Raw genomic sequence first — 121896 nt, 5'->3', positions numbered from 1 at the left:
CATGGCTGGCCAGTAAACCCCAATAAGCACACGATGCACGCGCCCTTGTCCTGCATGGTTAAAAACCCGCATGGTAGAGTGTATAGGCTTCGGCCTGAGACACACTTAGGTCCTCCCCTAACCTGGACCCTTTCCTACACACTTAGAATTAACTTAGGCTAGGAAAAAAGAAAAAAAATTAGTTTATTCCAAAGAATAACGTATTTTCGGACTCCATCGCTGTGGTGCCTGTGTCTACTAATCTTTATCTATGCTATGGTCTATGGTGTTTGTATTGGTTATTCATTTGTTTTTTAAAAATAATATTGCTATTCTTAAAACTCATTTCCAATCATTTTAATCACGACTCTGAATTTTTCCGAGGGTACAAAAATACAATAGAATAAAAAAACACGACGAAAATAGTAAACAACATCCAAATAATTTTTCTGAGGGAAAAACATTATTTTGTTGGTAACACGTCATTTGATAAATATTTTGAAGTACGGATGAAGTCATGCTGTAAGTGGCTTTGTTAGCTGTTCGGGTATTGACGGGTCGGCTAATAACGGTCGGAGGTGACGGGCTATTGTAATTCCGCCTTTACACACGCAATTGGGCGTTCAATAGGTGGCAAGGAATACTATTTTTTTCTCACTTTCCTCCCCCCCCCCCCCCCCCCGTGTAATCCTTTAGTGTTCTCCCTCTTTTCATTCCGTCTGGAGCTTCCACCTATGACCTCTCCGCCCTTTACACCCACCTCTGTGTTCCCTAATTCCCAGCTGCCCCTAGCCACCCTCTCCTTTTATTACCTTACGCAACCATTTAACCTATCCACCCTTCTCAGCCATTGTAATGCTTCCCACCGAAGCTCCTTAACCATCTCAGTTGGACAATGCATTTCCCCCTTCTCATACCCGTCACCCACTTCGCTGCTCTACGCTGCACCTTCTCCAGCTCTCTTAAGCCCGGGCTACATTCGCAATAGCATGCAAACAGCACAGACGCACAGAGGTTCAACATACGCTATTAGATATGAGCTGCCACATTGGCAAATAGCACGCGCACAGAAAAATAGCACAGGATCGGCGCACAGAAAGTTCATTAACTTTTAACTTTTAGGTTTTTTTCTGTGCGTGACCCTGGTGGTAGCCAATCAGCAAACAGTTTAAGTACTACTCTAGTGGGCTTATAAAAGAACAATTGTCACGAAAGTATTGGTGCTGTTGACTTGAGTAGTTTGTTATTGTTTTCAAACACACGATAACATAAAAATGGAAGGCACATTTGATAGCTTTTCGATAGTTATAATAGAAAGTAAAAATATTTTGTATGACAGGGGATCCGCAGAATACAAAAATGAAGGAGCTAAATTAAATGCTTGGAAGTCAGTGTATGAATGTGTTAAAGAAGCCGGATTTGAAATAAACAGTGATATGTATTTTTGAATGCTCATTGTATTTTGTATGTAAACTTTGAAGTATTTAAAATTTTTCTGGGTTTAATGAAAACCGTACCACAATAACAACATATGAATCTAAACAAACATAACATAAACAAACATCACTTATGCCAACTTCAGTGACCAAAATTGTTAACAAGTTATACATTTAAAACCTTTTTTGAATCCTTCCGGTATTTTTTTGTGTTGTGTTGTGCGTGAATGTAGCATCAAGCTCTGTGCTATCTCTGTGCGTGTGTGCTATCTGTGTGCTGTTTGCGTGCTATTGCGAATGTAGCCTGGCGGGAGGGAGGGATCCCAGATCACAGCAGGACACACCAGCGTGGAGTATGCCTTCTGCCCTGCCTCCTTGCAGAGTCCTGCCAGGCAGCCCCAGCCCTCTCCCATACTCAACACAGCAGTCCCAGCCACATGCGACAAACTGTATTTTCAATTAAAGGGATGGTGTCAAATTATTGTAAAATTCACCTGTAATGAAATGTAATGTAAATTAGTTTTGTGCTCTTATAGTGCTGTTGAGACTGTTTTCAACTTAAGATGTCTCCGATCCTGTTGTCGTCGCCCTGCTGTTTACTTTATACTAGCTGCAGCATGATCCTGTAGCATAATTAGGTTGAAAAATAGATTATCTCGGCCCCAGTCATAACATACTTACTTTAGGGTTATGTCATAACTAATAGCACAGTAAATAATAGCAAAATATGCTGTTTGTAAGTGATTGCAATTGCAAGTTTATGCTAGCCTTCTAATTATGACAATACTAGGATTCAATTTTTCCTCTATTTATATTATTTGAGGTTTCCAAGTCAGTTCACTGGCCACAGCAACCCTAATAGATGTCTTATGTCCAGTGGCGTAGCGTGCCATCTCGGCGCCTGGGGCGGGAGACCCATTTTGCCGCCCCCATTCTATAGGTGCTTAATTAAAATTAAATTTCACATGCAATGAGGTACCTTTTATTGAAGTTAAAATAGGATGAGCGGTTTTACAAGCGGATTCTACGGGCCTTATGAGCAGCGAAGTCAGAAATAACTTTGTCAAAATCAATATTAGCAGCCAATTCTTGTTCAATCGACAATATAGCCAAGTTTATAGTCTAGCGGAGCTCATGTGCCACTGCCCCGTTGACCCTTTAGACCCCTGGTGCGAAACTATAATTTGTGGATTTTTGGGATTTAAATTAACGGACTAATAAAACTGAAACTGGGATTTTACGTTCAGCGTGTTTCACCCAATCCCTGCCAGACCTAGAAGAAAAAAGGCGTCGACCGTTAGAAAATGATTTAACTGAGAAGGGCTTGTAAACCCATAATTTGTAATTTGCTAAATTTTTGGTATATTTATTTGCATGTTTAGGTGTGTCAATTTTTTGCTAGATTTCGCCTATGTTAATTAGTATTTACAGCGGTGATACGCCCGGTGCGTATCTATATTTGTATTTGTATTAATATGTTCTTATATATTTTTAATGCCTTTTTGGTAATTATATTTAATTTTTGGAGCTCCGAAGTATATGATCAAATTATAATTTTTTCGGGGAATTGTTAAAGTATTTTTTTAGTATTATTATATAGCTATTTTTTATAAGTAGTAATAGGGTAGGTATTTTATGATGGATGCGCCGATTTGTGATGAAACGATTTTATGATATATATATATATATATATTTATTAAATGTTGTCATATAAATTTTGCGTCTTTTTAACTTGCTGCCTCCTCTCACTGTTCGCAACCTTATTAGTATTTTTTAAGCCTGCTATTAGTTTGGGTTTTAATATTTTTTTGGGTTTACCTGCGCTCGCGGTACGGGGCAATATAGGAGTTTTACTGTGTCCCGGTTCGCGGAAGTTGTTTGGTTTGCCCTGGGTTAAGGTCAAACTTTACAGTACAATGCGTAGTACTAAATTCAATGAGTGCGAAAGAGAGGCATCGACACGGGCCGACGCGTGAAACAAAAGATTTTGTATGAGTAATTAACATAATAAGGAGTGCCGCTCAACTCGGCTCGCGCGCGCCGGGCGGCGCGGCATGATGCGATGTGCCGTTCGTATGAAAACAAACAAACGTTATAAAGAGCTCTGTCAGTGATTTCGCAGTTTTTCTTTTGAATAAATATTAAAAAATAGTTGGTGCGCAAAATGTTAGATAAAAATGGAACATTATAGTGTGTCTGACACATGTAATGAATGAATCATAGATCAGATCTCAACCCGCTTCACCGGCGACCCGCCCCCGCGGGCTGCCGCCCGGGGCGGGCCGCCCCCTCCGCCCCACCCACGCTACGCCACTGCTTATGTCGTCCTGTTACTTAATCAGCAAGACTGAACTGAATGGCAATTTTTTTTTTTTTAGTTTTTGGTTTAATAGTTATGTATGCACATGGTTGATATATACATATGTATATATTTAATGTGATTTTATTTAAAATAATTTAAATATTTAGTGGTCTGTAGAAAAAATTTCAATGACTGAGAAATTATTATTATTTTTAAGATGAAATTACGGAGAATCAAGCCCGGGATGACGACGTAGCGGAGAATCAAGCCCGGGATGACGACGTAGCGGAGAATCAAGCCCGGGATGACGACGTAGCGGAGAATCAAGCCCGGGATGACGACGTAGCGGAGAATCAAGCCCGGGATGACGACGTAGTGGAGAATCAAGCCCGGGATGACGACGTAGCGGAGAATCAAGCCCGGGATGACGACGTAGCGGAGAATCAAGCCCGGGAGGACGACGTAGCGGAGAATCAAGCCCGGGATGACGACGTAGCGGAGAATCAAGCCCGGAATGACGACGTAGCGGAGAATCAAGCCCGGGAGGACGACGTAGCGGAGAATCAAGCCCGGGAGGACGACGTAGCGGAGAATCAAGCCCGGGATGACGACGTAGCGGAGAATCAAGCCCGGGATGACGACGTAGCGGAGAATCAAGCCCGGGATGACGACGTAGCGGAGAATCAAGCCCGGGATGACGACGTAGCGGAGAATCAAGCCCGGGATGACGACGTAGCGGAGAATCAAGCCCGGGATGACGACGTAGCGGAGAATCAAGCCCGGGATGACGACGTAGCGGAGAATCAAGCCCGGGATGACGACGTAGCGGAGAATCAAGCCCGGGATGACGACGTAGCGGAGAATCAAGCCCGGGATGACGACGTAGTGGAGAATCAAGCCCGGGATGGCGACGTAGCGGAGAATCAAGCCCGGGATGACGACGTAGCGGAGAATCAAGCCCGGGATGACGACGTAGCGGAGAATCAAGCCCGGGATGACGACGTAGCGGAGAATCAAGCCCGGGATGACGACGTAGCGGAGAATCAAGCCCGGGATGACGACGTAGCGGAGAATCAAGCCCGGGATGACGACGTAGCGGAGAATCAAGCCCGGGATGACGACGTAGCGGAGAATCAAGCCCGGGATGACGACGTAGCGGAGAATCAAGCCCGGGATGACGACGTAGCGGAGAATCAAGCCCGGGATGACGACGTAGCGGAGAATCAAGCCTGGGATGACGACGTAGCGGAGAAACAGAGGGAAAGTGCTAGTGGACCACCAGGCACAGTGATGGGCGGCTAAAGAAGGAAGGAGTGTGAGGCGGAGTGTCGTGTCGCAGGCGTGCTGCGCTGGAGCTGGAGGAGCTGACGAGCGCGCTGCGCGGGTACTTCACCGCGCTGCGCGAGGTGCAGCGCGCGTGGCAGGGGCAGCTGGCGGAATGTCGGGACCCTCTGCGTGTCCTGCTCGCTCGCCTGGAGGAGCTGCGGCTGGTGCGCAGGTGGGACTGACACGGCCGCGCATCTCCCGGTCCTCCCTCTATCAGCTCATGACATACAGTCTGTTCTTTTTAACAAGTTTCCTAAGGTACATACAAATATATCCTACTTATTAACTGAGACATTTTACTGTATGTATGAGTCCAGTGGTAATTATTTTAAACTTCTATTGCTAGACATTTTTTAAGTTGCATTTCCTTGAGAAGGTTGAACTGTAGCTTGTTATTTTTTTAAGTTTTGAAGTCAGAAATTTCAAGTGAAGTATTTATGCTAACAATTTACGTGAAGCTGCCTAAAAAAAAATATATTTACATATATTCCAATGTATTATTTTTTATTATTCTTTAAGTTAAAGGCGCTAGTTCAACCACTAAAAATGGTCACCTTTTAAAATCCATGTCCTGCTGGTATATTGCGGTGAGGGGCTCAAACTGGTGTCCCCCGCCACTCCGCTGACTGGTGTATCGACCGGTATGTTCGGTCAGGCGGGCCTCTTCCCAGCCGTCGCGTCCCCCCCCCCCCCTTCCACTCTTGCATCGGGCTGACGTCGCGTGGAGGTGGCAGGCCTGGCTTCTCGCTCGCTCGGCCGCACTCGGCGGCAAAATAAACTCATTGCTATGGAGAAATAAACAAACCAAACTCCACAAAATTATCATCTTCTATTTCTTAAGGTGTATAGCCACCAGTGGTTCAGTTGTAAACCGTCCAAAAATCTTTAAATACAGCAGCAAAAAAAAAATTGATCACAAAGTGTTTTTTAAGGTCTATGAAATGATTTAGTACAATTTTCTTTATCAAAAGATTTTGTCTTCCTGACCACTGCTGTCTATAAAAATGCCCCTTAGTTTCAAATGTGATGATAGTTTAACATCATTGGTTATTTCTATAAATCACTGTGCCAAATAATATGTTTATTTCCATGAAAACAAAACATTTACGATGTGGTCACAAACATTTTTATACGTTTTGGCACAATAGGCCTAGATAACACCATTGTTACAAAGAGTTTATAAATCACAGGACGTGATCAAAGAGATTGTTTTTAAAATCCTGTAAAACCAAACTTGTTGCACGTTTGTTAAAAAAACAAAACAAAAAAAATTAAAAAACCTTGCATCTCATTGTTGCCTTCTCATACTTCATTGACTAAATCATTCCACTTAAACACAGGCTCATAGAGAGCTAACTACGGCCTCTGCTCTCGAGAATTTGAGTTGATACATGTTTTCAATTTATGTATAAAGTATTTACTAAACACAACAAACAAAATTTTTAAATTTTGTTCCTGAACATTCAAAACATTCGATAATGTGAATGTTATAACATTACAGTCAGCATAAGCCAGTGACAAAAATTATGAAATGTTTTTTTTTTTACAAATATTCTACAATGTTTAGTAGTTTATTTTCTTTTATGGGAATATATAGTCATAATAATATATATTATATTATTCTTTTTTGTTATTATAATTATTAAATGTGTATATATATATATATATATATATATATATATATATATATATATATATATATATATATATATATATATATATATATATATATAAAATACAATAATAATACACACAAATGTTTTATAACCAAGTAAGTATACTAATAAATCTGTATTTTAAAAGACATTTGTGGAACACAACTTTAAAAATCTCATTAAAGAAAGAGATAAATGTTTTTTATATCCTGGATAGTTTAACTTCTATAGGTATTCAACAAAATCATTGACATTTTATTATCCTTCCTACTGATTCTATATTTAAACACTGAAATGTTTTCTTACTGGATTTAAGATCATATCTGGTTTGAATTTCAATGTTATAATTACTACAGAAAAAAATTATATTTATTTTATGGTTATGAGAGACCAGAAACAATTTTTGAAGACAGTGGAATGCTTCATAAAACTAACCATTTAAATGAAATTTTATAAAACATTTTTAAGAATATCTGGAATGTTCTATCTTCTGTATATGTACAATGTGTTTCATGTATGTTTTGAATATAATCTTTTAAAGAAAACTGTTCCATTAACTCTTGAATGTAAGATGACAATAGTCATTTGTTAAATTGCTATTACAGAAAGTCATAAAGTAAAAAATAAAAAAAATTACCAAATTTTTTTATTTGTGGTTGAGAAGTTTTGCTGCATCTAGAAAACGATGAGGTAAAATTTAGGGATTGCCATTTGAATCCTCATTATTCAAAAGATTTTCTATTCGAGAAAAAAATATTGTAAGAAATGTGGTAAATTCCAAAATGTTTACTAGGTATATTTTTTCTTCATACTTATCCTAATATGTACCATTCCCCAAGACACACCTTGATTTGGTCTCAGGGGTGAATTCAAGGTACTCTTTGGGATTCAAATTCAAGGAATTGGGATTCAACCCATTGCCAGATCATTGAATAGAAATTAGTTTTCTTGTGAGTGGAGCTAGAGAAACGCTGTTTGGTGGGTAATCGTTGTTGCAGCGTGGAGGACGAACGGATCCCGGCTCAGGAAAAAAACAAAGTGATTGGCAAACTGAAGTTGTGTATCGAGGAAGAAATCAAGATTTTGCAGTTAGCACTGTAAGCATTACATAGTTAATGTTTGTGTGAACGATGATGATTGTGTTGCTGATATTTCATTTTCGGCAAAGTAACTCCCGTGCCCCTTTTTTCATATATATTATTTGAGTTTTTCTTTATTTAGTACTAATTTTGATTTTAATTCTTGATCCTTTGCTGCAGAAAGCCTGGGTTTGTTCGGTGAGCAGGCGAGCCAGCCAGGTGGTGTCGTGTTGCAGCGCACAGCTGCACGCGAGGGTGGCGCACCTGCGAGAGCTGCGCGTGCGTGTGGACGGCTGCGTGCAGCAACTGGGCTGGAGCCGCCTGGCGCAGTGCGACCACTTCCTGCGCGGCAGTGGCGCCACGCCCGCCCCTGTCGCGATGCTGGAGTGGGTCCACGACTCCTGCCTCTACTACCAGCAGGCGTATCCTTCACTGGCTTCTGTCAGTCGCGTCAGAACCACTCCGAATGTATCGAGCTGCTGCGAGTATGTTAGTACCGTATTTTCCGGCCAATGAAGTGAAAACTTGATTAAAGTTGTGAGGTTTTAAAGTTGCTACTTGCCTGTCTGTGCTGTCTCGCTTGCCGGGAACTGCCGGACACAGGCATGTACCTCGTACGATGAGACTCCCTTAAAGAACACTTCTGAATGAAAAATAGGGTAGGGAATGGCTTAGGTCTGCAAAACGTTAGACAGTTCAATAAAATTACATATTAGAGAAACTTTAATGAAACCCTTTTTTTTGTTCATTATGAAATTTTCAACTATTTTTTTTGTCTATATGCTATTTTGGAGAATTAGCATGAAATTAAGAGAATTTTTGGGTAGTCTGGGAATCTAAATTTTAAACCTTTGACTATTACGGGGGCTCTGTGTGCGCTCGTCGACTCTCCCAGGAGCAGTTCACTTCATACCGTTACAAGTGAGCTGACCATATTTGTTCTTTACTGGTAAGTTCCATGTACCCTGTGTTTGCTATTAATCTGCCTGGAACAGCTAATCTCACAATGCTTTGTTTGTAGGCCGTCAGAAACCAAAATAAATAATAAACCCTGAATTCGGACCCCATGTTCTTCTTAACAATGTGGTAGAATTCTACGTATAAACAACACACTTTCCGTTATTGTTGAAGATGACGATGCATCTCGGTGCAACTTGAAATCTGCTTTCCAAGAAGAAGATGAGTCTAAAAAACAGCTACAAGGTAGGTGGTTGTGCATTTTTAATTAACAGTTTAAAAGTGGATCATGTAACTTGACTATAACTTTGAAAATACTTAAAATACTTAACTTTTTTGGTTTTGGTTCATTTCTCGTTGCACGCTGTCACTTGTGATAATATTTTAAAGAATGCTGTGTGTTCTGCACTTGACTGGCACGGCTGGTGGGGCAAGGATGTGTCGTGCAGCGCGGTCCGGGGAGGAGCACGGCCGCGGCTTCACCTCGCCCTCGCCACAGCGCTTCGCTAGTGACGTGCATCGAGCACAATGTGAGACATTTGTGCAGGAATGTTGGCACGCACGTACTTCTTCGAGCAGGAGAGTGGCCGGCAGTGTCCGCCCCGGTGAGGATGCCACGGACCGCCGCTACTGCAGTTTCCAGTCACATGCTGAACAAACCTCATGAAACAGCGTTGAAATTTTAAACTTAATTTTTGTATTTATAAGCTGATTTTATGCCTTTTGTATGGTTGTTTATAAAGGAACTAAGTTTTCAGTTTTAATTCAGAATATATTTTTTTCTTATTATGACCTTTAAAGAGCACAGAATGTATTCCAGAATGGTTTTGCTGTGATAAAGTTTCATTTGGCACACAGATATGCTTCGCACGTCCCACAATATTTACGGAAGTAAATACATACATACCACCAGCCATGGGTTCACCATCTGGATGGAATCACCGAAAAAGTTAGCTCTTCGCATGCATACTATTTTGTGCAACAGATAGGTCACAGATAGGATACCAAAATACATTCTAAATTTAAGTAACTGGTGGTGACCTATCTAAGGGTTAGGTAATGTGCACTATGAATTTGGTTAGGGTACAGGTGTAGCATATTCAACATGTAAACCCTTATTTTTGCATCTTGGATGTATTTGGAGGCATTTTATTTACTGAGATATGATTAAATTGTTATCAACTTGGCATTCATAATTTTATATAAAAAGATACTGTTTAAAAATTACAACTGTACTTTTACATTAATGATTAATATGTTATGCTTTTAAAATGCAAGGGGAGCATAGAGACTGATTACATTTAAGTATTTTACATCCCATCTCTGGTGGTGCTTCCACCATGTGAATGTTCGTTCTCGGGCCGCAGATCTGGTCCAGCCCCGGCCGTGTCGTGACCACGACGAGAGTGGAGGCGAAGGACCACCTTTGTAGGGACGTTCCTCGTTAATGTCAACTTCTGCACTCGCCAAGGGACATTGCTTCTGCCGTGGCGGCTTTCTGAACACATCGCCTTCAGCGACCCGCATGTGTGCAGCTTAAAGAGCCCTGTTTAATTTGTCTCACAACATGGTGTGCCCAATTATGTTGCTCATGAGATGTTATGCTGCATTATAGAAGGGGCTGTTAGGGCCATAAGTTAGAACAAATGCCACGTGGGCAGTTAACAGTGGACACCGAAAGTCTTTGGCCTTAAATCAAAATTGTGACTGCCTGCCTCCTTCTACCCACTGATGTTAATGATGGCTGGGGCCCTAGTCTCGATGCTGTTGGAATAATTCCTCTAGTTGTAAACAATCTACATATGTATTTTCAGAAAATCTTTCAGCAACTATTTTTGCTTTCATATTGTTTATTTATAATACTAGTTTGGGTTTTTATTGGCAAGTGTTTGAAGGATTGTTTTCTACCGCAAGGCAGGAATGTAGGATAGGTTTGCAAGATCAGAAGTGGTAAAAATAATAACCTTTATTTTCATTATCAATTGTAATTTTGAGTACCTTTGAATCCCGAAATAGGTACATTTTTTCACGAATAAATGCACATAGCCTAAATAAACTTATCACTATAGATCTTATCCATCAAAACATGAAACATTTTTGCAATATTTAATGTGAAAAATGAATTACGTTGTACTACAACATTGTAATAGTATTTATCACAAAACATAGTTAACAAATACATATCAAACTTCACACAGTGAAAATTTCCATATTTTTCATGTAAAGTAGGTAAAATGGTAATGAAAATATGCATATATAACTTTTGTTCACATTTAAGAAATTTTTGACATTGATAATTGCAGAAACAAATGTAATATTTTTAAACTTTTAGTTGTAGTTCATTTACAAGCTATTTCTCATGAAAATGTGAATTTTAATGTTGTAATGACACTCATTTTGCAATTTTTAAATGCAGTAAATTTGTTATATTCTTAAACCTTATTGCATGAGTTTGCATAATTTTTTTTTTTATATAGATTTTCTCATTTAATTGAATTTCAATCATATTTTAAGACGAATCAGTGACAGACCTACCTACAGTATCACATTGCGTATTCTTATCTAAATATACATCACATACTAACTTATTGCTGGTTTCACATGTAGCTAACCTACTTAATGTAACTTAAACATCCACACTTTTAGAAAATTTTTATGTATCTAACCTAACTTAATCAACCATCCACATAAATTTTAAGTATTTCAAAACCATTTTTAACAAAACAAAGTTCAGAACATAAGTTCAGTAAATAAGGGTATTTCCGAAGAACAAAGAACTCTCAAATCTCTAGCGGAATTTCTATTCCCCCAGAAAAAGAGGTGGCAAATGTTAAATAAGATTTAGCAAATCTCTGTCAGATTGAAGTAATTCCTCTAGAGGAATTATTACGATAGTCAAGAATAGGGCCGCTGAATTCCAAGGCATCAGCTGGCTATTTCATGATAGAGCTAAATGGCTTGGAGCATAACATCGCCACATGGCCAGCAGATAGCAGGTGTTTTGGCCCGACAGAGAATGCTCAGATGTTAAGCCACCGGGGATGCCGTGCTAATGATGTTTACTAATTAATAATTAAAACACTGGCTCTAGTAAGAAAAGTACCACCCCAATAGCACCGCCATACTAACACGAACAAATGATAAATACTGCAAGCTTGTGGAATATTTTAATATCACTTGATTCATGGTCATTAAAATACGTTAACAGCATCCATCAGTGCTCCTTTGATTTGCACTGGCCGCAATGTCACATTGCCACTCGACAGGATGTCTGCATGTCTGCATCAGTACATGCAACCAGTTCCTGCAGCGCAGAGTGTGGTTCAGTGCATCGCTACCAACGGCCAGCACAGCTGGTGTATCAATTATCTTCCAAGCGGCTATTGACCAGAGTGGTTTCTTTGTGTTGAAGCCAGTGTCATCTAAATCCAGCACTCAAAGCAAGCACCAACTCTGTTTACTAAGTTTAGCTCACACAATGTAAATACTTGCTTGCCCAGGTGGGGCATAGCCTACATATTAATTCAAAACACGTGAGAAAATGACCAAAGTACAGTAATCTGTAAAAAGGGTAGCAGAATGTTGACCAGGCAATCAAATTAAAGTGTACAAAATGTATTCCAGGATAGTTTCGATATCATAAAGTTTAATTTGGCACACTAACATGCTTGGTATGTTTTCCGATCACAATATGATCATGTACAAGTTAATGGCGCCAGATGCGGTTCAGCCATCTGGACGAGATCAAAGGAAAAGTATTTTCTGCGAATGCGCGGGATTTGGGCAACAGAATGGTGATGGATAGGACAACCAAAATCCTTTGCCTAAAAATAAGGGAATGGATGTGTCCTATTATTGTGTACTAAGAATATGGTTAGGGTTCAGGTAAGCATTTTTGAACACCTAAACCCTTGTTTTTCTCTGTTGGATTACCGCCCTTAAATTTCATTAGTAACTATCGATTCATTAAACTGCATCTTTATGTATTTTGAAACGAATCGCAATTGTAAAGTTAAATAATTAGCGCTTGCTGTTTACTCAATTTATACTTTCACCATTAGAGCAGACAAGAAGTGGTTGGGCTGTCATCGGATGGGACCACATGTAAAAGCAACGAGCATTAAGCTGGGTTCACAATTGAAAAAATAACAGTAACAGTAACAGTAGGTCGTGTGCATAGGATATGAACGCCATGTTTCCTAACCTAACGATTCACAATAGCAGAAAGTTGGTCGTGTGCATGGGAGCGAGGTCGTGCGCATAGCAGTGAAATGAATATATTTTATTTCGGTCGCGTACGCATGGCACAACAGCCAATGAGAGAAGAGCAGGGTGTTTTTTTTTGGTGGGACTAGAAATATGTTTATATTTATTAACCATATTGTGGTAAGAAAATGTCGAGATAATAAAAGTATTATCGTTATTTTGAAAGTTAATGTTTATTTACTAACACTGCAAACAGATGTCGCATCGTACGCGAAATTTCATTGGCTGAAATTAACAGTAAGAATTCAATTGTGAAACGATTTCGCAGTTCGCAGAATTTTTTTAATTGTGAACCCAGCCTTTACCTCGGTAAGAGTCACAGATATTTAGGAGCAATCACTGATATAAAATATCGGTTGGTATCATCTCTACTTTTCGGCTGGCTAATACTTTTTTAAGAGGCCATACGTTGAACCAGTCTTCGATCATATACAGAGATAAGTAAATGGTTTATCGCTGATCATATGCTAGAAGGAACCATAGAGTAAATAAAGTACTAGTAGAAGGAACCAGTACGGATTCGTCAAAGGGAAATAAGCAAAGTTGCAAGTACACAATCAAGTAATTGACGAATTTTGACACGGCCTTAGTTGTATTGCAATGGTTTTGATTTGTGGAAGAAATGTTTCCCCTGGTTTTCCGTTCTTTTCAATTTTGGCACACTATACTTTTACCCATTCATTTCACAAGGAAAATTAATTTGTTAAAACCAGTCGTTGTCAATATCAAATTTTCAAACTATCAGGCTTCAAAGAAATAATTTTCTTTTATATTCTAAAACATCTTATTATTCGTAAACAGTTGCGTCACCATGACTTTATTATGCATCTATACGTTGATAAAATTTTAAAACATATATTTTCCAATTTGCAATACATAAACAAGTTATGTCTGTCATTTAATAATTTTAAACTGTATATTAAGTTGCCAGCTTTCTAAATATTAAAATTGGGTTTTCATTCTCTTTTAGAATTATTTTTTATTTCTTTCCAAAGTTTTCTATTATATTTTATTTGGCGATAGTACTGCTATCTGTTATCGTTACGTACAGATGTTTGCAGGGAGTGATCAGAACAGTGTTGCCAAATGTCTAAGAAGTCTGGTATATGTACTATATTATGTCCTTTTACCCTGGTACGTGACAGTGCCATAATTTTGTAGCTATTAAAATTACCACTTAGTTAAATTTTTTGACGTTGAAATTTATTATCAAAATAGTTTTTGTGCTGAATATAATATTTATAATGGTAGGTATAAACTCTCTAGAAAGTAAGTACAATCTAGTTTTATGTCAGAACATTTTTTGTTAGAACTTTTTATTTTCTAACTTATAATTATTATATTAACTATAAATAATATAAATATAATTTTAATAGTCTTCAGAGGTAAATTTAAAAAACTGAAAATTTACTTTTGCGTAGCGTACTAGGATTTGATGGAAAATACCAGGTTTTTAAGGCCTAGTACCGGAATTTCATCGTAGCTATCTGACAAAATTGGACGGGAAGCTGTCTAGCAGAAAGCTAATGTGGGGCGCTGGGTTATTTGGACAGAGCGTCGCTCATCTCATGACGGAACGATGTGGTATTGTGCAGTTTTAACCATAAGTTGACAGAATAGTGTGTGAGCGATGTCCGTGTGAAACTCCGAGGGAACGAATGTGGTACTGGTGAATTTTCGTTCAGTAAAGATAATGTTATGTACTGAGATTTAGTTTAAAAACATTTGTTTACAAAGAAATGCAGAGTAAACAAAACGGTAAAATGTGTTCCGGGGACGAGTACAGCATTTCACCTGATATAATTAATCCATTCGTTCATAATTTAGAACTGTCAACGACATATGACAAAATAAAGGTAAGCTTCTCTCTTATTTTCATTTTTTTTTTGTTTGTAGCTGCTGCATGTCATTGAAAATGTTGATCTATTCTTGTCATTTTGAGCCGGGCAAAGTAAACACCAGTGTACTTGTGGAAGCATGCGTGAACACATGTTAGCAGCAATTATTGTAACATATATGGCGCGTATTAACCCAGTTTATAGAAAATCTACGATGCCAGAGAAGTGTGTGCGACCCAAGTATCGTAGCGTCTTTGTAACTACTCTGTGTTAAGGGGGTGCCTCCCATTTCAGGTCATGATTTTATATTTAAATTATTTGTATATATTTTTCATTTCGTGAAAGTTAAACAACTGAAAAAGTCCTAAAGTTGATCAGTGATTAATATAAATATAAAAACATGACCTGAAATGGGAAGTACCCACTTAATGAACAACATGCTTCATGTTGGAAGGCTTGGGCAAAGCTTTGCGCGCGGAGACAACAATGAGTAGGGTCGATACGTTTGTTGCTGCCAAGCCTAGGCTTGCTGACTGCTTTGAAAGGACTGATTCGAGTCGTATATTTGCTTTGTTACGCGCTGTCTCGAGAGTTGAGTGCATCTGTAGGGTGAAAGTGCGGACTTTCTGACAGTGGATGGCTACTTTCTAAACATCACAAACTGCACAGACTTGTCCGGCAGTTATTGATATAATAAAGAGTGTCAAATAGGGATTAAGTCTCTGGTTTAATTATTTAATTATTATTTAATTATTTAAATACATCTCTCTGTTGACCCCTATACATGTATGTAATACAATTGGGGTATAGAGAACGTCAATATTGCACATATAAATTATAACAAAGATTACAAATTGACGTTGACGTAAAGCTGTTAACCATACAATAAAAAATGTAAGGAATAACGCCGTGCAATGAATAAACTATTAGAAAAATAGGATTACAATAGCCCGTTGCGTCCGTCGCACATGAGTGCGTCGCGAGTGTTCCGCACCACGCAGCTAGGCGATCACAACACGACTAATGCCCGTCCGTTGGAACATTTTCCCAAATTAGCGCGTGTTCCAAGTCAACACCAGGGGAATTGTCTAGTTAAGGGAGGAATATGAGCACTGACTGCCTACTTATAATCATACTTCTTAAAAATTTAATCGCGATTCGCCAATAAATGCAATTGCACGCCAGGTATTTTTTTTTTTTTTTTTTGAGATTTGTCTCGATACGCATGTTTGCTATTTGTCATGCAGGGACTCGTGTTTCCTTACGTAATGTATTAACAAATCTTTTGATAATTCGCAGTCATGATTGACTTTAATGAGTTTGCTAAACTAGTGACGTGTGTACTGTGCGGAATGCAAGGCCACTCCCCTCAGGTAGGCAAGACTAGGTAGCATTTAAGCTTTATACCAACATTATATTTTAATATATCGGCACCAATGAGTGTATGTCCTTATTAAAACAAAAATATTTATAGGTAATGCAATGTGATTGAGTTTATATAGTACTTGTAAATGGTGATTAAATTAAATTTATAACAATGATTTATTTCTTTACTGGCTGTAACACAATCACCAATCATCGAACATTCAAAAAATCACATTTAAAACTATTTTAATATTCAATCATGTTTTCAAAAAATTAACTTTCCTTAGTTTTTTAAAAATGTAAATTCATTGTCGTATGACTGACCTCTTAAATATTTTATGTTAATATAACATTTAATGATCGCAGGCTTTCGCGGCCATTGTCTGAAGTAGCTTGGCTTCTGGGTTGTAGGCGTGGCCTTGGCGAATAATTCACCGACGTTTCGATCGATATTGCAGACGCCATCATCAGATAACTGCTCCCTGATGATGGCGACTGCAATGCCAACCGAAACTTCGGTGAATTATTCGCCAAGGATACGGCTACAACCCAGAACCAAAGCTACTTCATGTTACATTTATTTAAACGATTTAAAATAGAGATTGCCAGTTCTTCCCAATTGTGACTTTCAATTGAAATGAATGAGAAAAGGTTCCCTCACTTTACCGTTTGATGTCGTAACATGTCTTAGCATTACAGTCAGCTGATCAGTATGATATATGTCTGGTGTCGAAAAAACACTAATAGAAAAATAACTGCTTTCAAGAATTTCGTTAACAATATCTTGCAAAACGTTACGTATTATACAAATATTTTTTATTAATTTCCTGGCAAATCTTTGAAGAAAAAGTCTGGAAAAATGAGAACTGAGAAAAGTGTCATATTCCGCGATTAACGCAAAAATACCCAAGTAGTTGCAGGTATGTTGAGAACCAAGAGGTTCATTATCACCACGGAATGGTAATTAACGTGATGACAAAAATTTGATCACTGAGACCACTCTTAGTAAAACCATTGAATATATATAATGGTGTCATGAGTGCCTGTGTGTGGTTGCAGACTGCAGTGTTGACGGTGGTGCTCCTGCCACTGCGCCTACTGGCCATAGTCCACTTGCTGGTGGCAGCCTGGCTGGTGCTGAGCTAGTAGCGGTGTCATGAGTGCCTGTGTGTGGTTGCAGACTGCAGTGTTGACGGTGGTGCTCCTGCCACTGCGCCTACTCGCCATAGTCCACCTGCTGGTGGCAGCCTGGCTGCTGGCCTGCCTGGGGCTGAGCTAGTAGCGGTGTCATGAGTGCCTGTGTGTGGTTGCAGACTGCGGTGATGACGGTGGTGCTCCTGCCACTGCGCCTACTGGCCATAGTCCACTTGCTGGTGGCAGCCTGGCTGCTGGCATGCCTGGGGCTGAGCTAGTAGCGGTGTCATGAGTGCCTGTGTGTGGTTGCAGACTGCAGTGTTGACGGTGGTGCTCCTGCCACTGCGCCTACTCGCCATAGTCCACCTGCTGGTGGCAGCCTGGCTGGGGCTGAGCTAGTAGCGGTGTCATGAGTGCCTGTGTGTGGTTGCAGACTGCAGTGTTGACGGTGGTGCTCCTGCCACTGCGCCTACTGGCCATAGTCCACTTGCTGGTGGCAGCCTGGCTGCTGGCCTGCCTGGGGCTGAGCTAGTAGCGGTGTCATGAGTGCCTGTGTGTGGTTGCAGACTGCAGTGTATACGGTGGTGCTCCTGCCACTGCGCCTACTGGCCATAGTCCACCTGCTGGTGGCAGCCTGGCTGCTGGCCTGCCTGGGGCTGAGCTAGTAGCGGTGTCATGAGTGCCTGTGTGTGGTTGCAGACTGCATTGTTGACGGTGGTGCTCCTGCCACTGTGCCTACTGGCCATAGTCCACCTGCTGGTGGCAGCCTGCCTGGGGCTGAGCTAGTAGCGGTGTCATGAGTGCCTGTGTGTGGTTGCAGACTGCAGTGTTGACGGTGGTACTCCTGCCACTGCGCCTACTCGCCATAGTCCACCTGCTGGTGGCAGCCTGGCTGGTGCTGAGCTAGTAGCGGTGTCATGAGTGCCTGTGTGTGGTTGCAGACTGCAGTGTTGACGGTGGTGCTCCTGCCACTGTGCCTACTGGCCATAGTCCACTTGCTGGTGGCAGCCTGGCTGGGGCTGAGCTAGTAGCGGTGTCATGAGTGCCTGTGTGTGGTTGCAGACTGCATTGTTGACGGTGGTGCTCCTGCCACTGTGCCTACTGGCCATAGTCCACCTGCTGGTGGCAGCCTGCCTGGGGCTGAGCTAGTAGCGGTGTCATGAGTGCCTGTGTGTGGTTGCAGACTGCAGTGTTGACGGTGGTACTCCTGCCACTGCGCCTACTCGCCATAGTCCACCTGCTGGTGGCAGCCTGGCTGGTGCTGAGCTAGTAGCGGTGTCATAAGTGCCTGTGTGTGGTTGCAGACTGCAGTGTTGACGGTGGTACTCCTGCCACTGCGCCTACTCGCCATAGTCCACCTGCTGGTGGCAGCCTGGCTGGTGCTGAGCTAGTAGCGGTGTCATAAGTGCCTGTGTGTGGTTGCAGACTGCAGTGTTGACGGTGGTGCTCCTGCCACTGCGCCTACTGGCCATAGTCCACCTGCTGGTGGCAGCCTGGCTGCTGGCCTGCCTGGGGCTGAGCTAGTAGCGGTGTCATGAGTGCCTGTGTGTGGTTGCAGACTGCATTGTTGACGGTGGTGCTCCTGCCACTGTGCCTACTGGCCATAGTCCACTTGCTGGTGGCAGCCTGGCTGGGGCTGAGCTAGTAGCGGTGTCATGAGTGCCTGTGTGTGGTTGCAGACTGCATTGTTGACGGTGGTGCTCCTGCCACTGTGCCTACTGGCCATAGTCCACCTGCTGGTGGCAGCCTGCCTGGGGCTGAGCTAGTAGCGGTGTCATGAGTGCCTGTGTGTGGTTGCAGACTGCAGTGTTGACGGTGGTACTCCTGCCACTGCGCCTACTCGCCATAGTCCACCTGCTGGTGGCAGCCTGGCTGGTGCTGAGCTAGTAGCGGTGTCATGAGTGCCTGTGTGTGGTTGCAGACTGCAGTGTTGACGGTGGTGCTCCTGCCACTGCGCCTACTCGCCATAGTCCACCTGCTGGTGGCAGCCTGGCTGCTGGCCTGCCTGGGGCTGAGCTAGTAGCGGTGTCATGAGTGCCTGTGTGTGGTTGCAGACTGCAGTGTTGACGGTGGTGCTCCTGCCACTGCGCCTACTCGCCATAGTCCACCTGCTGGTGGCAGCCTGGCTGCTGGCCTGCCTGGGGCTGAGCTAGTAGCGGTGTCATGAGTGCCTGTGTGTGGTTGCAGACTGCAGTGTTGACGGTGGTGCTCCTGCCACTGCGCCTACTCGCCATAGTCCACCTGCTGGTGGCAGCCTGGCTGGTGCTGAGCTAGTAGCGGTGTCATAAGTGCCTGTGTGTGGTTGCAGACTGCAGTGTTGACGGTGGTGCTCCTGCCACTGCGCCTACTGGCAATAGTCCACCTGCTGGTGGCAGCCTGGCTGCTGGCCTGCCTGGGGCTGAGCTAGTAGCGGTGTCATGAGTGCCTGTGTGTGGTTGCAGACTGCAGTGTTGACGGTGGTGCTCCTGCCACTGCGCCTACTCGCCATAGTCCACCTGCTGGTGGCAGCCTGGCTGCTGGCCTGCCTGGGGCTGAGCTAGTAGCGGTGTCATGAGTGCCTGTGTGTGGTTGCAGACTGCAGTGTTGACGGTGGTGCTCCTGCCACTGCGCCTACTCGCCATAGTCCACCTGCTGGTGGCAGCCTGGCTGCTGGCCTGCCTGGGGCTGAGCTAGTAGCGGTGTCATGAGTGCCTGTGTGTGGTTGCAGACTGCAGTGTTGACGGTGATGCTCCTGCCACTGCGCCTACTGGCAATAGTCCACCTGCTGGTGGCAGCCTGGCTGCTGGCCTGCCTGGGGCTGAGCTAGTAGCGGTGTCATGAGTGCCTGTGTGTGGTTGCAGACTGCAGTGTTGACGGTGGTGCTCCAGCCACTGCGCCTACTCGCCATAGTCCACCTGCTGGTGGCAGCCTGCCTGCTGGCCTGCCTGGGGCTGAGCTAGTAGCGGTGTCATGAGTGCCTGTGTGTGGTTGCAGACTGCAGTGTTGACGGTGGTGCTCCTGCCACTGCGCCTACTCGCCATAGTCCACCTGCTGGTGGCAGCCTGGCTGCTGGCCTGCCTGGGGCTGAGCTAGTAGCGGTGTCATGAGTGCCTGTGTGTGGTTGCAGACTGCGGTGATGACGGTGGTGCTCCTGCCACTGCGCCTACTGGCCATAGTCCACTTGCTGGTGGCAGCCTGGCTGCTGGCATGCCTGGGGCTGAGCTAGTAGCGGTGTCATGAGTGCCTGTGTGTGGTTGCAGACTGCAGTGTTGACGGTGGTGCTCCTGCCACTGCGCCTACTCGCCATAGTCCACCTGCTGGTGGCAGCCTGGCTGGGGCTGAGCTAGTAGCGGTGTCATGAGTGCCTGTGTGTGGTTGCAGACTGCAGTGTTGACGGTGGTGCTCCTGCCACTGCGCCTACTGGCCATAGTCCACTTGCTGGTGGCAGCCTGGCTGCTGGCCTGCCTGGGGCTGAGCTAGTAGCGGTGTCATGAGTGCCTGTGTGTGGTTGCAGACTGCAGTGTATACGGTGGTGCTCCTGCCACTGCGCCTACTGGCCATAGTCCACCTGCTGGTGGCAGCCTGGCTGCTGGCCTGCCTGGGGCTGAGCTAGTAGCGGTGTCATGAGTGCCTGTGTGTGGTTGCAGACTGCATTGTTGACGGTGGTGCTCCTGCCACTGTGCCTACTGGCCATAGTCCACCTGCTGGTGGCAGCCTGCCTGGGGCTGAGCTAGTAGCGGTGTCATGAGTGCCTGTGTGTGGTTGCAGACTGCAGTGTTGACGGTGGTACTCCTGCCACTGCGCCTACTCGCCATAGTCCACCTGCTGGTGGCAGCCTGGCTGGTGCTGAGATAGTAGCGGTGTCATGAGTGCCTGTGTGTGGTTGCAGACTGCAGTGTTGACGGTGGTGCTCCTGCCACTGCGCCTACTCGCCATAGTCCACCTGCTGGTGGCAGCCTGGCTGCTGGCCTGCCTGGGGCTGAGCTAGTAGCGGTGTCATGAGTGCCTGTGTGTGGTTGCAGACTGCAGTGTTGACGGTGGTGCTCCTGCCACTGCGCCTACTGGCAATAGTCCACCTGCTGGTGGCAGCCTGGCTGCTGGCCTGCCTGGGGCTGAGCTAGTAGCGGTGTCATGAGTGCCTGTGTGTGGTTGCAGACTGCAGTGTTGACGGTGGTGCTCCTGCCACTGCGCCTACTCGCCATAGTCCACCTGCTGGTGGCAGCCTGGCTGGGGCTGAGCTAGTAGCGGTGTCATGAGTGTCTGTGTGTGGTTGCAGACTGCAGTGTTGACGGTGGTGCTCCTGTCACTGCGCCTACTCACCATAGTCCACCTGCTGGTGGCAGCGTGGCTGGGGCTGAGCTAGTAGCGGTGTCCTGAGTGCCTGTGTGTGGTTGCAGACTGCAGTGTTGACGGTGGTGCTCCTGCCACTGCGCCTACTGGCCATAGTCCACCTGCTGGTGGGAGCCTGGCTGGGGCTGAGCTAGTAGCGGTGTCATGAGTGCCTGTGTGTGGTTGCAGACTGCAGTGTTGACGGTGGTGCTCCTGCCACTGCGCCTACTCGCCATAGTCCACCTGCTGGTGGCAGCCTGGCTGGGGCTGAGCTAGTAGCGGTGTCATGAGTGCCTGTGTGTGGTTGCAGACTGCAGTGTTGATGGTGGTGCTCCTGCCACTGCGCCTACGCGCCATAGTCCACTTGCTGGTGGCAGCCTGGCTGCTGGCCTGCCTGGGGCTGAGCTAGTAGCGGTGTCATGAGTGCCTGTGTGTGGTTGCAGACTGCAGTGTTGACGGTGGTGCTCCTGCCACTGCGCCTACTGGCCATAGTCCACCTGCTGGTGGCAGCCTGGCTGCTGGCCTGCCTGGGGCTGAGCTAGTAGCGGTGTCATGAGTGCCTGTGTGTGGTTGCAGACTGCAGTGTTGACGGTGGTGCTCGTGCCACTGCGCCTACTCGCCATAGTCCACCTGCTGGTGGCAGCCTGGCTGGGGCTGAGCTAGTAGCGGTGTCATGAGTGCCTGTGTGTGGTTGCAGACTGCAGTGTTGACGGTGGTGCTCCTGCCACTGCGCCTGCTCGCCATAGTCCACCTGCTGGTGGCAGCCTGGCTGGGGCTGAGCTAGTAGCGGTGTCATGAGTGCCTGTGTGTGGTTGCAGACTGCTTTGTTGACGGTGGTGCTCCTGCCACTGCGCCTACTGGCCATAGTCCACTTGCTGGTGGCAGCCTGGCTGCTGGCCTGTCTGGGGCTGAGCTAGTAGCGGTGTCATGAGTGCCTGTGTGTGGTTGCAGACTGCAGTGTTGACGGTGGTGCTCCTGCCACAGCGCCTACTCGCCATAGTCCACCTGCTGGTGGCAGCCTGGCTGGGGATGAGCTAGTAGCGGTGTCATGAGTGCCTGTGTGTGGTTGCAGACTGCAGTGTTGACGGTGGTGCTCCTGCCACTGCGCCTACTCGCCATAGTCCACCTGCTGGTGGCAGCCTGGCTGGGGCTGAGCTAGTAGCGGTGTCATGAGTGCCTGTGTGTGGTTGGAGACTGCAGTGTTGATGGTGGTGCTCCTGCCACTGCGCCTACTGGCCATAGTCCACCTGCTGGTGGCAGCCTGGCTGCTGGCCTGCCTGGGGCTGAGCTAGTAGCGGTGTCATGAGTGCCTGTGTGTGGTTGCAGACTGCAGTGTTGACGGTGGTGCTCCTGCCACTGCGCCTACTGGCCATAGTCCACCTGCTGGTGGCAGCCTGGCTGCTGGCCTGCCTGGGGCTGAGCTAGTAGCGGTGTCATGAGTGCCTGTGTGTGGTTGCAGACTGCAGTGTTGACGGTGGTGCTCCTGCCACTGCGCCTACTCGCCATTGTCCACCTGCTGGTGGCAGCCTGTCTGGGGCTGAGCTAGTAGCGGTGTCATGAGTGCCTGTGTGTGGTTGCAGACTGCAGTGTTGACGGTGGTGCTCCTGCCACTGCGCCTACTGGCCATAGTCCACCTGCTGGTGGCAGCCTGGCTGCTGGCCTGCCTGGGGCTGAGCTAGTAGCGGTGTCATGAGTGCCTGTGTGTGGTTGCAGACTGCAGTGTTGACGGTGGTGCTCCTGCCACTGCGCCTACTCGCCATTGTCCACCTGCTGGTGGCAGCCTGGCTGGGGCTGAGCTAGTAGTGGTGTCATGAGTGCCTGTGTGTGGTTGCAGACTGCAGTGTTGACGGTGGTGCTCCTGCCACTGCGCCTACTGGCCATAGTCCACCTGCTGGTGGCAGCCTGGCTGCTGGCCTGCCTGGGGCTGAGCTAGTAGCGGTGTCATGAGTGCCTGTGTGTGGTTGCAGACTGCAGTGTTGACGGTGGTGCTCCTGCCACTGCGCCTACTCGCCATTGTCCACCTGCTGGTGGCAGCCTGGCTGCTGGCCTGCCTGGGGCTGAGCTAGTAGCGGTGTCATGAGTGCCTGTGTGTGGTTGCAGACTGCAGTGTTGACGGTGGTGCTCCTGCCACTGCGCCTACTCGCCATTGTCCACCTGCTGGTGGCAGCCTGGCTGGGGCTGAGCTAGTAGCGGTGTCATGAGTGCCTGTGTGTGGTTGCAGACTGCAGTGTTGACGGTGGTGCTCCTGCCACTGCGCCTACTCGCCATTGTCCACCTGCTGGTGGCAGCCTGGCTGGGGCTGAGCTAGTAGTGGTGTCATGAGTGCCTGTGTGTGGTTGCAGACTGCAGTGTTGACGGTGGTGCTCCTGCCACTGCGCCTACTGGCCATAGTCCACCTGCTGGTGGCAGCCTGGCTGCTGGCCTGCCTGGGACTGGCAGGGCTCTCTGAACACGACCTGCGCTCTCGGCCGCTGTCCGGTTGGCGGAGGTGAGTGCTTTCCTTCTGCCGCCGTGCATGCCTATGCCTCTTTACTGAGTCAATACAGAAGTAACTTCTAACTATAATTGTTTGAAATTAAAGTGTTTAATTTTCCGTTTAGTAAGTTAATTTCACCATCAGGGTGCCAGTGGACCACAAGTGCATTTTCTCGAATTGGAAAATTTTTTGTCAGTGAAAATTGATATAGTGGCAATAATTCATCAGTTCACAATATTTTTAAGTTATACTTCTTTAGGCGCGTTATAAAAAAAAATTCAATTTAATTTTTATGATGCCCGTGCTACATGCAACATATCTTGACAATCAAAAAATGCTCATTGTAATAAAATTTATATAAATATGATTGATATTAAATCCTGGTGTATATATTAAAAAATGTTTATTAATTGTGAATATTATGCATATTGTGTTTATAAACATTTTAATATGTATATTCAAGGGTATTAGATAAATGAGGCTATATTCGCGTACAACTTATTTGCATTATAAATTTTTCATTTTAATTTAATAAATAATTAAAATTATAAATTAGAATAAACGTATTTAGCTCGTTTAATGTTTTGCATTTTTAAAAAAAAATTGCATTTGATTATTTATTAATTCAATAATTATATACAAGTGATAATATTAATTATAAATACCTAAACTTTATTTAAATTGTTTAATTTGATTTTATACTTTACCTACCGTATTTATAATATCACTCCTGTCATTTTATTATTGCGTATCTATTATTTATTTGCAAGCAAAATTAAAGTTAATTTTTACTATGCCAAGTAAGTATAACTTTTAGTGCGCGTACAAAAGTACACGCACGCATTTTTTTTTTTTAATTTAGAGTGTGCAGAGCTGTGTAATGTAGACTGTATCCAACTAAACCGTGCAGTGCTAGGACCTAGCATGTGCCGGTGATAGTGTAAAATCTTTCTGTATGTTTGGACTTAGTCTGTTTCGCCAGTGTCTCGTGATTTTGGCACTTGTTTGATGGCAAATGTGTAGAATAGTTAGATAACCGGTACAAGGGTTCTGATGTCGGTGCGTCTTGAAAGAACACCGCGGATATTCCCGTCTCAGAAGTGCTGCTGGCATGCACAGCGCTTGAATCGGGATCGAGCGGGCCTCCCGCCTTGTAATCCGTTTAGCTACCATTCCATTTATCGATACCTTTTTTCATCATGGTTTTTTTAGCATTAAATACGCGTCTCCGCCAATTATATGTATATCCAGATGTAAATATAACCGTGGGTCGAGAAGCGGCCGTAGCACCGTAGCATGTTGAGCGCAAGCGACTGTGCCGTTACCGCCCGTGTGGCGTGTGGCGTGTGGCGTGTGGCTGACCCGCTTTCCCCGCGGCTCGCCCCACCCGGCGCAGCGCCCCATTCCTCTGTGTACTCCGGCACCCTCCACCCGTGTGTGTGTGTGTGTGTGTCCCTTTAGGCCATGTTGCATTACATGCATTAGACCTCGGACAACCCCAGGATGCAATACACTCTCACTGTACACTCTCACTGTACACTGTACACTCTCACTGTACACTGTACACTCTCACTGTACACTCTCACTGTACACTCTCACTGTACACTCTCACTGTACACTGTACACTCTCACTGTACACTGTACACTCTCACTGTACACTCTCACTGTACACTGTACACTCTCACTGTACACTGTACACTCTCACTGTACACTGTACACTCTCACTGTACACTGTACACTCTCACTGTACACTGTACACTCTCACTGTACACTGTACACTCTCACTGTACACTGTACACTCTCACTGTACACCGTACACTCTCACTGTACACCGTACACTCTCACTGTACACCCTCACTGTACACCCTCACTGTTCACCCTCACTGTACACCCTCACAGTACTTGGTTTTCCCGGAGTGGCTGCCGCGCAGTCCTAGCTCCAGATTGGACAGAGACATCTGCGCGAGGATGGAAGCTGTGGAAGGACGAGGCCGTGTCATTGGGAAGAATGCCAAAGGACGGTACTATCCATGATAGCAGAGGTTTGTGGTGCACACATGTTATACACCACAATGCCTCTCAGGACCGTACGCGGTGGAACACGGAACTCGAGCTAATGAGAAATCAACCCAGAAGGTCGCATAAGGTTCTGGCGTGTGAAAGAGACACTGGAAGAAGGATCGAAATGTTGCAGTACAACAGACGAGAGAAGAGAAACAAGCACAAAACACACGAAGTAGCACGAAGTGAGTGGCAGTGAGTGTAGGAACCAAGCAGCCTGTACTGTGCATACGCTGTGGGTCAGAGCGACACAGCAGTGGCTCCTAGTGGCCCGGGCGAGCGTGGCGGCTCAGGTGCTCAGGGGCTCAGGGACTCAGGTGCTCAGGGGCTCAGGGACTCAGGTGCTCAGGGACCCAGGTGCTCAGGGGCTCAGGGACTCAGGTGCTCAGGTGCTCAAGGACCCAGGGGCTCAGGTTCTCAGGGGCTCAGGGACCCAGGGGCTCAGGTGCTCAGGGGCTCAGGTGCTAAGGGACCCAGGGACCCAGGGACCCAGGGGCTCAGAAGCTCAGGTGCTCAGGGACCCAAGGGCTCAGGGACCCAGGGGCTCAGGGGCTCAGGTGCTCAGGGACCCAGGGGCTCAGGTGCTAAGGTGCTCAGGGATCCAGGGGCTCAGGTGCTCAGGGACCCAGGGGCTCAGGTGCTCAGGGACCCAGGGGCTAAGGTGCTCAGGGATCCAGGGGCTCAGGTGCTCAGGGACCCAGGGGCTAAGAAGCTCAGGGATCCAGGGGCTAAGGTGCTCAGGGATCCAGGGGCTCAGGTGCTCAGGGACCCAGGGGCTCAGGTGCTCAGGGACCCAGGGGCTCAGGTGCTCAGGGACCCAGGGGCTCAGAGACTCAGGGACCCAGGGGCTCAGGTGCTCAGGGGCTCAGGTGCTCAGGTGCTCAGGGACCCAGGGGCTCAGGGACTCAGGTGCTCAGGGACCCAGGGGCTCAGGGGCTCAGGGACTCAGGTGCTCAGGTGCTCAAGGACCCAGGTGCTCAGGGGCTCATGTGCTCAGGGACCCAGGGGCTCAGGTTCTCAGGGGCTCAGGTGCTAAGGGACCCAGGGACCCAGGGACCCAGGGGCTCAGAAGCTCAGGTGCTCAGGGACCCAAGGGCTCAGGGACCCAGGGGCTCAGGGGCTCAGGTGCTCAGGTGCTCAGGGACCCAGGGGCTCAGGTGCTAAGGTGCTCAGGGATCCAGGGGCTCAGGTGCTCAGGGACCCAGGGGCTCAGGTGCTCAGGGACCCAGGGGCTCAGGTGCTCAGGGACCCAGGGGCTCAGAGACTCAGGGACCCAGGGGCTCAGGTGCTCAGGGGCTCAGGTACTCAGGTGCTCAGGGACCCAGGGGCTCTGGTGCTCAGGGGCTCAGGTGCTCAGGTGCTCAGGGAATCAGGGACCCAGGGGCTCAGGTGCTCAGGGACCCAGGGGCTCGGGTGCTCAGGTGCTCAGGGGCTCGGGTGCTCAGGGGCTCGGGTGCTCAGGGGCTCAGGTGCTCAGGGGCTCAGGGACTCGGGTGCTCAGGGACCCAGGGGCTCGGGTGCTCAGGGGCTCGGGTGCTCAGGGGCTCAGGGGCTCGGGTGCTCAGGTGCTCAGGGACCCAGGGGCTCAGGGACCCAGGTGCTCAGGGACTCAGGTGCTCAGGGGCTAAGGTGCTCAGGGGCTCAGGTGCTCAGGTGCTCAGGTGCTCAGGGACCCAGGAACCAAAGGGGCTCAGGTGCTAAGGGACCCAGGTGCTCAGGGGCTCAGGGGCTCAGGGGCTCAGGTGCTCAGGTGCTCAGGTGCTCAGGGACCCAGGGGCTCGGGTGCTCGGGTGCTCAGGGGCTCGGAGGCTCAGGTTCTCAGGTACTCAGGTGCTCAGGTGCTCCGGTGCTCAGGGGCTCAGGGACTCAGGTGCTCAGGGGCTCAGGTGCTCAGGGACCCAGGGGCTCAGGGGCTTAGGTGCTCAGGGGCTCAGATGCTCAGGGACCAAGGGGCTCAGGGGCTTAGGTGCTCAGGGGCTCAGGGACCCAGGGGCTCAGGGGCTCAGGTGCTCAGGGATCCAGGGGCTCAGGGGCTCAGGTGCTCAGGGGCTCAGGTGCTCAGGGACCCAGGGGCTCAGGTGCTTAGGTGCTCAGGGGCTCAGGGACCCAGAAGCTCAGGGGCTCAGGGACCCAGAGGCTCAGGTACTCAGGGGCTCAGGTGCTCAGGGGCTCAGGGACCCAGGGGCTCAGGTGCTCAGGGGCTCAGGTGCTCAGGGACCCAGGGGCTCAGGTGCTCAGGTGCTCAGGGACCCAGGGGCTCAGGGGCTTAGGTGCTCAGGGGCTCAGGTGCTCAGGGGCTCAGGTGCTCAGGTGCTCATGGACCAAGGGGCTCAGGGGCTTAGGTGCTCAGCGGCTCAGGGACCCAGGGGCTCAGGTGCTCAGGGACCCAGGGATCCAGGGGCTCAGGGGCTCAGGGACCCAGGGGCTCAGGTGCTCAGGTGCTCAGGGGCTCAGGTGCTCAGGGGCTCAGGGACCCAGGGGCTCAGGTGCTCAGGGACCCAGAGGCTCAGGGGCTCAGGGGCTCAGGGACCCAGGGGCTCAGGTGCTCAGGTGCTCAGGGACCCAGGGGCTCAGGGGCTTAGGTGCTCAGGGGCTCAGGGGCTCAGGGGCTCAGGTGCTCAGGGGCTCGGGTGCTCAGGGACCCAGGGGCTCAGGGGCTCAGGGACCCAGGGGCTAAGGGACCCAGGGGCTCAGGGGCTCAGGTGCTCAGGTGCTCAGGGACCCAGGTGCTCAGGGACCCAGGGGCTCAGGGACCCAGGGGCCCAGGGGCTCAGGTGCTCAGGGACCCAGGGGCTCAGGTGCTCAGGTGCTCAGGTGCTCAGGGACCCAGGGGCTCAGGTGCTCATGTGCTCAGGGACCCTGGGGCTCAGGTGCTCAGAGACCCAGGTGCTCAGGGGTTCAGGTGCTCAGGGGCTCAGGTGCTCAGGGGCTCAGGTGCTCAGGGGCTCAGGTGCTCAGGTGCTCAGGGACCCAGGTGCTCAGGGGCTCAGGGGCTCAGGTGCTCAGGGACCCAGGGGCTCAGGGGCTCAGGTGCTCGGGTGCTCAGGGCTCAGGTGCTCAGGGGCTCAGGAGCTCAGGGGCTCAGGTGCTCAGGGCTCAGGTGCTCAGGTGCTAGGGTGCTCAGGGCTCAGGTGCTCGGGTGCTCGGGTGCTCAGGTGCTCAGGTGCTCAGGTGCTCGGGTGCTCAGGTGCTAGGGTGCTCAGGGCTCAGGTGCTCGGGTGCTCGGGTGCTCAGGGCTCAGGTGCTCAGGGTTCAGGTGCTCAGGGGCTCAGGTGCTCAGGGCTCAGGTGCTCAGGTGCTCGGGTGCTCGGGTGCTCAGGGCTCAGGTGCTCAGGGTTCAGGTGCTCAGGGGCTCAGGAGCTCAGGGGCTCAGGTGCTCAGGGCTCAGGTGCTAGGGTGCTCAGGGCTCAGGTGCTCGGGTGCTCGGGTGCTCAGGGCTCAGGTGCTCAGGGTTCAGGTGCTCGGGTGCTCAGGGCTCAGGTGCTCAGGTTCTCAGGGCTCAGGTGCTCAGGACTCAGGGCTCAGGTGCTCGGGTGCTCAGGTGCTCAGGGCTCAGGTGCTCAGGGCTCAGGTGCTCAGGGCTCAGGTGCTCAGGGCTCAGGTGCTCAGGGGCTCGGGTGCTCAGGGCTCGGGTGCTCGGGGTTTCAGGTGCTCAGGGCTCAGGGGCTCGGGTGCTCAGGGGCTCGGGTGCTCAGGGGCTCAGGTGCTCGGGTGCTCGGGTGCTCAGGTGCTCAGGTGCTCGGGTGCTCGGGTGCTCAGGGCTCAGGTGCTCAGGGCTCAGGTGCTCAGGGCTCAGGTGCTCAGGGGCTCAGGTGCTCAGGGCTCAGGTGCTCAGGGCTCAGGTGCTCGGGGGCTCAGGTGCTCGGGGGCTCAGGTGCTCGGGGGCTCAGGTGCTCGGGGGCTCAGGGGCTCAGGTGCTCAGGGCTCAGGTGCTCAGGGCTCGGGTGCTCAGGGCTCAGGTGCTCGGGAGTGGCCAAGCCCGGCCTGACGACGCGCCCTTGACAACTGACACTCCAGCAAAGATCAGTATTGAGAGAGACCAGGAATATAATAACCCAGCAAGTTCAGGCACACCTATCAACAAGTCTCTTCGCGGCTTACCTGCTGTAAGAATATCATCTCATAGTGGCAACTAACGACTATTAACCTTTAATTAAATTTAAGCTAGTGTGGATGCCAATTTCGAATGAAATACATATTAGTTTTCTGTTCATCTTTTATATTTGTATATTTAGTTAACATTAAAGTTTTTTTATGAGTTATGATTTTGCTATACTTTTTTTTATTTTTAATATACATTGTTAATGTCGAGAAATGTAAATGTTTAATGTGGTTAAGTGTAAGAATAGGCGTCTCGTCTTAACTCGCCACTAATAAAGTCGTTAAATGAAATAAAATCATGGTTTCATATTGCTGTAGGTTAACAGCGAAACGTTATTTTATTGTTTCCTGTTGGTATTACTGTGCGACGGACATTGCGCGGGTCTCTGTGGCCGTATCTGCATGGAGCAGGGGCGCAACAACAAGGGGGGGGGGGGGGGGGTCAAGGGTATTTTGCCCCCCCCCCCTCTGAAACCTTGAAGTGGGGGCAAACGGGGGCAAAGAAAGTGCTGTGTAATCAATTTTTAGATAATAAAACTGCTTAAATAGCACCATTTTCCACCTTGAAGTACAAATTTTCCCGCTTCAATAGGGGGGATCGATGATTCTTTATAAAAAGGTATATGCCCTCCCTTTGCGCTGTCGACCTTGACCTGGGCGAGGCTCGTGATTGGTCAGGTTCCTGGAACACGCCGCGTCTGTGCCGGAGGCCGCGCGCCAATAGCTCGCCGCCCCCGCCTGCCCGCGTGTTTGCCCTCTCTTACTGACTACCTGTTTGTTGTAACCCTGTGCTATCATTGCCCCAGGCAAATGCAGCTTGATAGTATATTATTACCTGTCATTGCATGTTATGTTTAATTTCGAGGATAGAAAGTGGTTTTCAGCTCATTACGTACTTAGTACTTGTGGGAAACCAAGTCAATGTGTACATATTTAAACTATCGTAAATTTCAATTAATAAAAAAATGTCACGTAATTTTATAATTAGGCTAGCAAATCCACATGTTTGGTAGTTGTGAAACTTTAATATGAGGAAAGTTAAATGGATTATAAAAAAAAATGAAGTTATTCTCGTTAAAATCCAGCTCTACTCTGTACTTCACGCAGGGCCGGCGCGTCCATACAGGCGAACTAGGCAACCGCCCAGGGCGCCAGTAGCTGGGGGCGGGCGGCGCAGCACGACACATAACAGCTCATATCATATGTTTAACGATTGTTGAAACTAGATGAAAAAGGAATTTTTGTAACAGTTTGGAATGTTTATTTTGATATAAGTAATTATTTCAAGTCCACGGTGACCCGTTTATGATTTGTAATAAGTAAAAAAGTAAAAAAAAAAAACACAAACCTGCTTACATTTTGATTGTTGACAAAATCTTAGGCTTATGTCATGTATTTTGAGGCAAGGAAAATTTTTTTGGGGTGTCCGGTGCTTGGGGGGGGGGGGAAGCGGGCATTAAGGTTTTTCACCTAGGGCGCCAATTGACCTTGCACCGGCCCTGACTTCACGGTTGTAATGATTTGCTTGCGAGACGTGTGTTGAACTGTGAGTGAGCGGGACAGGGCGCGGGGGGCGCGGGGAGTGTCCGTGGCCGAGAGGCGGTGACGGGCGCGACCCCGTGACCCACTTGGGGCCGTCGAGCGAGGCTGCCCGCGCCGGAGGACACTCCTGGGGCACTAGGGGCACTCGGGGCACTCCTGGGGCATTCGGGGCACTCCTGGGGCACTCCTGGGGCACTCGGGGCACTCCTGGGGCACTCGGGGCACTCCTGGGGCACTCCTGGGGCACCTGGGGCACTCGGGGCACTCCTGGGGCACTCCTGGGGCACTCGGGGCACTCCTGGGGCACTCGGGGCACTCCTGGGGCACTCGGGGCACTCCTGGGGCACTCCTGGGGCACTCGGGGCACTCCTGGGGCACTCCTGGGGCACTCCTGGGGCACTCCTGGGGCACTCGGGGCACTCGGGGCACTCCTGGGGCACTCGGGGCACTCCTGGGGCACTCGGGGCACTCCTGGGGCACTCCTGGGGCACTCGGGGCACTCCTGGGGCACTCCTGGGGCACTCGGGGCACTCCTGGGGCACTCCTGGGGCACTCGGGGCACTCCTGGGGCACTCGGGGCACTCCTGGGGCACTCGGGGCACTCCTGGGGCACTCGGGGCACTCCTGGGGCACTCGGGGCACTCCTGGGGCACTCCTGGGGCACTCGGGGCACTCCTGGGGCACTCCTGGGGCACTCGGGGCACTCGGGGCACTCGGGGCACTCCTGGGGCACTCGGGGCACTCCTGGGGCACTCGGGGCACTCCTGGGGCACTCCTGGGGCACTCGGGGCACTCCTGGGGCACTCGGGGCACTCCTGGGGCACTCCTGGGGCACTCCTGGGGCACTCGGGGCACTCCTGGGGCACTCGGGGCACTCCTGGGGCACTCCTGGGGCACTCGGGGCACTCCTGGGGCACTCCTGGGGCACTCCTGGGGCACTCGGGGCACTCCTGGGGCACTCCTGGGGCACTCCTGGGGCACTCGGGGCACTCCTGGGGCACTCCTGGGGCACTCCTGGGGCACTCCTGGGGCACTCCTGGGGCACTCGGGGCACTCCTGGGGCACTCCTGGGGCACTCGGGGCACTCCTGGGGCACTCCTGGGGCACTCCTGGGGCACTCGGGGCACTCCTGGGGCACTCGGGGCACTCCTGGGGCACTCCTGGGGCACTCGGGGCACTCCTGGGGCACTCCTGGGGCACTCGGGGCACTCGGGGCACTCCTGGGGCACTCGGGGCACTCCTGGGGCACTCCTGGGGCACTCGGGGCACTCCTGGGGCACTCGGGGCACTCCTGGGGCACTCCTGGGGCACTCGGGGCACTCCTGGGGCACTCGGGGCACTCGGGGCACTCCTGGGGCACTCGGGGCACTCCTGGGGCACTCGGGGCACTCCTGGGGCACTCGGGGCACTCCTGGGGCACTCGGGGCACTCCTGGGGCACTCCTGGGGCACTCGGGGCACTCCTGGGGCACTCCTGGGGCACTCCTGGGGCACTCCTGGGGCACTCGGGGCACTCCTGGGGCACTCGGGGCACTCCTGGGGCACTCGGGGCACTCCTGGGGCACTCCTGGGGCACTCGGGGCACTCGGGGCACTCCTGGGGCACTCGGGGCACTCCTGGGGCACTCGGGGCACTCCTGGGGCACTCGGGGCACTCCTGGGGCACTCCTGGGGCACTCGGGGCACTCCTGGGGCACTCGGGGCACTCCTGGGGCACTCCTGGGGCACTCGGGGCACTCCTGGGGCACTCCTGGGGCACTCGGGGCACTCCTGGGGCACTCCTGGGGCACTCCTGGGGCACTCGGGGCACTCCTGGGGCACTCCTGGGGCACTCCTGGGGCACTCCTGGGGCACTCCTGGGGCACTCGGGGCACTCCTGGGGCACTCCTGGGGCACTCGGGGCACTCCTGGGGCACTCCTGGGGCACTCCTGGGGCACTCGGGGCACTCCTGGGGCACTCCTGGGGCACTCGGGGCACTCCTGGGGCACTCCTGGGGCACTCCTGGGGCACTCCTGGGGCACTCGGGGCACTCCTGGGGCACTCCTGGGGCACTCGGGGCACTCCTGGGGCACTCCTGGGGCACTCGGGGCACTCCTGGGGCACTCGGGGCACTCCTGGGGCACTCCTGGGGCACTCGGGGCACTCCTGGGGCACTCCTGGGGCACTCGGGGCACTCCTGGGGCACTCCTGGGGCACTCGGGGCACTCCTGGGGCACTCCTGGGGCACTCGGGGCACTCCTGGGGCACTCCTGGGGCACTCGGGGCACTCCTGGGGCACTCCTGGGGCACTCGGGGCACTCCTGGGGCACTCGGGGCACTCCTGGGGCACTCGGGGCACTCGGGGCACTCCTGGGGCACTCCTGGGGCACTCCTGGGGCACTCCTGGGGCACTCGGGGCACTCCTGGGGCACTCGGGGCACTCCTGGGGCACTCGGGGCACTCCTGGGGCACTCGGGGCACTCCTGGGGCACTCGGGGCACTCCTGGGGCACTCGGGGCACTCCTGGGGCACTCCTGGGGCACTCGGGGCACTCCTGGGGCACTCGGCACTCCTGGGGCACTCGGGGCACTCCTGGGGCACTCGGGGCACTCCTGGGGCACTCCTGGGGCACTCGGGGCACTCCTGGGGCACTCGGGGCACTCCTGGGGCACTCGGGGCACTCCTGGGGCACTCCTGGGGCACTCGGGGCACTCCTGGGGCACTCGGGGCACTCCTGGGGCACTCCTGGGGCACTCCTGGGGCACTCGGGGCACTCCTGGGGCACTCCTGGGGCACTCCTGGGGCACTCCTGGGGCACTCCTGGGGCACTCCTGGGGCACTCGGGGCACTCCTGGGGCACTCCTGGGGCACTCGGGGCACTCCTGGGGCACTCCTGGGGCACTCCTGGGGCACTCGGGGCACTCGGGGCACTCCTGGGGCACTCCTGGGGCACTCCTGGGGCACTCCTGGGGCACTCCTGGGGCACTCGGGGCACTCCTGGGGCACTCCTGGGGCACTCCTGGGGCACTCGGGGCACTCCTGGGGCACTCCTGGGGCACTCCTGGGGCACTCCTGGGGCACTCGTGGCACTCGGGGCACTCCTGGGGCACTCCTGGGGCACTCCTGGGGCACTCGGGGCACTCCTGGGGCACTCCTGGGGCACTCCTGGGGCACTCCTGGGGCACTCGGGGCACTCCTGGGGCACTCCTGGGGCACTCGGGGCACTCGGGGCACTCCTGGGGCACTCGGGGCACTCGGGGCACTCCTGGGGCACTCGGGGCACTCCTGGGGCACTCCTGGGGCACTCGGGGCACTCCTGGGGCACTCGGGGCACTCCTGGGGCACTCCTGGGGCACTCGGGGCACTCCTGGGGCACTCGGGGCACTCCTGGGGCACTCCTGGGGCACTCGGGGCACTCCTGGGGCACTCGGGGCACTCGGGGCACTCCTGGGGCACTCGGGGCACTCCTGGGGCACTCCTGGGGCACTCGGGGCACTCGGGGCACTCCTGGGGCACTCGGGGCACTCCTGGGGCACTCGGGGCACTCCTGGGGCACTCCTGGGGCACTCGGGGCACTCCTGGGGCACTCCTGGGGCACTCGGGGCACTCCTGGGGCACTCCTGGGGCACTCGGGGCACTCCTGGGGCACTCGGGGCACTCCTGGGGCACTCCTGGGGCACTCGGGGCACTCGGGGCACTCCTGGGGCACTCGGGGCACTCCTGGGGCACTCCTGGGGCACTCGGGGCACTCCTGGGGCACTCGGGGCACTCCTGGGGCACTCCTGGGGCACTCCTGGGGCACTCGGGGCACTCCTGGGGCACTCCTGGGGCACTCGGGGCACTCCGACCCACTTGCCGCCGTCCGGCAGGCCTCGCCCTCCGCGGCGGCTGATGTGTGCACCCCAGTTCTTCAATTAACAAGCAACTGCCTTGACATGTTGTGGGCAATTATTTTTTTGACGTGATAACGTCTTGCAAATCGACGAACGCCGGCTGCACGCACGAGAAAGCATGACTCACTGTCACGTTCCGCCTGACCCGAGCGTCCAAGAACCGGCCAACCACCGTGCGAGAAAATCTTCCATAATATCAAACAGGTTAAGGCGGGCTTTTTTATTTAAACAAATAATTTAAATTAAATTTGCAAAAACCTGTAAATAATATTTGAAAATTAAAAAAGTATGCAATTTTTCATCAATGTTTTCTTATGACGTTATCACGTAAAATTATCGTCCTTAAACCGACTTTACAGACTTCTTTTTTTTTTTATTGTTCGGGATCGTGTATATAGAATTGTTAGCAGTGGAGATAATATTTTATTGTTTCATTTTTAGTCCAAATTAGTTTTTACAATACAGGATTTTTTGTTATTGTTTTTATTTTTTATAGAAAATTTTTTTTTAATACTTAGTCGGCCAAAATAATTGTAAAATTTAAATGCTGCATTTTTACGATAAAATAATTTGTGTTAAATTGGTCTTAAACAGATACTTTCCGAACAAAAAAATTAAATTGGCGAATATTTGTAGTTTTAAAGTGATTCAATAAGAGATGTACGATAAAACAAAGTTAATTCATATTTCTGATCTATGCACTTATGTTTATATTTGTACCGGAAATGACATTCCTTGAATATAAAACATTAAAAGATTACTTTTTTTATGATTTCAAATAATTTTTGGTTAAATGCTTCTTAATTCCATGATGTAACTGGCATTTTGATGCTTTATGGTGCACTAACTTGCATTTGTGTTAAATACATTGTTATAGCAATCCACTGTATCATCTTGTCCCTAGTTATCAGCATTTTGAAATTTCAGAAATACTGTACATTCTACGAACATGTGATGTCTTTGTTAATTTAACTTGCTAAATAGCAAATTTACCATTAATTTCATTATTTTTTTGATTGTGCATTTGTTTAATTGCGGGCCTACATACGAGTATTAAAAATTAATGTTTTGTTGCATTTGGACATTTAATTGATTTATTTATTTTACTTGAAAAATGCATATTAATTGCTTATTAAAATACTACATCAACATAGGCATTACAAGTTATCACAATATCTATACCTCTCGATTTATAAATAGCTGAACTTGCCAAAATAATAGCCACAAGATGGGTTACTAATACGGAAAAAAGATTGGCTAGTGAAAAAACACAATCAGCATGCAATTAAGGTGTAATACTTCTGCTAAGGTTAACATACTTATACTTTGATGCCTGATATATGGAAAAGTGTGGACTAAACAGTTCTCAGTATTTAACTGGACATGGGAAATTAAGGCAAAACTCTAATTATATTCTTGGTTTATTCTTCAGTGTATGAAATATGTATTGTCAATGAGACTGCAATGCATATATTAGATGACTGCCCAAAAACTAAGGACATGAGGAGCACTTATATTCGACTGTTCCAGAGAGAGAACTAAGACTACTTTGACATAGTGAATATACTAATAGGAAATATTGTAAATTTTGGAAAAACAGAAGAAAGTAAGGAATTGTATGCTCAAGAAGACTGTCTTTGTAATAACACAACAAGGATAAGAAGGTTGAAGAGACAGCTGAAAAAGGATGAAAGAAAAACACTGCACCACTCTAAGGAGAAGATATAGCAATATGCTTACAAAACCTAACAAAAAAAAAAGAAGAGAGAAGAGGGAAGACAACGAGTATAATAGGAACATTAGTCAGAAGAAACTCTGGATAATTTTAGGTGATGGAAATGGAGGACAGAAGAAGGATCCCTAGAAGATGGCTGCTTGGGGGAAGGGGATCATTCTCACGAAGAGTGATGATGGACTTGGAAATGTAAAATATCTAGGTGAAACATAAAAGTTAGAAGAAGAAAATAGGATATAAAACTTTTAAGTTCGAAGAGAACCGACATAGAGGAGATAGAAAATGAAGACGAAGTTAAGAACGACGCGATTGTAGTGAGAAGCATGTAGCCGAGGGAACACATGCCTATTTCCTGATTGAAGATAAACTAAAAAAAAAAAAAAAAAAAAAAAAAAAAAAAAAAAAAAAAAAAAAAAAGTAGTTTAATGAGTACACGTAGAATTAGTTAAAAATGGGGATAATATTACATAAAGACAGAGTTATGAAGGCTCTGATGGAAACCTGCAAGGAAGTTGATACCAGACTCTCGAGAAATCAGTGGATTTAAGAAATGAACAGTATGCCCAGTAGGACTCAGATCTAGGTGGTGATGAGAATACGCATACTAATGTTTGTAATCATTGCTCTCCAGCCAGCTGCTAACTGCGCGCAGTGGCTCCCCACGATCTTCCAGCCTCACTCCAGGGCTCAGGCAGCAGTAGAACCATAGCACGGGCCCCAACAGACAACACGACTGCGCAATCTGGCCCTGGTGCAAACTTGCAATCCACAACCTAGTTTAATAGCAGTGCTCTTATAAGTCGTAGTGCTGGACTTGTAATAATTGCTAACTTACACAAATGACAATGTGGCTCAGCGCAAAAGTGCAGGTGGAAGGTCCTCAGTGTCGGATGGACGCGAGGGAAGCTGAAGCAACTGCACACCCCCCCCCCCCCCCCCCCCCCCCCCATCACAGTCCGGGAAACTCGGTTCAGCAGCAAGGAGGGTACTTAGCGAGCCTAGTTTTAACATAATTTTCATTTTCTGCCTGGCTCACTTCCTCATCTTGGTCATGATAACTATAATATTCATTCACTTTGGGATGGTAACTGGGGTTATTCGCCAACAATGAGTCGCTGCTTAAAGTTACGTGTAAGTAATTATTTCTTCATAGAAAAAATTAGCGTTCTTTCAATATTACTTATATTAGTTACAGTTTTTTCATATAAAAACAATTTTTCCATTGTGCTAAACTGTACACAGAGAAAAAAATACTGGTACTTAGGGACCATGTAAACATTCACAGAACACAATGTCGTTATAAATTGATCTGTGTGGGGCATGTCGGGAAGCAGATTGTGGGGACTGCTCGGTCCGTGGTTGGCACCTGGGCCACACCAGGTGCTCGTGCACAGGCACAATTGGCTTGGCAAGCCACTGGCTCATGGAGAGATGCAGAGATGGGCCCCATGTTCCAACCTACCCTCGGTACTGGTGGCTTGTAGTGGCGTGGTGGGGTGGTGGCGGCATGGTGGGGGTGTGCTTGCAGGAGTGTTAGACGCGCGGTGGTGGCGGCTGTAAGGGCCATGTTCGCGTGCGGCGGCTTCACGCGGCGCGCCGTGACGGGCAGCCAGGCGCCAGCGAGGGCCGCCCCGCTGCTGGTGGCTTGTAGGGGTAGCGTGGTGGGGTGGTGGTGAAATGGTGGGGGTGTGCTTGCAGGAGTGTTAGACGTGCGGTGGTGGCGGCTGTACGGGCCATGTTCGCGTGCGGCGGCTTCACGCGGCGCGCCGTTACGGGCAGCCAGGCGCCAGCGAGGGCCTCCCCGCTGCTGGTGGCTTGTAGTGGTGGCGTGGTGGGGTGGTGGTGGAATGGTGGGGGTGTGCTTGCAGGGGTGTTAGACGCGTGGTGGTGGCGGCTGTACAGGCCATGTTCGCGTGCGGCGGCTTCACGCGGCGCGCCGTTACGGGCAGCCAGGCGCCAGCGAGGGCCGCCCCGCTGCTGGTGGCTTGTAGTGGTGGCGTGGTGGGGTGGTGGTGGAAAGGTGGGGGTGTGCTTGCAGGGGTGTTAGACGCGTGGTGGTGGCGGCGGCTGTACGGGCCATGTTCGCGTGCGGCGGCTTCACGCGGCGCGCCGTTACGGGCAGCCAGGCGCCAGCGAGGGCCGCCCCGCTGCTGGTGGCTTGTAGTGGTGGCGTGGTGGGGTGGTGGTGGAAAGGTGGGGGTGTGCTTGCAGGGGTGTTAGACGCGTGGTGGTGGCGGCTGTACGGGCCATGTTCGTGTGCGGAGGCTTCACGCAGCGCGTCGTGACGGGCAGCCAGGCGCCAGCGAGGACCGCCCTGCTGCTGGTGGCTTGTAGTGGTGGCGTGGTGGCGTGGTGGTGGCATGGTGGCGGTGTGTGCTTGCAGGAGTGTTAGACGTGCGGTGGTGGCGGCTGTACGGGCCATGTTCGCGTGCGGCGGCTTCACGCGGCGCGCCGTGACGGGCAGCCAGGCGCCAGCGAGGGCCGCCCCGGTGCTGGTGGCTTGTAGTGGTGGCGTGGTGGCGTGGTGGTGGCATGGTGGCGGTGTGTGCTTGCAGGAGTGTTAGACGTGCGGTGGTGGCGGATGTACGGGCCATGTTCGTGTGCGGCGGCTTCACGCGGCGCGCCGTGACGGGCAGCCAGGCGCCAGCGAGGGCCGCCCCGGTGCTGGTGGCTTGTAGTGGTGGCGTGGTGGCGTGGTGGTGGCATGGTGGCGGTGTGTGCTTGCAGGAGTGTTAGACGTGCGGTGGTGGCGGCTGTACGGGCCATGTTCGCGTGCGGCGGCTTCACGCGGCGCGCCGTGACGGGCAGCCAGGCGCCAGCGAGGGCCGCCCCGGTGCTGGTGGCTTGTAGTGGTGGCATGGTGGGGTGGTGGTGGCATGGTGGTGGTGTGTGCTTGCAGGAGTGTTAGACGTGCGGTGGTGGCGGCTGTACGGGCCATGTTCGCGTGCGGCGGCTTCACGCGGCGCGCCGTGACGGGCAGCCAGGCGCCAGCGAGGGCCGCCCCGGTGCTGGTGGCGGCTCCGCACTCGTCCTTCGCCGACGCCCTGGCCGTGCTGGAGGCGGGCGCCCCCAGCGTCTTGGCCAAGGCGGAGGCGGCGCGCTGGCCGCTGCTGGGAAGTATGTCTGCTCTGCCCCCGGCCCCCGGTGAAACTTCTTTGGGCGCGACGGGAGTAAAATTAATGACCGAATTTAAATGCAACGTTTTCGCTTTTAGAGGAGAATAGGTTGCGGACGGTGCAGAGAACTCGTTCACTTGAGCGGGCTTCACGTGTTAGGGACACGCCTGCGTCTGACGCCATCCTACTTGCTGGCGTCTAGTAAGAGAGTATTTGGGCAGAAGGCAACACAGCGGGGTTTGAGCTTATTGTTGCGCACTCGAGGTTATGGATTTTTAGCGCCCAGAATTTGCGGTTATGCTGTTTTCAATATTTGAAACTAAGATAAAACATTTTAAGATAGTGTTTTGGCTGTTCCGCATTGAAAAATAATTTATCTTAAACGTAATACGGTAAATATTTCCAGAAACGAACGGCCACAAGGATAAAATCATGGCTGCCAACATTTACTTTCGAAAAGTTAACGACTTTCGTGTTGTCATGTTGCCTCAAAATCCCGCACAGTTCTCTGATTTCTAAAGGGAAAAAAATAGCGATAGTTATGGCACTGAGTTGCCACTCTCTACCTTCCTTGCTTTGTGCTGCTGATCAGCTGTTCTGAAGGTTGCCGTTGCTCGCGCGCGGCAGGCTGGCGAGTCACGCCAACCGTAGCAACCGTAGCAACCGTAGCAACCACGCAGTCGTTGGGCAACTGGTTGCATCCCCGCCTCGTATCGCGACTGCTGCCTTGCACTGTTCACAGCTGACTACCTGTTCCCCATTGGGTGTCTCGCTGGTCGCGTGTCTCCCTCATGCATGGATAAATAAGCTTTACTATACTCTTTGTATAAAAACAGAAAGTATATATTGTGCCATTAATCTTATTAAGTTATGAAGCTGTTATTTTTAGGGCCTGGTCAATTTGTATAGAAAGTGTGCATGGAAAGCTGTAAATATGCTATGGCTGTCATTAATAACACATTTAGAAACTGTTTATAGAATTGAATCACATTGTCCTAGTTAATATGTGATTCATGTAAATATAGATTATCGATTATTTTAATATTTTGAAAATCAGAGAGGGGAAAAGGGGAAGGACGATACTTCAGATAATCATGACAACTACGATGGCTGCGAAGGCAAGAAGAATGCTTTCATAGATGTTCTTCATAGATCTGCGCCCTATGCTTCCTTCTTCATTTGACCTGCTTAATCTACTCACGACAGTGGCACTGTGTGCTACGATTGTGATGTACGAATTGTGCCTTTCCATGTTTCCCATATGTATTATTCGGTATGAGTCTCATATCGTAGTAAAAATATAGATAAGTGATGTAGAAACATGGTACGCAGATGGTGTGTGTAGTGCTAGCACGTGTGTGTAGTGCTAGCATGTGTGTGTAGTGCTAGCATGTGTGTGTAGTGCTAGCATGTGTGTGTAGTCCAGGCGAAGGTGTAGCTAGAGGAATGCTCACAAGGGAATACAGTCCGCATGTACATGACATTAGAAGCATGCACGGCACGCCTGCCACTATATTTTATTTCCTAAATATTGTACTTATTTTCTGATTATTTTTTAGCAATGATAGTTTTATTTATGTTTATAGTTTAGTTTATTCACATAATTCGTTGATAATTTAATTTTATTGGCTTACGGTTAATTTGGCTTGTAATGTGCGAAGTTAGCAATGACTTTGAAAAGACTGGGATGAGCTGGAAGCTCGGAGACAGAAGTTGTTGAATGGTCGTAGTTGGGCGAGTGTAGACATGCACACAAGCGAGTGACTGGCCCAGTCCGGGAGCCGCACTGCGCGCCAGAACTGATCCAGGACTCGCCAATGGTAGCGTGTGCCGTGCTCCAGGAATTACCCAGCAGATGTTCCCGCGCCGTCATGCGATGAGAAGATTCGCCAGCGGAATCTTGGAACCACCATGTTTGGTTGTTAAAGGGAAGCGCACAGTGAAATCTACTTCAAGTGTCTGAGGGCGTTTTTTTTTTTTCCATCCTTTTCGTCTGCTGCAAAGAGGGTGGTGAGTAGTTCTGCTCGCGCGACTGCTGCTCCGGACCGAACTTCGCAGAGTACAAACCAGTGAGACGCTTTCCTCCTGTTTGGCATTGGAAACCGACCAGGATCGATACTGAGTTTTGACGAGAAATGCACGCGCTTTGGCCCGATTCGAATTTACCGAAGTTCGTTTAACTTTGAAGTTAAGACGTCCTTGCACACGTAAAAATACGATGCGTCGCGACAGACTGTTTAAATTAATACTACTGACTTAACATTTTCTTACAATTTTTTTAAACACCTTTTATTTTTATGAAGAGTTTAATGTTTTTCAAGTTTATCTATTTACGATCAATCCACGGACTTATTTAATAATTTTAGTAAATTTTTTAATATACCTTTAAGACGTAAAATAATTTGTACCTTTTTATGTAATGTAATTTTCTTATAATTATAGTTTTCTAGTGGGATTATTTTTGAAAGATAAACAAAATAACACTTTGAATGTATTATAGCGTCAATTATCGCCCCTGCGATTAAATTTTAGTATGTATATTTTTTAAGATTTACTGTTTAAGCAAACTATTATTTTTTTCAACTTATTGCCATTGCATTGTTATCCTCATTTATTTTGTGTACTACCTTGGTGTGGACCTCATAAATTCAGGCAAATGGAATGATGGGCAAAGTAGTAATACCAAATAAAAACGTGTAAAGACCAGTTAGCTTTATTGGTGTTTTTCTTAAAATTATACTATCTCTGGTCTCAACAAAGCACTTCATGGAATCATTAACAATTACTTTCAATAAAAAGCTGAACTCACAAAAATGCATATTTGCTATTAAACAACTAAGATCGTTGTTCATTAAAATGGGGAACTCTAAAAGCGCTGGCATATACAGGTATTTGATTTGCATCACTGTGCAACCCACATAATACTCTTCACAGTTTAATCATACTCCTCCATTACTTGAAAGTAATTTATATTTGTTGACAACATTTACTCGATGCACTAAGCCAATCATTAGCGCAGATTAAAGTGAATATAAAATAACTATACACACAGTATGAAACATTATTGCTGGCCAACTCATGCCAGTGACGACCAGGCCTGCGCGAGCCCAGGTGCGTTCCGAAAACAAATCTGCACACTGCCCGCTCCAGGCGGAGCACCTCGGGACCAGAAACACTACATGATCGTCACAATTTATATTTTATTACTAGCTGCCCGACCCGGCTTCGCACGGCTATACTAATGGAAAAAACATTAAGCCACATCTCCCATTTACAGTTATGGTAAATAAAAAAAAATCAGTGAAAATTTATTACAATGCTGTATAATGTACCGGAGAGAAAATGAATAGCACCAATGGTTTCCCGACTTGTGCACGCAACGTACAACTGATGTACCCGTACTTCGCTACGGCAGTCTACAGGCAGATCACTCTTGCGCCGCTCATTATACATGCCCCTCCTTGTGGGTACGACACTGCCGCGCGATGCCCGTTGCCATGGAGACGCAGAAGGCATGAACAATGCAAAATCCTGTTCTCATGCAGACAAAGTACCCACTGTTGCCTGGTTTTAACCACCCATGGGATCTAATTTTCGGAAAATGTCATCCTGCGTAACATAAGGTACATTACTGTGAAGTTTCAAGTCTGTAAAATATATATACTTGAAAAAAAGGGGAAATTTTTGATATTTAAAGTACCCGCAAAATTTCAACGGTGATGAGGACTGCACTAACAATGAAATAGTCGTTAACTTCTAGCGCCTGCGGCATCGTCAACACACACTTCGTACGTGTACTGCATGTTGTATCTAACCCCCTCCAACGCATTTGATTCTAAATTGGACTTTTAGTAAGGATCCCTAATGTTATTGATTATATAATATAGCATATAGCCTTCCTCGATAAATGTACTATCCAACACTGAAATAATTTTTCAAATCGGACCAGTGGTTCCTGAGATTAGCGCGTTCAAACAAACAAACTCTTCAGCTTTATAATATTAGTATAGATTGCTATTTAATGGTTTAGAAATGTTTGAGTTGAGATATAGACAGGCTGAGAACACAATCCTCGTTCCAATGCGTGACAAAAAAAAATGAAAATATTTGGAGATATATAAGGTTAACGAAGCATTAACAAATTTATACTATCAAGATTTCAGAAAACAGCTGTAAGAAAAAACAGCAGCCATGCAAAGATACCAGTAATAGAAGACTCTACGGTGTAGTTAAAATACTGCTGCTCCTGTAGTATACGTTGGCTCCAAATTGTGGTAGCCACTCTAATTAATATGGTGTGTTCTTGCGGGGTTTTGGGCGCCTACCCTCTTCGCAGTAGATATCAGGAATGCTGCTACTGGATTGACTACCAGACTGATAATCCAGCTAGCACGTCACTGCACTGTGTTACTGTCCAGAGAGTAATTATTAGAAGGAAATTTGTAATTGTTGTGTGACTCGTGGAAATTTGCATTACTTAACTGACGTTTGTTATAAATGAAATAGTAATAACTGAAAAACATATGATTTTAATGGGTCCTTGAATATGAGCGTGAAGTTACTGTTAACATGTGATTAAGCGAGAACAACCAAAATAATATATTTTGTATGTTAACTTCTGTTCAAACCTAGGTGTCGGTAATTAGATGCAAATGACGTCACAGGAACACATTGAATACCATGCCGGGTCTAGCTATACGCTGTCGGAGGCTTGAGGCTCTCTTCACAGGACCTCCAGGTGGTCTGCTGCTACACTGGAACACTGGACGCTGTAAGCTGTAATTGGCGAACTACAGAAGATCTGAGGTAGTCGGGCGCCTGGCTGAAGAAACGACTTCCCTCTCGTCCTAGAAAGTCTGGTTTAATTTGGATCGGTCTCACCAATCGTCGTGGCCGATCGCAGCTGGCGCTGACATCGGTCGTCCGGAACCACTACGGGACGAAACGGGACCGACGCGGAAGTTGGCACTCGATGTCGCCGATACTCCCTATCTAAGACTTATTCAGTCTAGATACTATTCTCCCAACTCGTAGAATGGAGAATTCTAGATAGTACACGACCGCGGACGACGCGAATCTTCAATTCCTCGGGCGGCAAACAAGGCTTTGGTTCGCCCCAGCCCGAGAAACGTCTTCTCGCTGCAAGATGGCGATGGCGTCTCCTTTCCTTCTTATAACTATTTACTTTCAGTCCCTAGCAACCAAGGAGCTATAGCTATCAGCAAACCGAATAAACTGCATAGTGAAATAAAACTTGGATGTTAGCGTGTAAGAGTATTGAACTAAGACCAAATGAATAAAGTTTCCAAAGAATAATGCTTAGATGACCCTGCAGTTAAAAGTGTGTTGTCTCTGGCAATCAGAGGTGTAATATCTGTTATACTTTGGTTGTCCTCTTTACAATAAAATAATTAAATACATAATATTGGCTCATGAAATATACAATTAATGTTACAATAATAATAAAAATAATAATAATATAACTGTAAACAGTTGGACTGGTTACAACGGGGATATGAATAAAACACAAACGCGAAGATTCCAACAAGCCTGGTACCAAAACCATACATTGATTTCAATTATTACAAAATTAAAAAAGTTAATTACTTACTATCTGTACATAAATTTCCTCCATTCACAGACGGATTAACATTAAGATCTTTGTTCCATATCACGACACAGCTCAACCATTTTTAAGCAACTTTCGTTACTTGTGGTTCATTATTAATATAGATTCTAGTAAGTCACAGTGGTTAAATACGGCCAACTTTGGCCGTAATTACCGCAGCAGCAGTCCTGCGAGTGTGTGCCATGGGCGCCAGCACTCCAATGGTAGTGACCACAGGGCAGCAGTGACCAGTGTTGTGACGCAGGCGACTGACGCCCCTCATCTGCGCGCTCGGGAAAGGCACCTACCAGGCGGGCGGCATGTCCATCACGGTGAGGGGCCACCAGGCATCCCGCAGAGAGGCGCCCATCCTCGTGGTGGCGCCCCACTCCACCTTCCTCGACGCCAGCATCACCTACGTCACTGGCTTCCCGTCCATCATAGCGCGGCGGGAGAGTGGCTGCAACCCCTTCATAGGCAGTAGGTATCCCCCTGCGACCTCATCACGTGCCTTGGCACCAGCGAGCCAGACTCCTTCACTCCAGCCCATGCCTTACTCTCTATTAAATATCTTAAACTTTAATAGGCGGAAGAAATTCGTTCCTCAATGTGTCAGCAATGTTTGAGTTGAGATGTAGACAAGCTGAGAACACAATCCTCATTCTATTTCGTGATAACTTCTCTGTGGTTCCTGACACAGTGAGCACACCTGACATAAAAAAATATTAGAACATGTTGCACCTCTCACAGTAGCTGCAGTAGTTCAACAGTTTGCTTTTGACAGTGTTTACTATACTGTCATCCTTCCCTCCTTTTCCCATTCGTCTTTGTGCGCTCTCTTCGCGTTTGCTTTTCTCTTGCAGTGAGTTTGTTTATTTTCAAAAAATATTAATCATAAAAATATTGGCTTAATTTTTTTTTATTTGCCAACCCGATTTCCCATTTATTTTGTGATATTTTATTTAATAAACCGTACACTATGTTTGCGTTTATCACTTGCCTACGTTGTTGGTGCTAATAAATTTAATTAAGCCTTACAATATCATGCAGCACCACGATCTTTCGACAACCTGCACCACACATGGTATACAATTCTTTACACATCATGAGTCTTTTGGAGTGACAGCCAGTAGCACTACTTTCTTTAATGTTTGTTATTCATTTAATTTGTTTCTACTAAAAAAAGATGCTGGGTGTCGATCAGGGATCGTGTGTGTGTAGGCAAATATTGCTCACTTAGATGAGAAGTTGATGTTCTTGGCAGTTTAATGTCAGCAACAGTTCGTAGTTTAAGCTTAAGAAAAAACAAGTTTCTACCATTTATAAACTTAAGTGGTATCTGTATGAACACATAACAAATTCATCTTCTCGGATAATGTAGGTGTGTTAGGGGAAACAAGCCACAAACTTCAAACCCCGTGATGTTTGCTGGTGTAACTGTTTATGTGTAGGATTTAACAGCTTATCTCTGGACTGGTCTTCATGTTTATTGGGATCCAGCAAGATCATCAATTCTGGAGCTGCTTATTGATGAAAGCTTTGAATTTTAAAATATTGAGCATTCTAGTGGTTACAGTTTGTGGGTGTGTGTGGGGGTAGAAAGTTAACAAAATAAAACTTACCTCTTTTTTTACCATATATTAAGGTGATTCAGTAGTTTCAGAAACACATAAGCTGGTGCGAGGTTAATGTGACATTCCCCAGCTGTAGCGCGTCCTCAGCAAGATCTCGGAGCGTGGTCCAGGGGGTCTCGCCCCATGTGGCATGTCTGGGCATAGCAATCTGTTTCTGTTAAGGAACAAAGTGTTGGGAAATGAAACCCTGCAGAGCTACGGGCGTGAACAGTAGCTCCAAGACTGACAGCGCAGTGACATGTAAAGATATTCCCGGGCGAATGACCCCACTGGGTGGGTGTGATGATTTGAAGATGGTTCAGACTCATGGGGGCGGGAGGGGTGGCGCCTTTCCAAGGTCGGGTGGGGATTCCCTCCGTGGTACCACCGTACCATCGCAAGTTAGATTACCATTTTTAAATAGCTGACATATATGTATCTTCCAAAACAAATAATTCAGGTCATCTGTGTCATTTGTGTGTTAAACTACAATATTAAAGTAAATATCTGTAGTAAATATTACTCTGCCAGTTAAACTTCCTCCCCCTGACAAGTTACCTCTGTTAAAACTGTCAGCTCTATAGTTTGTTTAAAATAAGCATATTTGGAATATTTTAAACACATTTACGAAATAGATTACTTATTTAAATTATTAGAGGAAGCAGTTTGAATGTGTTGTTCATAATGTAAAATTACCTACAAGACTTTCAAACAAAATGAATAGGCATCAGCAATTCGCTTTCAACACAGCGAGAATTAATGTTTTCAGACAATATTTATAAAATAAAGTTACTGACTGATTGCCTATTTAATTGTGCATGTGTACACGTGACGATTGTGGTCAGACTTCTTGCATTTCGTAATACACTGTGTGTTGTTGTAGCATGTTAGATGTATTAATATGTTTATGTACTTATTTTATTTCTGAATTTTTATTTAATTTTTTAAACAAATTTTACCATGCATGCCTGAGTGCACGCATGCATCTGTACAATTATATTTAAAATTAATAATAAATTTAAACCTTAACATTTTAAATAGAGAATCAAAAAAGCTAGTAGTTGTGTAGTTCTGACAAAACTGTCTGTACTTGAAGGATAAGTGTTGTGTGCAGTGTTACAATGATGGCTAACTCGTTCTGACCAGAGCTAATAAACTACACGCAGCCCGTGTACGTGTGGCGGGACGACCCCAACTCCCGACAGAACAGCATCAGGGAGATCATAGAGCGGGTCAATTCGGAGCAGGACTGGCCGCAGGTGAGTCCTCCAGTAGGTAGTGATTCAGTCGAACTGTCAGAATGCTGTAGCTCTCCCTCCAGAAGGGATTGATGAAGTGCACTCGGTCGCCCGCCTACCACTGCAGACTGTGCGAGTCTTCGCTCGTGTGACCCATATGGCCGCCTCGCAGGGACTAGCGTGCGTGCTGGACAACGAGGGCGTGACATCCTTGGTCAGAGCCTGTATCCTAGTCGAGTTGCTAAAACCATTCACTCTATGAGGTTCAGGAAGTCAAAACTTAATGAAAGAAATGATTAAATTAGTAAGTCGTTCAGTTCAAATGTTTAAGGCAAGGGAAATTCTTACCACAAGTTTTGCTATGTTAGGATTGTTATAACTATGTTACTTACCTACAGTTAAGTGTGTGTATGCTTGCTGCCAGTTTGTGTGGCTTTATTACAGATACTCATCTTCCCCGAAGGTACGTGCACCAACAGGTCGTGCCTCATTACCTTCAAGCAGGGCGCCTTCTGTCCTGGTGTGCCGGTGCAGCCAGTGTGTATCCGCTACCCCAACAAGCTGGACACGGTCACTTGGACCTGGGAGGGCCCTGGAGCGTGAGTTACTCTCTAGTCTCTACTCCCTCCCTACCAGTGTGTGGTACCTTGCAGACACGAGTGGCACGATGACAGCCGAGAGTGACGTGTGGTTGCAGGCTGAAGCTGTTGTGGCTCACGCTCACTCGACTGCACAGCAACTGTGAGATAGAGTTCCTGCCGGTGTACCGCCCCAACCCCGAGGAGCAGAGGGACCCCAAGCTGTTCGCCAGCAATGTGAGGCAGGTCATGGCCAAGTACGTAGTCTCCGCCCTCCAGCTCTCGCTTGTGTGTGGAACAACAGATGACTTTGTGCAAGAACAGTGTTGCTTAACTGAAGTCATAGCTACTTCAAGTAAATAACCACCTTAGCTGTTGAAAAACTGGGGTTGGTGTAAGTCGGGGCGACTACCGCCATGTTTGTTTAGTGAATTTAATTCAAGTCCCAAAGTAGGATGCGAGTTTGGGGTTGTCTATGTCTATTTATTCAATATTCAATGCATTATCGTTGGGCTGGGCCGATGTACACAGCTGCATCGCTCGAGACGTCGAAATTTCGTCGTGTGCGCTCGCCATTTTGGGCTACCTAGGCCGATTTTGTTTCTTTTTTCTGGGCTTCTTTCTTTATTAATCGATGCTGAAATATCTGCATTGGAAAGTCTAGGTGGCCAGTTAGAAATGGGTGTCACTCGTTGCTTCATTGATTTCTTCACTTTTGGTTTGTGCATTATTTCGTGTTGATAAAGTAAAAAAAATACTGTGCACAAAATATTAAGGTTTTTTTTAATAAATGTTGTTTACTCTGTAAAAGAATAAATTTTGTGCGGAGCAAATGACCAAGTACTTCGTTGCTAGCTCGCTTGCGACTGAATGTTATCTGCACCTACCTCGCATCTTAGCGCTCGCTGTCGCGCGGTTACGCGATTGGGGGGAATGTGGAGGAGGGGGGGGGGGGCGTTTGAGCCAGAGCTGACTTTACGATGGTGTAGTAATTATTACCTTCGAATTTATAGTTTGCCCGTAGTGGGTGTTTCAAAGGATCCTATTTTCGTGTCGCCAATATTCTGTCATGAACCCCCATACAAAACACAAGACGTTCATCGAATTCACTTCAAAACTTATACATACTGGTGAAAGTCAAACTAGCTTCTATTGAACCAAAAAAAATGTTTGCTAATAATTTCTATTGGTGAAATATTCTTAACCATTGATGTTAGGTACATTGTTATTGTAATATAGGTAATCAAGGAAACAATCATTAAATTCAGTTTTGATTTATGGTTATTTCAGGGCACCCTTTATGAGATTTTGTAAACTTTGTGTTCCAAATCCAAGAATTAGTAGGTTAAAAATAGATTTAATTACTATATTAGGAGAATACGCTACAATTTTACCCACTATTATTATTGTAACAATTACATCTAAAACATTAATTGGTGTCATTACAATTTTTGTCATACATGATGTGCAACTTTAAAAAGTTCATGCTACAGCATGTAATAATTGTACCAAGTGCAATGACGAAGGTAGAGTGTGATGCGAGGCGACTGCTCGTGGTGCGCAGGGCTCTGGGCGTGCCGGTGTCGGACTACGCCTACGACGACTGCCGCCTCATGACCAAGGTGCGCCAGATGAACCTGCCGTGCGCGCCCGGCCTCATGGAGGCGCACAAGCTGCGCCACAAGCTGGGGTATGCTCCTGAGTGTGCTCCACTCTGCTCCACTCTGCTCCACTCTGCTCCACTCTGTCCGCGAGCCACAGGGCCTGCCACAGTCGCGCCTGACTGTCGGAGTTGTCGCTGCATGCGCGCCAATAAACTAGGAAGGAACTGTTTGGCATCCCTGTCGACGCGAAGTTGCTCCAAGAGTCTCTTTCCGCTTCTTGAACTTCCTTCTGTTTGTTGCCAAACTGTGCGGCAAGTTCTGCAAACCTTGGCTGACTGCCGAAATGGTTCACGAAACCGGAGGTGAAATCCTCCCAGGTGTCGTATGGCCCCTCGTGGTTCTTCCACCACCGAGTGGCTTCTCCCAGTAATAGTCCCCGGATGTGGTCGATCCATGTGACTGCAGCGCATGTTTTTTTTTGTAGTCGGATCTGTTGGAATGGTTCCTCATGGTCTTGTCCTCTGAAGGGTCTGGGAGCAATCTTGGGTTCCTGCATTCTCCGTACTTGAATGGTAGTTCTGCTAGGTTTAGAAGTGTGCCTTCCCAGCCGAGGTGGGCGAGATGGTACTCTCGACGGTCTAGGGTGGTCCGTGGCCAGTTCTGGGCAGTTCTGGCCAGTTCTGGGCGAAGCCGTGTCGAGGTACTACCTGCGATGGTTTCCAGTCGAGCAGCTGCTCTCGGCAGGGATGGCATATGTGGATGAAGGTCTGGGTTTCCAGAGCTTATCTGCAGTGTCGGGACAGCTCCAGTGAAACGGGCGTGATGCTGCGCAGGTTTCTGAAGCCATCAGGTAGGTTAGTTTGGGCATCAACAGGTGTTGTCTACACTCCTGGAAGTGGATGGGTGCTCATGCAGTGGCGAGGTGGTGTCCACAGTCTATCCAGACTAAGAAGATCCCACGTTGGGCACCTAAGTGGAGAGGTTTAGGTTGGAGGGGAGACACCGGCGAGGCTTATGAGGGGAGTGTGGTCGCAGTCTCTGAATGGTAGCTATCCATAGACATTCGGTTGCTGTCCCCGAGGGGTTGCTACCAGGGGAGGGTTCCGGGAGCACTCCCCGAAGGGTTGCTACCACAAAGGACAGGAATGGAAAGCGAGAGGAATAGCAGTTATATAAACCTCGTATCTTTATTCGATTTTTATTACCCCCAGATTGTGCTAGGGGGGAGATCTCTGAAGTTATTGGCTCGTCTGATCTATGACCTGCATTTACATGTCACATGTACATATAATATTTGAGCATTATACCTTTTAACACATATACAATACCTAATTATAACACATGGTGATTGCAGTCATTATCCTAGGAAACCGTAGGCGATGTCACAACTCAATCTCTCACAATGTTCGTGAATATATATGGGTGGCTGGGGACATTACATTTCCATAGATGGTGTAGGGCTGCAATGCACACTCGGGAAGAAGATTAGTCCCGACTGCGTTGCAGTGTCGGCCGAGGCCAAAATGGTGGACATTTTGTTTTTCTCTAACCAGTATAAAACTCTCAATAAAAGATAAATTAAATATTTATTTTAATCTAGTGTGCCACCATGTATGCAGTATCATGATAACCAGATGCGTCAGTCAAGTGAATGTGGCATGCTGCCACAGGGAATGTATCAAAACAGCTGGTCAGGCGGTTCAGACACACGTGACTGCAGGAATGTGGCAGGCCCTTAACTCTCGAATACAATTTTGTTGATATTACCTACAGTTGTTCTCGATGTATACACCCAGCTTTAACAATGTTGGTTTTCCATGGAACAAGTCGTATATAAAAAAGAAAAGACTGCCAGCGGCCACGTGTCCGGGTGGTGCGAGAGGTGCGAGAGGTGCGAGAGGTGCGAGAGGTGCGGTGGTCTGGCGCAGGCTGGCGCAGAGGCGTGCGGAGGAGCAGTGCCTGGCGCGGCAGGGCTGCGAGGGCCGTGTGGACCTGGAGCAGTTCGCACGGCTCCTGGGCGTGCCCGCCTGCGACGACCTGCAGCAGCTCTTCAGGCTGTACGACAAGGTCCGTGCCAGCCCTGCGTGCAAGCAGCCCTACAAGCACGAAGGAACTGTAAAAATCAGTTTTGGTGAAGTCTGCGCCACCTACGTGTGGTTTTTAAAATATGCTTGGCCGGGATTAAATAATTATTTAAATACTGTACCACCTAGATTAGTTTCAGAGTATGTGTGAAAGCATTTACGAAAAACCAGTTATGCATCAGAATTTAGTGGATCAGTGTGTGGTCCAGTTGAGGTCCTCGGAGTGCCTTGGCTGCTTGTCTGGCACAGGCGAAATTAGTGAAGATGTTTCAGTGTACTGGCTGTGAGCGGCAACTAGTGGGTTACATGTGCATGCAGAAACTTGCGCAGTTTACAAGCGAAATCATTCTGTTATGATTTAAGTGACAGAAAGGGGACAGCTTGTGAAAAAGAAAATTTAATTATTATATACATGCCAAACAAAAAAATAATTGAGATGCAGGTTTAAATTTTTATCAAAAAATATACTTCATTAATGTTAAACATGAAAAAAGTCATTAACCAGTTAATATTACAAAAACTGATTGATACAGAAAAAACACTAACACGGAAATATTAAAAATTACAATATTTATTTTAATACAAAGTCAGATATAGCAACAAAAAAATGTACCAAAGGCTTTACACAAGTTGGGGAAGTGACCTTGAAAACGAAGTTAACAGCACGTGGGTTCGATTACACACACAGCGCAAACATTTAAGATTACATGGAAAATTGAATAGGTAAAATAAAAAAATCCTATTTAACGAATGGCTTAGATCAATCGTAAACTGCTGGGCCGAAAATTAGAAATAATTGGCACAAATAAATTTTTCATCTAAAACCCCTAATATAAACTTTGTTAGCTCATTATTGTTTCTGATCAAATCTTTTCTACTAGTTCCCCGCTACTTTTCTCAGCTTTGCAACCGAGATTCTGGTGTGATTTCGCCAAAGACATTCTTCTTCCCGCCTCTGGCCACGTACACGACAAGTAACAATGTCCGGCTTCGTGAAGCTTTTATCAGTGTCTTCTCAGGGTAGCCTTCTTCCCAGAGCTCAGCTTAGGTTAGCAGCTCCAGTCATGCCTCATTCTAATGTTTCAGGGCTGTCGGGCACGTATCGGCGCCCGGCCAAATACATTTATCACGTGCTAGCAGATTTCCCCTTCCATATTTTCCAGGAACTTCACTGAGAGCACTGACCGGGCCTTTAAGCTCGCCTCTCGGCGAGCCGGAAACAATGACACCTCGCTGGCCGGCGAAAGGCCTGCCTTTGCCATCTCGAGGCGAAGATTCCAACTACTTTGGTTCGGCGAGGAGAGACACTTCAACCGGCCGCCAAAACAACTCTCTCTATTTCCATTTTAGCCCGAAAGAGCACAAACCAGCTGGGCCCATAAGTTCCAGACTAGTCCATTTTGCGGGACTTTTGTGAACTAACCCCGAGTCTGTTTCGCCTGTTCCCCGACAGAGCGCGCTGCTTTCACACCACAAGTTACCTCCGATGCTCCTTAAGTTAGGGAAGTGTACACGGACACATAGTCGGTGCACAGAGGACGGAGTTAACATGGACACAGTTAGTGCACAGAGGAGGGAGTGTACTCGGACACACAGTTGGTGCACAGAGGAGGAACGGGCTCATCAGGCTGCACAAGGGGCGCTGCCCCTGAATGGTGTCAACACATACAATTTCAAAACAGATCAGAAGGAGACGTGCTATTTCATAAAATGATTTAGGTTAAGTTTCTTAAAGTATGTGACTCATCACCGACAGCAATATCTAGTAATGGTCCATGTGCGTACTACTTGAAGGTGTGAGTGACTGTACACAAGGGGGTTGATCACGGCTCCTTGTTGCTGGCTCGTGTGTTGCAGACGTCCTCTGGCAGCGTGGACTTCCGCGAGTACTTGCTGAGCGTGCTCTCCGTCTCGGTGGCCAACAACTCTCAGGAAGTGCTGGACCTGGCCTTCAAGGTGAGGCACTGCAGATGTCTCCATGGAACTGCTGTACCTGGGGTTACTCAATCTGGAGAAGCTTCTAGCGTACTTACCAGCCGGTATTTGTTGGCTTTCAAAATTAATAACGATCCTTTCAATAGCAAATATTGCTAACTCCTCTTTGGCATGTCATAATATGTTTCCTATAGCTGGATATCCATATGTACTTTTTCCAAGGAAACTTTAAAAACAAGAGCTCTAAGATCACAGGTGCCGAACCGTGCAGGTTGGTAGTTTTGGCATGTTAGCTTTAACTCGCCATATCCTTCCTCAAATAGACTCACAGATACCGCTCACCACTAGCAAGCGTCAGCCCTTTAGTGTGACATGCTTGTTTGTCACACAATAAATATTAATAACTGCATGCTCGTAGCCAGAGTTGCGTCAGATAGCTGAAGGTCCATTGTCAATCACAAGTGTTGTTTTATGATTGTTCCTGTAATGCCTGGTTATAACTGCTGACGTTGCAGTGCGGTCTGCACGCAGGATGTTCCACAAGTGTGTACTGTGAGCAGACACAGCTGCAGTGTGCACGTGGCACAGGCCGGGAGCGTGACGGTTGCAGTGTGTCCTCAGATCTACGACTGCAGCGGCAGCGGCAGGCTGAGCGTGCCCGACGCCGTGAAGGCTCTCTCGTGCGCGCTGGCTGTGTCGCCCGAGGACCTGCGGGCGGCGCTGAAGAGGGCCGTGCCTGCGGACAAGAACCACGTGTCTCTCGGTAACTGTTCTGGCGCGAACCTCGGGTCAGGAGAGCCAACTAGCATGCAGCGGAACCCTAAGTGTTTTTCTTTACAATCTTAGTAAATGGTTCAAACGTTTATATTTAAATGCCCTCAGGTTAATTAATAATATTTTAAAAAAAATATTTAATTGTAAATTGAAAATCTCTAATAAAATTTGAAAAGATGCTCTCATTCAGAATTACCATGTAGAATATTGTAGGGTTAAAATCATTTAAAACTGAATCCAGAGGGAATAAATGACTTAATTTTACAATTAATCATAAATAGGCATAATTTATAGTTATATTTTTCTTATTCACTTGTTACAAATAACTAACTTGTTGACATATTTAAACTATGCTAATAGTACATTTATAAAACACAAGGAACATAAAATTATTCTCTGAATTTTCTGCATTTACTCGATTTTTAAGGACTCTACTTGACTAAAAAATTATGAAGTGTACTCTGCTCTGCTCGATTCAATGGTATTATTACTGAACTCAAATCGACTCAAAAATCTGCAGACTTGTCCATTTCTATTTTAATGTCACAATGACATCATCGAGCCCTATGAGCAGTGACACAGTGATGGAGCTGTGACTGAGGAAACCCCACAGGCGCACAGTGTAGTACCGCTTGCAAGTACAGGTGAAACCCCATCAGGAATCGAACCCGTGTTACCTTGTTGGCAGGATTATGCCACTCCACACGCCTTAGAGAGTAGAAAATAAATCACTTTAATATTGTTTTTTCTGACTTCAACTTGCAAACTCTTTCGTAAAAGTTGGCCTCATTTGTATCTACGGAATTCACTACACTCTCAAGATTAATTTTTTTTGTGAATTTTATAGATCAGGAATTGGGGTACGTTTTACAATCTACTGCATCTTACACTCGCCTAATTTATTCAATCCCAAGAAACATCAATGTATTGAGTGTTTGACATTTGAAAATCATGTGTGCTTCTTAGATGTCCAGGCAAGCTAATCAACAATTGTAACAACATTAAGAGCAGGTGGCTTAGCAAGATGGTAATTAGTCATGTGGCACAAGAAACTGTCACATTTAGGTAGACTGCTCATTATCACAGGTGCAACATAGTGTAAGCAAGATTATTGTAAATATCAGAAACACACAACACATGTCAAATAACAATCTCTCTTTACTTAAGTTTAAAATAACTAAATAAATGCAAGGTTAAAGCAGTAAAGCAGTACAGTCTGCAGACATATATACATGGCAGCACTGTGGATTTATTAAACCATTAGAATTAGTGCACCAAAATTATCGTCACCTGTTACGAATAAATATTACCTAAATTGAAGTGCATCATAAATGTGTGTAGGTAAACTATACTTTCTAGAGAAAGTAGGGGCGTGTCTGAGAATTGATGGTATCTTATATTTGAGTAGATACAGTGACAGTGATACTTGGGCAGTTGCAATGGCTGTGGTTGTGCGCGGGTGACTGCGGAGTTCAAGGGCACCGTGACACTGCGTCGCCACGTGTGTTGCAGAGGAGTTCCGTGCGTGCGCGGGAGGTGTGCAGGAGGCGAACACGCCCCGCGACAACAAGAAGGCCAGCTGAGACCTGGGAGCTGGCGGCACCGGCGTGCCGTCACTTGCTGTCCCGTCCACTCTTCCAGGCTGTTAGGCAGGAATCACTTACTTTCTCTTTTACAAAGATTGTACATACTATGTGTAAGTATCGTGTGTAATATTTTAATGAAGTGTATTATAGTTAAAATACTAATTGCTTCCAATAACTGATTCCTGGTACAGAAAATTGTTTGCAATCGCTCACCATCAGAAGAAAAATACTCATGGTTGAACTGAAAGACTGTCTTTTTTAAAGTAAACAAAATTTTGCATATATGTTATAGTGAGTAGTATGTAAACTTTTCATGTAATTGTAAACTGCATATACAATTTGTTATCCAAAAGTTGTAATCACTCCTGCAGAACTATTGCTATAGTAATTATTTGTATGAATTTTTTTTGCATCTGTGGTTTCCCAAACTTTGTTAATTAATATTTGGTCTTTCCTTCCTTTAAACCAAATTGTAACACTTCTTTGTGTTTTTTTATTGTGAGTGTCCATAGATAATCTCTCTTAATGTCCGAGTATGTTATTGTAACCTGTGTGTTGCTGTGTATAAGCCTAAAACCTGCAGAGAGCAGTTTACTTGTGCATAGCCAAGTGTTCTTCAGTTCATGAAGTTACTTCAGATATGTAACAGTATGCAGTTTAAGAGCATTAGTCATCATAAAATAGCTCCTTTAACAGTTTTCAAAATACTCCATAATTTACTTTATCTTTAATTAATAATTTCTGTTTTTTTTATCAAATAATTATATTTATTTTAACTTTGATTACATAAGTAATAATAAACACAGTATTAAGGAGTATTAGGCTCCGCCATCTTGGAATTTTACATTTTTGTACTATAATTCTAATTTTGAACTCTTTATCTCAATTTTTGATATGTCAAGGCATAAATCATATCTCCCTGACCTTCTGTACCATGTTGCGACCATATAGTTACTATCAGGCCCTAGTATGTAAGCGCAGCAAGGAAATAACTTATTATTTCACGTGGTTGATTACAATACCAGTTCACAAGTGTTGACTTCAACGAGTAGCCAAACATAAGTTCAAAAAATTTAGCACGGCAGCTTTATTGCAAATGGTATCAAAATATTTGAAATTGCAAGATGCGGAGGCCTAATACCACTTAAAGTTCAACTATGTTACAATAGTTTACCAAAATGTGCATATTAAATAGTGTTCTTCTGACATGATTTTAATTGGTGGATTCTTGAACTTAACTTTTTTATACAAATAAATTGGGCTTTCTTTTCATAATTGCTTTAATTTATTGAAATGTAACACAATTTTATGAAAAATATTTGATGTAGCATAATTGTGATTATAAGCAATGCTATATATACTATGTACTTACATTTGATCCATCCTATACCAATTATTTTCTGTGATTTGTGTGTACATATTTCAATTCCCAACAGTCTGGGTTTAAGTGCTGTATCCTGAAAGTATTTTCCTGAGCCTGATTAATATGTAGTATTTATTAATGTACATTAAATGTTACAAGGTTTTAAACATTTATCACACCCCAGCTAGCTCAAAATTTAGTCTGAAATGGACATACATGAAACAGTTGCAAAAAAAAAAAAAAAATTGGGCACCAAATATTATATAAGTTTTTGAAAAATGGACGAAAATTCTAATTGCCAAGTCCAAATGATAAAAACATGTTGATTATGCGCCCGGACTACAGCCGCGAAATATTCTCTAAACTCACTGAGCCACTGCCCAACCCATGGCCTGTCGGTATCTCATCCAGACAATGACTGACGAAACTCAGCTTGCACAAAAATCTACTTAGCTGGGAAATTCCCCGAAAAACTGCCATACCATTGACTACAAAATTTATCCATGCAATAACTATTTAGTACCTTCCCATCTTTGAGGACTTGCCCTCTGAGTCATGTGTCTCTGTACTTCTCTCACACATTCATTTCACACAGAATTCGGGGATTACCGTCAGATATTCCCACGCAACCTTTACGTGTATGTCTCTCCAATGATTGTCAACTGGTTTAATTTCCAGGCGGTGAACTTTCATGTAGAGGATTAAAGAAACTGGTGCAAAATTACAAAAAGTTGTGAAAATGTGAAGTAGATATGTAGTAAAGTGAAGCTGTCAATAAAATTTTTTTCTAATGAGTTTATTTTTTAATGACCAAACTGACCTTACTTTAAGAATATCCCTCATAGTATTAAGAAAGTTTACACACAACACCAAAAATAGTCTTCGCCATGAGGATGCTTAAAAGTTGATTATCAAAATGGAGACCTTACTTCAAAATCTGATGATGAAGTTCATGTAGAAAATGCCTTGTTCTGAAGGGCTGAAGGCAGCCAGGTGGCCCGCAGATTCGACTCCTCCATGTGGCATACAGCAACTCTGCAAGTCTGCGGAACACAGTCGACCACACGTCTTGCTTCTCAGCTGTTTCCTGACGTCACCACAGCGCTCACCGCGCCTCGTGCTCGTGCAGAGAAAAAACAAAAGTTAACATGTTGGCTAGCTTGCAAAGTAACATTTTACCAAATGTTAGATTAAAAACGAAATTAAAATACTGTTACGAACGTGAGCAAGGCCGGGACACGTACAGGTGCAGAGCTGGCTGGCGACTGCCGCAATATATGTGCCGCGCGCGCCTGGAAGATAACAAGGATTGTCGCTTTCCCCCCTCCTTCCCACCACTCCCGCACGGCGCCCTGCCTTTGACACGTAACTGACACCGGACAGGTGCGGAGTTACGCGAGTCGCCGACACGTGTTTCGAGAGATTTCTGCCGTCGGGTCGGCGCGGAATGACGCGACTGGCCCCGGCCGCTCTCGTGAGTTCTGGAAGGTGACTGGGCCTATATATATGTGCCCGGGACGCTGGCCGAGGGCAGTCTGGGTTGAGTTCAGTGAAGTCGGGAGTTTTCCCGCGGCGGAGTTTCCGGGCGATAGAGTGGCGAAGTCCCTGGACGAAGGTTCCAGGGCAAAGAGTTCAGTTCCGGGCGATAGTGTCGCGGGCGCGGCGAAGTTCCGAGCGAGGCGTCGAGTGGGATCTCGGCGAAGGGTGTGACGGCGGCGGCGGAGTGCGTCGGCGGAGACCCACGAGGGGTGCTGCGGCGAGAGTTGCGCCAGAGGTGCGGCCCAGCAAGGCGTGTGGATTGTGAGAAACGAGTGACTGGAGGAAGCAACATTTTGTAAGTACAATTTATTAATTGGCATTTTTAGATTATTAGCTAATAATGTAAATAGTGGCAATAAATAAAACTGTGTGTGATAAAAATCTTTAATTGGGCTAGCCTTTACGAACCCGCAGTAAATAGTAACAATACAATTTAATAAACTAACTTAAAATCTAAACTTATTTAAATTAAATTTCAAACCAACTTACAAATTTAATGTTTAAACCTTTCACGACAACAAATTTTATCAACTTAATTAATAAATAAAGCTCTCAAAAATTTACAAGGAAGACTGGTACAGGTAACATGCTTTCACCAAATATCAAAATACTAGTACTGCCTAAAGTTTGATGATAAACTGATCGAAATTTGTCGAAACCTGCCCTTATATAGAGGTCTGTAATTAGGAATCCGTGTTTGTTTTTCCTGTACAAGAAGCATATGTCTTTGAATTCTTGAAACGTCATGTCAGTGTTTATGTGGTCATTGTAGGCAAGGCGTTAAGTTAGTCCATATGAAACAACACGATGATGTCTGCATTGTCACGCAGCAAAGGTTTCTGCGTTCTGTACATTTGACACGGGTAAATATTCTACTTTTTGCATGTCCTCCCATGGAAAATTACTCTTGCATTATGTCTTGCTTCTCGTACACGACTTAGTCGCAAACTATTACAGAATTGGCTCTTGCATCACTAGGACCAGCCTTGTATAATTATCATTAAACGGACAAAACTCCAGGCCTTGCACCAATTGTAAAATCGTCGCCAAGTGCTGGTACCTTGGCTGTTGCAGCGGCTTGGAATACAGGCACAAGTTCTCGAACTGAAGACCATGTCGTTCCTCAAGCAAATTCTGTAAAATGCGTGTTTTTCCACAGTTGAATGGGCTTGCAATAACGCATCTTACAGTTTACCATGCCGCGATTAATGAGCACTGGCCTCGTCATCCTGTATAATGCGCACAGGCAGACAAATATCCTGGTGATGACTCTCGTGATAGTGACGAAATTGTATAAAAGCAAACACTTCTATACTTATAGCTCAGTCGAACATAATGTCTTGAAGAGGTAAGAAAAACAATCGGCGCATGACCTGTATACTCGATAAATAATCTGCACTTAAGCTAGCCATCTCCAGCTACAGATAATGTGGTCCAGGAACCAAACTAGCTCTACCATTAACTCGCGGTGGTGTTAGCATTAATGTTCTGGACAAGGTGTGCAAAGAGCATGATATCACTTATTCTCTAACTCTAAGCAAGGACTTGGAATACCTACAGGCACCGAGCAGACTATACATGGGAAGCCTTCATTTCACAGACGAGAGTGTCTCACCCGAAGTTCCCCAAAGTTCATGCTCACTTTTTTTCCCCCCGTTCTATCTCATTGTATAAACCGGTGTGGCATTACATTTTGCGGTCGATTAGGATAGGTCAGCTACATTATAAATACTTTAAAACATTGTGGATGGTTGTTTATATTAGGTAAGTATAGCTACATAAAAAATACTGTAAAATCATTTTATGGTTGCTTAGCAAATAACTTTTTAATATGTAGCTATCCAGGGCTAGGAAACCGTTTACATGATTTCACAGTATCTGTATGTAGCTATCCTAACCAAACAACCGTCCACAATGTTTTAAAGTATTTATAATGTAGCTAACCTAACCTTTTACAATGAACAAAAAAAAACCCGAAGATGCACGATCGGACGTTTGGCTCTCTCGTCTGTGAAAAGAAGGCTTCCCGACTATATATTGGCACAGGAAACCAAAGATACAAGCATCTCACCAAACACAGGACTCTGAGGAACGGGTACTGGTTGGACTCGAGCAGGGATACGGAATACTAGGCTCCAGGCTCTTGAGAGATGCGCAGGTGTGCGAAAATACAAGAAAAAAGCATACACTATCATTAAGAAGATGGCTGGTGGATTTCTTTTCGACTTTCCCTGCATTGGACTCTCCAGGCAGCCCCAATGATGCATCGAGTGGTAAAGTGTGGATGATTACAAACTTCCTGTTCATGTTCCTCTGATCATGTTGCACGAAAATTACACTGGCTAGACCTTAAACTGCAAAAAAAAAAAAAAAAAAAAAAAAAAAAACGGTTGTCAGGTTGGAAGATAAGGCATTCTAGAAACTAACTTAGGATTCCATTAATATAAAAATTGGCCTTGGCCTTGGCCTTGGAAAATAACAACGAAGATGATTGATTGACAATTAACACACAATGTTTTACAAGACAAATATTTTGTCTTATATTAAACAATTTTTTCCCTCAATGTTTTTTAATAATTTGACATACATTTAGGACTAAGCACATTTATATCAGAAATAAATTTTAATTACTTTATACTTTAATCAATTGAATTTTTAATAAATATTTTGTGTATATTAATATTTTTTTTAATCTTTTTTCGACGGGCGCCTTAAGTTCCTACAACTAACTGGTTCCCCACGCCAATTTGCTTGAAACCACAGGCAAGTTCTACAAAATACATTATCCTTTTTTGCTTTGCTACAAAATTCAATACCTAACGTATATGCTTAAATAAGGAAGCTTTAATGAAAATAAATTTCCGGTCAGGCAACCCTTTTCATCACTAGGCCTTACACACAAAATCATAATTGTGAGAAAAAAAATACTTTTACATGTTGTTTGATATCGGATTGTTTTTGTTTATCAAATTTTATTCTTTTGAATCACAAGTAACGAGATCTTCAGCTTTAAAATCTGTAGATGTTTAACTTACACATATCGGTGGAATCGGAAGAATTAAATTTTTAATGATAATTTAATACAATGAACCATTTTAATCTAATATTTGGTTGTATTTATGTATAGAAAGGTTTGGTTGATTTTTTTTTTTGTGATTACATTTATAAAGGTTTCAATTCTTGGAGTTTTTATTGCTCAGTTTACAGTTTAGTTCTTTTTAATTCATTTTGGATTAAAGAACCATCACACCGAAAGTAGCACGACACACAGACCCGTATCAAGCCTCTGCGAGGCCCCTGGCATTATCCCGAAAAGAGGCCCCTTTCGCAGGAGTGAACACAACCCAAGCAAAAAAAAACAGGGGGTTCGGGGTCATTCCCGGAAAAAATTTGTATTACAAGGTTCAAAATGGTGCTATTATATGTGATTTTTAAAACCAAAATATTGAATATAAAGTTGGAAGAATTGCAATATTTTCTACTGTTGTTAATTTTTACACGAATAAATAATAATTTGTATTACATTAACTTAAGTTCAGTTCCTGTGATACAAAAAAAATACAATTCCAAAGGTTTTTCAATAATATATATGTTTTACATTGAAAAAAATACACTGTAAGTCTTTCACTATATATTTATTTATTTTATTTATACTTATACTTAACATAACTAAGTATTATTAATGTTTATATCAGATGACATCAAAACATGCAGTAATAATTAACCTATAATTGTTTTTAAATTATTAAATCTGCGACTGATTAATTTCTGAGGTTATATTGAAATCAATTAATGGTCTTTACTACTGTAAGCTGTAACAATACCAATTTTTATTTCAATAATGCAAAAAAGTGTTAATGAAAGATTGAACTTCAAAATCAAGTATAACTTCCCCTTTAAGCACTAGCACCAAAGTCTACTTCAAAGTTTTCAACCTCTTGCACATAATGTCTATGCCTATCAATAATTTAAATAGGCTTCTTTCTACATTTTTTTGAGGCAAAGTAATTAATGACATCACTAAAGTATAGCGTTCTAAGTATGTCACATTCGATACTGAGAATACTCAAACTGTTTAATGTTTCTTGTTGCATAGCACTTCCTTTTATATTTTTAATAATCTTCAGTTTTGAAAAAGATCGTTCACCCGGGGCATTTGACACCATCATTGATAAGAACATTCTCAGAGAAATTTCCACATTCGGAAATGCTGGCATCAATACATTTTCATACAGATGATGATAGATGGCTTGTAAATTCAACTTCTTTGTAGGAGTAGATCAACACCCAACATCATCACCTCTTTCCAAATTTTCTTCGTACATTACAATATTTCTTTCCCCTTCTGCTTCACCAGAGTTTGCACAATCGGAACCATCATAAAGGTGTACAAGCTGCAAAATGTCTTTATTTTCTGTAAGATAACTTTTTAAATGTAGGCATTCTTCAACAAGCTCCAACTTGTTTACATCTTGTTTGTATACAGAAGCAAAATAGTCGTAACAAATTTTCAGTTTGTCTTCTTGAAGATCAATTAAATCCTCCAGAAATCCGAATATCTTCATAACTCTTCTGTATGCTTCTGTGCGTATATTAAGATTCAATACCAATGAGTCTATGATTGGAAGGTAGGTCTCAACTCTAAGTTTATCTCTTCCTTTGAGACTAGTATCTGGGTTGCTGCTGTTGTTGAAAAACGTAAGCCGAGTGCTGCGTCTATTTGTTCTGTCCTGAGAATTCTCACTATTAGTGTTTTTAGTTGATGCCAAAGCGGAACTTTCGTATCTGTCAAAACTGCCTCTTTTCTGTTCAACATATGATTTTAGAGACTCGAGAACTTTAACAGCTACTGACAGAGTAAGAGTAGGTTTTTGCAGGTCTGTGTTGACCTTGTTGATTCTTCCCAAGATATCATTCCAAAAGTAAGTGAGAAACACTGTCTCAAATCTTTCCAAGCATTTCTTCAAACCCGCAGCTTTTAATTTCGTGTCAGTATACTGCTCGGTGTCATTTCTAATCGCATCCAGTACTGACTCAATCACTTCATATCCTTCGCTCAATGCTAAAACAGCATCTGCCATAGCTGACCATCTAGTGTTGGAGAGTGGTTTTAGCTTTTTACTTGAATCAGTCATAGCAGATCACAAAATGTTCAATCTGCTAGTTGATGCTGAAAAAACGTTGTACAGTGATTGAATGAAGTCAAAATATTTTGTCGCATTTTGGTTGCTTTCTGCTGCTACTACACCAACAAGATTCAAAGAGTGGGAAGAACATGGTATAAATTCTGCTAGTGGGTTTTCTTGTCTGATTCTTGCTTGCGAACCAGTGTATTTGCCACTCATGTTTGATGCATTGTCGTAAGATTGTCCCCGAAAATTTTCAAAAAGAATACCACAGTTTCTCAGCAAACCAGTTACTTCTTTGAAGATTGTTTCGGCTGAATGCCCATTAATGGCAATGAATTTCTAGAACCTTTCAGTTGTTTCACTATTTATTACATACCTCATAATAAACGTAAGTTGATCAGTATGTGCTACATCAGGTGTGGAGTCTACACATATCGAGTAATACTTAGCCTCCTTAACCTCTATAACAATCTGATCAAACACTTTCCTCCCCATCACTTCTATGAATTCATGACATACAATAGACGACAGGTAAGAAACCCTCGGCCTGTATTTCCATATTTTTTTATATGTTCATTTAAAAATGGATCATATTCACTTATCAACTCAAGTGACCATAAATAGTTCCCGTTATGTGGATTACCAAATTTCTCTTGATCTCCTCTGAATGGTAGACCTCTTTCAGCTAAAAACCTTACGACAGAAACAACTCTAACCAAAACATTCTGCCAATATTCACATTCCTTATTAATTTCGATCTGGAGTGCTGTATCAATTCTTCCTACTTCTTTGCAGCGTCTCAAGTACACTAACATATTATTTCTATGCTCCTTCCCATTTTCGTGGCCAGTTAGAGACTGTGTTGCATGTTTCCAATAGTTGAAGCCTTCTGAACAGAAGGGACTGGAACAATTAGAACCAAAAAGTTTACAAACAAATCAATATACTCGACCAGATGATGGTGAATACAGTAACCATTCACACCTGATTTTCTCCCCAGTCTGAAGCTCCCGGAAAAACATGGATGGACACAATGTTCGTGACTCAATTACTTTTTTGCTATCTTGTGAACACTCATACATATTTACGAACAGAATCAATAAAATTGTGGTTGAAATTTTGACAGCATGAAGGGCCTTTCCTTATCCAATATTCTAGAAGTTCATTTTTAGAACCTCGAAATAACTTCCATTGTTCTACATCTTTACCTGGTTCCATTTCATCACAACTGCGTATTTCATCTTTTTCATGTGAAACTGAATTCTGAAGGTCAGAAATAGTTGCAGGAGCGCTGTCGGGATAAGCTTCTTGAACATTTATGAGTGGAGAGGATGACGGACCACAAGATGTAGGATTGCGATCAACTGGAAGACGATCTGAAGAACTAGAAGTGAGATCACTAATTAAGCCTAAATTTATTTCAGCACCAGAAACTGTTTGAAAAAATGCACTAACTTTAAGTAAAGATTATATAAATAGTTCACTTATTTTAGCCTTTTGTATTTTATGGGCACTACTTTCATAGATATGTTTCATGATTGCGATTAAGGAGCACTTTCAATCTTCTAATAAATTCCCACAGTTACATGGTAGACTGTTCACCTGAAAATAAATTACTTGATTTAATCATACAATCAAAATAAGAAAATTGCAATACACACACACACACACACACACACACATATATATATATATATATATATATATATATATATATACACACACACACATTTGGATCGGAAAACTACATAGGACATTTGCCTATCTGTGCAGATAAATGTATTGTATAAACCAATGAATTTTGGAAATAAACGACTGTCAAATAGCTACATGAAACAATAACACAAGAAAAAAAATTTAAAAAATTCGAACAGGCAAACTTAAAACCCAAAACCTTAGATATTCTAGCTGTGAACCTTCACCCTAACCAATTGTTTTTTATGTTTGACTCCTTTGCGAGGTCGAGACAACACCGAGTCTAACATTCCCCCCTTTACAACTATTATGTCAAGCCCTGTGACTATGTGACAGCGACAATACAGACTTGTGTCAAGTGGTGACTCTAACGGACGAACACAAATACCCATGCCTTACCCAGGACTCGAAGCCAGAACCGCAACCGCCCGCACCACAATCAGGCGCGCTACGGAGACCGGCAACTCGGTCACTATGCCACTACTGAAGGATGTGCAAAACTTTAGAAAAATAAGGAAAATACAAATTTCATAGAATCACGTTTTTGGAAGTTAAGTTTTTATATACTGTTAAGTAATTATATGACTTTAACTTTTAATTACTAAGTAATTATATGACTTTGTCTTATAATTACTTATATACCCCAATCCCAACAGAAAATTAGAACATGTTCTATAATGGTTTCTGTTATATTTTCGGGTAAAGAAACTGTAAAACCCAGAAGCTCGTTATACAATGGCTCGGAAGTGAATTCGTATCATAAAAGAACACGTGAAAATGTGTTCTAATCCTGTAAATAATATTTGAATCGTAATCACTAGAAATACCACATATTGTCACACACTGCATATTTCTCCTCTATTTTTTCTGCTTCTCTTTTCTGTTTTTTTTATTTATTTTTTATTTCCAATCACTAATGGAGGTGATTTACTGATGCACATAAGAAGCTGACGTAGATTCAACATGAATTTATAAACTATATACGACAGAAATGTTTGTTTAATGTTTGAACATGTGTAATATTGTAAATGCATAACCTTCATTTATTTTGTAATCCTTATGACATGTCCAATATCTGTGTACAATTGGGTATGAAAAATATCCTAAGGATGCAATAAAACAAACAAAAAAACTACGTTTTCAGGTCCGCATCCGAGTTATTTCGCTTCTGCGCCATTGTAGAACGATCTTAAAAACTACTACGGAACTGGGCCTCATATGAATAAACAGTAGGCTAAATTTCTCCTGCTATTGCTAAGCCCAGTGATACAAATCACTTACCATTACTGTACACACATTTTACAAAATGGCAATTTATTTGTAGTAACAACACAGAAAACAAACTTTCGCTTACTCTCATAGCCCTGCGCAGAACTGTTTATTTACGCAGTAGATCGATTCCTCGATAGGTAAAACGCACATTGTTTAAATGTACTGCCAGCAGAATGCGCGCAGTGCACTTGCACGCTGACCACTATTAGACAGCTAGCTGCTTGATACGATTCCTTTCGATTGGTTTGCTAGTGTGTAATGTATAAATTATTAAAAACGAAAAATATATATGTAAGAAATTATGTATAATCGAATATTTTTTTATTCCTCAAGCCTGAACAAGAAAAATTTTTCTTGCAATTGTGTATTGTCACACACTTGTCACAGACAGAACAATTGTAGTGTGTGTTTTCTTTGGCGATGGTGATTTATGTGAGGCAGACTGAGGCCCCCTGGGGGGCGAGGCCCCCGGCGACCGCCGGGTGCGCCTATACGTTAATACGGCACTGACGACACAATCAACATTAGTGACTGATGTGTTCCGTTGTAAGTTTAAAATAAATTCCAACGAAGCATCAAATCTCACGTCAATTTAACACGACTTCAGATATCCCAGGATGAACAAGGGCAGCTGGCTCCGTGGTTTGTTTTCTCATTAAATCAGCGAACTTTATTTCTAAGACAATGAAACATGGCAGTCCTACTAACTTTCAAAAAAGCAATTAAATTTTTATATGGCTTGGCGACTTTTCTAAGTATTATTTAAAATCATTGATAAAACTAAACACCTTCACCATAAAAGTTACAGTTTTCATCGTGCCTAATAGTTACACAAAAGTATAAAATAGCTCTCTATTGCATTACCACAGCAGTTCCCAAAACTGAGAGTTTCTTAAAGCAAAATAAATAAATAAATAAATAAATAAACCTCCGCACTCTAAGCCACTAGTCCAGCGCAGATTTATCAACACTTAAAGGAAGGTAAATATCTCAGTGTAGATAGAAATGTTAAAGTCTTCGTGAATACATTTTGCTTTAACACACAACCTAAATTCCAAACTTCCATTTTTTGTTTAGATCTAATTTGAAGAAAAATTCTAAAATAAATAAAAATAAAATAAAATAATGGATTTCTTTTATTAAATTAAAATTATTGCAATCTTATTCGTTATAAGTATATTATTTTATTGTTTAGTTTTTAAATGAACGCAAAAATTGCTAGACGAAGTTCAAATATTTGAATTTTTCGGGTAGGTATCTATATACTCAGTTATCACATTCCTTTGTTTGTGCGTTGTGATGAACAAATCAAACAAATATAATATGATGTGCTGAAACGTTAGAGAGACGGCTGTCTGCACGTGCTTGTTCTGGTTCACTCAGACTGCGCCACAGACAACTAGGAACTAGCCCCGAGAGCTGACCTCTGACCTTACAGCGAGCCGCGCGCAGCCCGGGTGCCCAGGGCACTGACTCGCAGCAACACGTGAGCTGGCCAGGTGTGGCATCCTCCTGCAAGACATGCCACTGTCGAGCTGCTTCGTGCGTGCACACTACTGTACACTTGCTGGCCTGATGCATGGTGCATGCTCGCACCTGTACACTTGCTGGCCTGATGCAGGGTGCATGCTCGCACCTGTACACTTGCTGGCCTGATGCAGGGTGCATGCTCGCACCTGTACACTTGCTGGCCTGATGCAGGGTGCATGCTCGCACCTGTACACTTGCTGGCCTGATGCATGGTGCATGCTCGCACCTGTACACTTGCTGGCCTGATGCAGGGTGCATGCTCGCACCTGTACACTTGCTGGCCTGATGCAGGGTGCATGCTCGCACCTGTACACTTGCTTGCCTGATGCAGGGTGCATGCTGGCACCTGTACACTTGCTGGCCTGATGCATGGTGCATGCTCGCACCTGTACACTTGCTGGCCTGATGCAGGGTGCATGCTCGCACCTGTACACTTGCTGGCCTGATGCATGGTGCATGCTCGCACCTGTACACTTGCTGGCCTGATGCAGGGTGCATGCTCGCACCTGTACACTTGCTGGCCTGATGCATGGTGCATGCTCGCACCTGTACACTTGCTGGCCTGATGCAGGGTGCATGCTCGCACCTGTACACTTGCTGGCCTGATGCATGGTGCATGCTCGCACCTGTACACTTGCTGGCCTGATGCAGGGTGCATGCTCGCACCTGTACACTTGCTGGCCTGATGCATGGTGCATGCTCGCACCTGTACACTTGCTGGCCTGATGCAGGGTGCATGCTCGCACCTGTACACTTGCTGGCCTGATGCAGGGTGCATGCTCGCACCTGTACACTTGCTGGCCTGATGCAGGGTGCATGCTGGCACCTGTACACTTGCTGGCCTGATGCATGGTGCATGCTCGCACCTGTACACTTGCTGGCCTGATGCATGGTGCATGCTCGCACCTGTACACTTGCTGGCCTGATGCAGGGTGCATGCTCGCACCTGTACACTTGCTGGCCTGATGCAGGGTGCATGCTCGCACCTGTACACTTGCTGGCCTGATGCAGGGTGCATGCTCGCACCTGTACACTTGCTGGCCTGATGCAGGGTGCATGCTGGCACCTGTACACTTGCTGGCCTGATGCATGGTGCATGCTCGCACCTGTACACTTGCTGGCCTGATGCAGGGTGCATGCTCGCACCTGTACACTTGCTGGCCTGATGCAGGGTGCATGCTCGCACCTGTACACTTGCTGGCCTGATGCAGGGTGCATGCTCGCACCTGTACACTTGCTGGCCTGATGTAGGGTGCATGCACACGACTGTACAATTGCACTTACTTTTGTATTTATAATATTTTCTCCAGATTTAGGGGAATGTAAGGTAACGCCTTCTTTTATTCATTTCGTAATAAATTTCAGGATTCTTTTTAAAATCTCAAAATTTTTCAATGAGTGATTCAAGTCGAGAATCTTGATTTACACGATCCCCCATTCATATAAAAAAAAATTTCATTTATTACTTAAAATTTCTATTTTGATTTTTTTTTGTTCTATAAATTAGTTTCAAAAGTATTGTTGTATTTTGTATTTTTAAAAATAATCTTTTCTCCTACAATTCAAACAAGAGGGTATTTAAATGTTTACAACAATTACATTGAATTAGGTACTCCTATAGGTTGTGGATTTTTTTTACATGATGCCTATGCCTATGAACAATTTAGTTTAATAAAGATAAATAATGTTGGTTTTTATGAAAAATGAGATGATATTAATATTTGTTCAAAATATTTTCCTTTTCAGTTTTCTATATTAGACATCTCGAAACGTGTAATTGAGTTGTTGATAACCCAGGTATTACTCCAAAAAAATTAATTCCTCATTAAGATCTTAAAGTGAACAAAATAGTTTAGAACTTACTGGTGTTGATAATAAGTATCGTGTAAAATCTATTCATATTTATAAAACAAATTCATTATTTAATTAGACTTTTGGAAATGTTAAACACCAGCGCGGTTGGAACTTTGTGGGATGAATGCGATTTTGGTACAAAAATAAAATTCATCGGCGACACTGGCATCACCTACCTCTAAACTTCGGAACTAAGTCGGCTTCCCCCAGCAGACCACAAAAATAAAAGGATAGTGGCTCAGGACAATATAAACAATAAAATAAAAAATCTGCTTTCAAAAATCAAATTTGGGGTGGTCATCCAAGATGGCGACCGTAACGAATGGCGGATCCAAGATGACCGCAGGGTGCAAGATGGCGGTCGTGAAAGCCTGGCCAGGAGCCAGTGTCCAGGACGTACCAGCTCGCGGAGATATAAGGAGTATTGCGATGCGAGGGTTGCTCCGGGTTGCCAGTCATGGCGCAACTGCAGGTCAGCAGGAACACTGGGGCGGTGTCGTGCAACATGGACACAAGTAGCGTGCATTGCCGCTGCACTTAGCGGCATGAGCCCCTCTTGCGCCAGACTCGCTGTGGGAGGCAGGCTTGCAGCACCCTTCCTGCCGCGGGAAGTTGGCGCGTCACAGCTCCGCAGGCACTGCTACAGACACAGCTTCAGGACACGCTGCAGACCAAGATAGTGTACGGCATTGTCACTCCCCCCTCTCCCCCCAGTCGTGTCCGCTCGAAACAACCTCCTGCCGCAGGTACGACCGGCAGCCTGATGACAGCTGTGGGAGACATGTGCTTATAACTTATTAGGCAAGGAAATATTAAAATAAAAGAAGAATTAAAGTCGTGATTATTCGATTAATTTTTCTGTGAGACTGTTTAAAATTGTTGATAAAAATGTCACAGAGAATCAAAAAAAGTCAATTTTAAATGTACATGATTTATTAAACAATAGAACAATATTGTAAAAATCTTTTTCTGACATAAAATATTCAAAATTATTACTTTTTCGTAAGAATATGCAATATTAAGTTTTAAAATGCTATGATTTATTCATTCGTCAGGTTTAATAATCTTTACCAAAAGTTGCAATTACAAAAATACCTAATAGCCAATAGTTTTCGGTCACAAATATATGGCGAGACTAACATACGAAGCTAAATGCCCCCCTCCCCCCAAAAAATAACGAAGAGGAAGACTGCTCATGGGGCTCACAGACTGTGTCTTCACCTGACTAATGGTCGGTGGTCGGCGGGTTGTCGTGCTACATTGTTGGCGGGTTGTCCTGCTACATTGTTGGCGGGTTGTCCTGCTACATTGTTGGCGGATTGTCGTGCTACATTGTTGGCGGGTTGTCGTGCTACATTGTTGGCGGGTTGTCCTGCTACATTGTTGGCGGGTTGTCCTGCTACATTGTTGGCGGGTTGTCCTGCTACATTGTTGGCGGGTTGTCGTGCTACATTGTTGGCGGGTTGTCCTGCTACATTGTTGGCGGGTTGTCCTGCTACATTGTTGGCGGGTTGTCCTGCTACATTGTTGGCGGGTTGTCCTGCTACATTGTTGGCGGGTTGTCGTGCTACATTGTTGGCGGGTTGTCCTGCTACATTGTTGGTGGGTTGTCCTGCTACATTGTTGGCGGGTTGTCGTGCTACATTGTTGGCGGGTTGTCGTGCTACATTGTTGGCGGGTTGTCCTGCTACATTGTTGGCGGGTTGTCCTGCTACATTGTTGGCGGGTTGTCGTGCTACATTGTTGGCGGGTTGTCGTGCTACATTGTTGGCGGGTTGGCGTGCTACATTGTTGGCGGGTTGTCGTGCTACATTGTTGGCGGGTTGTCCTGCTACATTGTTGGCGGGTTGTCCTGCTACATTGTTGGCGGGTTGTCCTGCTACATTGTTGGCGGGTTGTCCTGCTACATTGTTGGTGGGTTATCCTGCTACATTGTTGGCGGGTGGTCCTAATACATTGTTGGCGGGTTGTACTGCTACATTGTTGGCGGGTTGTCCTGCTACATTGTTGGCGGGTTGTCCTGCTACATTGTTGGCGGGTTGTCCTGCTACATTGTTGGCGGGTTGTCCTACATTGTTGGCGGGTTGTCCTGCTACATTGTTGGCGGGTTGTCCTGCTACATTGTTGGCGGGTTGTCCTGCTACATTGTTGGCGGGTTGTCCTGCTACATTGTTGGCGGGTTGTCCTGCTACATTGTTGGCGGGTTGTCCTGCTACATTGTTGGCGGGTTGTCCTGCTACATTGTTGGTGGGTTGTCCTGCTACATTGTTGGCGGGTTGTCCTACATTGTTGGCGGGTTGTCCTGCTACATTGTTGGCGGGTTGTCCTGCTACATTGTTGGCGGGTTGTCCTGCTACATTGTTGGCGGGTTGTCCTGCTACATTGTTGGTGGGTTATCCTGCTACATTGTTGGCGGGTGGTCCTAATACATTGTTGGCGGGTTGTACTGCTACATTGTTGGTGGGTTGTCCTGCTACATTGTTGGCGGGTTGTCCTGCTACATTGTTGGCGGGTTGTCCTGCTACATTGTTGGCGGGTTGTCCTGCTACATTGTTGGCGGGTTGTTTTGCTACATTGTTGGCGGGTTGTCCTGCTACATTGTTGGCGGGTTGTCCTGCTACATTGTTGGCGGGTTGTCCTGCTACATTGTTGGCGGGTTGTCCTGCTACATTGTTGGTGGGTTGTCCTGCTACATTGTTGGCGGGTTGTCCTACATTGTTGGCGGGTTGTCCTGCTACATTGTTGGCGGGTTGTCCTGCTACATTGTTGGCGGGTTGTCCTGCTACATTGTTGGCGGGTTGTCCTGCTACATTGTTAGCGGGTTGTCCTGCTACATTGTTGGCGGGTTGTCGTGCTACATTGTTGGCGGGTTGTCATGCTACATTGTTGGCGGGTTGTCGTGCTACATTGTTGGCGGGTTGTCATGCTACATTGTTGGTGGGTTGTCGTGCTACATTGTTGGCGGGTTGTCGTGCTACATTGTTGTCGGGTTGTCCTGCTACATTGTTGGTGGGTTGTCCTGCTACATTGTTGGCGGGTTGTCGTGCTACATTGTTGGCGGGTTGTCGTGCTACATTGTTGGCGGGTTGTCCTGCTACATTGTTAGCGGGTTGTCCTGCTACATTGTTGGCGGGTTGTCGTGCTACATTGTTGGCGGGTTGTCATGCTACATTGTTGGCGGGTTGTCGTGCTACATTGTTGGCGGGTTGTCATGCTACATTGTTGGTGGGTTGTCGTGCTACATTGTTGGCGGGTTGTCGTGCTACATTGTTGTCGGGTTGTCCTGCTACATTGTTGGTGGGTTGTCCTGCTACATTGTTGGCGGGTTGTCGTGCTACATTGTTGGCGGGTTGTCGTGCTACATTGTTGTCGGGTTGTCCTGCTACATTGTTGGCGGGTTGTCCTGCTACATTGTTGGCGGGTTGTCCTGCTACATTGTTGGCGGGTTTTCCTGCTACATTGTTGGCGGGTTGTCCTGCTACATTGTTGGTGGGTTGTCGTGCTACATTGTCGGCGTGTTGTGCTATATTGTCGGCGGTTGGCGCGAGCCGCAGGAGTTGGCAATAAACAGCGCAGTCTCCCTTCTGAATGCCAAGTGGTGTCTGCGCGCACACGAGACGAGGCCGCGCCGCGCCGCTGCACTCGACTGGTGGCAGGTTAAAATAAATAACAATCTACCACACGAAATTAAATGCAACCTCCTCCAGTGCCGTTGTGTCAAGTGAAATACTAATAAATCAGCAATAATCTAGGCTAGGCCGTATAAAGGCAGTAATACCTATAATAATACACTCTCTATAATATTTTTTTCCCACAAAATTTGAACATAAAAATCTTCATATATGATAAATTTACGAGTGGGAGTAACAGGTTCGAAAAGGATAGCACAATTAACAAAAAAAAATTATTTGTCACTAATATTTATATAATTAATTAAATTAAAACACTTAAAATGTTTGTCCACAGTTTAATCACTCCATCATTTAGTCCACAATTCACTCTCCCCACTCGACTGCTGGTCTCTTGTGTCTCACCTCTGTGCCAACACACTGCCGCGCACTACTAGCCCGACCATCACAATACAGTCCCGGGGGCACATGTCGTCATCTCCGCTCACCTAGGGTCACTCTCCCTCCTCACTCCACTGCTTCGGAAGCTGGCATCGCCATTGCATATCCCTCACTTCCCCTTCTGGAATGGTGTAGCTCCCGTTTGAAGTGTCGCTTCATCGGGGCCGACTCGACACCCGAAGCTCCCAGAACAATGGCGTGCTAGCTACGTCACTTCACGCGGTGGTCTCCGGGTGCCCGTAGAACTCTCCAGAGGGACTGAGGGGTCCATGGTTGGGGAAGGGCGAAGCGGGGAATGGTCCGCTGCTATTGGGCCGTGCGGGACCGCGCTCAACCCATGGGCCAACGGGCCACCTGACCGACCACATCCCCCGGCCCGCCTCGCTGGCCCACCTCCATTAATACTTTTAGTTAGCTGGGTGAGTATCATACACAGCTGAGCTTAAGACTGCGGGCGTCAGATTATTACCTAAATTTCAATCATTTTACAGACTTTAGTTCCTACAAAATTAATGCCTTTCCTGAACATATAAATTCTTTTAAAAGTTTTAACCTACACTTATATTATACATTTTAAAATTATATGCTATAAAATGTTTAGGTGTGCCTTAATTTAGTTAAACTCTTAGTGGACTAAGCCCTTATTAAAAAGGTACCACGATTAACAGGCAAAACAATTTAAACTAACCTTACTGTGGCCAAGGGCCACAAGGTAGCATTTCCGCATCCATTGCAGTCAGCAGTGCGTTCCCGGTGCCATTAGCGAACACAAGATGGTTGGGGGGAGGGGGGGGGGGTGTTGATGGAGGATATATTATTCCATCCCCACGAAATCCTAAGAAATAAAAAAAAACATTTATTATATCCACCAACAAAAGGAAATAATTTGAAAGCAAACAGCAGACAAAGAAATTGTATCTAACCCCCCCCCCCCCCACCCCCACCCAAGATACGATATTCTGCATAATATGCTCCAGCCCGGAGCAGTGGGAGACAACCCCACGTCATTCTGAAAATTGCTGAAGTATGTCTCACTGTTGCCTGACTGAAAAGAAAGGAGTCAGTCGCATCGCATGGCAGCCACGAGTATTTGAGTGAAACGTCTACGACTGGTTGCAGTTTTGTCAGCTCACTAACACGGCGCTGTTGCTGCCATCAGAGTTACTTAATGGCTAATATATGATACATAAGTTCGCAATGTGCCATTATGTATTTCCAAATTGATATAAACTTGAGAATCCTGTGTATAGTAGTGTCAGAAGACAGCATAATGTGTGCAGTTGACATATCCACACCCAGTTGCTCGTAGTCGCTATATAAGTGCGAGGAGGACAAACTTGGCCCCAAAGAGCGATGCGTGTACACCAATCTCTTAGTGATTGTTACACTTTCCCGTAACGCTCTTTTCGTCAACACTTTGACGACCTGTGAAAAAATCTGTGAAAAACGTTTCACTTCAAACATTAGCTGTCTACGTTTGAACTGGAGTGACTGGAGAAGAGAAGCAGAATAGGCAGGTGAGGGCTAGCCGCGGCCAGCCTCACGCAGGCAGACCGTGGCGTGACGAACACAAGCCAAGACGTCGCCGCGACCCACGAGGCCGATCATCGATCCCCTGACCACACGGTGCAGGGGGAGGGGCTGATGCTATCTGCGCAGTGAGTCCGCGCACAGGCGCAGGCTCTAGCTGGGGCCAGTAGCGCCCGAGTCACCACGCGAGGTGCGCGCGTCGTGCAGCTCGCGCGATCTAGAGCCTTCTCGCGCCTCCGTGGCGAGGATCTAGGACAGTGCATAGAGTAGCATCACGCAGAAGTGTCCGCGTCACCACACGAAGTGCACGTGCCGGCGCGGCTGGCGGGATCTAGGGCCTGCTCGCGCCTCCGGGGTGAGGATCTAGGACAGTACATAGAGTAGCATCACGCAGAAGTGTCCGCGTCACCACACGAAGTGCACGTGCCGGCGCGGCTGGCGGGATCTAGGGCCTGCTCGCGCCTCCGGGGTGAGGATCTAGGACAGTCATAGAGTAGCATCACGCAGAAGTGTCCGCGTCACCACACGAAGTGCACGTGCCGGCGCGGCTGGCGGGATCTAGGGCCTGCTCGCGCCTCCGGGGTGAGGATCTAGGACAGTCATAGAGTAGCATCACGCAGAAGTGTCCGCGTCACCACACGAAGTGCACGTGCCGGCGCGGATGGCGGGATCTAGGGCCTGCTCGCGCCTCCGGGGTGAGGATCTAGGACAGTACATAGAGTAGCATCACGCAGAAGTGTCCGCGTCACCACACGAAGTGCACGTGCCGGCGCGGCTGGCGGGATCTAGGGCCTGCTCGCGCCTCCGGGGTGAGGATCTAGGACAGTCATAGAGTAGCATCACGCAGAAGTGTCCGCGTCACCACACGAAGTGCACGTGCCGGCGCGGCTGGCGGGATCTAGGGCCTGCTCGCGCCTCCGGGGTGAGGATCTAGGACAGTACATAGAGTAGCATCACGCAGAAGTGTCCGCGTCACCACACGAAGTGCACGTGCCGGCGCGGCTGGCGGGATCTAGGGCCTGCTCGCGCCTCCGTGGCGAGGATCTAGGACAGTACATAGAGTAGCATCACGCAGAAGTGTCCGCGTCACCACACGAAGTGCACGTGCCGGCGCGGCTGGCGGGATCTAGGGTCTTCAAGCGTCTCCGTGGCGAGGATCTAGGACCATAAACAGAGCAGCAGCAGCAGCAGCAGCAGGCAGTGGCGCGGTGGTCTGTGGAACACGGCGCCGCGCTCATGTCGCGAGGACAACCACGGTGCATGGTGCGGCGGGCCTAGCATGGCTGCTGCGGGATCACCCAGTGTCACGGCCCGAGTTGCTCCGCTGCTAGAACCTCGCTGGATAGCCACCTAGAGGCTCGGTGATGTGTGTCTAGACAATCCAAGCTTCTCAGTACAAATACCAAGGAGAATATTCTTTTTTGGAGAAATATGAAAAATATATCAATTTACATGTCCAAGTTGGTGCGAGTTTACCATCGAAGCTTAAGAACTTTTCCTAATACATAATATAAGTTTGAGACTAATTGTTAGTTCTAATGAATTTTATAGCAGACGTTTATAGGGCTAAAGAAGTTTCCTCAAGTACGTCTAGAGTTGACGAGAGACCTGTACGTCGGATGCGCCTCCTGGTCCCTGGGACGAAAGAGCTGCACGTGAGTCGGAGGACAGGGTGACGACTACCCCGGCGATGTGTCCAGGGATGGTGCGCGGACTGGTGGTGGTGGTGGCAGGGCTGTGCGGGGTGCTGTGCCGGGCATCCGCCCCCGACCCCGCGCCACCCCTCGAGCTGTGCGAGCACTCGGGGGCCGAGGAGGCGGCCGCCCCCGGCAGCCTCAACCTGACCGTGCAGCACCCACTGTTCGACACGTCGGCTGGCCTGCTGCCGGGCCTGGTGTACTCGGGTGAGTGACTCTTCAGGCTCGAACATCGTCCCACTAACTAGCCCCTCTTACTTGTTCACGAAGACCAACCTGTCAGGGCTGTTAGGCCCATACCTCGTCCCAAAGACCATCCCCTTAGGCCACTCGGGGCTGTCAGGCCTCGTTAGTCGGTATTCATCTGACTACACGGGCGACAATCTATATCGGATAAATACTTCCAGTTATAGTTCTTTTCCCAATTCTTCACATGTCAGGTTAGCACCTATGCATCTGCACTAGAAAATATTTGTGCAAAGTTTACACGGCACCTAGGCCTAAAACGTCCATGGTGTTTACCCAATGGAACCCCGTTTTCTCCAAGACCCGCTCAGGTAAGAGTGAGTAATTTTCAACATCTAAACTCCACAATCTTTGTGGTGTTTATTAAAAAAGAGAATGTTCAATAATGTGAACTGACAGTACAGAGGTCACAGCATGTCGCTGCAGGCAGTGCGGCCGACAGACAGGAGGTGTCCGTCAGCAGACCGTTAGGCCCCTACTGCTGAGCGACCTACGAGTTAGTACCAGGCGACTGGTGGTTCCCAGGCTCCCCTGCGCGACAAAGGACGATCGTATCGAAACAATGGAAACCGACGAGCGGATATCCACGCTTCTTCTGCGTGGAAAATAGAAGCGCCAAAGTGTGACCTGCAAATGGGTTCTTCCCTGTGACTCTGCGCGGGAGAAGAGGTCGAAAGCAATATGGTGGAGTGGTTCGTGTGAAGTGTTCCGCGCCTTTCACTCACGCGCTTATCAGGAGTAATACCCGGCTCCTGTAGACTCACCAGGCAGGGCTGGACAATGAGGACAGTAGTAATACCCGGCGCCTGTAGACTCACCAGGCAGGGCTGGACAATGAGAACATTAGTAATACCCGGCTCCTGTAGACTCACCAGGCAGGGCTGGACAATGAGGACATTAGTAATACCCGGCACCTGTAGACTCACCAGGCAGGGCTGGACAATGAGAACATTAGTAATACCCGGCTCCTGTAGACTCACCAGGCAGGGCTGGACAATGAGGACATTAGTAATACCCGGCGCCTGTAGACTCACCAGGCAGGGTTGGACAATGAGGACATTAGTAATACCCGGCGCCTGTAGACTCACCAGGCAGGGCTGGACAATGAGGACATTAGTAATACCCGGCTCCTGTAGACTCACCAGGCAGGGCTGGACAATGAGGACATTAGTAATACCCGGCTCCTGTAGACTCACCAGGCAGGGCTGGACAATGAGGACATTAGTAATACCCGGCGCCTGTAGACTCACCAGGCAGGGTTGGACAATGAGGACATTAGTAATACCCGGCGCCTGTAGACTCACCAGGCAGGGCTGGACAATGAGAACATTAGTAATACCCGGCTCCTGTAGACTCACCAGGCAGGGCTGGACAATGAGGACATTAGTAATACCCGGCTCCTGTAGACTCACCAGGCAGGGCTGGACAATGAGGACATTAGTAATACCCGGCTCCTGTAGACTCACCAGGCAGGGTTGGACAATGAGGACATTAGTAATACCCGGCTCCTGTAGACTCACCAGGCAGGGCTGGACAATGAGGACATTAGTAATACCCGGCTCCTGTAGACTCACCAGGCAGGGCTGGACAATGAGGACATTAGTAATACCCGGCTCCTGTAGACTTACCAGGCAGGGTTGGACAATGAGGACATTAGTAATACCCGGCTCCTGTAGACTCACCAGGCAGGGCTGGACAATGAGGACATTAGTAATACCCGGCGCCTGTAGACTCACAAGGCAGGGCTGGACAATGAGGACATTAGTAATACCCGGCTCCTGTAGACTCACCAGGCAGGGCTGGACAATGAGGACATTAGTAATACCCGGCTCCTGTAGACTCACCAGGCAGGGCTGGACAATGAGGACATTAGTAATACCCGGCTCCTGTAGACTCACCAGGCAGGGCTGGACAATGAGGACATTAGTAATACCCGGCTCCTGTAGACTCACCAGGCAGGGTTGGACAATGAGGACATTAGTAATACCCAGCTCCTGTAGACTCACCAGGCAGGGCTGGACAATGAGGACATTAGTAATACCCAGCTCCTGTAGACTCACCAGGCAGGGCTGGACAATGAGGACATTAGTAATACCCGGCTCCTGTAGACTCACCAGGCAGGGCTGGACAATGAGGACATTAGTAATACCCGGCTCCTGTAGACTCACGAGGCAGGGTTGGACAATGAGGACATTAGTAATACCCGGCTCCTGTAGACTCACCAGGCAGGGTTGGACAATGAGGACATTAGTAATACCCGGCGCCTGTAGACTCACCAGGCAGGGCTGGACGAGTGCAGCGGGAAGCCTGCACACAGGCGCAGGAGACGATCATCAGGCACAAACATGTCTTACCTCGCTCTCCTTGTCACCTGGGTTGCTGTGTAATGCTGTGTGATGCTGTGGGATGCTGTGTGATGCTGCTATAAGCCTTCTGCGCGTACAGAGACGAGTCGGTGGTGTGTCGTGCTCTAGAGACAGATAAGACGGCTTATATGTTATTGTTTCTAAATTTTATTTTTTACTGATAGTTAAAAATATAAATTAACGCGTAGTAATTTAGAATTTGTAATTTGTGTTACGTTGACTCGAAGATGAAATTTTAATTTGCTGGAGTCCCTGTTATTCTAAATAAATGTAACCCACATGAGAAATAATCCTACAGAATCTTCTTATAAATCAAGTACCTATTAAGAATTTTAATGGAAGTAATGAAGGTACAAAATAAAGCAAAACAATCAAAAATAAATAAAACAACATATTGAATAGTTGCGGGTGCGCTGTTTCATCGGCGGGAGAGCCCTAGTGTAAGATGTCCTTGTGCTACGCCCTCCCTGCAGCCTGTTGTGCTCCGTGCTTCTGGGCCAAGGAGCAGAGGTTCGCCCTTATCTTGGGTGCATATTGTGTCTGAGCTGGTCGCTCTTGCCTTAACTTCCTGGTGGTTGTTTTGCCCTTAGGCCTAGGGGTTAACCATGTGCAAGTTAGTAGCTTGTGCCGTCAGCCGGTGGGGTTTCGTGCCCTGTGTCTGCTGTTTCACTTTACTGGCAAACTTGTCAACAGGGGCGCAAGGTGGGTCCGGTGAAACCCCCTGGGGGGGGAGGGGTTAACCGACACATGTCATCTCTGGACAGCGGCTGGCATGTTGCCCGTATTTTTGCCTACATGCGTGCAATAAGTAGAAAACTTTAAAATATACAGAAAGGTATCTGTTAGACATAGTTTTGACATCAAACAATTTCGAAAGTGTAAGCTTGCACCTAGTGAGGGGCTTCTTAATTCCAGGGGAAGGCCCCCAGGCCCTAGGCCCTCCTGGCCCCCAGGTCCCCAGGCCCCAGACCCTCTAAGGCCTCCAAGCACTCCAGGCCCCCAGACTCTCCATGCCCCCAGGCCCTTCAGCCCCAAAGCCATTCAAGCCCCCAACTACCAGGCCTCCAAACTCTCAAGCCCCCAGTCCTTCAAGACCTCAGGCCTCATAGGCCCCCAGGCTTCCTAGGCCCCCAGGACCCCAGCTTCCCCTTATCTACGCCCATGTGGTCAGGTACATTATCGTTTGCTAACCGTATTTGCATGGATGTAGAATACAATTGTCATTTTTTATGTGAACACTAAATAAAATATCTAACAATCTGATCCGGATTGCCCGGCGACCCGGATTAACGAGGGCCGGACAAACGAGGTGTTACTGTATGTCATGTCCCAGTCCCGTTTATCGTTTACCTTTGCTCCATTACGCTTGTAGGATCGCTTGTTGATTGCTATATTCTTGTAGCTGGCTCGCGATCTCTTCATATTAATGCTATTCAAACTAATTTGTGCTGAGCTGAATCCTGTTAGTAATGTTTCGCAAACATGCGCTAAGCCTTTTACTATCGCGTGTGAAATTGTAACATCACGCTCGCTTAAAGTGAGTTTAAACATGGGTTTTTTTCCTGTCATTTCGTAACGTTTATTCTTGTTAATTATACATTTGCTAACAGTAATATAACAAGTTCTGTAAGTAATATCTTGTATGCGGTAAGCTTACACGTGCAATTACTTGTTGCAGTTATATGTTGGTTTAGATCGGAGGCCATTCATTACTGAAATATATTTTTGATGTCGTGGAAGTTATGTTTTCTTTCATTCAAACAAACAGGTTATCAGATTATTTACTGCTTATTCGATCCTTTTAATGAAAGGCTTGTTATTGTGCATCTTGCCTATGTTCTGTTCCCTCTCCCGTGCGTGGCAATTAGAGCTTGCACAAAACACTGTTCGATCTCGGCACACTTCTAAGAAAGTAAAACAGTTAGGTCCATGATGTGTAGTTTTGTCATTTAAAGCAAGAAATCCCTCATAAAGGATCCAAACTAGTTTGTCACCTAGCGATTATTATTTTTAAATAGCTCACATCTCCGACATATGACACAACAGCAACTCTTAAGTAAACAAGACAGTCATAAAAACAGATTGGTATATAGGTGTGTGGTATTAAATAGAAATAATAATACCTGACTTGTGACGTCACACTACCAAAACCATGTTCCGGGGAACGACAAGTAGCACACGTAGCACTGCTTTCAGATGGCGCTCGGTGTTATCTCGACCTACGATAGTTGCCACTGGTACTATTCTAAAACCACTTCGATTTTGGCCGCCAAGTACTTTTTATTTTCATTGAAAATCATTAATTTTTTCCACCCAGTGTCTTTAAATATATTTTTTTGTTCTGCATGCTTCAAACAGCCATTTTATGTGGAAGAGTACGTGAGAAAGCAACTAACTTAAACCGTGATGATCGTTTGTACTAATAACGATGAAAAGAATCCGTTTGAAGGACTAAGGCTAAAGTTACACTGTGCATTCATGAGAACGTGCGTGAACTTTCTCTCATGCACTAGCTCTTACTGCGCCTTCTCCTAAAATCATCAAGCACACTTGCACGATTGTGTTGTTGCGTTCATGACAGAAAATCGTTGGTTCAAACACATCATGCACGCGAACCAAACTAAGATCATCTTGTCAGTACTAGGTACTTCTCATCTCTCCTCTACAGGACTCTGTCTCCAGCAGGCACCACGACATCCTGATTAGGCATGTACCGTGTTGATGCCCAGGTGCAACCCTCCGAAGTAGCACTGGGACACGCGCCTCACCTGGCGCCGAAATAACGACCTATCGATTTGCCATTAGGGTCGACCCCGGGTCGCTGCCGCGCGGCCAGACAATCGATATGCGACATTCCCGCCGGACACAGGCCTGCCTCCCGCCCCGGGTCACCTCGCCTCTTTCCAGGGGCTGTTGTCTTGGCCTGTTCGACACCACGTGTCTCAGGTCTGCCGTAGGACCTCTTAGACAGTAGGGGAGAGGTGGGTAGTCCCGGACACTTAAGCATAATTACATATATCTGAAAAATTTTCATATATATTTAAAAAGTTAATATGTCAGTTTTACGCTTGAAACACTATATGTGCATACATTGCCAATACAAACACATACAATCTTCTAATGAACGAAAATGAGGATTACAATGGTGCTTATGTTTTTTGCACAGAAACGATACACGTCGGGTAGCCCCGGACACATCATTTCTTCATTAAGCACAAATCACAGTTAAAGGATACATCATCTGGATCACCTCCAGCTCATTCCTCATGTGCCCATCCCTTACATGTACAACATTGAATCCAGTTTTCTTCGAAACTTTCACAGCAGATTATGCACGTTGTCTTCGTAACTGGTAAAGATGTTTTCCTTGACAATTTTTTATGACACTGTTTCGACTTGGACCGTTCCACAGTAAGTGACAGTTTGCTAGGTTTTTTTCGTAGAATATTTTTGGTTTTCGGTCGTGTCTTAAACTCCACAGCTTCTTTGTAAGGGCTTGATGTTAGAATTTCACTTCGCTGAGTTTTTCGTTTCCTACATGAACTTCTTTTACTGGCATCTGGAAGAGGCGACAAAGTTTTCAAAACATTTGTAGCATTCGTTGATGTTGAGGGATGGCTGTTGTCTTCAACATTCGACCTAGAATTGATTGATCTGGGCGATTTCACAGGATCATCAGAGGTTTCTGTCATTGGAATAGGCCTATGTGTTTCTGTTGCCTGATTAGAAATTGAACTGCAAGATGGTTGTGCAGCAGTAACAGGATCATTGCTAGGAGCTCTTCTATTATCGACTTTAGGTGCTTCAGGAATTTCTGTCAGAAGTGATGGAATAAAATCTAGGTCAGAGAAAACTCCAGGGTTCAAAGGATAGATGCCTGTGCAAGAAAACACATTGTTTGCAATATCAAGACGACAAGACTTCCTATATGCACTTGAAACCAGTCTTGCTATTTCATTTTCTGTTATTCTTAGACCAGCATTTTGTCGTTTCCACAGAGCACAACTTTCAGCAAAAGCATTCTTGAATGGCTTCATGAAAGTTCTGGCCAATGATTGGAGTTTGTGAATAGTGTGAGGAGGAGTGCTTATCATGTGGACATTATGTTCCCTAGCATAACATATCACAGCAAGGTCCTTGTGGCTAGAATGTCCATCTAACAGCAACAAAACAGGGTTCTGGTGTGTAGGCTGAGTGTATCGAAAAAAATGTTTCAACCACACTAATAATGTTTCTGCATTCATTCAACAATTTGACTGAGCTGCAGCGATGGATTCATCAGGTGCTCCTATCATTAGTCTGTCATTCATTCTCTTCCTCGGGAAAATAAACATAAGTGGAATGAAATGGCCAACAGGATTCATGCAAAGCATAGCTGTAACGTTTCGGCCTCTTTCAGCAGATGTCAATTTTCCAACTTGCTTCTTTCCTTTAACAGACAAGACTTTCTGATTTTGGTGGACAGTTGAAAACCCCATTTCGTCCGCATTGTACATTTTAGAAGGTGGGAAGTTGTATATCTCTATTAGTAATGCCAGTTTTTCGAAAAATAATTTAACTTGAGTTTCATTAAAACCAACACACCTCATCAAACTGGTAGAGTTGTAAAAATCTTTCCCAGCACATTTGGTGTCCCTGTTAAATCTGTGTGGAATTCCAAGTGTCTCTGCTAGGTCGAATGCCAAATTCAGAAATTCCTTTCTACTCAACCCCATTAACCTATCATCAAATTCTCTAATGTGTTGTGCCAGCTCTTCTTCAAAATTTGAAGGAAATGTTTGTTCAAAACATCCAAGTTAAGGCTTCAGTTCACATTCAAACCCTTTCTTAATCAGTGACTTTATCCTGAACAGAACTTTTTGGAACATTAAAATGTGTTGCTGCATCTCGTACACTCATTTTACCACTCAACACATGTTCTACAGCAATTTTCATTGTAACTTCACTTAACGATCCCCTATTGGTAGTTCTTCCTTTGAATTTCGGCATGATTTTTGCGTCAACCAACTGTAACATACGACCCCAATATATTTATAAAAATAATTAACCTGCTAAACAAAGTTTATTTTAATATTTTACATTTTACCTATCAAATGATGTGTCCGCAGCTACCCTCTTTTGGAGTGTCCGTGGCTACCCGCAACGCAATAGCTCGAACTAATAAACATAACATAAAAACTGTTGCCAATACGAGCATCCCTAAATTGTATGTTCAAAAACGCCTTATAAATATGACATTGTGTACCTATCATTCAGTTTCGCTTACCAACAGTGTCGTGAGACGCTTCCAGATATTAACTGCATCGTAAAAATCTTTACCACAAAACACAAACATACGAACTACATCCACGCGCTTAAACGAATAAATCTCAACTGTGTGCGGACAGCACTGTATACGGAGGGAGTTCTGGACAAAACTTGACAGTACTGCCACCTAGCGAGAAGTAGGTAAACTACGGCATGTCCGGGGCTACCCACTGTCCGCGGATACCCACCTTTCCCCTACCTTGGTTTACCATAGGAGCACTTAGTCTGTCTCAGGTCTACTATAGGATCTCTTAGACTGTGTCTTGGTTTACCATAGGAGCACTTAGACTGTCTCAGTTCTGCCATAGGACCTTGGTTTGCAATAGAAGCACTTTATCTGCATCAGGTATACTGTTGGACCTTTTAGACTCTGCTATGCAGCTGGTAGCGCCTCTGTCACGCTCGCTACCCGACCAGTCGCCAGGGGGCCAGTGCCGTCAGTAGCGAGTGTCCTTGGCCTCACGCGACCGGCGAGGCATGAACACGCGCCCTTAAGTAGCGCTCTAGCGAGACACGCAACTTTGCAATAAGGTAGGAACTGCAGGCGAACAAGGTGGAGAACGAACAGAAAAAGATAGTATAGAAGAACAGCGTGAATATTCTCCTTCATTCGTGGACCTCCAACAGTTTACATTGGCCGATGCTTTACTCCTGAGAAGATAGCTGATGCATAGACACTAGACCTGCCCAGCTGTCCCTTAAACAATCTTTTTTTCCACCCCTTCTCTCTGTTCCTCTCTGTCGCGAGCGAAGTGTTATTCTCTGCGGGAACGAAAACAAAACAAACGCAGCTTTTTGTTTTGGCCAGCGCAGTTATATTGCCCCCGCAGGACCCGATGTGATTGGTGGGCGGAACATTTATTATATCCCGCAGTCCCGGTCTTACACAGAAGCGACTCTGTGATATAGCACCCCCCTCCCCTCAATATGCAACACCAACACACTCCAGTGATGCTGCCGCATGTGTGGTGGAATTACCGGATTCGCATTCCTTTGTCTCTCTCTCTCTCTCTCTCTCTCTCTCTCTCTCTCCTGAATAACAGCGCGTGACTCGTGCAGTCGCGTGCAACTGCCGCAGCTCTTGTTAGCCGCTGGCCCGCTGAGAGGCCTTACACACGGGGGACTTGTCCCGCGAATACAGTCCAATACAGTCCAATACAGTCCAGTACAGTCCAATACAGTCCAATACAGTCCAATACAGTCCAATACAGCGTGCTTCTCGACGCCAGTCATGAAACTGGCTCTGACGAAGTGGAACCATCTCGCCCCAAAGAGGCTCAAGAAATGATGAAGCACAAGTACATGCATGAAAACTTAGTTTGTTGTATCCAAAAGCAATATTGCCAACCTTAAAATGTTTTAAGGAACAGTGAAACCGCAAATTCCGACATCTTGTATACGACAAACCAAGCGCAACACACGTGCACCTAGCTACTCGGGCATTTTTGATGTTCAGAAATACACAGTTGCCTAACATCGTCTGGGTCAGACGACAACCACGCAAGCTGCTCCCCCCACAACACGGCACGAGAGAAGCACGCTGCTGCAGCAGCCCACTCGCACTGGCTGCTGTCCAGCAGCGTGCAGTGTAGTTGCAGGCCTGCCCGCTGGTGGCGCCGAGCACACCTGTGCATCTCCGCGCCGTGCTGACGCGTGCGACAGTGGGAGTCATTACTTATTTAAACGCCTGTCACCCGAGGGGTGACCATCAAAATTAATTCCTGGCGCTGTTCTCTCCTCACAGGGCAAACCTAAAACTTCCACAAAACAAAAACGATTATACCATGCACAAACGAATACATGTATTCACGAAAAGTTGTTCTTCTATCCTGAATCTCCAGTTATTGAATCTCAACACTACAGCCAAAATTCTTCAAAATCTCTTGATTAAATTTACTATTATTAATAGTCTCGCGACAAATGAGTTGAAATAATTCAGAAACTTTGAACAAAGCTGCCACGAATATTATCTTGAGCTTACACAGTTCAAGTTTACTGATTTTAAAATTCCGACTAAAAATTTATCCACCGATAACAGCCCAAAACCTTTCGGCAGGAGAACCTATCTCATAAACACTGGGCATGTCACCCACGTCACTGACTTCTATACTGACGACTGCGCTGGAGTCCTGAGCGAGCCTATGACCTACTATGCCTGTATCGGCGAGTAGCGCCAATGAGAGGACTGCCAAGGACTGATCCACGCAGCACGAGGCCCTGACCCCCAGCACTCTTCCATTATAAACATATACATGGTACATACTTGTCACAATATTCTGCTACACCAAGCAAGAGCGGAATGTTAACAGTTAGCAGAGTTGCGCAGGAAATAGAACACGACAAACTCATCATGGAATTGGAAGCTCCAGAACGAAGCTGCAGGACCCAGCAAGGACACTTTGAGAGATTACATTTGTGACCTAGTGTACTTACCACATTATCTGAAGTAACCAATGGAAAACCAGCTGGAAAAAACCTGCACGTAGCTAGCTAATGTGGGATCGTAGCTCAACTTGTAGCCTTCAAAAACATTCATAAAATTACATATTAAAATGTTTTGTCACTTTATATTTTTGTAGCATTTAAAAACATGCTTAGGTTATTTTAAGAAATGTTTCTAGGAAACAACCTTATACTACAGGCCTCGGTCAACTTACATATGCAATAACTGTATTGTCTTACATGTTAAGATATATAGGGCAATTTGTAATACACATAGGCCTACAATATGTATTAAATTAAATAACGCTATAATTTTTTATTTCTAAACTGTAGTTTTTAAAACAGACTGACACTATTGTGAGATTGCATAATATAGTGAAAGTAAATTGACAACGTCCAAGTTCTGCACAAATACATAATCATGCATGTTGACAAAACATTTAATTAGATACTCATATGCGTGCTGTTCACATAGCACATTAGGCAGCGAGAGCTATATTCTAAACATTAAATCTTTACAGATTGAATTAATAGTATTAAGCTCAAAAATATATATTTTTGGAAGTAGCATAATAATACATATTAGAAATATATCAATTTACTTAAAACTGCAGTAAAATTAATTGGCATTCGTGTAAATGTTTACATGCATCGCATATGTGGATTTACATACGTAGTAGTAAAAATACACCTATGCATGGTGGGGGAAATGTCACACGAACATGAGTGGAGATGCTGCCACACAGTTTGTGTCCGACTGGGCAGTTAGTTGAGGGCGTAAGTGCGCGAGCGAGCTCTGGCCATTACACTTCAGTCTGGTCATTATCATTCAAGTAATTATTAGTTGACTGAAATTAATTTGTTTGTATATAAATTGAATGTAATTATTTATTCATTGAGAATGATTTATCTCTTTAATTCGTAATTCTTAATTTGTTAATTTACTGTCTAATAATTAGAGACTGGAAAAATGCTCGGATAGATTTGGCGAGGCTTCAGTTCAGCCAGTTGTACCTGAGTGCTGCCTCTGCCCTCACCTGACTCTGGCCTGGTGAGAATCACTACGTCGGCAGTGACATCTGCCCGAGTGAACGTGGAACCGTGGAGTCCATCCTGCAGGTCATTCAACCCGACAAGTTTTCCGATCACCGCTAATAATGTTTACAATAAATGTCGTTTAAAAATAATTTTTTAACACCTCAATATTTATCGTTGTGTGATATGTTCCCTAGAATTTTAATGACAGTAGGAAATAGTCATTTATTAGTTAATATTTAATCTCATTAAAAAAAAATTGTCTTAAAGGTTGACACACCACATATTTGCCTGATCGCCCCTTACAAACGCTATGGAGTGCGATGATAATCCATAATCGGTTATCATCTTCCAGGAGTTACAGGATGGTGTCTGTTAACAAGCTGCAAGTAAGAACGTCGTCAATAGGCCTTGTAGACACGAGTAGCACATGTGGTGTAGCAAGGACGCAGGTGGGTGTGGTAGCCGGCGGCACTCTGACATGGACGGTGCTGAGGTCCCTCCCCCCCCCCCCCGGCAGGGCATGCCGCGGTCAAACAGGGGGGGGGGGGGGCGATGGGTCCCTCCCCATCCCAGCCCCCGCACCGCAGTTATTGCGGTCATTCGCGAATTCCCCTGAAATACCAGGGCCGTCGAGACAAGGAGATGTTGGCGATTAAATAGCTTCACATCGTATCAAATTTTAATCCGCGCCACTTATTGGTTGGTACTCTAATTCCCGCGACCCGAAAAAAAAGCCGTGTTTAATTTGTGAATGGGTACAGCAGAGCCAAAGACAAACACTGGAAGCAGGTAGACTGGCCCAAAAGAAAAACCCTACAACCCGGTTCACAGACATAATAAATGTCCCACTTGTTCAACAAAACAAAGTATATTGTTACCTCCTCTTTACATTAAACTCAAATTAATGAAGCAGTTCACTAAAGCACTTCCAGAAGAAGGTGACTGCTTCCAGTATTTGGTAACACAATTTCCGACAGTATATTATGCGAAACTGAAAGCAGGGATCTTTGTGGGACCGCAGATCAGAAATTTAATGAAAGATAGTCTGTTCGAAAATACAAAGAATCCTAATTTTACGTGATAACGTCCTTTATAAACAGTAGGTGACAAAACAGTTCACGTGTAGGTTGTGTGCTGCCGCTGTCTCTCTTCAACTCGGACGAATCGGTCGACGGAGTGGAAGAGAGATAGATGCGTCACAAGCCGATCGTGCCTCTCTATCGCTTGTTCCGCGCTCTCACTCGCACGCTCGGCTCAGGCGGAACGTGGACAACGAGTCATGCTTTTTTTCGTGCGTGCAAACGGTTTTCATCGATTTATAAGACGTTATCACGTCAAAAAGCATTTTGAGGTAAATGGCAATGAAGTAAGCAGTCGTGTGATAGCAATACTGAGAATGTAATCCGCTCGCCTGCGTGTAGCGGACAGCCGACTGCTGTGTTGCAGTGTCGGTGCTGGGAGCAGGCACCAGCACGAGGCTGTCTCTGATGGGGCCGCCGGGCAGGGGCGTGTTCCTGGCGGGGCCCGCGCACCTGGGGTGTCCCGGGAGGCCGTGGGCAGCGGTCAGCGCGCCGCGAGGCTCCCCCGTCAGCCTCAACTGGACCCTGTCCGCGGGGCAGGCGGCCGGCAACCTCACCTTCAGGTCAGTGCTGCTCTCACACGGGCAGGGGCGTGTTCCTGGCGGGGCCCGCGCACCTGGGGTGTCCCGGGAGGCCGTGGGCAGCGGTCAGCGCGCCGCGCCGCTCCCCCGTCAGCCTCAACTGGACCCTGTCCGCGGGGCAGGCCGCCGGCAACCTCACCTTCAGGTCAGTGCTGCTCTCACACGGGCAGGGGCGTGTTCCTGGCGGGGCCCGCGCACCTGGGGTGTCCCGGGAGGCCGTGGGCAGCGGTCAGCGCGCCGCGCCGCTCCCCCGTCAGCCTCAACTGGACCCTGTCCGCGGGGCAGGCCGCCGGCAACCTCACCTTCAGGTCAGTGCTGCTCTCACACGGGCAGGGGCGTGTTCCTGGTGGGGCCCGCGCACCTGGGGTGTCCCGGGAGACCGTGGGCAGCGGTCAGCGCGCCGCGCCGCTCCCCCGTCAGCCTCAACTGGACCCTGTCCGCGGGGCAGGCCGCCGGCAACCTCACCTTCAGGTCAGTGCTGCTCTCACACGGGCAGGGGCGTGTTCCTGGTGGGGCCCGCGCACCTGGGGTGTCCCGGGAGACCGTGGGCAGCGGTCAGCGCGCCGCGCCGCTCCCCCGTCAGCCTCAACTGGACCCTGTCCGCGGGGCAGGCCGCCGGCAACCTCACCTTCAGGTCAGTGCTGCTCTCACACGGGCAGAGGCGTGTTCCTGGTGGGGCCCGCGCACCTGGGGTGTCCCGGGAGACCGTGGGCAGCGGTCAGCGCGCCGCGCCGCTCCCCCGTCAGCCTCAACTGGACCCTGTCCGCGGGGCAGGCCGCCGGCAACCTCACCTTCAGGTCAGTGCTGCTCTCACACGGGCAGGGGCGTGTTCCTGGCGGGGCCCGCGCACCTGGGGTGTCCCGGGAGGCCGTGGGCAGCGGTCAGCGCGCCGCGCCGCTCCCCCGTCAGCCTCAACTGGACCCTGTCCGCGGGGCAGGCCGCCGGCAACCTCACCTTCAGGTCAGTGCTGCTCTCACACGGGCAGGGGCGTGTTCCTGGCGGGGCCCGCGCACCTGGGGTGTCCCGGGAGGCCGTGGGCAGCGGTCAGCGCGCCGCGCCGCTCCCCCGTCAGCCTCAACTGGACCCTGTCCGCGGGGCAGGCGGCCGGCAACCTCACCTTCAGGTCAGTGCTGCTCTCACACGGGCAGGGGCGTGTTCCTGGCGGGGCCCGCGCACCTGGGGTGTCCCGGGAGGCCGTGGGCAGCGGTCAGCGCGCCGCGAGGCTCCCCCGTCAGCCTCAACTGGACCCTGTCCGCGGGGCAGGCGGCCGGCAACCTCACCTTCAGGTCAGTGCTGCTCTCACACGGGCAGGGGCGTGTTCCTGGCGGGGCCCGCGCACCTGGGGTGTCCCGGGAGGCCGTGGGCAGCGGTCAGCGCGCCGCGCCGCTCCCCCGTCAGCCTCAACTGGACCCTGTCCGCGGGGCAGGCGGCCGGCAACCTCACCTTCAGGTCAGTGCTGCTCTCACACGGGCAGGGGCGTGTTCCTGGCGGGGCCCGCGCACCTGGGGTGTCCCGGGAGGCCGTGGGCAGCGGTCAGCGCGCCGCGAGGCTCCCCCGTCAGCCTCAACTGGACCCTGTCCGCGGGGCAGGCCGCCGGCAACCTCACCTTCAGGTCAGTGCTGCTCTCTGCAGCACAGTCCGCCTACCAGACACACTAGCGAGCCGAGACACGGGCAGTGCTGGTGTGTGCGCCGCTGTGCCGGAGAGAGGGACTCTGTGTACTACCTCGCGCCTCGCCTGTTCCTTGCACTCAGACACACAGGCCACGACTGATTTCATTTGCTACGCGTAGACCGAATTGTCACAGGAGTAATGATGGCTTTCACGAATTACACTAAAAAATATATATATATATATTTTTAGATTTCCTTATCGAAACAAGGAGCATCGTATTGTATACATGGTTGGTTAATATAATTTTTATTTTCCACTATTTTTTAGTTAAAATATGATTCTAAATGCAAAAGAATGATTTTAATTCACACAAAATCGAGTAGGGGGAATAAACTTACAATTAGGTAATGGATTCTGTGCTTGTCTAAGTGGCTCCATGAAGCTAGTCGCGTGTGTGTTGTCGCGTCTGTCCGTGAACCAATACTTTGGAATGGCCTATCCAATGATTACCAAGAACCTATCTTTCAGAGACAAGCTTAATTTCTGGCTACATCGACAACATATTTCTACTTATTCCTGATAACTAAAGAACAATAAAGAAACTGCTCGTAGAAAGGTTTTTCCAGGGACAAAAGACATGGTGCAAGCTTTCGCATATGATGAATTCAATTTCTTTTTTTTATATGGCAAAATGAGTCAGTATCATGTATCTGCTATACTCTTCCAAGCGAGGCAGATTAAGACCTGCAAGAAAATGAAATACCTCGGCAAAATGATGGCCTATATTTTATGATTACCTGGTGGATAAAGCAGTAATAATGTTTCAAATGATTCGCTCAGCTGCTCTGGCCAACAGAGGCCTCAACTACTGAACATTTATTATGATATATAAAGGAGTTGTGACCTTCAGGAAAATTGTTTGGTTCCAACAGCCGAATTATCTCACATGAAAATACCACTGATTGGACCTCCAACTTCTCACTGTGGAACAATCAGAGAAGTAACTGCCAAATTGAGAAAATGTACTGGCTGATGCCGAATCCTGTCAACATTGCAATCGCATGCTCGTGAGTTGAAGGCAGCACAAGGGGCGTATCCTCGAGGATTGGGAGACAATTTGTAACAAGGAGAGGAACATGAGTTAGGAATGAATGTTACTGAAGTGATGGTGTGAAAGTGAATGTACTGTAGGACTTCATAAGACCAATAAGGACAGTGTTGGAGCTCTCAGATCCTGGCTAAAAACATAACAGGGATTTTTAAAGGACAGTTTAAATTATACCATGATTTTAATGTACTATGGATGTAGTGAAAAAGAGAAATTGTGTTAAATTCACATATTAAGAACAAAATACACCATAAAACATGAATTTACTTACACGAAAAATCTACACTTCTAGTACACCCTTTTTCTTATTTGTTTTTTTGGTGAATAAAAGTGTTAACATTCTTTTCCTTTTCGAGCACGAGGCTGTTTCAATCATTAATAATAAGTTTAACCATTAACATCGATACATACAAATATAGTTAAAATTAAAATCAAAATACCATATATTAAACATTAACTCTAAATTCCACAGTTGATTATTTTACAAACTTCTAATCACAAAGGCAACGATCTCGCCGAGTGTCACCAGGCAAGAGGCAGGATCCTGTGCGCGTGTGTCAGCCTGTCAGCCTGTCAGCCTGTCAGCCTGTCAGCCTGTCAGCCTGTCAGCCTGTCACTGCAATCATCGAGACATGAATCCCCCGCGCGAATGAAACTGAGTAGTTATCGGCTCGCCTTCCTGAATTACCCTGGAGCAGACTGCTCCAGCTCTGCTGCTATGTGAGCGATGCAGGACGTGTGTGACTGTGACGGGTAGTCATGTGAAGTGTGCAGTCACATGACATGCACGGGCTGTGTTCAGAGGGCGTGGCGGCTGCCTTCCACGCGCTTGCTTGGTTTTGCATTTCATTTGCGAGTACGTGCCGTTATTTGCATTAGGTAATAACTTTATGCTACGTAAATTTTGGATAATTAGTCGTCAAATTCAGACGAAGGAAAGGTATGTATATAACTTACAAACATATAGGACTTAATAACAGCGAGATAAATGTTTCTAAATCCATAATAGATGGCTAAATTCTCGTAATATGTATTATAAAAAATAATCAACACATATATAAATTTATTTTCTTTCTCATAACTTACATATTGTTACAAAATCTTCCATAATTGCGATTTTTTTTGGACACATAACGGGGAGTCTCACATGCCATTTTGATTTTCTTTTCATTACTAATAGTCAAGAGCTATTTCTGTAAATTTAACAATATACCTCTCTTGCATTTGATGTATGCCATAAACATTTTCAACAGATATTTTAAAAGTCACACAAATGTCTGTAATGGTTATCACTTGCCTAACCTTTTACACGCACTATATACCTAACACTCAGTAAAAATGTTTGGAAAATATTTGTGGAGAACAACAAACGCAAGAGGGGTAGTGTATTGAATTTACCGAAATAGCTTTCGATGATGATGATGATAATAATAATAATAATAATAATAATAATAACAATGGGAAAATAAAAAAAAAACAATATGACGCTTGAGACCCTGCCTTTAATTTTATACTTTTAAGTAATGTCACAATGCACGATTTATTTCCGCGGAACAAACATTTCCAGTTAAATTCTAGCAATGGGCGGGACATTGCCCATACGTCGATGTTACTGGAGAGGCAAAGACTGTTCATAACTGTGGAAGACTCGAGACAATTCAAGAAGTGTTGCGATGTGTCGCGACACGTTCTGCCAACACTACAATTAAAAACAATGACTTAAATTTATTTAATTACTTTTGATGGTTCGCGTTATTATGAACACGCCTAAACTCAGGTGGCGCAACTGGCCATTAGTACTCGACCAGACTTTGACTGCTGGTTACACTTGGGAGTACTGTTAATCCAGCATCACCTGTGTTCGATGCAAGCGTACGGCCCGCTGCTGCTGTGACGGGGCAGCAGTCGAGGCGCGCACTGGCTCGTGGCTACAGGGTCGAGGGTGTCATCTCGCCGAGTGGAGTGGCTCGTTAGTCCAGGGACTCCGCCCCCCTCCCCGGTCCAGAGAGCACCCTCGCCGCCATATTGATCAACACAGCGCCAGGCAGTGGTACCCGCTCAGCTAGGAGCCGGCACCAGGCTCTACTCACAGGAGCAGGCTCTACTGGCGCAGTATCTCGTGCAGCCAACACCCCCCCCCCCTCCCAACTTGCCTTCAGTGGACACACGCCGTGCCTGGCATGCTCCAAGCCTGCGAGGTAGACTTCCAGCGTTGCAGTTTGTGCCTGACGTGTAGGCCACCCGGTGTACGGCGAGGTGCGCAGATATCTTTGTGAGCTGTTACTGCATAGTATTGCCATTAAACTTGCAAATGATTTGGCTGCTCAGCAGTAAAGTGCAGGGTTATAATGTTTGATTATATTGTGATAGTGTAACACATATGTTAATGTTGGAATCTTTGTTACAGTATCGTTTTGGACATATCCTGATGCACAAGTAAATGGAAACAGTCAGAAACTTGTAACACAAGTAAATGGAAACAGTCAGATATTTGTGAAGCAAGATAATAATTTTTTTTATATTTTGTGTGATATACTACACCCTGTTTATTGATGAGTAAGTGTGTTCTTGTACATAGCACATACTCTATTACTTCGTTGTTTAAGGAAACCCACATAGTTACCCAGCTTGGTAACAACTAACTGTTTAAATTATTTTATCCAAGCGAAAAAAAATTCTAGATTGGCAGCTTTTCCGTTAAAGAATCCCTTTCGGCACAGCCTACAATGTAGCTAGATTTCGAAGTACTTATTTCTTATGGAAATGTTTTGGAAACATCTATAAACTCGTAGAACATTTTAAGAACTTAATGTACATTACATCTTAATAATTCGTCAGTATTCAAAAAAGATCGATTTAACGTTTTCTCATATTCCATGCAGCAAAAATATTTTGAATGTTTTTTTAGCCTAATACATCCAGCGTTGACTGTCTTAACGAACTTCATAATATGCCTACGAAGGTAGTTAGTTATGCAATTATTTTTGACATTCAAATACTTGTCACTGTGCGTATTGGTCACGTGACGTTTCGTGTCACACGAGAGCAACAAAACTTACCTTTTTACCATGTGCAATCATCTACTGACATCACAAGTTATAGATAGGCTACTGCGGTGTGCTGTTTAAGACAGTACCCTTCAAGCAAAAATCTTAAGGGTTCTTTCCAAAACCGCTTAAAACTCAGGGGTACCAACCGAGATCTTACCAAGAAGAATACAACCGGATGACTCACCTATGTATCGATTTTTTAGACTATGGTGAAGAACCTTCTAGAACTTTCTGTAACCGTCCAAGAATTTATATTTCATCCTAGAAAGTTTTAGAGGTTATTGGAGAGCTAAGTATAATTTTTGTGTTTATTATTTTCTTTAATGGCTAGAAATTTTTGCAAGTTTGATATATTTGCTGCTGTACAAGGTTGCTTGTAAATTTCACTAATATTTTCTGATACATTTTCCCCTGGTATTTTGTGTGTGATGCACCTGGTAAACTAAAGTAAACGTTAGTTTTTTTATGCTCATAATACTCTGCACTTGATTGCACTTTCTGCACATTCTGTGCTGTTTACTTGGTGGCCATATATGTTTCAGAGCAGTAAAAGTAACTCAACTCTCCAAAGCCTTGAAATTATTTGTAATTGTATAGTGTGTTATTTTTCGGATATTTAAGAACCTTTCGCTCAAAAACATTTGTTATAAAGTAACTTGAGATATATTTAACAGTCGACAATATTTTTTAGATAATTTCATGTAATTAAAAAAATATAACTTTATTGTACCTGGAAAAAGTTATTACTTCTATCAGATTGATTATTTTTGTATTGTTATGGAAAGGTTTTTTCCTATATTTGTTTGATTTTACACTTCAATAAATTTAATAAAATTTACTGGTTTTGTCTTGTTAATGTTCTGCCATATTCTAAAGTTTTCAGCATTTAGGTTATTTTCTCCGGTGTTTAAGTTTAATATGCAGGTTAGGCGCCATCTGGGCAAGCAAGTGTTTACCTTGTGAGTTGGTAAGAGTGTTGGTGCTTGCAGCGAGTGTTTGGAACCAGAAGGGACCGGCCCACACTCTTTTTCATTCCTTGCACTAATACGCGGTCATATCATTTTTTGACAAAGGTTTAAGGTAATACTAAGATGGTTATAAATAAGTTCCGATGATTTTATACAAAGATAATTATTATTTTTTTTAAATCCAACCCTGTTTTTATTTTAATAGTGCGTTTAATCAAATTTTTTTTTAACCAAACGTTTTAGATAACTATTTTATGTTTTACAAACAAAGTAAATGGATTTTATAGTATACGTACAAAGGACATTATTAATTTCTTTTTGTATTTTAACCCCCTCTTTATCCACCATTTGCAGCAGTAGTTGGTCGAATCAAAAAATAATTCAAACAAAAATTTTGATAATATTTATAAAGATTAAAAACAATTTGAATGGATCTGATGCTGTGCCTACTAAGGGAGCTATGATTTTTTTTCTTGTCATTCAACCCCTGTTTATTCCAACCCTTACATTAATGGTTGGTCGTGTAAAAAACATTTTTCAGACGATTGTCATAGATTATAATTTAAGATTTTACGATAAAACAGAACAGATTTAACAGTGTACATGAAACGGAAATTATGATTTTTTTTTTAAATTTTACCCCTTTATATTATCAACCCCTGCAACACTCGCGAATACTTAATAAATACTTGAATTCGTTAAATTGCATCGATTTGCATTACTGCGTAAGTACGTGTATGAATTTCCTCCTCATTGAAACTAAACGTTTAGTATAATTGTTTAAGTATCAATGCCTTTAATTTTTTTATGTAAAACAAAATTTTCATATTTAATTTTGTCAATTACAGCAATTAAAACACAAGTCTTAGAGGCACATTAACGGAAAACGACTGCACCAGTTTGTAAGGGTTCATACAATGCATGCTTGTGCACACCCACCTATACACATAAGCTGCAACTGGAAGCTACTAGGTTGTTGCTTGGAGCAGGTTGAGTGCACCACTGAGAGAAGTGGGGGGTGTTGCCTGTGCAGGCTGCTGTACGGTGACTCGGTGCATCCCGGAGCCATCTACCTGCAGCAGCTGCAGCTGTCCGTGCTGGAGGGTGAGTGCCTTGACCACTGCATGCATCTCCGTGCTGGCCGGTGCACCCTCGAGTACACGAGCTGTTGCACCCTCGAGTACACGAGCTGTTGCACCCTCGAGTACATCACCTGGTTTGTTCTGGAGCCATGCCTCCCTCCCTGATAGTCACACGTATTTACTAATGCTTATAGTGAGAGTTGTGCAATTCATGGTGTAGTCACTACCCTTACCTGGGGTGAGTGAGCACAATCCTCACACCCCATTGGGGGCAGCATCTATTTATTTCACGCGGAACTTTTATAACGCAAAAAAAAAATATCAAAATCCAAACACGTAAACAGTGTACTTTACCCCAGCTGGCCTTGCCCCAACTGGGGTGCGGATAAAATACAATAAAATCCTTTAAACAAGATTTTAGGATAGCGCAAAAACATTTCGAAGTAGTGCAACAGTAGAATCTTCAAATTTGTTTTCCTAAAAATGTAAAAACAAACTCTAAAAATTATAATATATCTGACAAAGCCCTAAATACTTGCTCGTAAGTTGGATATGTGGCCATAAATTACTACCATAGATAAATCTAAAAAGATTAAACTATCTGTGCACACTGCAAAATTATAAAAACACTAATTCTTAAATAGCACAACAACATTAAAAAATCTAAAAGTATTGAAAATAATATGATACTGAAAATATTTACATTGACTAGATACAGAGATATACTTTTTACCTAAGCCCGGGCTGAAAATAATAGGTTTGCTAAAACGTTCAAGTTCATACATGTGTGGCACTTTAAAAACTAGCAAAGAAATACACGAATCGCTGTCAAAACTCAGCGAAAATCTTCATAAAGTAAATATCCTTGCTAGAATACCTTAAATTAATGTTATTAGGGGATTTTCAACCAATTGGTTTTGACGGCCACTTAAAACTCGCCATTTTCGCGTTTCTAGTTAATTTGAATTCCTTAACGAACACTAAGTTGGTTATGACTATGAACCTCATGACGTGTACAACAGTGGCTAGACTCTTCAGCTGGGGATCTATTGTCCATATGTGGTGCTAACCTTGCTTGTAAAAATCCATTACTTTGTCAACACATCCATCAAAGAACGCGAAACAATTTGCACAAACCATTTTACCTAGACCAAACTAAGGGATTTGGCACGCACTGCAAGAAGTGCAAAAATCTTCACAAATCAGGCGACGCCGTCTAGGACTCAGTCGCACGACGAATCCACGACACGACATCTCTGCTAACAGTCACGTCCGGCGTCGCTCAGACCCACCTGCCCTCTGCTGTGTCCATGGCGTCAGATACGCCAGCCTCGAGTCAACAGCTGACTCCCCGCACTGACAAGCGTCAAGACACACGCGACTCGTCAACTCGTAGAATCCAGTTCCAAACACACAATTACATTACCTACCAAACTTCAGTAGCCAAAATCAAAAATAAATCTATAAATAACCAAACAAATATTCACTAAAAACTAAACACCTTTCTATATTCCTTGTATGGTAAGTGCAGAGAGTTCTCCCAGTCGTCGCACTCTGAGGACTGACAGCAGCAGGACTCGTCTCCCCTCTCAGGAGTCTGCGCTGTGTCGGCTGCGAGCTGCAGTGTCTCACGGCGCGCGAGGCCATTGTTGGCTGCCTGCCGCGTGAATAGCGGGGCTGGTAACTGCGGCGTGCATTGTGTGCTGAGGAGGTCGTCATCTCATTAGCGAACAGTAGATCGTGGAGCAGCCCTCGAGGTGATTGTTCCCCCGGCTTTGTCCTGGGAGAGCCTGGGCCTCTAGCCTGAGGGTTTCTGCTAGGCCCACACGCTCCCCCCTCCCCCCGGCTCTACGCCTGCCCACCACCATCGCCTGCATTAGTATAAAGAACAAAAGTGATTGATATTATTTCACGAAATATGATTTCTAACTAAGCCTGAGTTCTCGCGATTGCATGTTCAATGCCTGCATTACATGTCCATTGCATGTCCTGTATGTGCATTGTATGTGTGTTCATTGTGTATCCAGTGTGTCTACTTTGAGGCCATTGCGTGTCTGTACTGTGTGTTCACTGTGTGTACTGTGTGTTTTTGATTACGTGTGTACTGTGTGTACTGTGTATCCAGTTTGTGTACTGTTGTGTGTATTGTGTGACCATTTGTACGTACTGTGTGTGTACTATGTGTCCAGTGTGCGTATTGTGTGTTCTTTTCTTTTGTTGAATGTGTGTCGTTTTGTTGAATGAACTTAGTCAAATCTGTAGTAGCTCTGAATATTTACTGATTTAAAACCTCTTGGTCTTGATACATTTTTCAGGGATATTTGGTCCTTAAGTAGGCAATAAGCATAAAACAATTTCCGTTGGTATAATTGCTTTTAATTGATTTTGTTGATATTTTAGGTCTGCCAGTTCGAAGACTTTGTCTTGACTGCTTGAAATATGTTACATTAGCTATCGACGGAGATGTTCTTGTGGTTCAGAGACATCTGGTTTATAGGTTGACATTGTTCATGACCTGGCCTTGTGGATACTTGGCCTATATGTCTAGCATTGTACATGAACTGGTTGAAATGCATTCCATGCATAGGAAAATTAGACATCCATGGTAGCAACAGTAAAAAACGTATTTATTTCGTCAGACAGGCATCTTGTTTCGAGTCGTTTTTCGTAGAGTAAATAATTATTAATTAACTCCACAAAAGGTAATGGGAAACAATTGAAAAATTATTTTAAGCTTTAGTTACCCTTACCACTGGCCGAGAATCAAAGAGATATCGAACAGACTGATATCGATCGAATCTATTATTATTTTAATAAGTGATTTTTTTATTTCGTAATTTTTTCAGAATTTCTATGTCAATAAATTAAAATTTCCAAGATGGTGGTCAAATCAGTTAACTGGCTGCTGGTATATAATGAACTTAGCAGCTTTTAGGATTCTGAACATGATTTATTGAATAAGTATTTTTTGTTTAAAATATTTTTTGCATCTAACCAAGTACAGAAATCTATCGAATAAATTTGTATAATAAGTGATTTTTTGATGAATTTTGGAATTTTCCCCCAATTTATAGCTAAATAAATACATATTTCCAAGGTGGCGTCCAAATTTCAAGATGGCAGGAACCAGGGCACTAAACGATTACCACTCTATCGGATGAAAATGAAACTAACATGGCAGCAGCGCACTCTAGCATACGAAAACAAGAAGGTGGCCTCCAGCAGAACGGACATGACATCATACTAGCTGGCGATACATATACCTTTTCATTAGCAGTGGGAGGTCAGTCTGCTGGTGGCTTCCATGGAGGAAGGGTCCATAGTCATTTTTTTTAATTTTTCCCTCGCCGGGTTTGAACCAAAGACTCCATGATGTGTATTATGATTATATTTTATTAAAATTTTATTAATTAATTTTTTCATAAATTTTATTTTTTTCCAAAAATTTTTGATAATATTTACGGAATTGCAAGATGGCGGCCATAACGAAAATTTCAACTTTCTAGAATCAAATATAGTAGATGTAACTAAATGTGCAACGATGACATCATACACATCCAAGATGGCGGGCGTAAGGAAATATGTAATGTTTCTAGAATCCAAAATGGCGACCATAACGAAATTTTCAACTGTGATGTCTTAATTAAAGACGGCAAAACTTGTTATTAATATTTAATTAATTTTTAATGAATTTTAAATTTTTCCCTGATTTTCCAGCATCAAAATTATGGATTTTCAAGATGGCGGAAATAACGAAAATTGTAATGGTGATGTCATAATTCAAAATGGAGGAAAGTTCTAGAAAAAAATGGTGTCATCCAATATGGCGGATACAAGAGGGCCACCGGGTTCTATGTCTAACTCGGCCAATATATTTATACTACTATTGTTCTTTTTTTTTGCTTGTGCCACTTTTACTTGCAGCTATCAATTAAACTTTATCCCAGAGGATACCCTTGTCTGGGGTAGCTGCCACCAGGAGGTGTCGGACAGCTTCGCTTGTGAGCCGGGCCTTGATAGCGACCCCCGTATTTCCTGTTAATAGAGGAACAAACTTGTTACGCCGGGACGTTGGTCATTTTCCTCCACCGTGGAGGACCACTGTTGGCAGTGTGTGTGGTGGAGTGGTGGAGTAGTGGAGTGGTGGAGTAGTGGAGTGGTGGAGTGGTGGAGTGGTGGAGCGGTGGAGCGGAGGAGGCGCGGTGTTGCAGACTGCGAGCTGCGGCTGCGGCCGGCGCGGGGGAACGTGTCGTGGCGCGACCTGCCCGCGGACCGCCGCGACTGCCGCCTGCTGTTCCCGGCCCCTGAGGGCGACCCCCGGGGAGTGCTGGTGGACCTCACGCGCCTCAGCGTGCCCTGCCGGCGCGGCTACCTGCAGCTGGGTGACCCCGCGCGCCGGCTGTGCGGCAAGCTGGAGGAGCTGCCCGCGGCCCGCCGCCGCCTCTACTTCCCCGCGGCCCCGCCCCGCGCCCTGCAGCTGCAGCTGCGCGGGGGCCCCGTGTTCGCGCTGGCCTACCGCCTCGTCGACCACTGCTACAACGTGACGCTGACGGCGCGCCAGGACTCGGTGCAGCTGCGCGCTCGCGCCGGCCTCGAGTGCACCTTCCGCGTGCACGTGCCGTACGGCAACCGCGCGGTGCTGCACGTGCAGGTGCGCCTTCCACTGTCCTCCCAGGGGTGCACTTTCTCTAGTGCGCGTGGCACTGGTGGTAGAGTGGTCTGGTGGTTCAACATATTCTTTGAAATTGTAGGCTATGTAGCAAATAGTGGCGCAGTGCAATACACTTGACACGAAGTACCTCAGTGTATTGCTTAATGCAGTAAAATGCTTGCAGCTACATTCAATAATGATCATTATAATATTTTACGTGTTTGAAAACATTTTACTGCTACCTGATGAGTACTTTTCAGATAAATGCAGTACGTTTATTGATATTATTACAAATCTTTTAAAATATATTTTTCGAGGATAAAGGTTTAGTTTGAAAAAAAATTCGTATTATAGGCCTCTATCAACAAATTCCCATAACAGTATATTGCAAACAAAAATATCGAATAAGTTATACACAATGGTGCCAAAAAAAAAGTAACCTAGCATCACAATAGCACAGAGAAGAAGCTCATTCGTCATCTCCTTCAATGATTTTACTAACGATAATCTTAATCCCGCTTCACTCATGTCCACAGTTCCCGGACCTTGCTCTCCAAAAGTATTACTCGCATGGTGTCTCGCTTGGACAACCTCTGAGATACAATACTCGCCCACTCGCCCACTCGCACTCCGAACTATCTCCTGCTGACCGTTGCCCCATCATGGACAGCCCACGATACCTAGCTCGCCGAGTCCTGGACCCGGGTCTGTCCTCGCAGCCAGGTGGCCTCGCTCGTGCGCCGTGCAACACGGCTTCTGATTGGCGCAGGTGACTCCTCCTATCCCCCCACTATATAAGCCCGGCGAGGCACATCACCCGCAGCTAATACCTATTTTATTGTTCTTCTTTGACTTATATATATTTTTACTGATGTATATTGTCTATTAGTATAACGTCCTCCGACTGAACAGTGACGAGAGAGGTCGCCGCTGTGTGCTGCCGCAGGTGGACCCCGGGGGGGCGGACTGCGCCGGGCTGCGCGCGCGGCTGTGGGACGGCGCGACCACCAGCTCCCTGTGCTCGGCCGGGGACCTGCGAGCCGTGTCGCGCGCCAACCAGGCCTGGCTGCAGGTGTCGGGCGGCCAGGGCGAGCTGGTGCGCCTGTCCTACTCGGCGCAGCCGGAGCCCCGGCTCGTGCAGACCTGCCCCTACGGCTGGGTGGCGGCGCGCCAGCACTGCCTGGCGGCCGTCGAGGACTCCCGCCTGCCCTGGGCCGAGGCGGAGGACGAGTGTCGCCGGCGCGACGGGCACCTGGCCGCCGTGCGGGGCCAGGACGTGCAGAGCGTGCTGGATGCCCTGCTGCTGAACAGGTGCACCCTCCCTCCTGCTCTAGTCCCCGTGGCTACAGCCACTACACCTCGCATTTACCTGCACTCGCTCCAAGGAACACCACTGTAAACCTCTACATCTCGTACTCTGCTCTGGTTTCCAGCCTAGCTGCAGTCCATCACTCTCACTGCCTTCAACCTGAACCACAACCTCCACATGCCTCTTGATTTACACATATTATACTGAGCCTTCCTACAGGCCACTTAAGGCGATTGGTGCACGGTAAAAAACGGTCACAGGCCCGAAAACAATGAATTTTGTATCATATGACCACTAAAGAGTCTAGATGCCTATGTGGGTGACCGTTACTATGTAGGGAGGTCAGGAGCTTAGTTCCAGCTCGTCAGTGGCGAGATGGCCTTCAGACGGGAAGGGTGCTGCTGGCGGTCGCTCTGCGGCCTGCCATCTATGAGAAAGTAACAGAACCTCGAAATTATATCTCGCTCTCCCTCTAACACACAGCCGATACGGTTCTATCGTGCCCGGAGGAGGGGAAGGTTTAGCAGGTTTCTCTTTCACTCATCCTTCGCCATGGGGAGGCGGAATGGATTATTTTTTGTCCGTAACTGCGCACATGTGGCTGAGAGCTAACCTCTCCACTCCCGCACATCTTCTCACTCATCTCGCTCGTTCTCTCACACTATTTCAATAAATCTTTTCAAATCTTCAACATCAATACTTTAAACCATTGCGCTTCCTATGGATTAATTATATTTCATGCACGTGCCCGAATTCAGCTGCAAAAAAATAAAATGGGTAGTCAATTTTTTTCTTCAAAAACCTTCCGAAACACTGTGTGTTAAAAAACATTCTGAAAGCCCATTTTTCTAGATAAATGGAAATTCTAAATCACCTACGCCACAAGGAAACGTGCTTTAATATTATGTAAAGAAAACACCTCTTAGTTTTATAGTTATGTAAAGGTGGTGTGATATGTTTTAGATGTCGCACCATCTTATCATCCATGTAGAAGAGTTACCCGAAAAGCTAACAAGACTATTGCCATGGAAATGGAAATATGGTTAAGGAAATATTTTTCAAATGTTTGTAAACAGTAAACAACATATAAAAAATCTTATAACTGTAAAATTAAAATACAAACAACCCTATAGCAAATTTAATTTCAATATGAAAAAGTCAACAATAATGTTTACAAGAAACGAAATTGCAATAGCAATACAAAAATATTGCAATTGTGTTACATTGTTAACATATATATTATTTTTAATAAAGGCAATAAAAATGACATACTCAATATTTGGAATACAACCTTAAGCCCTACATAATTGCTGCGATATTCACAATAAATGCTTTTCTTAAATATAGTAGTTAAAAAACATCATAATAAATTATGAACATACATATTATGGTGAAGGAAAGTGGACACTATCACACTGAAAAATCTTAGAGGGTAGTTTTCTTCATCTTATTTCTTTCTTTGCGTTTTTGGTCTTGTTCGTTAAAATATTTCATGTTCAAATACTTGATACGCATATACGTTCTTGTCCTGACAAAACAGTATATAACTTCTTCTGGATATTTATTTTCAGTAGTTCCGCAAATAATTTTAGTCAGTGATTCAAAAATCCGCTCTTTTTTGCACAAATTGTTGCCATGAACATTATCAAAACACATTTCAGCGATCTTTATTAATTCAAAAAATTCATTAGTGGGACATTTTAAGTTACCCTTTGATTGTACATGTATCCAGCTATCGTCCTCCGAATTGAAATCCGTAGTGCCAAGGTCAGGATATTTATTTCTGAAACGGTGAGATATATAGCCAGAAACATATTTCAGCCCTTCAAGAGAAATTTCGTCACTTGAAAGGGGCCTGGCCTCTAAATCTAAGTCTATTTCTTCCATGTCAGCAAGATCTATTTCATTTAAAGGTGATTTCTCTTGAAATGTCTTTGTAAAATTCTTTTCCTTGCACAAAAGTAGTTCTGTACTTTCATTCTGATAAGCACTGTCCTGTTCCATTTCATTTGACGAAAAATCACTTACCAAACACATTTCGTCTGTCTTCTCATCTGTGTTTTTCCGTTCAGCAAAATCTGCTGCAGAATGTTTTCACAATATGTAGTTTATAATTCTGTATTTAAAGTAAATGGGCGACAGATGCGTATTTTGATGTCCCATACCTCTAATATACGGAAAAAAAACCACTCTAACACATCTTAGTTCAGTTTAACTGTTAACAAATATTTAGGTTAACAGGTCCTATACATATTTCCGAGTGTTTTACTGACTGAGTTATACTGGACATTAATTAAATTGATCGCTGATATTTATACTTTTAAACGAAATTTTGGATTTATCGTTTTATGTGAACTCTAATGCGTTAAAAAGTGTAACGCAACACTACACAGGTAGTGATGTCTAGTGCACTGTCCTATGCACATTAGTTAACAAAAAAATAAAATAAAATATTAATTACTGATAAATAATACCTTGATGTCGTGATACAAGTAACACATGCTTATCTGATATTTATCTCAATTAGAATACGAAATAGGAAGACAAAATAATTAACTGATTTTAAGACTGATTTATTACTTACACACGAATAAACAAATACCACGTATCCCTCAATACAGTAATTCCATTTGACCAAAATATTACTCCGATTTTTTTTTAACTATCGTTGCCAGGTACATGGGCACGACTTCGCAAATGTCAATGTTTCACGTAGAGTTCAAAAATGGATTTACGGTTCGAAAAATTCACTAACTTATAAATTAAATCAATTGTCCCATAAAACATAAGACCTATAGACTCAAGACCACTAAGATAGTTGTGCATTGTATGTTCATATGATTGTGCCATTAATAATACTGAGAGGCTAATTAATTTAGTAAATATAATATTTAATAGCGCCTGGTTTTAGTTTATCCCAGCAACATCAACAAAGTCATAATATCAATCGGCAATGTTAAAAAGTTGCAGGGCGTCAGTACAGCGTTAGTGATAGAGTAATAACAAAATGGCCATACCTGGACTAATGATATCTTCTGACGTTAATAACTTTAAAACCGCGTATTCCCGTTCGCAAGTTAACATACAATCAGCAGTCTGATGATAACCTTTTTATACATACTATTATTACCGCACACGTAACATAACTTATGGTAGGCCCGCGTCAGGAACGTCCTGACGCGGAGCTGCTCGCACCAAAACGGCCAAAACCAAGCTTCTTTTTAGTAGCGTAACTTTTACAACAATAGGCTCGAGGCACTTTTTGAAAGTTCCGCCGAAACCTCGGGCAATTTCCGGCCGTGAAAAACGTAATTCCAAAAGCCGCAATTACTTAATAATTACATAGAGGAAAGCCCAAACGTCTGTAACAATGTCAGAAATATAGTTCAAAACCCAAAATAAATTAAACATATAAATTTAAATAATGTAGCACAGAATAATAAAACTGTAAACAAACACTTGAAGTATTAGTGTTTCAGTGTTCTGTGCAATGTAATATTACAAAAGGACATTTGTAATTAGTGTGCCCGACATTCTGGCATCGCTAGCTAACATTTCCAATTTTTTTTTTATTCCATATAACTGGAATAGCCTAGTGTTGATTTGATGTTCTAAATAAATTTTTAATAAATATAAAATATATTTTTTTTGGTTAAATTTAGATCTGTCATTCTAGTGTGCATATAGCATACCCTAACCAACCGGAATACACATCTGATGTTCTATGCTGTCAAAACATATTAATATGGAGGGTAAAAATTTATTCATATGTGTAAACAACCACCACAAAGAATAATCACCGTGTCAGTATTCAACTTCAATTCAAAACATAACCGCTAAAAAGAATTTCGCTGTACGAATTTTTCTGTACAGAGACAATTTCCTTGCTTGAGCGAAGATAGACTCCACTATGAAGCGCGACCTTGACAGACCCTTCGTTTCTTCGGCCTCCTCTCTCGACCTCCCTCTACACCCCATTCTTCCCCTTCCCCTCCCGCAGGCTGCGGCTAGCCGGCCAGAGCTCCGCCGGACTACCTGGTTCCGACAAGCACCGCCCCTCAGCACCACGTCGCGGGGACATTCTTCCCAGTGGCGAGAGTTTTTCACGCAGCACTAGAACTGCCACTCCAGAGGGCGTGTTTTCAGTCGGATCATATCAATAACAAGAGGATATGAAAATATTTACATAACTCAATAGTGTTCTGACAATTATGTTTCATTTTCATTTAAATTTATTCTTTAAATCGCTCCTGAAGTAGTCCAGCAGTGATCAATGAAAATTGTCAATATTAAACTGTAATTGTGACGATGAAAATTTTTTCTTACGTTTATAAGTGCAGAAACCTATTCGTACACTCGTTTCTTGAACTATACTTAAATTTAACATAATTATGTGTTTTCTAAATAATTCTGGCTTGGAATAAAAATAAATGCATTTAAAATGACATAACTCAGTAAAAATAAGTTTATTAAAAAATATCCTAGCTATATTATGTCTTAAAAAGAAGCATCAAAAATAAATATGTACAGTTAAATTAGTTTTGTCATAATATTTTCCATGCACCAATCGCCTTAACCTTCTCCGCTCATACAGGCCTTTTGTACTGAAGGAGTCTGATAACCAGGTGAACTGCCAGCAACTCTTCTACCGAGGTCTGCTTGTCTGACAGCTTGCTAGTTCTTCCTTTAGCTGCAGGGACCTGGTGCGTGGAGTGTCTCCACTCCGCGTGTGTGTTGCAGCCCGGCGCACGGGGAGCACGCGGCCTACTGGGTGGGCGCCTCCGACCAGGACCACGAGGGGGACTTCCGCTGGACCAGCGGTCTGCCCTTCGTCTACACCAGTGAGTGCCCCGCTGTTGTCTCGTGTTCACGTGGACCGTCTGGGAGCTCTACCAGCTTGTGTTGTTGACGTGATAACGTCTTATAAATCGATGAACGCCGGCTGCACGCACGGAAAAGCATGACTCATTGTCACGTTCCGCCTGAGGCCGAGCGTGCAAGAACCGGCCAACCGCCGTGCGAGAAAATATTCTATTATATTAAACAGGTTAAGGCGAGCTTTTTAAAAGGAGCAATTTAAAAAATTAGATATATTTGTCCAATTTCGTCATTTCAAATTAACAATTTACTGACATTGATTTGATTTCAGTTTATTTCTATAGCTAATTGTTCGTGATTATATTTAAACAAATTATTTAAATGAAATTTGCAAAAACTGTAAATAATATTTGAAAATTAAAAAGTATGCAATTTTGCATCAATGTTTTCTTATGGCGTTATCACGTAAAATGATCGTCCGTAAATCGACTTTACAGACAACCCCCTTTTTACATGCTTTATATTAGCTTCACCTGTATGTTTGTCTGTCCGTCTGTAACTCTTTCGACTAAGAGTGAGTGGCTTATCACTGTAAAATGTCCCACCAATTTCATTACGTTCGTTAGCCGAGCGGTCTAAGGCGCGCGACTTCTGTGACGTCAGTTTTCGGATTCAGCGATCGTGAGTACTACTCCCGGCCACGCCGAAAAAAAAAATGTTTTTTTTTTTTTTTTTTCCCCGGTAAATTCTAAGATTATATCCATACATCTAACTGTAAATGATTCGGAGAGACTTTACCATTTCTTTGTGACGTTGCAACTCCAAATAATTATCTCAGATGGTAATAGGTAGTGTCGGTAACTCATTTCCCTATGATAATTATACATAAATATAGTTTAAAAAACTAAAAAAAAACATGCTTTTAAAGAATATCAAACTAAAAAGTTAAAAATAAATATAGTTTAAAAAACTAAAAAAACATGAATTTAAAGAATATCAAACTAAAAAGTTAAAAATAAATATAGTTTAAAAAACTAAAGAAACATGCTTTTAAAGATTATCAAACTAAAAAGTAAAAAATAATTTTAAAATTTAATTTATGACAATAGTATATAAGCAATACTAGTATAAATGAGAAAAAAGCATGGGGCGCTTAATATACAAAAAATATGGCACAAACGCCCCATGCTTTTTTTCTCATTTATACTAGTATTTCTTATATACTATTGTCATAAATTAAATTTTAAAATTATTTTTTACTTTTTAGTTTGATAATCTTTAAAAGCATGTTTCTTTAGTTTTTTAAACTATATTTATTTTTAACTTTTTAGTTTGATATTCTTTAAAAGCATGTTTTTTTAGTTTTTTAAACTATATTTATTTAAAGTAAAGGTTGTAAATAAACTTACATGTCATCATCTATTTCAGCTGATCTTAATAAGTTTATTGGTGTATTGAAGGCTTATGTCATAGCAATAGCAAGAAACCATAGTTTTAATTCGCTGTAAGTCTAGTGATAGTATTTTTTTGCATTGCAATGAAATTGATGTGAACATAACATTCACTGTCTAACAGAAGGATGAACATAATTAAAAAAAAAAAACGCATATATTTGCGTGTCTCCTGCGCCAGTGACTGCAGTGCCCACGACATCTTGTGTGGATACTGTATATTATAAATAAAATATCTCTAATTTAAAGAATTTATTTACAATTTTTACAATAATGATATCAACTTACATCAAATATGTATGAATTAATATCATAAAAAACCAAAACAATAATATGTTTAGGGCGAGAGATGTTTAAGTCTCTCATTAGTTATAGTGTGTACTGATTAGCTGCGATAAGTATTTTTAGTTACAAAGATTTTACAGTTGGAACTTTTTTTTTCCACAACTTTTGCTTTTAAGTTAGTATTCGTGTAAATACTGCTTATTAAATAATAACGTACCTGTTGCGTCAGTCACCGATAGCTTGGAAGGTCTCATGAAAGGCGGAGGATAGTGTACGAGTATCTGCTGACTCTGCCTCACATGCAACAGCCAGAGGTTAGTGAAGTGGCGCCTAGGGCTGCATGGGCTGGTGGCTTGTTGATGACTAGTAGGGGCAGGTATTGACCGCGCCTGGCCGCGGCAAGGTAGGGCTTCCCAGCATGACACGAGTGTGAAGCGGGTTGCCGCTAGATCGCAGCCAGGCGCTCCACCACGTGGTACAGCTGTGCTCGTGGGAGATACACGTCATGGAGTCTGGTGTCTCACTGCTTGCTCGTGGCTGCGTAAGGAGAGACACAGACACATAGACACAGACAGACACACTCACACACGCAGAACTGCGTCGAGCTCAGCTTGTTCAGGGGCTTTGAATAATCCACGTAATATAATTTATATTTCACAGCTGTATTTTCAGTTAATTTTTTATGTGTAAACGTCTTAGCTTTTGGTATAGCCTACGGCATTTTGTAGGAGTGATTTCGGGAAAATGTAAAGGAATTCGATGAAGGAAAAATGTGGGAGAAATTTTGCGGACTCACGTGTAGCAACATAAACCAATGTATAGTCACCTTGTAGAAATTAGGGTACATATAAAATATTGGTGTGCCAAATTAAATTTTATGATATTTACATTTTCGCTCGTAATCCACGGAGACTTACTCGTTCCCAGTGCCTTTAGTCCCGGAAAACTGTTAGCTCCCCTGGCTGTGACTCAGCTCGCTGTCGCGAGAGATTCCCCCGTGAGACCTCTGGCGGCAAGGAGGTCGCACTGTTTACAACCTGCAGACCTGCCTTGAGCCTGCCTCCCACGACGAGGAGAGCCGAGGAGGTCGTTTGTTCTACCCCCCCCCCCTCCACGCGGGCCAGAGCCCGCGCCGTGTCGTTGGCAGCACTGACTTGTTGGCAGGGAGGCCCAGGCCGTGCTGGCTAAATGCTAAACATGGGCTATTCCTCCATGTTGCCGATGCTGTTCTCCTAGCTGAATTTTATAAATGTTCGCCATTTTCGTCCATATGTTAACGAAATAATACCAAAAAAGGATACAATAGTATAGATGTGAAAAATGTGCATACAAAATAAATTAAATTCCGTAGCTTTCCGCATTATGGCCGATTATTTTTTTTTTTATTTACCGCAAAATTAAACTTGAAACTCGCGTGGTTTGATACTGAGAGTTCAAACAGGGCATAATTTGCGATCGAATTTTCCAAGTAGATCAATTTTTAAAAAAAATTGGTAACACCACTCGCAAAAACAGAACTCTACTTGTTGAAGACTACGTGAGGGGCGGAAGCGGGCTTGAAACCAGGGCGGGACGGGTGGGACGACCCAGGGACATGCACTCCCCGGACACCAGCGGACAGCCTGGAGGTGCGCCTGGCCCTGCAAATGGCGCTCTAACCTCTCCCCCCCACCATTAACCCTTGTCTCTTGACAGGGAGACAGGCCTTTTGAACCCGGTGGCCACCAGGGCTCAGGACTCGAAGCCCCCAGAAAAATTTCAATATCATTTGCTGTTGCCCATAGATTCAGCCCATGCACCATTTTTGGTTCCCGTCCAGACAAATGAGGATGCCTAATGCATGGAAATGCCTGGCAGAGTCCTCCATAGTAAAACCACCAGTGCCACGAGGAGGCAGAGGATTGCCGTTGATGGCTGTAGGTTATATGTAAGCATCGTTGCTGTGGGACCATGCACCAGCAGCAGCTCGTGTGCCTGTGAGAGCAGAGTGGAGGACTGGTTGCAGACTGGTTCCCCGGGTGGCCGCACGAGGACTGGTACAACCGCCAGCCCAACGACGACCCGTACGGCGACCAGGACTGCCTGGAGGTGCGCCAGGTGTTCCACACGCGGGCCTCGGGCGCGCGCCTGGCCCAGGGCTTCCACTGGAACGACAGGGACTGCGCCACCGCCAACTACTTCCTGTGCGAGCGGCTCATGCCGGGCGGTGAGTGCCCGTCCAGACACTCGGCATGTCGCTCCTCGTGTAGTACCGCTCATTGTGTAACTGCTCCCCTGTAGTGAGGAGGTTCAAGAATAACGATATGCCATGCTCCCCCCACACTCTCCATAGCTTTAATTACTCCTCGCATTCCTGTTCTTGAGTTCGTATCTGTCTCGTGCCTACAGTGTATCTGTGCTCTTCACCGAGTGCCTTTGGCATCAAGTGAGCTACGTATAGTATCATCTGAATTATTGCAAGGCATATTTAACACACAGTAGCATCTAATGTTAGTGTGTCTACACTTTAGTTAATTTTTTTTTTCACATGTGCAACAATTAATTCAAATTTTGACTGTTTTTGGTACATTTGTATCCTAATATCATTAACAGTAGCATTTAAACACTTAACATAGTTAATGTTTTATGCATTGAAATATTACATACCATAAAAACAATTAGTTACATCAGAACAAAAGTTATGTAAGACATCGAAGAAAATATGAATTTGGTGAATTGAACGCAGTCCACAGCGAGAAAACATTCATTTCCTCCAGTACACTGATAAGTAAACGAATACAAGAGCACTGCATCATGGGTAATAGTGAACGAGCATGAAGAAGACTGTGTTGACAGTGTCGACTTTGCCACACACACTCGCGGGCAGATGCCTGCCTCCGCCAATGAAAAGCCCCAGATAATTCCTTGAGACAAATCGCCTCCACGAGTAAATGTGTTTCTTCTTGACTTGATTAATGTGTGTCCTATATGTCCGCCTGTATTCATCAAGTGACGCCACCTAGCGGGCCCCCTTAATGACTTCGGTGAGCGGGTTTATCTTCGCAGTTCTTTATGGAAGCTTTTCAGTTCTACGTCCCACTAGGGCGAAATTCATTTGTTCTTTCATTTAATGTTGCCTCGCAAGTTTCGATAACCACTTGGAGAATATCTTCTGCCTCATCACCTATAGTGTTCATGGTGGCATCAAGAATCCATTGCCCCAGTTTTCCTTGCAGTGCTTTGTCAGAGTGCCTCTAGTTAGCTCGTTGTGCGTACACCTTGTAACGCCCCTCGTGCCCTAAAATTATATTATTTTAAATTAACAAAAAAACCTTGGAAACTGCTGGGATCAAAAAATATTAAGCAATTTAAAGTTATTCACCAGAGGTGGCACGAGGTGGAGAACAAGACAATTTGGAACTCCCTACACACAAGCAACTTGGGAGTTAGTGGATCGTTAAAGAGAAGAAGGTATGTGATAAATAAATACACTACATAAGTAGTTTGGTCTATAGGTTTGCCTGGTTTATTATGAAGAAGTTTTGTTTTCGCATTATTCTGATATCACAATCAGGATCTTAGTATGTAACCAAAATATGGGGGCGCCCCGAAATTATTTAAAACAACACATATTCAACTTAAACAACGAACGATTACATAAACAAAAATTTAAAAATTAGAAGTATCACACCAAAATTTGATTCGTACAATGATTACATAGATAATTAGTTTCCTTGATTCTACATGTTCTTGAGGATTAAATTCTTAAGTCACTGCTCGCTGGTAGGCTACTGATTCTTTTAATGTAGTTCGTAGATAGAAAGGGGGGAGATGCTTATTTTATATCATCACCCGGGTCTTCACGGTAAGACGTCGGGTCGGGAAAGATCTCTTCTAACATGACTCGGAGTTCGAGGTCCAGGACCACGAGCTGGGAGCAATTTGTCTCCCCAGCACTTGGACCCTGTCTGAAACACAAGTCAAATTCAAAACGAATTAGACCTGATTCCAGACATACACAGTCGGCGCGAAAGGCCAACAAACGGGAATTTGGGGAGGAGAAATAAAAAGGCCGGATTACTCACCAAACAGGGTGAGGCATCAGGGCTCACGAGGTGTCTCGCGCCGACATCAGGATGGCGCGCACCGAGATACCGCGAATGACACGGAAGAAACCAAATTTTTAGTAAAATAAAATTTTTTTTAAAATCTAACTAAACATGGCTTTTTCTAATGGCTACTCCTGAGTGGCTACTGTACAAACAGGATTACATCCCTCAAGACCGTTGACTACATTCTTAATAGAAGTCGTTTCCGTCGTAGCCGCGACAAGAGACGGAGAGAAGTTTCGCCCGAACTGCTGCGCGGTTAGTAGCCAATGTCAGAGTCCCCTCTCGCAGGACCGCGCTCCTAACTAAAAACGGGCGCTAAGTCCCTAGGGAGAAAGAGGGGGAAGGTTCGGTTCGAAGCCGAAAATTTCTGAAGGAGCCCGAGGTTGTCGTGACAGCAACACGACATGCGCGCTCTCAACCGGCGGTAACAGGAAGCTACAAAGAATCGACTTCTACAGGCCGCGAGAAGGAAGCATAGGGCCTTATGGCGCCGCGGCGCTGCTTTCTAGCGGCGTAAAGGGGAACTAACTGAGGCGGTGAGCTGACTTGCCACTAGGTGTCACGAGCATGTGCTCTATACACTGGTGACCAGGCCCGAAGTTGCTTTTTCTGCCGCTAGATGTCGTGGAGGTCTCTGTAGGACCCGGGGGAATGTCCTTGAAGCAGGCCATCGTCTTGGCTAAGTTCATGTCAGGTCACTGCTCCTAGCATAATTTCTCAGAACTTAGGTGGGTGGAAGAGAGGGGAGGGTGGACAGAAAACGCCACTAGGCTGGGAACTGGAGACCCGTTCGTGACGAGACTCGCTATTCTCAGCAGGCCTCTAAGAAGTAGCAGCTTGCAGCCCAGAAGCTGCTCTATGCAATTTTGGTCATGCAGGGAAATAAAATTACAAATCTGGGACGTGACTGCAGGTGAGAGAAATTTCAACCAGGCTGACCACGTCCACATTAGACAGCAAAATATCAGATTGGCCCCTGAGAAGGGGCTTTATTCCACTGGCACAAAGTTCAAACACGAGGCGTACACCGGCCTAACAAAGAGTAAATCCCCCCTTAACAACCAGATAAATTAAAAAAAAAAAAATTTCAAAATTACTTTAAAATTATAATAAAAAATTTAAAAAGGTGTCGAAATTCCTAATTTCCGGTACAACCTGGTTTTGACAGACATTGCCCTTCAGCATCAGTTTTGCTTATGAGATTAAATACAATGAGGCGATTGTCCCTTTAAACTTCAAAAGTCGCTGTCTATTTAATTGTATATCCGTCACCTTCTTGTAAGCAGAAATGACATCTATGCCATGGGCAGATGTATATGTTGGCAGTTTTTCCGCACAGTTTTAAACCCGCAGGTCTCTAGTTAATAAGAACTGAGTGAGGGCAATTAGTGCATGCATTTCCTAAGTCCCGACCAGTAGAGACTCCAGAGGAGTAGAGACCCTAGAGCAGTAGAGACCAAAGAGCAGTAGAGACCAAAGAGCAGTAGAGACCAAAGAGCAGTAGAGACCAAAGAGCAGCGGAGATCCCAGAGCAGCGGAGGTCCCAGAGCAGTGGAGGTCCCAGAGCAGTGGAGGTCCCAGAGCAGTGGAGGTCCCAGAGCAGCGGAGGTCCCAGAGCAGCGGAGGTCCCAGAGCAGTGGAGGTCCCAGAGCAGTGGAGGTCCCAGAGCAGTGGAGGTCCCAGAGCAGCGGAGGTCCCAGAGCAGTGGAGGTCCCAGAGCAGTGGAGGTCCCAGAGCAGTGGAGGTCCCAGAGCAGCGGAGACCCCAGAGCAGTGGAGACCCCAGAGCAGTGGAGGTCCCAGAGCAGTGGAGGTCCCAGAGCAGTGGAGGTCCCAGAGCAGTGGAGGTCCCAGAGCAGCGGAGGTCCCAGAGCAGTGGAGGTCCCAGAGCAGCGGAGGTCCCAGAGCAGCGGAGGTCCCAGAGCAGCGGAGACCCCAGAGCAGTGGAGACCCCAGAGCAGTGGAGGTCCCAGAGCAGTGGAGGTCCCAGAGCAGTGGGTGTGCGGTGTGTCGCAGTGGCTGACGAGGACAGCTGGCAGCAGGAGTGTAACCGCTCCGTGGTGCTGGGCCGCGACCAGCCACGCGCCACCATCGTGAGCCCGCAGTTCCCGCGTGCCTACCCGGACAACGTGGACTGCGACACCGACATCGCGGCGCCCGCGGGCTTCCAGCTGGTGCTGGAGTTCGAGGAGCTGGTGCTGGAGGACGAGGAGTCGTGAGTAGCCTCCCCCCTCCCGCTGTCTCCTGGTCCTGGTCAGCCGGCTCGCTTCACCCCTTGCTTACAGGTTCCCTACAACACATATCTTGACATGTATAGAATATATCGTGCAACATTTTTAAATATATAATGTTAAGTACGATGCACACGTCATTCCAATTATTTTTACTATGCAATTTTTAAGTTCAAAAAGTCTTAAATTTAATAAGTTGAGTCTTCTAATCGCTAGTCGCAAGTAGCAGGGCGATTAGGTGATGAAAATATTTAAAGAGAGAACCATTTAAAGGGGTTATTTCTAAGGTATTCGGTCATCTATTACAAAATTAATTAGTAGAATTTGTTAAATATTAAAATAAAATGTATTTCCTGTAGTTTCGTCTACCTGGCATGCCAAAAAAAAAATGCATAATGTTAAAAACACACTTTTTTACAGAATTATTTAGGAAATGTGCAATAGGAAAGAAAAAATAAAATTTAGACAACCTGGAGGAAAATTGGGAGACTCTTCGCATCATGTTATACAGAGCCCTTTAAATAAGCAAAAATATGCACTTCAAACACAACACTTATAAATTTAATATAATTGGCTCTGTGTTATAAATTGTTTTGCATTTTACAGTAATAAATAAAACTGCAGATGCAGTGCTGCAGTAGCTGGCTTGTGGCATGTGCGTGAGTGCCAGGTGCGGCTACGACTACCTGGAGCTGGTGGAGGTGGGTGCCAACCAGAGCGAACCAGCAGCGCGCTACTGCGGAGACTGGAGCTCCAAGCTCAAGCTGCTGCGCTACGTCAGCTCCGGGCCCCAGCTGCGGCTGCACTTCGTGTCTGACTACTCGCACCACTCCAGCGGCTTCAAGGCGCGCGTCTCCATGCAGACCGGTGCGTGGACTCCTTGTTCATTCTGGTCCCCTGATCCCTCTGTCTCTGGTCCCTTCTGGCCGACTGTGCCTGCGTTCTTCTGGTCTCCTGATCCCTTTCTGTCTCTGGTCCCTTCTGGCCTCTCTGTGCCTTCGTTTATTCTGGTCTCCTGATCCCGTTCTATCTCTGGTCCCTTCTGGCCTCTCTGTGCCTTCGTTTATTCTGGTCTCCTGATCCCGTTCTGTCTCTGGTCCCTTCTGGTCTCTCTGTGCCTTCGTTTATTCTGGTCTCCTGATCCCGTTCTATCTCTGGTCCCTTCTGGCCTCTCTGTGCCTTCGTTTATTCTGGTCTCCTGATCCCGTTCTGTCTCTGGTCCCTTCTGGTCTCTCTGTGCCTTCGTTTATTCTGGTCTCCTGATCCCTTTCTGTCTCTGGTCCCTTCTGGCCGACTGTGCCTGCGTTTATTCTGGTCTCCTGATCCCGTTCTATCTCTGGTCCCTTCTGGTCTCTCTGTGCCTTCGTTTATTCTGGTCTCCTGATCCCGTTCTATCTCTGGTCCCTTCTGGCCTCTCTGTGCCTTCGTTTATTCTGGTCTCCTGATCTCGTTCTTTCTCTTGTCCCTTCTGGCCTCCCTGTGCCTTAGTTTCTTCTGGCCCAGGGCTGTACCGGGGGAGATGCAACACCAAACGTAATTTCTGAATAACGAGCGGGAAAGTGCTAAGCGTAAATACTGGTTTATTTCTACTTATATTTCACAAAACATAAACAAATGCACATGTCTCTGGTTCAATGAAAATGGTCTTGTAGTTCACCCAACTTCATTAGATTGTACTATTAGTTGCCATTCCTTAAAAATGGTTGTATACATATTCATCAGAATATATTATACTAGCAATAACATCTACATTAAGTTTCCTTTATTACAACTTCGATTACCTATAAAAAAAATTCAAGCTTCATTAATTCTACAAAAATATGACTCATATTGAAGTTCGTTAAAAAAAGAATTGACTTAATCCTGTGCACCTAACCGTCGTTGTACCGCACCATCTACGAAGTAAACATCCCTCGAACAATGTGGGTGCCTTTGCATCTGGTGACTCCTGGTCGCGCTACTCGTGGATGAATACCTGCTGGGCGATACTGGACTCTAGTGCCTGCTCACTGGCCAGCGCTCCGTGGTCTAGCACACAGGCGGGTAGCCTGCCACCAGGCGGCAACACCCGGCTCACACTTGCGTCTTTATGGAGGGAAGTTATACATGTATGAGTGTTTTTGTGTATGTGTTTGTATATATATACCCCCGAACTATAAATACAAATGCCGGCGTACTAGGTAAGGAAATGGTTTTAAATATAAATAATTAGTATTTTTTTATGTTTAGCTCTTACATTTAAGAAAAACCTGCGAATTAAGCTATAATTAGTGTCGGATTAATTTGTTCTCATATTGGTGAGATATATTTAATGACATTTCGATCGTAATTTGAAGATAAATAGAAACAGAGATTATTGTGAAAATTTGTTCGTAAATCGCTTAATCGATAGATAAAAATAAACTAAATGGCATTGTAAAATAATTGATTGAAGGTTCACATGGATACCACCTTCACGAGAGATTCACTGTGAACCAAATATTTCACGGCTGTAAGCCTTTCCGTCTCCGAGCGAACGACAGATTAACAAACCCTCTTTTTTAAATATATATAGTGCATACAATTAATAAATTAATGATAGACGTTCGAGGCTCACCGTATACATTTGTAAGTTATCGTAAACAACGCAACTCAGCATGGATTAAAAACCAGTTTCTCAGCAATTACTATTATAAGTCAATTTACTTTTAAATTCTTAACAATTTATCACTGGGGCACACTGAGTGTCTCACTTATTATGAGGTGTGCTACAGCCAAACTAAAATGCATAATTCATATAGTTTAGTTGATAAACGTTCTTAAATACTAAATATATGAATGAAATAATGTTTAAATTTGTGATCCCCAAAAAATTCGCATGGTTATTGATTATCATTTATAAATAAAAAAATTTATTACACTAAGAAAGATTTTAGAAGTTGTAGAGACAACTTT

At 45.6% G+C, this 121896-nt stretch overlaps 2 protein-coding genes across 6 annotated transcripts; both read left to right on the top strand.

Annotated features, from left to right (window-relative positions):
• The first annotated feature begins 265 nt into the window (after positions 1-265).
• On the top strand, positions 266-9505 carry LOC134534367 (uncharacterized). Of its 5 annotated transcripts, none has more exons than XM_063372804.1 (6): positions 266-501; positions 5057-5215; positions 7697-7795; positions 8014-8199; positions 8868-8980; positions 9170-9505. In XM_063372804.1, the coding sequence occupies exons 1-6, from the start codon at positions 497-499 to the stop codon at positions 9418-9420; spliced, it is 813 nt and encodes a 270-aa protein (XP_063228874.1). In that variant the 5' UTR covers positions 266-496; the 3' UTR covers positions 9421-9505. The 5 variants fall into 5 exon arrangements, with proteins under 5 accessions (XP_063228874.1, XP_063228876.1, XP_063228878.1 ...); XM_063372808.1 differs by having other exon boundaries at positions 409-501; positions 9282-9505; XM_063372809.1 differs by having other exon boundaries at positions 409-501; positions 9125-9505.
• A 5005-nt stretch (positions 9506-14510) lies between these two features.
• On the top strand, positions 14511-59724 carry LOC134534366 (lysophosphatidylcholine acyltransferase). Its single transcript, XM_063372803.1, has 11 exons — positions 14511-14856; positions 23988-24133; positions 46421-46635; positions 48915-49027; positions 49451-49605; positions 49704-49841; positions 51149-51274; positions 53117-53255; positions 55130-55228; positions 55829-55970; positions 57494-59724. The coding sequence occupies exons 1-11, from the start codon at positions 14740-14742 to the stop codon at positions 57562-57564; spliced, it is 1461 nt and encodes a 486-aa protein (XP_063228873.1). The 5' UTR covers positions 14511-14739; the 3' UTR covers positions 57565-59724.
• Positions 59725-121896: the final 62172 nt, after the last annotated feature.

The sequence above is a fragment of the Bacillus rossius genome, chromosome 7, assembly GCF_032445375.1.
Source record: "Bacillus rossius redtenbacheri isolate Brsri chromosome 7, Brsri_v3, whole genome shotgun sequence".
NCBI classification, from domain to species: Eukaryota; Metazoa; Arthropoda; class Insecta; order Phasmatodea; family Bacillidae; genus Bacillus; species Bacillus rossius.
Note: the sequence above shows the minus strand (reverse complement) of the source record. Positions and strands in the feature narration are given on the sequence as shown.

Bases quoted from the DNA above. Each gene is read 5' to 3' on its own strand.
- LOC134534367 (XM_063372804.1), top strand. The intron at 5,216-7,696 runs GTGGGACTGACA...TCGTTGTTGCAG, and splicing joins GAGCTGCGGCTGGTGCGCAG to CGTGGAGGACGAACGGATCC. The intron at 8,981-9,169 runs GTAGGTGGTTGT...TGGTGGGGCAAG, and splicing joins GTCTAAAAAACAGCTACAAG to GATGTGTCGTGCAGCGCGGT.
- LOC134534366 (XM_063372803.1), top strand. From the start codon at position 14,740: ATGCAGAGTAAACAAAACGGTAAAATGTGTTCCGGGGACGAGTACAGC. The intron at 46,636-48,914 runs GTAGGTATCCCC...CGTTCTGACCAG, and splicing joins CTGCAACCCCTTCATAGGCA to AGCTAATAAACTACACGCAG. The intron at 51,275-53,116 runs GTATGCTCCTGA...GGTCTGGCGCAG, and splicing joins AAGCTGCGCCACAAGCTGGG to GCTGGCGCAGAGGCGTGCGG.